General features: G+C 55.9%; 6 protein-coding genes across 9 annotated transcripts; 3 read left to right on the top strand and 3 right to left on the bottom strand.

The window, feature by feature from the left end:
• Positions 1-8,808: 8,808 nt before the first annotated feature.
• On the bottom strand, positions 8,809-65,390 carry TMPRSS9 (transmembrane serine protease 9). Its single transcript, XM_036847393.1, has 21 exons — positions 65,337-65,390; positions 61,846-62,007; positions 52,860-52,972; positions 38,960-39,126; positions 35,958-36,085; positions 32,692-32,759; positions 32,400-32,579; positions 31,569-31,606; positions 29,607-29,720; positions 27,917-28,088; positions 22,421-22,695; positions 20,623-20,759; positions 19,542-19,860; positions 18,051-18,222; positions 17,332-17,603; positions 16,599-16,735; positions 13,648-14,044; positions 11,472-11,643; positions 10,642-10,907; positions 10,369-10,505; positions 8,809-9,868 (listed from the first exon to the last, which is right to left on the bottom strand). The coding sequence occupies exons 1-21, from the start codon at positions 65,388-65,390 to the stop codon at positions 9,707-9,709; spliced, it is 3,642 nt and encodes a 1,213-aa protein (XP_036703288.1). The 3' UTR covers positions 8,809-9,706.
• A 4,313-nt stretch (positions 65,391-69,703) lies between these two features.
• SPPL2B (signal peptide peptidase like 2B) lies at positions 69,704-84,977 on the bottom strand. 4 transcript variants are annotated; one of them, XM_036846401.1, is made up of 15 exons: positions 84,882-84,977; positions 79,712-79,831; positions 78,800-78,982; positions 78,228-78,317; positions 77,499-77,638; positions 76,793-76,935; positions 76,492-76,588; positions 75,593-75,709; positions 74,012-74,093; positions 73,222-73,296; positions 73,081-73,143; positions 72,896-72,995; positions 72,461-72,538; positions 70,881-71,041; positions 69,704-70,075 (listed from the first exon to the last, which is right to left on the bottom strand). In XM_036846401.1, the coding sequence occupies exons 1-15, from the start codon at positions 84,954-84,956 to the stop codon at positions 69,848-69,850; spliced, it is 1,752 nt and encodes a 583-aa protein (XP_036702296.1). In that variant the 5' UTR covers positions 84,957-84,977; the 3' UTR covers positions 69,704-69,847. The 4 variants fall into 4 exon arrangements, with proteins under 4 accessions (XP_036702296.1, XP_036702297.1, XP_036702299.1 ...); XM_036846402.1 differs by having other exon boundaries at positions 69,704-70,072; XM_036846404.1 differs by lacking the exon at positions 84,882-84,977 and adding an exon at positions 80,300-80,397.
• Positions 84,940-89,825, top strand: LSM7 (LSM7 homolog, U6 small nuclear RNA and mRNA degradation associated). Its single transcript, XM_036846406.1, has 4 exons — positions 84,940-85,119; positions 85,249-85,339; positions 88,017-88,088; positions 89,570-89,825. The coding sequence occupies exons 1-4, from the start codon at positions 84,955-84,957 to the stop codon at positions 89,710-89,712; spliced, it is 471 nt and encodes a 156-aa protein (XP_036702301.1). The 5' UTR covers positions 84,940-84,954; the 3' UTR covers positions 89,713-89,825.
• A 9,141-nt stretch (positions 89,826-98,966) lies between these two features.
• LINGO3 (leucine rich repeat and Ig domain containing 3) lies at positions 98,967-115,220 on the top strand. Its single transcript, XM_036849414.1, has 2 exons — positions 98,967-99,043; positions 110,329-115,220. The coding sequence occupies exon 2, from the start codon at positions 110,375-110,377 to the stop codon at positions 112,151-112,153; it is 1,779 nt and encodes a 592-aa protein (XP_036705309.1). The 5' UTR covers positions 98,967-99,043; positions 110,329-110,374; the 3' UTR covers positions 112,154-115,220.
• Positions 115,221-121,148: 5,928 nt separating this feature from the next.
• On the top strand, positions 121,149-125,664 carry PEAK3 (PEAK family member 3). The gene is given in 8 exon segments (XM_036847392.1): positions 121,149-121,175; positions 121,177-121,231; positions 122,006-122,132; positions 122,281-122,503; positions 124,904-125,123; positions 125,126-125,149; positions 125,152-125,299; positions 125,301-125,664. Coding segments are annotated over 8 exon segments (1,188 nt in total).
• A 2,189-nt stretch (positions 125,665-127,853) lies between these two features.
• Positions 127,854-131,526, bottom strand: OAZ1 (ornithine decarboxylase antizyme 1). The gene is given in 6 exon segments (XM_036848610.1): positions 127,854-128,408; positions 128,632-128,717; positions 129,151-129,323; positions 129,737-129,823; positions 129,825-129,882; positions 131,290-131,526. Coding segments are annotated over 6 exon segments (684 nt in total). The 5' UTR covers positions 131,436-131,526; the 3' UTR covers positions 127,854-128,274.
• Positions 131,527-132,690: the final 1,164 nt, after the last annotated feature.

The raw sequence follows: 132,690 nt of genomic DNA, 5'->3' as shown, positions 1-132,690 counted from the left end.
CTCCAGATGCGCAGGCTCAGTAATTGTGGCTCAGGGGCCTAGTTGCTCTGCGGCATGTGGGATCTTCCCAGACCAGGGCTCGAACCCGTGTCCCCTGCATTAGCAGGCAGACTCTCAACCACTGCGCCACCAGGGAAGCCCCATAGATCTCTTTTATGTTGACCTCAGTCTGACCAGAGTTATCGACGTACATGCAGCAGGTTTCATTCAAAACTGCGCAGACTCCCCTTTGCTCAGCCAGGAGATAGTCAAGGGCTAGCCTATTGTCGAGAACAACGTTTGCTAGTGAGTCTAGAGAAGTACGGGGTCTTTATAAGGCAACCTCCATGTTTTTAGACGAATTCTCAAGGGCCGGTGTGAGATCTTGTAGAGTGATTTCATGGTATGTGAGACCTCCCCAGGGGGCCACCAGTCGGAGAGCTATCCCTGCTCCTGCCAGAATGAGTCCCATTGCCCTTTGATCTCAGGGCTGGGTGATACTGATGTTATGAATGGTTATACCTAGGTTCCTAGAACTTGGCCGGCCTAGTGTTCATTGTTTCATAAATCGGGCATTATTTAAGCAAGGAGAGGCTAGAGCCCACCCCAGAGAAGGGAAGGAGTTGGGGTTGTTCTGATGGGGCAATTGGTTTATTCTCGGGCCGCAAAGGAACCAGGTACCCAGGGGGAGCGCATGCCTAGCGCACTTCTGAGGAATTGAACCACCTCCCTAAGTGGCTAGCCCAAGAGGGGGTTCCCTTGCAGTGTGAGGGGAGAGGCCCACCTGGGTAGCAGGGGTCACTGGGGGGTTCTTGACTAGTGGCTTTTCCCCAGGCCTCAGCAGGGCCCCACACTAAACCCCAGACAACTGGCGTCTTCCCTCCCCGATAAGTGCATCTCCTGTCTGGTCCCTGTGTGTATTCATTGCGTGGGTGCAGAGGGCACCAGTGGGTGAGATTTCCATAGGAGTCAGTCCCGGGGCACTTAAACTGTGGGGCAGTGGAAGAAGCAGCGCTCAGAGTCCGGAGCAGCCCCAGGGCATTACTGCAAGTTTCTCCCTTGGGTAGGGGCTGCTGACGTGGGCAGTGGCAGCAAGACCGCACTTTAGAGTGAGTGCTTTGTATTTGCTGGAGGTGTTAACTTCAGGGATGAGATCCAAGCAGGAAAGCTGCGTTCAAGAGGGGTAGGTTTAGCAGGCCCGTTAGCCAAGGTGAGAGTGATGCTGTCATTCTTAGGGGTAAAATGTAACACCTTTAATCCACAGGCATCACTTTGTGGGTGGGGCTGACAGACCAGCACTGGGACAGAGTCTGTCCGCAGGCTGTAATCCCCAAGAAATGCACTGTTGCGTTAAGCTGTCATTTCACGTGGACAGTTACAAGGGACCGGCTTAGCCAGCTGCTAAGCCTGTCCCCCACCTTACTTATCTATCAGTAAGTTCTTCCTTTTGAAAAGTAACTGAGGTCTATAGCAGGCTCACAGGTGTATGGAGTGGTGGCTCAGTAGCTCCTTCCCCAGGTGTGGGTGCTGCCTTCCCTCTGGTGTGGCGGGTCCCCGGGGCTGTGCCGTGTAATTGTCAGGCAGTCTGAGTGGTCAAGATTACTAGATAAGGTCCTGTCCACTTGGGGTCTAACTGGTCTTGTGGTTTTCCAGCCTTCTGGGTTCTCAAATAAACCCAATCCCCAGGGGAGAAAGGATGGACAGTGATGTCAGAAAGGGAAGGCAGTTCCGGATCCCTGTAGGCGTGTAAAGCTTTGCATATTTCCCCTTTCTATAAGGCATATTTCAGTCACTCCGTATCCCTCAGGTTGGTCTTGGAGCCAGGTCCTTCAGGAATGGGCCTCCAGTACACGAGCTCATATGGACTCAACCTGAGCTTTCCTTTGGGGGCTATTTGCATTCTTTTTTTTTTTTTTTTTTAATAATTTTATAAATTTATTTATTTGGGGCTGAGTTGGGTCTTCGTTGCTGCGCGCAGGCTTTCTCTAGTTGCGGCGAGTGGGGGCTACTCTTCGTCGCGGTGCTCAGGCTTCTCATTGCGGTGGCTTCTCTTGTTGAGGAGCACGGGCTTCAGGCGCACGGGCTTCAGTAGCTGTGGCTCGCGGGCTCTAGAGCGCAGGCTCGGTAGTTGTGGCTCACGGGCTTAGTTGACCCGCGGCATGTGGGATCTTCCTGGACCAGGGCTCGAACGCGTGTCCCCTGCATTGGCAGGCGGGTTCTTAACCACTGCGCCACCAGGGAAGTCCGCTATTTGCGTTCTGAAAGGTGTTGTGGGGAGAAGGGACATCCAGGGTTGATAAGTGTCTGGACCTAGTTTGCCTAAGTTTCTTTTGAGGGTTTGATTTGTTCTACTTTTCCTGAGGACTGTGGTGTCGAAGTGGAGTGTAAACCCCATGTAATTCCTAGAGCTCTAGAGAGTCCCTTAGTAATTTGGGAAACAAAGGCAGGCCCACTGTCACTCTGGATGGACTTGGGTAGCCCAAACCGAGGGATTATTTCCTTGAGCAGGGCCTAGACCTCCAAGGCAGTCTTGCTTCAGGCGGGAAACGCGTCCATCCAGCCGGAGAAGGTGGCAGTCCCAGCCGGCAGAAATCTGACATTTCCTTGTGCCTGGGGCATTACTATAAAATCAGCTTGCCAGTCTTGACCTGGACATGTGCCTCCATACTGGGTGGCGGTCGCTGCCTTGACCCCAGTGGCGGGTGTAAGTGTTGGGCTTATTCCGGAGGCAGATGGGGCAAGCTTCATCCCCCTGTTTAAGGAGACGGCGGAGATTGGGGGTAGTCATGGACTTGATGAGCCATTGATACAGGCCTCCTGCGCATAACGTGTGCTCGGGCCAGCTTCCCTGGTGGCCTGCAGTGCAGAGGCCGACAGGAGGAACCGTCACCCCGGGTATCCTGGGCTTTTAAAATAGCCCCATCCCAAAGCCTTTCCCCTTTCTTCTGGGGGGTGGATGGGAGTTAGCGTCTGGGGGACCCGGCAGGAGTGGCATCGGAAGTCCGTCCCCACCCTCTGCTGCGTGTTTAGCTGCCCTGTCCGCCCCGTTATTTCCTCTTACAATTCCTGCTTCTGTCTTTTGATGGCTTCTGCGGTGGATGCCTGCTGCTTCCACAGGCGGGAGTGTAGCCTCCAGCAGCTACATCGTTTCTCCCTCCTTCTTTGTTTGTTCCCTGAGGTCAGCGTTCCCCTCCCCCTCCACACGGCCCGTGGGCGTGTAGGGTTGGACAGGCATATGCAGCGTCAGTGTAGGTAGTGACAGCTTTCCTTTCCCCGGCTCTAGTGCCCCGATTAGGACAGTTAATCCGGGCAGTTACCCGGGCCTCTGAGCAGAGCGGCCAGAGGGCAGAGCTTTAGCCTCTACCCCTTGAGCGATGGAAACCACCTGGGCCACCACGTCCTGCCTTTTGTGTCCCGTCTTTCATAAAGCTCCTCCCGTGGGTGAGCCACTCTGAGTCTGCATTCTCTCTCTCAGGGGAGCTCTTCAGGTCAGGCCGACGGGGGTAACCCTGTTCCATAGCTTTCTCACGACCACGGGTTCATCTGGGACCTGGCTGAGGCAGCAGCGGGGCAGGGTGAGGACATTACAGGGCCTCAGTCACAGACGTGTTGTCCAGAAGTGCGGCTTGGACGTGCAGGGTTATGGGGGGCTGGAGGTGGTGGGAGTACCAGATGGTCAGGGCCTGTCCAGAGGTTAATCTGTCAGCTTCTCTGAAGAGCTGGGAAGTACCAGCTCCAGCCCGTAAGCACGGGGGACACCCTTTAGCTACGACCCGAGTCAGAGGTCTCAGTTTTGTGAAAGCTCCCCCGGGGCAGTTCCTCCTCTCATGTACATATAGATGGAGGGGACAGCTCAGGTCGTGGGGGAGGGAGGGGGCTCTCACGAGACGGCTTTTCAGTTCCAGGAGTGCCCGGTCACAATTGGGGGTCCACTCCAAAGGTCAAGTTTCTTCCCTTTTAATTGTTCATACAAGGGCTTAGCAATTAAGCCAAAGTTGGGAATCCCTATACAAGCATTCCCAGGAAACCCTGGAGCTGCTTCCCCTTACTAGGGGTGCCTGCCGTCTGGCACATCAGCCCCTTCCTCTCCTTAGATGGCGCCCTGTGCCCCTTTTCTACTATAAATCTTAAGTGTTCTACCCGCTGGAGGGGGATCCGGGCTTTTTCCTTTGAAACTTCCCGTCCTCTCTCCGCCAGATGATTGAAGGCGTTAGCTGTGTTAGAGTCGGAAGGCTCTTTGCTGGGGCTGGTGATCGGAATGTCATCCGCATGCTGAAGTATAGTTCCCTGTTCTAACTCGGGGTCACCACGATCTTCAGGGCAGAACCACCCAGCACAGTTGTTTCCTCGTGCTGTCGGCGTTCCTGCCTTTCAGTTGCAAAATCTTAATGAGATTTTGGGGTTAGGAGCACACAAAGAAGGCATCTAGTAAGCCTAACAGAGTCCCAGGTCCTCTCGGGGTTTAGGGTAGAGTAATGTGTACGGCTTTCGCACCACAGGGTGAAATCTCCTCCGTAGCTTCGTTTATGGCCCAGGGGTCCTGAACTAGCTGGTAGCTCCCATTCGGCTCCTTTACCGGCAGAATAGAAGGGCTGCCAGGGCACTGGCAGCGTCTGAGAAGCCCTTGCTTGAGTGGGCTTTGTGCCCACCAAGGGTTCTTTGCTCAAGCGGTGTTGCTCTTTATCTGGGTGATTGTGGCCGGGTCGCAGCTTGATTAGGACCGGCGGTGCCCTCCTGGCTCTGCCCACAGTGTTGCAGGACCATACAGAGGGATTAACCCCCTTAAGGATAATTGGGCCATTTTTAAAAATATTTATTTAATTAATTTATTTGGCTGCACCGGGTCTTAGTTGTGGCACGCAGGATCCCCCTTGCGGCACGCGGGATCTTTCATGGTGGCGCGTGGGCTCAGTAGTTGCGGCGCACGGGCTTAGTTGCCCCGTGGCACGTGGGATCTTAGTTCCCCGACCAGGGGTGGAACCCAGGCCCCCTGCATTGGAGCGTGGAGCCTTACCCCCTGGGCCACCAGGGATATCCCTGGGCCATTATTTTTGGCCGAGGGCAGTAGCACTAGGGCTCCAGAATGGAAGGGGGTCTTAGGTGTTTCAGTGATAAGGTTTTTGTCTCAGATAAAGTGTAGCTGCCAATCTGTATAGTAGGTCTCTTCCTATTAGAGAAATTGGGCGTTCCGGGACATAGAAGAGTGAGACAACATTCTCTCTTCCAAACCTCACTCAAAAGAGCTCTATAAAATTACGTTCCTGTGACTCCCCTTCCACTCCCATCCTTTTACATTTTTCTTTGGTCATCCTGCCTTGTTGGGTGTTCAGGACTGAGTAGGTAGCCCGTGTGTGAGTAGAATGTCAACCGTTCTACCCCCGACGGTCAGGGTCAGCCGAGGCTCCTTCAGGGAGCCCCTGGGCCCCTTCAGCCCTCTTCTTCCTCCATGTGTGGGACCAGCGAGGGTGGGCCAGGACACCGTGGTCCCCTTGGCTTCCTTCCGAGACCTTTGGGGCACCCCCTTCCAGTGGCTCTGCTCCAGGCACTGTGCACCCTGATTGGCTCGGAGCCCTGCTCTCCACTGTGGGTGTGGTCTTCGAAACCCGGGGCGACTCATCGATGTCACAGGGTCGCTTCGGTGGTGGGGAGGGGGGAGCATCGTCACTGGGCGGCTGGTTGGCCCTGAGTCACAGAAGCCAGAATACTGGCAGTTGGTTCTGCTTGTCTGTCTTCCTCGGCGTCTGCCCGCAGATCCCGGTTGTTGAAGCCCCGAAATGCTGGCTCCAGCCCTGGGAAGTGGGCCTGGGGGCCCTGTCTCCAACTTCTGTCATTTTCTCCTCGTGTCTGGGCGCTCTGGGAAGTGGAATGGGCCGTGAGAATGGCCTGCCCTGCCCCTGACCCCAGGCTCACGTCCGTGTACACGCCGGCACTCTTGAGGCGTTCCAGGAAAGCCGGGGGTGTCTCCCTTCCTCCCCGGATGATCCCTGAACCCTAGTCGCGTTTATGGGTTTCTTCTTCGCCAACTGAATGCCCTTCACAGTCACACCCCTGAAACGTGTGAGGTGCTGCCGGCCGTTTTCCTCTCGGCAGCCCCACCCAGGGTCCGTGCTGGGAATGGCCTGGATCTCAGGCTGGTGTAGAGCGTGTCCTGCATTATTTGATGGGTCTCATCAGTTTCCTTCCTTGCATTAGTATAATCGGTGCCTTTTCTTCCCCGGAGAATAAGATGTTCAGGAGGGTTTGGACAGCCGCCAAGTGGGGAAGTGGGTGTGAATATTCCCTGAACTAAATTAAGGACTCCCTCGGGGTATCCTTCAAACCCTTGGATCTATCCTTCCAGTTATGTAGGTCTGGGAAGACAAGGGTACGTACATAATGGTCAGACTGCCCCCTCCTTTGGGGACCTCCTGAGGGGGAATAGCCCACTGATTCCAGAGGGCTGGTACTGAATGCGGCTACGGGTGTGCAGTGGACTGGTCCCCGAGGGAGGTGTGTGGAGAGATGGAGGTGGGAGAGTCGGGGAGGGGGCAGCAGGTAGGGGGTGGCGGATTGGGGGGAGTAGGAGGCATCAGGGAGCCAGGAGGGGGAGGAGTCTCCGGTGAACTGTCAGAAGGGGCAGTAGCTGCCCTTGGTGGAGGGAGGAGGTCACGAGGGCCCTCAGGCTGAGACTCCAGTACCAGAAGAGAGATTAGAAGTAACCTCGTGTTTTGGGGTTTTTTTTAAATTTATTTATTTATTTTTGGTTGCGTTGGGTCTTCGTTGCTGTGCCTGGGCTTTCTCTAGTTGCGGCGAGTGGGTTTCTCATTGCGGTGGCTTCTCGTTGCAGAGCACGGGCTGTACGCGCGCGGGCTTCAGTAGTTGTGGTGCACGGGCTCAGTAGTTGTGGCGCACGGGTTTAGTTGCTCCGCGGCATGTGGGATCCTCCTGGACCAGGGCTCGAACCCGTGTCCCCTGCCTTGGCAGGCGGATTCTTAACCACTGCGCCACCAGGGAAGTCCGCTATTTGCATTCTGAAAAGTGCTGTGGGGAGAAGGGAGTTCCAGGGTTGATAAGTGTCTGGATCCCACACCAAGAGGTCTTGGCGCTCTTAACTGAATCCTGAACCAGTCTGCATAGGGGCTGGAAGGGGAGGCGCTGTCTGAGAGGGCCTTGGTTATAAGGTCCCCTTTTAATTCAGCGACTTGACATTCCCAGACCCATTGTGGGGCTGTAGGAGATACTCAGTGTAGGTGGGTGCTTTCAGCCACCGGCCCCTGGAGATAGGGTGAAGGCGGAGTAGGAAATAAGGGTTCTCTCTCCAATCAGGCGAATTGCCCGCAGGGCCTCCCTGGCAGGCAAGGAGGTCTGTTCAAAGAGGGCGTGTCCCTGCTCGGTGACAGGTAACCAGGCAGGGAGGCCGAATGCTCATTTGGCATGTATCCAGTTTTCTCTACTCTCAGCTACAAGGACCCAAGTCCTTCGGACAATGTGGAGGTCCTCTTCCTTCCCCAGCCAGGCAAAGTGATTTTCCTGAAATCTGGCCAAAACAAGAGTTTTAAAGGGTTTGTGTCTCAGAGGAGGGGTCCCTAGGGTCCTGCGATGGAGGGTAGCGGGGAGAGACCTGCCCAAGAGAGATGTAGACCCTGCCCGGGATGGCCAGTTAGGGCAAGAGGAACCAACACAAGATGTGCTCTTGGGTTTCCGAGTAGAGCCTAGAGGTGGGAACTCCGCAGTGGTGGGGCTGAGCGTTCTACTGCGCGCTTCCAGTCGGCAGTGGGCCTGGTGCTCACCTACCCTGGTTGGCAACCAACGCACTCTTTCACGAGAGTCTGTTTGGTGGCGAGCGCCCTAGTGGCCTGTAAGCGCTCAGCCTGTACCCATGGTTGCGGCACGTACTACTTCCAAGAGCACTAGGACAGGCAAGGCCACAGAGATCAGAGCCTGACGCTTCCCTGCGCCAAGAACAGAGACTAGGGCTCACATCACACACATAAGAAACAAGGAGGTGCTCTTGCCACGCCGTGGCCTCTTGAGGGCTTCCCGTCCAGTCCAGTCCCCTTGCCGGGAACCAGTCCAACTGGGCAACCAGTTGTGCGATCTCGCCTCTCCCCTTGCCAGGGGGTCGGCTCTATTTAGATGACCAGCTGCCCAGTCCAGCCCTCTAGACTGAGGTCTGTCTCCAACGAGACGACCAGGATCCTTTCCCTTAACTTGCCAACCCTCACAGCCAAACCTCGGCCGGAGCGGGGTCAGCGCCCACCCCGTGTCAGGTGTCCCCTGGACACTGCCCCAATCTGTAGCAAGCGTCCTTGCTGTAGATACGCTGTGCAGGGGGGGCCTTTACCTGGGGAGCACTCCACTTGATCCTTGGCTGCTTTTAGATCTCAGACTAAATTCAGCAGTCCTCGCTGGCCCAGAGGTTCAGACTTGGGGCAAACTGCCCAGTTATTCAGCTGGCCTTGTCAGCCCCGGGTCAGTGAGTTCAGCCCTGAGTTACAGGACGGAATGGGCCCCACGTTGGGCGCCAAAATTTGTTCCCGAATTAAATCGTATGGACCCCGCTCGCCTGGCCAAGGCTCGCTGCCTCGGGATGGGGGTGGGGTCCTTTTTCCATTCGAGTTCGGGAGTGGGTGAATAAGGAAGCGGAAGGTGAGATGCGCAAGCTTTTATTCAGTGGCCAAAGACTGGAGAAGCGGGAGCTAAGTTCACAGACTTCACAGACGAACTTCTTGCCCACCTGGCGAGGGGGATTTAATTTTAAAGGGAGGAGGAGTGAGGTTAATGATGGGGGGCCATATGCAGTAGTCTACCGGGGGAGGGGCAGGGCTTTTTCGAGGGAGTGGGGGGGGGTCACCCCCTTTTTATCCTGTTTTGATCCTTAATAGCTGGTCCTGGCTGCCGGTAGGTGTGTCATTTAATATGCTAATGTAGTCAAATCAGCGTATAACGAGAGAGTCGGTCTGTTGGAGGTCAGATTTGTCGCCATCTTGGTCCCAGTGGTTCCATTTGGTTTTTTTCTTTGTGTGTGTGTGTGTGTGTGTGTGTAGCTCTGGACCCTTTAACTTAAAAAGATTGTGTTCACTCCCGCTAAAGGTCAGGGGTTGGAGGGTCGTGAGCAAGGACGCTCCTAAGGGTTGGGGCTGGAGAGTTTTGAGCAAAGACCTGGAGCAGCTCTGGCAACACGCTCGGGGCGATCAACCTCATGCCCTGGGCATAGCATCCTGGTTTGGACTTGGGAGTTGTGGCCACACCCCTTCTAAACCGTGGCCTCCTGGGGTCACACAAATAGATGCTGAGGGCGGCGGAGAGAACCCTGTGCGTCTCCCCTGTAGGGGCCTCTGTGGGGACTGAGCCTCAGTGCCCCCCTCCCCTTCTTTCCTGAGCACTCCTGGGTTTCCAGGTGACAGGGAGTGTCGGTCACATAAAAGGGAGCCTCGAGGGTGAGGCTGCCCAAGGCTGGGGGTGGCCCTCTCCGGGAAGGCCTACCCGCCCCCATCTTTCCTCCCACCTCTGGGCCCTGGCTGAGGGGCGGGCAGTTGTCATTTCTGTGACACGGAGGGCTGAGCCAGTGGGCTGCAGACGAGGGGCTGTGTTTATTGGAACAAAATATGCAGTTAGATTGCACACCAGTTACCCACAACCCCTCCACCCCCCGCCTGCCACCTGGACCCCCTTCTCTGGAAGGGTGGCCGGCTGGTTCCTGCCACCTTCACGTCGCTGGTCCCAGGCCTGGGCAGCCGTGTGGCGGTCACTCTTGGATGTTCTGCCCGATCCAACCTCTCACAGCAGCCACCCGGGTGTAGACGCCCGGGAACTGGGGTCGCCCACAGCCGTAACCCCAGCTGGTGATCCCAGTTAGCACCCAGCGGCCAGAGGGCTCCCTGCAGGCCAGGGGTCCCCCAGCGTCACCCTGAGGAGAGGAGAGGAGAGGAGAGAGGGGAGAGGGGAGAGGGAGAGGCGCTCAGAGCAGGCAGTGCCTCCCCGGCAGCAGCCAAGCGTGGGCTGGCCTGATCTGCGTGCTCCTGGGCCACCACGGCAGTGTCACCTGGGCTCCCTCTGTGACCCCAGCTAGTGGCTTCCCCTGTGAGCCTCACTCGTATTATCTGGGAAGTTGGTTCAGCGCTCGGGTGAGCGTTCATCTGCCTGGCAGACATTGGTGGGCACCCGCCTGGCGGTCCAGGAGCAGAACCGGGCCTCAGTCCACAGCCTCCGCCCAGCCTGCTCCTGACCCTCTGAGGGGCGGGGACGGATGCGGTGGGGGAACGCCGGCTTCTTAGGCGTGTCCGCTAAGTGGTTGTCCAGTGGAAACTCGGGGGCCCAAAAGGTGCCCTGTTTGATCTAACTGAGGAAGCGCACCGCAGGGTGGGGCCTGGCCCGCGGAGCCCCGGCCCAGTTGCACAGTGCGCTCACCGAGCAGCTGTCCACTCCGCCCTGCGGGAAGCCCGCGCACAGCATGCGGCTGCTGATCTGCACCGGGTAGAAGCGGCGGCACGTCTGCTCGCTGAGGAGGCGCACGGCCGCCTTCTGCAGCTGCCGCGCCGTCGAGCCTGCGGGCGAGACGGGACCTGGTGGCCCGCGCCCGCCCTGCGCCGTTGGGACTCCCGATGGGGGCGCAGGCGGGGGTCCTTCCCGACGCCCCCGGACCCTTAACCCTCGGGGGGCGGGGGGCCCATCCGCGCCTACCTCCCTCGCGCACGGAGCCCCAGCCGGTGATGACGCAGCGCGCGCCGTCGGGGGGCCGAGGCGCGGGGTCGGGCAGGCAGATGGGCCGCAGCAGGCGGCTGCGGCGCACGGGCCCCGCCAGCTCCAGCAGCGCCACGTCGTAGTCCAGCGTGTAGAGGTTGTAGAAGGGGTGCTTGTGGATGCGCGCCACGCGCTCCAGCTGCCCCTCGGCACCGCTCAGGAACGGCGTGCCCAGGAAGGCCGCCCACTGCTTGGGGTCCCCGTAGCTGCGGGACGTCGGGGACAAGCGTCCACCCGGGTCCCCGCACCCCGGCGCTGCTCGCCGGGGGCTCCCCGGCACCCTGCCCCGCGGGGGCTGCGTCCGCGGTCGGCTGGGGAACCTCGGATCGGGCACTTGACCTTGGTTGAGTCGTCCCTTTGTCCTAGAACAGCGGGGAGGACGAGGGGGGCCCCGCGCCTGAACGCGCCCAGCCGGCCCCCAGGCACTGAGGTGACGCTACAAGCTGTATCCATTTCCACCTAATATTACGGCTCTCCCGCCTCCCCACCTGCTCTGAGCTCGGCACCGCGAGGCGCATCCTGAGCTGGGTTTCTCCGTGGAGGGCAGGGCCCCTACTGCGCACCCTGCCAGGAAGGGGACTCCCCACTGGGTGACCTTTAGGGTGGTGCCAGTCTGAGCAGGATGGCTAGGGATGGAGAGACCCGGCCTGGGGCCGCCCCATTTGGTGGGGGTCGGGGACTGGACGGAGGTGCCACACCCTGAGTTTTTGGGCTACGATTGGGTCCTGGTGAACCACGGACACCGGCCGTTTGGGGCGGGCGGGACTCACACGTCGAAGCAGTGCGCCGCCGACAGCAGCCACCTCTCGGCCACCAGCACGGCCCCGCAGCGGTGCTCCCGCCGCCGCAGCCACAGGCTCACCTGCCACGGCCACTCCCCGCGGCCCGCGGCGCTGCCGCCCACGATCCTGGTCAGCGCTGCTGCCGGCGCCAGGCCGCAGTCTGCGGGAGAGGCGGGCGTGGGTCGGCGGTCAGACCATGCCTCCTCCACGCAGACCGCCCAGCTCCGCCCCGGGAAAACGCCTTCCCCCAGGGACCCTGGGCCTGGCGCTTGGTCCTACAAACGAGCCTCTTCTGGGCTTTTCTCAGATAATGCATTTAAGTTTGGTTCCTGTAACCTCAGCCTTGGGGCCGTACCTCCCCAGCTGGGGGCCAGGCCAGCATCCCCTCTCACTCCCCACTCCTCCCAGGCCTTTTTCAGTCCCCTAGGAGCCAAGTTCCCTGCTGCCTCAGGGCCTTTGCACACCCCAGCTGCTTGCCAGGAGGCCCTGCCTGGTCTCACCAGCTCCTGCACTGGCTGGTCTTCCTGGATGCCCCGTCAGGGGCTCTTTACCTGGGTCTAGTGACCCAGTGCCCTTCCCAGGGTAGCCCCTCCGTCCTGTGACAGACACCCTCCCCCACCTGCAGCACAGGGGGCACCCTCGGAACACAAGAGTAGGAAGACCAAACGGGTAGCTCCGAGGAGTGCTGCAGGGACCGCCGGCAGCACCCGGGCGGGCGCTCAGATACACATCTGATAATTCCCACAGGCTGTTTTCCAGCTCCACAGCCAGTGCCCCTCCCCAGCCCTGCCTCCCACCAGCCAGCCGCCTCCCCTGCCCTCCACGGTTGGGGAAGGCCCTCCTGTCCCCACACCGAACAATATGTGCCGCGTCAGGAACCCTCCTCCACCTCCTGGTCCCCACGTTGAGAACCGTAGCTACTGGAAAAGGAAGAATCACCAGGCTGGAGGCCCGACCCAGAGACAGCCGGCTGCAGAGTTAACAAGAACCAGTATTTCTCCCAAGGACACGCTGCAGCCGTAAAGTATCAAAACGCCCCCTGCTCTGAGCAGCCCTGCTGGATGGGCAGGGCAGCGAGGTCCCCTCGAGCCTGGAGGATCTCAGTCACAGAGACTCTGCCCCGATTTCCAGCCCAGTCCAGCACCTCAGCTGAGGGGTCTCTGGACTCGACTTTCCACCTCTGTCTTAACCTTGTGGTCCCCGGAGAGGCACCATGTCCAGACCCCCGGCACGTGGTCTGCTTTGCTCTGAGCCAGTCAAACTCTGCTTCCTCTCCGCACCCCCTCCCCGCCTTCTGCCCCGCATCCCACCGCGCCTGCCTCTCCCTCTGTTTGGTGAGCCGCCCCTTGGTTCTTTGGTGAGCGCTGCCTTGCTGCAGCGAGCCCATAACCCTGACTTTGTGGGTGCAGGTCTGTGTCTGGGGACTTGGGCTGACTGGGCCAGCCTCTGTGTGAATGTGGGGGGGCAACAGAGGGCGGGGAACAGAAGCCGGGCCCCATTCTTTGCTTGGTGCCTGGGACACTGCGGACGGCATCTATTTGAGCCATAGGAAATTGCCTACATTTGATGGGGCTTTATTTTTGACCCAGAAATATGGCAGTTTCGTATGGTTCTGATTAATATTTAATAAAAATGAACTCCACATCTCAGACACAAGCTCAGGGCCACGTTCTCTGTCACATCTGTCAGCCAGTTACTGCCCTGTTGTACCCCCCCTTAGGCCTGTGGCACCAGCCGTTACGTGTGCATCTGCCCTGTCAGTGTCGGGTCCCTGCCGTCGGGGCCTACGATGGTCTGACTTGTGTCCCCTCCAAAATTCATAAGTGGAAGCCCTGACCCCCAGAACCTCAGGATGGGACTTTTGGAGATGGGGCCTTTAAAGAGACGATTAAAGTAAAATGAGGTTGTTCGGGTGGCCCTAATCCAGTATGATTGGTGTCCGTATAATAAGAGGAGATTAGGACACAGACACCCACAGAGGGGAGACCGCATGAGGACGCGGGGAGAAGATGGCCGTCCTCACAACGAGGAGAGAGGCCTCAGAGGGGACCAGCCCTGCCGACACCTCCATCTCCATCCCCCGACTGGGACGCTGTGACAGCAGCCCCAGCAACTGACACAGGACTCCCGCCACCCACCCACCTCACTCCATTTCTCTGGGTACCTGGTGGCTGGGAGCCCACGGTGGTCTCCGTGGCATGTGGAAGTGGTGTCTGTCCCCTGGTGGTGGTGGTCATGGCAGTGGTGGTCCTGTTGGCAGGTTGGCTGGTCACCCTGCTGGTGGCCCAGGGGGTGGGTCTGCTGGCCACGACCCCCAGGACCGTGAGGCCAGCCGTCGTCCTGGCAGGGTGACTGCTGGTGGGCGTCCTCGTGGTGGACGGCGGGGGCGTGGCGAGGGAGTGGGAGGACATGATGTCCAGGATCCAGCCCTTCAGCCGGGTGATTCGGGTGTACACGCCCGGCTTCCTGGCCTGAGCACAGCCGATGCCCCAGCTCACGATCCCCGCCAGATAGAACACGCCAGGCGTCTCCTCACAGGCCAGGGGTCCCCCAGAGTCACCCTGAAAAGGAAGGACAGAGGGCTGGCTGACCATACCGGCACCCTCTCCGCAGAGGCACTGCCAGGCCCTCCCATGCTGCCACGAGTGGGAGAAACTCCTCAGCAGAGCTGGACACGCACAGGACCTCAGCAGGACGGGCCTCACACCCACGTGGGGCTGTGAGACCTTGTGTGACCTTGAGCAAGTCACCTCTCTCTGAGCCAAGATTGCTCTTAGTTTTGCATTGGAAACAAAACAAAACAGCAGAAAACCCTAAAGAAAAAAACAATTCTCCTGGGCAAGAATATACAATGGGAAAAAGACAGTCTCTTCAGCAAGTGGTGTTGGGAAAGCAGGACAGCCGCATGTAAATCAGTGAAGTTAGAACACACCATGCACAAAAATAAACTCAGAATGGCTTAAAGACTTAAATGTAAGCCATGACACCATAAAACACCTAGGAGAGAGCATAGGCAAAACATTCTCTGACGTAAATCGCACCAGTGTTTTCTTAGGTCAGTCTCCCAAGGCAATAGAAATAAAAGCAAAAATAAACAAATGGGACCTAATCAAACTTACAAGCTTTTGCACAGCAAAAGAAACCATTAAAAAAAAAAACAAAAAACGAAAAGACAACCTACAGAATGGGAGAAAATACTTGCAAATGATGCAACCGACAAGGGCTTAATCTCCAAAATATACAAACAGCTCATACAACTCAATAACAAAAAACCAAACAACCCAATTGAAAAATGGGCAGAAGACCTAAATAGACATTTCTCCAAAGAAGATATACAGATGGTCAACAGGCACATGAAAAGATGCTCAACATCACTAATTATCACAGAAATGCAAATCGAAACTACAATGAGGTACCACCTCATGCTGGTCCGAATGGCCATCATTAAAAAGTCTATAAATAACAAATGCTAGAGAGGGTGTGGAGAAAAGGGAACCCTCCTACACTGTTGGTGGGAATGTAAGTTGGTGCAGCCACTGGAGAACAGTGTGGAGGTTCCTTAAAAAACTAAAAGTAGGGACTTCCCTGGCAGTCCAGTGGTTAGGGCTCCATGCTTCCACTACAGGGGGCACGGGTTCGATCCCTGGTCGGGGAACTAAGATCCCGCATGCCGTGCGGCGCAGCCCCAAAAAAACTAAAACTAGAGTTGCCATACGATCCATCAGTCTCACTCCTGGGCATATATCTGGAAAAGACAAAAAATTTAATTCAAAAAGATACATGCCCCCCCCAACATTCATAGCAGCACTATTTACAGTAGCCAAGACATGGAAGCAACCTAAACGTCCATCAACAGATGAATGGACAAAGAAGATGTGGTACATTTATACAATGGAATATTAGCCATAAAAAAGAATGAAATAATGCCATTTGCAAAAACATGGATGGACCTAGAGGTTACCATACGAAGCAAAGTAAGTCAGAAAGAGAACGACAAATACCATATGATATCACTTATGTGTAGAATCTAAAATATGACACAAATTAACTTATTTACGAAACAGAGACTCACAGACATAGAGAACAGACCTGTGGTTGCCAAAGGGGAAGGGGAGGGGGGAGGGATAAATTAGGAATTTGGGATTAACAGATACACACTACTATATATAAAATAGATAAACAACAAGGCTTTACTGTATAGCGCAAGGAACTATATTCAATATCTTGAAATAAACTAATGGAAAATTATATATGTATATATGTATATACATACAGACGTATAACTGAATCACTTTGCTGTACACCAGAAACTAACACAACATTGTAAGTAAACTATACTTCAGTAAAATAAAGAAAAATTTAAAAGCATGATGTTTGCTGTAGGTTTCCATTATATGTCTATCATAGGGTTAGAATTTTTTAATTTTTTAATTAAAAAGGTTGTTAAAAATTATCAGATGCTTTTTTCTGTGATTTTGACAATGGTCCTGTTTCTCCCCTTCAGTGTACTAATGCAGTGAATAGCATTAATGGATTGTCCTGTGTGGAGCCAAACTTTTTATGACATCAACTCACTTTGGTTGTGATGTATTTCCCTTATAATAAATACCCTGCTGGCTTGAATTTGCTAATATTTTATTAAGGGTTTTTTCATCTATGCTTCTAAGTAAGACTGGCCTATGCATTTTTTTTTTTTCTTTTTTTTTTTGGCCGTGTCACGTGGCTTGTGGGATCTTAGTTCCCCAACCAGGGATTGAACCCAGGCTACGGCAGTGAAAGCGCCAAGCCTAACCGCTGGACCACCAGGGAACTCCCTGAATTTCTTTACCTGTGTGTTTCTCTGGCCTTGATAGCATGGTTCAGCTAGCTTCTTTTTATGTTCTGGAGCTGATTTGTTTCCCCTTAAAAATGGGTCAACCACGTGTCAAGTGTGACAGGGTGGTCATATACGTACTCATGTATGATTAGCTTTTCTTCAGTTAACATATACGAGACAGCTTTTAAAATCAGTGTGTATATATTTTGTGTAGATCTACCACATACTTTGAAACTGCTGCCTCATCTTCTGTTTGGACGTATCACGATCTCTCTAAACCGGGTCCCTCCTGGACTCACCTGGCAGGAGTCAACCTTGCCCTCCAGAAACCCCGCACAGATCATCCTGTCCGTGAGCGAGAAGTTGTAGAGGGCACTGCATGCCTTCTGGTCTATGATGCCCACGGATGCCCGCTGCAGGAGGTCAGGCTTGGTGGCTGCCAGGACAAGGAGACCACCCCCCAGGGCCACTTACACAGGGACCACTGTTCAGTAGCCGGCTTCACTCTGACCACAACCCCAGAGGGAGGTGCCATCCCCGCCCTACAGGCCAAGGCCCGGAGGCCCACGGCCTTGCAGGGATGCGTGTAAAGTCACACGGTGAGAAGGAGGCGGGTCCCACCCTAGAATCTCACCCCTGTCCCTGAGCGGATTCCCTAGCACCTTGGGTGACCTGCAGGGGGGCTACTCTGAGGTTTCAAAGGAAGCATTAACTCTTGGGGGGCCTCTGAAGGGTATAACACAAGGGTCCCCAAACTTTTTCCATAAAGGGCCACAGAGTAAATACGTTCTGCTTTACAGGCCAGACAGCCTGTTGGGACCACTCAGCTCTGCTTTTGTAGCAGGAAAGCTGCCCGGGGCTATCAGTAAGTGAGTGGGCGTGGCTGCGTGCCAGTAAAACTTTATTTATAAAAAGCAGCCGCACTGGGCCCATGGGCCGGACGGAGTTTGCGACCCTGAGTTAGTGGAGAGGTGAGTGGTTTGCGGGTGGTGGGACCAGAGCCCCGGGCGGGGGTTGGGGGCGGAGGCTCACCGTTTCCCTCCTGCGTGTTGCCCCATCCAGAGATCACGCACTTGCGGCCCACGGGGAACTTCTGGATGGCCAGGGGCAGGCAGACAGGCTGCACATACTTGTTGAAGACCAGGGGCCTGGCCAGCTCCAGCACGGCCACGTCGAAGTCCAGGATGCTGGGATTGTACTGGGGGTGCAGCACCGCCCGCCTGAGCCCCATCTTCACAGGGCTCCCGCCGACGCCCGAGAGGGACGCGGTGCCCAGGTGGGCCCACACCAGCTCCACCTTCGTGCTGCCGGGAAGGGGCCGCTCAGACTCCCTGCCGCCCCCAGGGCACCGGGCAGAGCTGCGGGACCCAGGCCCCGGGGAGGGCACCAAGAGACCGTGGGCAAGGCAGGGAGCCCCCCCGGGCCTCATTTCCTTCTGGGACAAGAAGGCATGAGAGACCCCCACGGCTCTGTGACAATCAGAGGTCAATGCCACCTGCCCTTGAGTGGAGGGGAGGAGCCTGCCCCCCAACTCGGCCCCTCTGTGTCCCTCCCAGACCAGCTCGACAGGATCCTCCCGGAAGCCACTCCCCAGAGCCCCCTACTTCTTCACGCTGCCCCCCATCCGCCCCCTACCGCCCCGCAGCTGGACGTGACCCTGGCCACGTGCTGGGTCCTAAGCGGTCTCTGCATGCACGGGGATTTGATGGTGGGGGGACCCGGGGATGACGGGGGAGCCGAGGGGGCCTTACTGGTTGAAGCAGTGGGCGGCAGACAGCAGCCAGCGGTCCCCCACCACGGTGGCTCCACAGAAGTGCCGGGAACCCTCCTTCAGGCTGACCTGCCAGGGCACCTCCCCGGACGCGGCCCCGAACCCGCCCACGATCCGGGTGGGCTTCTCCAGCGCCGGCCTGGCCCCGCACTCTGCGGGGATGAGACAGGAGGGCCCGCGCATCTCAGCCCGCTCGGCGGGCGGCGGGACCACCCTGCTTCCAGAGGGGCCTCGGGACACAGGGCACAGCCTCCGGGCTCTGGCTGGGCCGGGGCACAATCATCCCGTCACACACATGAAGAAATGGAGGCTTAAAGGAGCCCTAAGGTCTCAAGCAAGTACAAGTACGCGGCCCAGCTAGGGGGATATGGGCGAAAAAGGAGAAGATAAAATCACAGCAGCCCTGTCCCCACCAGTGTCAGCGCAGCAGACACAGGCCACAGCCCGGGGCGGCTCTGGACAAAGGCAGAGTGGGGTTGTTACGGGGTTGGGGGCAGGGTGGGTGCAGGCGACTTTAAATGAGGCAGAGTTAAACAACTACACTCCAATAAAAATTATTTTTAAAAAATAAAAAATAATAAAATAAGCAGAAAAAAATGAAAAAAAGTTAATTTGATATTCATTTCCATAGGCAAAAACAATATCAAATTTTTTTCATTTTTGTTACATATAACTTTTTCTATATTATGTGTTGTGTGATGTTTATTTGATTGTATGCATGTGTGTTTACCCCTGTGTATGTGTGTCTTTAGCAATATATCTTTGGCCAGGTACACAGTACTTTGAAAAACTGGTATGTACTCAACATAAATCATGTATTCTTTCTACTGGGAGTGTACTTTACTATTCTTCCTACTCTTTGTTTTTAAATATTTAATAAAGATGGGGAGCACATCTTAGTTGACTTTGTATACCACCGTCTGTCAGAATTTCACATTATTAATTACAATATAAATCTTGAATTGTTAAATGATTGAGTAGGAGCAACCAAGAATAAAGGAGATTTTTGTGTTTAAAAAAAAAAAAAAAGAGGCAGAGTTTCGACTGGCTTTGAGCCTCGCAGGTCTGTGGGACCACAAAGGCGGATCAGTATCAGATCCGGGCAGTGACTGGACCTGGGTCCTCGGAAACCACAAAGTCGAGACAGGTGGAGAATCTGTGTGCTTTGCGTGGGTGCTTGTGTCTGCGATAACCCCAGGTCAGTCGCTCTCCCACCCTGGCCCCATCATCACGGTCACTGGCCTCTTGCTGCCCCTTCAGGATATTCTGAGTACACCCTCCTCCCGGCCGGCAGTAGGTGTTACCAGGCAGTAAATGTGAAGGATGACCACTGGCCTTTGCCTGGGCGTTTGACAGACATCACTAATCAATCACCCATCTCTTCCCCACAGAGAGCTTCGGAAAGCCAGTACCAATCCACCCAACCCCGCGCGGAGCGGACACCCACTTCTGCTGTCTCCCCAGAAAGTACCTTGTGGCTTAGAAGCAGTGGCTGAGTCGAGAGGCACGGCGCTGGGGGCCAGCGTGGGTCTGGTGGGTGTGTTGACCACCGGGCTCTGGGGGCTGGTGGGCCAGGCGGTGCTGGGGATGGCCGGGGCAGGAGCCGCCGTGGGGGCCGGAGGCTTGCTCGCCGCGGCAATGGCCTCTAGGATCCAGTCACGCAGCCTGGTCACTCGGGCGTACACCCCCGGATGCCGGGCTTCTGCACAGCCGATTCCCCAGCTCACGATGCCGGCCAGGAAGAACCTTCCGGAGGGCTCCTCGCAGACCAGGGGGCCCCCCGAGTCGCCCTGGGAGACAAAAGCACACCCTCAGGAGGGGTCGGGGCTCCCTGGCTGCAGCCGGTCCCAATCCCAGAGCCACAGGGTCAGAGAAGGAGCCCTGGTTGGGGGCCTTCTCCCCACGCGCTCACAGGGCACATGTGGACTGATACCTCACATCTCGGGACCTCAGTCTCCTCTTCTAAAAAAATAAAACAGGACAGTTGGACTATGAGATCTCTAAGACTTCTTTCAGTTCTACCACTGGCAGTTAAAAAGCCAACCCAAATAAACAATATCCCCTCCTCTCCTTAGCCCAGCAGACGTTGGGTAATGTCACCAGTGGCTCAGGAACCTCCAATCATCATGCGGCGTCCTCCTGCAGGGCCGCATCTGCCCTCACTCATCCTGTCTTGCTATCCTTTGCCTTCTCCTCACACCCAGCTCACCGTGACTCTTTCATCCTTAAACACAAGCTCTCTCTTACTATTTCCCGCCGTTTTCTCCAGCTTCTGGCTCTGACGTGGCAACCTGAGCACATGTAGCAGGCGCTCCCCACCCACCAGGCCTTAGAAAGGAGAGCAAAGATATAAACTAAAAAGAAAAAGGAAATCCACAGCCATGTGACAAGCCAAGCAGAGGAAATCTTGGTGCTGGACCAGCAACAGAAGACTCCCCTTTCCGGGGAGAGGGGAACCTCGGGTGGAAACCTGGGGGCCTTTCCCAGCCACCTCAGGGGCTGGCAAGGCATCGTCTGGAGCCTCTGGCCTCTCTCCCAGGCGCTGGGCTCACCTGGCAGGAATCCACCTTCCCATCCAGGTAGCCGGCACACAGCATCCTGTCGGTGAGCGAGTGGCCATACAGGCTGGCGCACAGGGCCTGGTCCAGCAGCTCCACGGTGGCTTTCTGCAGCATCTCCGGCTTGACCACTGCCCAGGATGGGGAGAGACAAGCAGGGTGAGCACTCCAGGACCCTGGCAGCCACCCCGAGCCAGGAGGCTGAGCTTCTGTTTCCCCAGCTGCGGTGGAGCGGCTGCAGCCCCAGATCAGAAGTGAGCCAGGTCCATCAATGCCCACTGACCACCCTCTCGGCCTGGACAGCTAAGTGGCATCAAAGTTAACACCCCAAGACTAGGCTCCTCCCCTCCCCTCCCCAAACCTGCCCGCCCTGAGCTCCCCCTTACCTGCTGGAATCTTTTCTTAGCCCAGCTGTAGCCCCATCTTGGCTAAACATTAAATCAGATTAGGTAGCCTTTTCCTCAAATGCTCCAGGGTGTTCCCCCCCGCCACCCCCCCAGCTCAATCCAAATACCCAAGCTTGGCCCACCTACCCCGGCACCCCAGGACCTTTGCACATGCCGTTCCGGTTGCCTAGAATGCTTGTCCCTGCAGAATCTGTCCGCCTTCCTCCTCTCATCTCCTATTTTAAATTGCAGCTCCCCCCCCCCAATCCCTGCCTTATTTTTCTCCATTCTGTACATCACCATCTGACACTTATCTTGTTCATTATCTACCGCCCCCTGGAATTGTTCTGTCTGGGTATGGTAGCCACTGCCCACACGAGGCTATTTAAATGCAGATGGAAATTCATTACAATGAAGTGAAATGTAAAACTCGGCTTCTCGGTAGCACTAGCCCATGCCATAGGGCTGCTGGCCCCCGTTGTGGATGGCACAGATGTGGCTTGTGTCCACCACTGAGGGAAGTTTTATTGGGAGGCGCTGGTCTGGATCGGGGGCTCCATGTGAACAGGGGTTTCTGTCTGATTTGCTTCCTGCCGGTCCCTGGAGTAGGAAGCATGGTCTTAGCTGAAATGTCACCATCTCAGGCCCTTTCCTAAAGCTGTCCCCGCCCCCAACTCATTTTTCCTACTGGTCTCCTTCCCAGCATTTATCACCATCAGGTTACAGTCGATATGAGGCAGTTCTGTTCTATCAAATTACCCAAACAATCAGTGAACACTGCCCCACTGCTCCGGGGGATACACGGGGTCAGGTTCCTGAGAGCCTCTGGTCACAGCCGACCCATACGTACGTAACCTCATGATGGTACGTGTGTTTCTGCTTAAAGACACTTCACTTAACATACATTGTTGACGCGTTAACACTGAGCTCACAGCCCACAGCGCTGTAACTCTTGCCTGAACGAAGCTCACCTAACACACGTACTTTCTGCCCATAAGGCACATCCCAGCCCTCCTGCACTTAGGACGCTAGCCAGCACTTCAGCTCTACGCTTGGGGCCTGTTTAGATTTTGTGAAACCTGCCACAAAAAGCACAAAAATGCAGAAAAAAAAAAAAGTGGCAGTAAACAGTCCACGAAAAGGACACTGGTTTCCAGTCTGAGCTGAACCAAGAGGCAGGGAGGGCATTGCCCAGCTCCACCTCAGCTGGGAACGACTCAAATTGCACATCAGGGAACAATCACAGATTCCCCCCACGAGTATCCGCTTGGGGAGACAAATGAATTTTAGCGAGTAGGCGAATTCGCAAATACAGAATCCGCGGCTAATGAGGCCGGACTGTGTGTTGCTTGCTTGGCTGGGCTTTGCTGGCTGCCTGGAGAGGCTGCGGCGGGGGAGGTGCTTACGGAAATCCTCCTTGAGGTAGCCCCAGCCCGAGATCAGACACTTCTTCCTGGGCGGGAAGACGTGCACGGCGGCCGGGAGGCACACGGGCTGCACGTGCCTGCTGAAGGGCAGGGGGCCACCCAGCTCGAGCACCGCCACGTCGAAGTCGGCCGTGTCAGAGTTGTAGAAGGGGTGCGTGATGATCTGGGCCACTCGGGCCCGCACCGTGCTGGCCTCCGAGCCGCTGAGGTAGGTGCTGCCCGCGTAAGCCACCCACTCGGTGGGGTCTTGGAACCTGCAGGGCGGACAAACCCCCGCTCAGAGGCCCACCGAGGATGGGGCCGGAGGGTGAGGAGGGCGAGGCACTCACCCGGCGGGCAAGTCTTAAGGAGGCGCCCCAAAACTCAGCCATCGAGACTAATAATGATATTTTCGGACTTTCCTGGTTTCGCAGTGGTTAAGAATCCGCCTGCCAACGCAGGGGACACGGGTTCGAGCCCTGGGCCGGAAGATCCCACGTGCCGCGGAGCAACTAAGCCCGTGCGCCACAGCTGCTGAAGCCCGCGCGCCTAGAGCCTGTGCTCCGCAACAAGAGAAGCCACCACACTGAGAAGCCCGCGCACCGCAACGAAGAGTAGCCCCCGCTCGCCGCAACTAGAGAAAGCCCATGCACAGCAACGAAGACCCAATGCAGCAAATAATAATAATATTTTCATGCAACATTGTCAAAAATCAGAATGATCGCAAAAAAAAAAACAAAACCTAAAAAAACACTCAAAACATGGTGCACGAATTATCAGTATTTTAAACAAAGACAGGATTCAAAAGGGCTGGGATTAGGGTGAGGCGAGTGAGGCCTTGAATATGGATTGGCTACTAGATAACATTACGTGGCTGTTTTTAATTTTCTTGGGTGTGATAGTGGTATGTGGGTATGCGAGAGACTCGTCTATTTGCACAAATGCATGCGGGAGATTCGGAAGCAATGTGTCATGATGTTTTCTACTTAATTTCAAACGGTTTGACAAAGATATATATGTATGAATGTGTGTGTGAATAATTACAGATGCAGATAGATGGAGAGAGTGGGAGAGAAAACGAATACAGTGAAATAGTCGTAACTTTTGAAATCAGATACTGGCATATGGGTTTTTGTTGTCCTATTTTTTCATCTTTTCTACTTAAATATATTCATAATAAAATATTAAGAGAAACAAAAATTTAAATGATAAAAAAGCAACTCTTCTTGCCCTGAATGTCACTGCTTATGTGACCTGTGTCCCCCAGACCGTCACTTCCTGGGGCAGGTTTCCCTGGGATTCCCAGCAGGCTGTTCCATTAGTGACCCTGGGGCAATTAGTAGGTAATGGTTTCCCAGGGGAACCCATGCTTCCTGTTGCCCTGTCCTGTCCCCGAGGACTCCTCAGATGGAAATAACCAAATAGCAATGCCTGGCACTGCCAGAGGCTTCCAGAACCTTCTCCCACCTTTGGTGAGCTCCATTCTGATTGGCCACTCTCACTGTTAAAGATTCTGACCATCCTCAACAACAAAAAACAACCCAATTCAAAACTGGGCAAAGGGACTTCCCTGGTGGCGCAGTGGTTAAGAATCCGCCTGCCAATGCAGGGGACAGGGGTTCGAGCCCTGGTCCAGGAAGATCCCACATGCCGCGGAGCAACTAAGCCCGTGCACCACAACTACTGAGCCTGTGCTCTAGAGCCTGTGAGCCACAACTACTGAAGCCTGCATGCTCTAGGGCCTGCGTGCTGCAACTACTGAAGGCCACGCGCCTAGAGCTTGTGCTCTGTAACAAGAGAAGCCACTGCAATGAGAAGCCTGCGCACTGCAACAAAGAGTAGCCCCCGCTCGCCACAACTAGAGAAAGCCTGCACGCAGCAATGAAGACACAACACAGCCAAACAAACAAACAAACAAAAAAACTGGGCATTGCTCCAAAGAAGATGGAGCAATGTCACACAAATGTCACACAAATGGCCAATTAGCACATGAAAAGATGCTCATCATCACTAATCATTAGGGAAATGCAAATCAAAGCCACAGTGAGATATTACTGCGCACCCGTTAGGATGGCTATTATTAAAAACAAACAAACAAAGTAACAAGTAATGGCCAGGATGTGGAGAGACTGGGAGATCGGCCAAGATGGTGGAGTAGAAAGACCCTGAGCTCACCTCCTCTCAGGAGCACAGCCAAATCACAACTACCTGCAGAACCACCATCAATGAAAAAGACTGGAACCTACCAGAAAAGATCTCCAACTAAAGACAGAGAGAAGGAACCACAACAAAATGAGAAGGAAGAGCAGACTCACGATGTGATCAAATCCCATGCCCCCAGGTGGGGGGACGCACGAACTGGAGAATAATTATGTGGCAGAGGTTCTCCCGCAGGAGCGAGAGTTCTGAGCCCCACGTCAGGCTCCCCAGCCTGGGGGTCCAGCACCGGGAAGAGGACCCCCCAGAGCATTTGGCTTCGGAGGCCAGCAGAGCTTAACCACAGGAGCCCCACGGGACTGGGGGAAAGAGAGGCTTCACTCCTAAAGGACACACAGAGAATCCCACGTGCACTGGGACCCGGGGCAGAAGCAGTAATCTGATAGAAGCCTGGACCAAACGTACCTGCTGGTCTCGGAGGGTCTCCTGGGGAGGCAAGGCGCCGGTGGCTGTGGGTCGCCCTGGAGACATAATGTTGGCGGCCGCCATGGTGGCTCTTTAGTGTGGAGACCGGGCCCCACACAATAGCCCACAGGCGCCAGTGGGGACACAGCCCCACCCATCAGCAGACAGGCTGCCCTGAGACCCCCCTGAGCCCACAGCTGCCCCTAGACACAGCCCTGCCCACCAGAGGGCCAAGACCCAGCTCCTCCCACCAGTAGGCGGACACCAGATGCAAGAAAACCATGATCCCGCCACGCAGGCCAGACCCTAGCCCTGCTCACCAGTAAGCCAAGGCCACCTTTGGGACGCTCCAGAACCCATACCCAACTGTAGCCGGCACCCGCCCCCTCCCCCCACCACCAACAACGACCTGAAACGAGCTCTGGGATCCCTGGGCCCTGCAGCCAGACTCCAGGAACCAGCTCTGCCTGCCAGTAGCCTGGCACTAGCCCCAGGATCTGGCTTCACCGGCCAGAGTCTTCAGGACCCTGACTCTGCCCACCAGTGAGCCAGCACTAGCCCCAGGCCCCCTAGGATCCCACAACCGGCTACATTGTGACCAAGCCCCGCTAAACCGTATCCAGCAGCATCCACATAAGACAGGGCCTGGCAGCCAACCAAGTCCACCAGACCGCCCACACAGTCAGCCTGCGACAACAGAAGGACCCACGCAGCCCTCTTAGAGGGAACCCCTAGAGCACGTAGCTTGGGTGACGAGCGGGCAGTGCACTGCGGAGATGCACAGGACGCGTCCTACAGAGGCCACTTCTCCCAGGTTGAGAAACGTAACTAACCTACCACACACATAAAAATACAAACAGCAACTTAGACAAAATGAGGTGACAGAGGAACATGTTCCAGACAAAGGAACAAGATAAAACCCCAGAAGAAGAACTAAGTTGAGGTAGAGATAGGCAACCTACCTGAGAAAGAGTTCAGGGTAGTGATTGTAAAGATTATCATAGAACTCAGGAGAGGAATGGAGGCACAGAGTAAGAAGTTAGACATTTTAAACAAAGAGAAAATATAAAGAACAACCAAACAGAGATGAAGAATACAGTAACTGAAAGGAAACATACGGTAGAAGGAATCAAAAGGAGACTAAATGAGGCAGAAGAACAGATCAGTGAGCTGGAAGACAGAGTAGTGGAAATCACTGCCACCAAACAGAAAAAAGAAAAAAAGAATGAAAAGAAATGAGGACAGTTTAACAGACACTAGGACAACATCAATCATGCTAATATTCACATTATAGGGGTCCCAGAAGGAGAAGACAGAGAGAAAGGGCCTGAGAAAATATTTGAAGAGATAACAGCTGAAAACCTCCCTAACTTGGGAAAGGAAACAGTCACCCAAGTCCAGGAAGCAAAGAGGGTCCCATACGGGATTAACCCAAAGAGTAACAAACCAAGACACATCATAATCAAAAAGACAAAAATTAAACAGAGAATATTAAAAGCAGCAAGGGAGAAGGAACAAATAACATACAAGGGAACTCCTGTAAGACTATCAGGTGACTTTTCAGCAGAAACTCTGCAGGCCAGAAGGGAGAGGCATGATGTATTTAAAGTGATGAAAGGGAAAAGCCTACAACCAAGAATACTCTACCCAGCAAGGCTCTCATTCAGATTTGATGGAGAGATCAAAAGCTTTACAGACAAGCAAAAGCTAAAAGAACTCAGCACCACCAAACCAGCTTTACAACAAATGTCAAAGGAACTTCTCAAGGATGTGGAGAAATTGGAACCCTTGTGCACTGCTGGTGGGAATGGAAAATGGGGCAGCCGCTGTGGAAAAGAGGATGGTGTTTCCTCAAAAGGGTAAACACAGAATCACCATATGACCCAGCAATTCCACCTCTGAGTTTATACCCAAAGCAATTGAAAGTAGTCACTCAGATACTTGCACACCCATGTTCACAGCAGCATTATTCACAACAGCCAAAAGGTGGACACGACCCAAGTGTCCGTCGATGGATGAATGAATAAACACATGTCCATCCACACACTGGAATATTATTTGGCCATAAAAGGGAAAGAAGCAGTGACACACACTACAACGTGCATGAACCTTGAAAACAGGTTAAGTGAAATGTCAGTCACAAAAGGACAAGTACTGTCTGATTCCACTCACAGGAGGTCCCTGGGGGGAGTCAGATCCACAGAGACAGGAAGTAGATGGTGGGGGCCAGGGGCTGGGGGAGGGGCTGGGGAGTCAGGGTTTAAAAGGGATAGAGTTTCCGTTTGGGAGGATGAGAAAGTTCTGGAGATGATGGTGGGGATGGTTGCCCAACAATGTGAGTGTGCCTAATGCCACCGAGCTGCGCACTTACAAATGGTAAATTTATGTTATATATATTTTGCCACAATTTAAAACAATTAATGCATTCAGATTTAACAAAAAGAAAAGAGAGGGAGGGACTTCCCTGGTGGTACAGTGGTTAAGAATCTGCCTTCCAATGCAGGGGATGTGGGTTCGATCCCTGGTCAGGGAACTAAGATCCCACATGCCACGGGGCAACTAAACCCACGCGCCACAACTAGAGAGCCCGCACGTCGCAACGAAGAGCCTGTGCTCCGCAACGAAAGTTCCCGCATGCCGCAACTAAGACCCGACACAGCTAAATAAATAAATAAATAATTTTAAAAAAGGAGGGGGAAGGAAGGGGGGAGGGAGGAAGGGAGGGAGGGAGGGAGGAAGGAAGGAAGGAAGGAAGGAACTAAGTAAGTTCCAAGAGGCTCTGAAGACACCCAGGAAAGGTGGCATTCCCAGAGTGGAAGGTAGGTGGGATACAGGGGTGGGGTGGGCTCTGAGCCCTCAGGGACGCGGACTCACTCATTGAAGCAGTGGGCAGCAGACACCAGCCACCTGGCGCCAATGACGGCGGCCCCGCAGAAGTGTTCGTTGTTTTCCCGGAGGCTGACTTGCCAAGGGAACTCCCCCGGGGATGCCTCCACACCGCCCACAATCCTGCCGGCTGTCCTCCAGCCAGGCTGCAAACCACAGTCTGCAAGACAGAGATCACTATCCAGGACCCCAAGAAGGCAGGAGTGTGGCCACGTTCCTGGCACGTCTGTCTGCAGTCTGTTGTCCCCATGGCCCCCGCATTCAAAGAATGCCAGAGATGTCAGCAAACCACCAGAAGCTGGGAGACCACGTGGAACAGATCCTCCCTCACGGCCTCAGAAGGAACCGACCCTGCCGACACCTTGATCTCGGACTTCTAGCCTCCAGAGCTGGGAGAGGATACATTTCTGTTGTTTAATCCACTCAGCCTGAGGTCCTTTGATTCAGCAGCTCTAGGACAATCATACCCTAAAGTTAGCTATAAGGATGCTACGTACCTATGTGACCAACACCCAACACAAACCCTGGACACCAAGCCTTGGCTGAGCTCCCCTGGTTGGAAATACTTTGTGCGTGTTGTCACATACGGTGCTGGGAGAATGAGTTAAGCGCTGTCCACATGACTCCACTGGGAGAGGATAATTGGAAGCTTGCTTGAGCGTGGTCTCTCCTGGACTTTGCACCTTTTGCTTTGCTGATTTTCATCTGTATCCTTTCACTGTAATGAGCTATAACTACGCATATAACAGCTTGACTGAGTTCTGTGACTCCTTCTAGTGAATCACTGAATCTGAAGGAGTCTTGGGGACCCCCCCCCGACCACACCTGCCAATTTCAATCAACCTCTATATCATCCTCCACAGCCAGGTACCAGATGCTATGAATGTCTCCCTCACCATGTATTTTGCCAGTTTCAAAATCTTTATATGTCCATCTTTTCATAGGATGCTGTGTCTCTCTGTTTATTTAGTCTGCTTTTATGTCCTTCAGCAATGGTTTGTAATTCTATATAATTATTATTATAGACAGGACACATGTTTATTTTATTTTGTGTTGCTATTAATCAAGAGTGTGATTTTTTCCATTATATCTTCTAACCTGCTATTAATTGTATAAAGCAAAACAAGAGCTTTTTTTATGTGTTAGTATTTATCTTACCTTCCCCTTATTGTTGAACTGTCTTATTTTTCTGATATCCTTTTAGTTAATTTATTGATTCATTTAGATAAAATCAAATTATGATAGTTTTCCTTCTTCCTTTCCAATACTTAAACCACTGTTCTCACCTTACTGCACAGGCTAGCATTGCTAGAAAAATGTTTACTACTCTTACAGCATTTCAATTGTAATTTTCCGTTGCTCAAATCCTTTTGGTGACTCCCCACTACCTATAGGACAGACCCCCAGTTCCTGGCATTCAAGGCGTCCCACGGTTTGACCTGATTTTTTCTCCTTCTCACCCGAGGGCTCTCCACTCCACACACCCCAAGGTTTCCCTTCTCTGCTTGCTGCTGATGTTTCCTGTCATATCACAGGTGCCCACTCCCTTTCTCTGCCCAGCTCCAGTGAATGCCAGGACCACGTGTCTGTGTGTGAGGGGCACAGTGGGCCAGAGAACCAGCACTTGAACCTGGAAAGGGGACACAGCCCAGAAAACAGGCCAGACAGGCAGACTGACCACAGTGGGCCTCATCGGAGCCGTCAGAGCAGTCCGCTGTGTCATCACACTCGGGGTTCACCTTGGTCACACACTGGCTGTTCCCGCAGGAAAAGGCATTCCCTGGACAGCGACCTGAGGGCAGACAAGAACCGCGTTCCTGACCTCACTCCATCTCTCCCGCCTGCTCTCCACGCGGAAACTCTATAGAGCGTGGAAGGCATCTCTTCTCTGCTTCCTTTTCTCTGAATGTTCCTGAAATAATTTTCTCAGAATTAGTACAGAGATGTAACACATGAGAATGCTAGTCAGCACCGGGGCCAGGGCTATGCAACCTAAGCGTATGTGTGCCATGTACGTACTTTTACATTTCTATCAGCCATGTTTTATTTATTTATTTATTTATTTATTTAAATTTATTTATGTATTTTTTGGCTGCATTAGGTCTTCACTGCTGTGTGTGGGCTTTCTCTAGCTGCAGCGAGCGGGTGCTAGTCTTTGTTGTGGTGCGCGTGCTTCTCATTGCAGTGGCTTCTCGTTGCAGAGCACAGGCTCTAGGCGTGCGGGCTTCTGTAGTTGTGGCACGTGGGCTCAGTAGTGGTGGTGCGCGGGCTCTAGAGCACAGGGTCAGTAGTTGTGGTGCACGGGCTTAGTTGCTCTGTGGCATGTGGGATCATCCCGGACCAGGGATCGAACCCGTGTCCCGTGCACTGGCAGGTGGATTCTTAACCACTGCACCACCAGGGAAGTCCCACCATGTTTTTAAAAAGTAAGAAATAGGGGGACTTCCTTGGTGGCTCAGTGGATAAGACTCTGAGCTCCCAGTGCAGGGGGCCTGGGTTAAATCCCTGGTCAGGGAACTAGATCCCACATGCATGCCACAACTAAGAGTTCACAAGCCACAACTAAGGAGCCAGTGAGTCGCAATTAAGGAGCCCACGTGCCGCAACTAAGGAGCTGGCAGGCCACAACTAAGGAGCCCGCCTGCTGCAACTAAGACCTGGTGCAACCAAATAAATAAATAATTTTTTTTTTAACGTAAGAAATAGGTGAAATTAATTTTTTTAATTGTAATAAAGTACACATAACATAAAATTTGCCACTGAAGTGTAGGTTCACATTTGGGGCCATTCTCTGGGGGGGCTGTCCTGGGCACTGTGGGATGTTGAGAAGCATCCCGGCCCCACTCACTGAATGCCAAGAGCACCCCCCATCGTGACAACCACAGATGTCCCCAGACATCACCCTGTGTCCCCTGGGGGGGCAGGATCACCCCTAGTTGGGGACCATTGATGTAAAGCTAAATAAATGTATCTGTAGATGTGTCATGAGCCGTCTGGGAGGAAAGTCACCAAAATAGTAAAAGCAATGAGATTCCAGGTAATACCTACTCTTTTTTCTTATTTTTCCCCCCAAACTGTTTTTTGTCTTTTCTTTTAATAACAACTTTCCATCACTTAAAAAAACCAAAACAAAACAATAATGCCTTCTCTTAATCATGCTTGGCTCTGAATAATTCAAAGTGCCTCATTTTTAAATCGTTTGCTCACACAGATATACATTCTTTTTCATATTCTTTTCCATTATGGTTTATCACAGGATATTGAATATAGTTCCCTGTGCTATACAGTAGGACCTTGTTTATTCATCCTATATGTAATAATTTGCATCTGCTAACCCAAACTCCCAATACTTCCCTCCCCCACCCCCCTCCCCCTTGGCAACCACACGTCTATTCTCTATGTCCATGAGTCTGTTTATGTTTTGTAGATAGGTTCATTTATGTCATATTTTAGATTCCACATATAAGTGATATCATATGATATTTGTCTTTCTCTGTCTGACTTACTTCATTTAGTATGATAATCTCTAGGTTCATCCATGTTGCTTCAAATGGCATTATTTCATCCTTTTTTATGGCTGAGTAGTATCCCATTGTACATATATATACCACATCTTCTTTATCCATTCATCAAAACATACCTGATTTTAAGTCTCTTTCTGTCAGCGGCCCCTTCTGGCTTCCTGCAGCAAAATGGAGAAGAGATATAAGCTCATTTAGCGAGCACTGAGGTTCTTTGACAACATCGTAATGCAAAGCAGTGGTCTGCACTGTCCACCTGGGATCCACTTAAATTCTGACTTAAATCAGCAAAGATGAAATCAGATGAAATATTCCATTCCTCACGATAAGAGCTCAACAGCCGCGTGGGGCAGGTGGCTGCCAGAGTGGATGGCGCCGCCCCAAAACATTTCCATCCCCGCAGAAAGCTCTCTTAGTGCTGGCGAGGTTACTGAGACTCACTGAGTGTGTCAGGAGTGGTGGAGAGGGGACTGTAAATGTCCTGCAGGGCAAGGTCAAGGCAACAATTTTAAAATCTGAGCAGTCTGACCTCATGCCTGGCTCTCAAATCACAATGCAGAGCAATCTTAGAATTTTAGAGCATAACATTTACCCTTATTTCTATACCAGGGGCCAGGTGCCAAATCCGGCCCACCACTTGTTTTTGTAAATAAAGTTTTATTGATACACAGTGGTGTCCATTTGTTTATACAGTGTCTTTGCTGCTTTTGTGCTATAATAGCTGGGTGGAGCCATCTGGACAGAGACCCAATGGGTGGCAAAGATGAAAATATTTATAGGTTGCTGCCCCCTGGTATAGACCATAGAGGGTAAAGCAACGGGTATATGTTTCCTTGTCACCGAGAGGGGCGATTATGGAAAACCTCAAGTTTAATGCAACTTTCACTCGGCTCCCCTTCCTTAGCATGTCCCTCCGGTCCCTCCCAACGTCGCCCTGTCTCTGGGGCCACTCGCCTGTGAGCTGGGCGGACACGATGGTGCCATAGGGGGCCAGGGGGATGCCGCGGCCCTGCAGCCTCTCTCGGAGTCCCCGCTGCAGCAGCTCCTCCTCCAGGCCCGGGCTCGGTGTCCGCAGGGCCGGCTGCATAAAGTGCAGCCGAAAACGCACCAGGATGCTGGCGTTGCCCTCCCTGCAGGGAGGACACTGGCCCTTGAGAGGGAGGGCGCCTCTCGGCTGGAATCTTCTGCAATCTCTCGGGCAACCACCAAGCTTCCTCCACCCCCAAGGAGGCCCCAACTCACCAGTAACTGAGCACCGTGCAGCCCACACAGCTGGCCTCCAACTCTGTCTCCCGAAAGCTGCTGACAAACTACAACGGAAACGACCGTAGCAAATGTGAGACCCTGCGGAGACTCCCTGTGGGGAGAGCTGGGAAGGGGGTGGAAAAGCATCTCCTCTTCAACTCCACGTGTGCAGCCAACTCACAGAACTAAGAGACAGGACAGGCATCTCGAAGTCGTGCCTATGAAAATATAGCTCCGCCAACAGATGATGGAGAAACCCCACGTGGTCCCTCCACACACGGGAGCATCGCTCAGCCATGAAAAGGAGAGAAGCCCCGACACTCGCTACAACGTGGACGGACCCTGCAAACACGATGCTCAGTGAGAGAAGCCAGACACAGAAGGACACACAGAGTGTGATTCCACTGATGGGAAACGTCCAGAACAGGCAGATCCACGGACACAGAGCGTGGGTTCATGGTTGTCAGGGGCTGCGGGAGAGGGGGAGGGGGTGACTGCTGATGAGGGCAGGGTTTCCTTTTCGGGTGATGGAAGGTTCTGGAATTAGAGGTGATGGTTGCACAGCTCTGTGAATGTACTAAATGCCACTGAATCAATCACTTTAAAAGTGGATAATTTTAGGGAATTCCCTGGCGGTCCAGTGGTTAGGACTCAGTGCTTTCACTGCCGGGGGCCAGGGTTCAATCCCAGTTTGAGAAACTAAGATCCCACAAGCTACGCAGCGTGGCCAAAAGAAAAAAAATAATAAAGAAAAGGATGATTTCATGTTATGTGAATTTTACATTAAAATAAAAAAATCCCGTGGCTGAGCCCACGTTGTGCCAGCAGATGCTACCAGGAAGGTCCTTGTCCTCCACGTGCTGTTAGGGTGACCACTGTCTGCGTCTCCTAGGATTGTCTCGGTTTGGGCACCGAAGGGCCCACATCTCTCCCCTCGGCAGCTCACGTCACCTACACATAGGGTGACCACGTAACCCCGTTTATCTGCTCTCCCAATGTAGTCACTGACAGCGTCCCTGTCCCCTGGCAGAATGTCCTGCTTAGGTGCTAAATCCCACGGTCACCATCCTCGCTCCCTAAACACACGTGATGCACGGTCACGCCTGTTCATTCGCCCGTCTAAAACACCCTTAATCCAATTTGCTTCTCTGAACCGCACCCTCTGAGTCCACATCCCCACTGCCCACACCCAGACCTGCACTGTCCTGTAGAACATTCCACAAATTTCCAAAATGTTCTACACCTGCCTCGCCCCATATGGCAGCCGCCGGCCATAGGTAGAAACTGAGCATCTGAAATGTGGCTGGTGCCACAGAGGAACTGATTTTCACATTTTGTTCAGTTTTAGTTAATTCACGCTTCAATTTCAAAACGGATACTTGATTCAGTCACTGGAAAATTCTTAACTATATTTGGAGCATCTTGGGTCTGTAAATGTTACACATTCTAAATATGGATGGAGTTTTCCCAGTGGAAGCTCAGTATCCACCCTGAGATGTGAGTGTAAAAGACACACCAGGTTTGGGGGGCTTCCCTGGTGATGCAGTGGTTAAGAATCCATCTGCCAATGCAGGGGACACGGGTTCAACAGCTACTGAAGCCCGCGCGCCTAGAGCCTGTGCTCTGCAACGAGAAGCCACCGCAATGAGAAGCCCGCACACCGCAACTAGAGAAAGCCCGCTTGCAGCAACGAAGATACAACGCAGCCAAAAAATAAATAAACTTAAAAAAAAAAAAAGACACACCAGGTTTGGAAGCCTCAATACAAAGGAAAGAATGTAAACTATCTCATTAATACCTGCTTTATATAGGTTGATGACATGTTGAAATGATAACATTTTGGATATTCTGGGTTAAATAAAATGTATTATTAAAAATAATCTTACCTGTTTCTTTTTACTTTTTTTTTTTTTTAATTTGGCTACCAGAAAATGTTAAATTACACATGGGGCTTCTGTTACATTTCTACTGGACCATGCCGCTTTAAGACACGGGATTGAGATTAGCAATACGGCCCATGTGCTGAATTAGAATCATTGCCTGTTTTTGCACAGATCATGGACAAGAATGGTTTTTACATTTTTAAATGTGAAAAAAAACCAAAGAAAAGTATTTCATGGTGCATGAAAATGGTATGAAATGCAAATTTCAGTGTCCATAAATAAAGGTTTATTGGCACACGGCCACGCCCACTCATCCATGTCATCTATGGCGGCTTTCAGGCTACAACACAAGGCCCAGCAGTCAAGACAGACTCTCTGGCCCCCAAAAGCCAAAAATACTGACCATCTGGCCTTATGGGGAAAGTTTGCTGACTCCTGGTCTAGATGATGGTGACTCCTAATTGTCCCCCTGCTTCTCTCACATCTTATCACACATTTAAAATGAATCCTTGCCTTTCCCTTAGGATAAAATTTAAAAGTCACCTACCATAAAAACTCACCTTTTACAAGTATGGGTTTTAGTATATTCACAGAGTTGTACAACCTCATCACAATTTTAAAACATTCTCATGACCCCAAAAGAAGCCCCATTCCCATCAGCAGTCACCCCCATCCTCTCCCCAGCCCCTGACAACGAGGAATCCACTCTCTGTGTCTGTGGATCCTGTTCTGGACGTTTCCCATCAATGGAATCACACACTGTGGGTCCTTCTGTGTCTGGCTTCTCTCACTGAGCATCATGTTCTCAAGGTCCGGCCACGTTGTAGTAAGTGTCAGGGCTTCACCCCTTTTCATGACTGAGTGATGCTCCCATGTGTGGAGGGACCACAGTTGTTTATCCATCACCTGTTGATGGACATTTGGGTTGCTTTCACTTTGGGGCTGTTATGAATCACGCTGCCATGAACATTCGTGTACAAGTTTCCGTGTGGACTCATGGTTTTGTTTTTCTGGGGCAGACACCCAGGAGCGGAACTGCTGGGTCAGATAGTAACTCCATTTTTAACCTTTGGAGAAACCGCCAGACTGTTTTCCACAGTGGCTGCCCCTTTTCATATTCCCACCAGCCGCGTAGGAGGGTTCTGATTTCTCTACCGAAATGCAGTTTACAACCTTTCAACGTGGCCTACGGATCCTGCAGCAGTCGGTTCCCATCGAATGCTACCCTCCCCTGCATTCTGGAATGCATCAGCCCTGCCCTGGTCACCCCATGGGGCCCCCTCCCTACCTCAGAGCCTGCCTGGTCCTCCCATTGCTCTGCTGCCTCAGTCAGAGCCCCTGGCCGCCCACTTAGCCCCCCCTGGCTCCCAGAACCCTCACCAGCGTTTCCAGAGTGGGTGTCAGCGTGCGGTAATAGTCTGAGGTCTCCTGCTGCAAGCTGGGGGCAAACCGGATCCCTCGCAGCTCAGCTGTGTGCTCCACATTGACACCCTGTGTAGAGAGGGAGGCTGCGGACAAGACCAGGGCCCCGTGAGAGCGCCCACCTGCAGGGGCAGGGCTCAGCCAAGCCGGCCTCCAAGGCCCCCCATCACCCTGGGGCGGTCACCCCCAACAAACGGGGGGTGGGCTGACTTCCCGAGGGTTGAGTGATTATTAACAGTGCTCCCTTATCAGCTCTCACCCATCACCCACCCGAAGGCCCCCAGGTACACAAAGCCCCAGGCAACCCCAGGTTTCCTTAAGGAGAGGACTGGATCCTAGCCAAAAATGGCTGAAATGGCCTCAGAAGGAAGACCTTCCCTCGACTTTGGGACAAGTCCCACCTCCTCCCTGGGAAGGGGCACCAAATACCCCAGGGGCACAGCCAGGGGTACCAGGACCCTCGAACCCCGGCCCATGACACCACCCTCTGAATAATACAGTTTCCAACGGTTGTCAAAAGTACACAACAGCAAAGAACAGTCATAAAATGTTGTAAAGAATACAAGCCCTACATGATCCATGAAGACACGTGTTTCTAACTGTCGAAAATATGTGAGACTGGCAAAGGGGTCCATCAGTCAAAAATGATCATAATTGCAAAATTAAAAGACTAGAAGTAGGGAGTTCCCTGGTGGTCCAGTGTTTAGGACTCAGCACTTTCACTGCCGGGGCCTGGGTCCAGTCCCCGGTCGGGGAACAAAGATCCCACAATCCATGTGGTATGGCCAGAAAAAAAACAAAGAACTTAAAAAAAATTTTTTTTAATTAAAAAATAGAAGTAGCAGCCACCTACACTGTGAAAGCTGGCTCCCAGCTCTATTTATTTGAATGAATATTCAACCAGCTCAATATTTAGATATTTGTTTATTCAATAGATAGAACAAGTAGTCTAAAGTAATTCTAAAATTGGTTTGTTTTCTCATGAAAGGAACTAAAAAGAAAGAAAACAAGAACCCTGCTGTGTAGACCCATGTGCTTATGTTCTGGGCCCCAAATAAGCCTCACACTTACCCTCTGAAATAACCATGGGCTCACAGGCAACTGGAGAAACAGCCCAGCAAGGGCCTGTGTAAAATTTTATACTTCCAAATAAAATTCTGAGCTGTCTGCGAAGGGGACAAATTTGAATTGTAATTTAAAAGTTGTTTTTAAATTTTAAGTGCTTCTTAGAGCCTTCCTCAGTTTCAGAGGTCCTGCTGGAGATTTTATCTACCTGTTATCCCAAAATGTAGCTGTGCTTCTAGACTGGAGGTGTGCAACTGTCCCCTGTCTCTCCCTAGCGTGAGGACATATGGACACACGGACACACGGACACACACACACACACACACACGGACACAACACACCCACCCACCCCACACACCCACCCACCCCACACACACGGAGCCCAATTTTCATGCACTTCACCCCACAGCCACTAGGGGGCCTCTGTCAGCCGTGCCAGGCTCTGAGTTATTCCAGATAGTCACAAATATATATATATATTTAAATATATTATATATAAATATATCTTAAATATATTTTAAAAAATACATTTTAAATATATATATATTTAAATATATATTTAATATATAAATATATATATATATCCCACATTGGATCACCAACTTATTATTTTGCCACGTGACAGCATTTTCCCCCCAAACTGCCAGTTACCATGATCATGTCAAGGACGAAAGGTGACCTTTACATCCCCACACAGAACTAGCAAGCTCATCTCAGAAAGAGCCCGGTCCAGAGCAGGGCTGCCTAGCAGAACTTCCCCTGATGATGGAAGGTTCTAGATCTGAGCATCCCCTGCAGGAGCCACGAGCTACTCGTGAAATGTGGCTGGTGGGGACGGAGGAACTGGATTTTACCTGTTATTTAATTTAAGCTGATTCAGTCTAAACAGTGCTGGGGCTCAGGGCTACCACGTCGAGGTGTGGGACAGCCCTGGAATTCTGTGGAGGCAGGGCTCTGTGGACCCTTCCACTGAGATAAAAAGACCTTCCTTTGTGTGTTTTTATAACTCAGCCTCACAGCATTCACCACAGGTCATCATTTTGTATGTTTCATTGTAAATAATATGAATGTACATTAGAAGCAAATATGAAGTGGGAGCCACTTTTGACTGTGGGAGGTGGGAAAGTCAACGACTGCTCACTTATACTTTTGGGGACTTTTCAAATTTCTCAAGGGTTTTTATTTTTATAAATTTATTTATTTTTTATTTTTGTTTTGGTTGCGTTGGGTCTTCGTCGCTGTACGCGGGCTTTCTCTAGTTGCGGCAAGCGGGGGCTACTCTTCGTTGCAGTGTGCGGGTTTCTCATTGCGGTGGCTTCTCTTGTTGCAGAGCATGGGCTCTAGGCAGGCGGGCTTCAGTAGTTGTGGCGCGTGGGCTCAGTAGTTGTGGCGCACGGGCTTAGTTGCTCCGCGGCATGTGGGATCTTCCCGGGCCAGGGCTCGAACCCGTGTCCCCTGCATTGGCAGGCGGATTCTTAACCACTGTGCCATCAGGGAAGCTCCTCCCAAGGGTTTTTAAAACGTTCATTTCCCTACTGGTCTCCATTTCACCCTGGTTGTGAATCTTCATTAAGCAACTAAGACCCAGCGCAACCAAATAAAAAATAAATAAATATTTAAAAAACCAAAGTCAAATACATGGTATTAAAAAAAAAAAGAACCCCACTGGTGGGAAACCTGAAATTCGCAGGTATTGCCTCGACACCCAGGCACCCACCGCCTAGCCCAGAACTAAGTGCAGCCATACTCAGCACCCGGTCCCATCACCTTGCTGTTGGGTGGCCTCTGTGTACTGCACGCTCAGCTCTTTGCTTTGGGACACTTTTGAGCCACTCCCAGGAGTCTTAGTGCAAGCTGCCTGCTGTGTGGACCCGTGCAAGTCCATGGCCACTCACCCACGAGGACTCCCAGGGTGACCATGACGATGCTGGTGGCCACCATGGCCGAGAGGGCTGTCCGGCAGCATGCGGCGTCTGTAGCCTGGATGTCCTTGGTTGCCCTGGGCACCAGCTGTAAGTCACCGGCGGTGGGCTCCATGGCTCCCAGACGTGGGGACGACAACCTGGAAGCCAGCAGAAAACAGACAGAAAGAGGAGGTCAGAGCTGGGGGCGTTTCTCTTTCCCTAAGCAAGGGTCTTCCTTGTGCAGACGTGACAGCCATCAACAGCGCCCTAGGCGTCGGGGGCTCCACGCAAAACATAAAAATGGATTCAACGTGATTGCTGGCTGGGCTGGCACACGTGGGATCCCCATGGGGCCCTTGCTGGGAAGAGTAAGTATGAGTTTCCTGCAGTTGCTGTAACAAATGACGACAAACCAGTGGCTTAAAGGAACACAGATTTATTATCTTACGGTTCTGGAGGTCAGAGGTCTAAATAATAGAAGGCTGTGTTCCTTCCAGAAGCGGCCGTCTGCAAGCCAGGAAGGGAGCTCCCACCAGAAACCAACACCGCCGACACCTTGATCTTGGACCTCCAGCCTCCAGAAGTGGGAGAGAAAAAATGTCTGTTGTTTAAGCTGCCCCGTCTATGATATTTGTTCTGGCAGCTTGAGGTGACTGAGACAATTGCACAGAGTCCCCACATACCTCACACCCAGCGTCCCTAATATAAAGTCTGGTACATGTGTCACAATTAATTAACCAATTTGGTTTTTTTTTTTGGCCGCACGGCATGCAGGATCTTAGTTCCCCGACCAGAGATAGAACCCGCGCCCCCCTGCAGTGGAAGCTTGGAGTCTTAACCACTGGACCGCCAGGGAAGTCCCTTAACGAACCAATATTGATACACTATTACTAACCAAAGTCTGCAGTGTATTCAGATTTCCTCAGTTTCCCCCTAATTTCCTCTTCTGTCGCAGGACCCCATCCAGGATCCCATGTGACAGTCATCACGTGTCCTTGTGACCTCTCTGGGCTATGATGGTTTCTCAGATTTTGTGATGCCCTGGGTAGTCTTGATATTTTGCGGAATGTCCCTCTTTGGGGGTCTGTCTCGTGTTTCTCTCATGGTGAGAGTGGGGTGAAGTGGGGGTTGTCTGGTAGACCCCCCCCCGCCAGGCCCCACCATCCACCCCTCCATCTCTGCTCATGGGGTGGCTGGAGCAGCCCCTCCACTCTTGGTCTGGGTGAATGTCTCCTCCTTCAGGAAGCCCTCCTGACCTCTTCCACCCCCAGCTACAGACCGCCCTCTGTCACATTCAGGGAGTATCCTCTCTGCAACCAGCTCTTCCCTGAGATTCCACATCCATCCATCCCCCTGGAAAATCCTCATCACAAAAGACTCACAAGACACTCAGATATTTGTTGAACGAATACGGCTTGTGGAATAGTCACCTGCATTGGGCTTTGGTTTCCCAGGTGTGCCCAGTCAGTTGACAGAACACAATCAGACCGTTTTCTAAATGCATTGTGGTTGGCAACACAGTCCCAGGGTGTACTGACCTCATCTTTTTTTTATTTTGGTCAGATCTCAACTTGATCTTTATTATTTTTTATTTATTTATTTATTATTTATTTTTGGCTGCATTGGGTCTTCGTTGCTTCACACGGGCTTTCTCTAGCTGAGGTGAGAGTGGGCTTCTCACTGCAGTGGCTTCTCTTGTTGTGGAGCATGAGCTCTAGGCGCTTGGGCTTCAGAAGTTGTGGGGCGGGGGCTCAGTAGTTGTGGCTCATGGGCTCTAGAGACCAGGCTCAGTAGTTGTGGCACATGGGCTTAGTTGCTCTGAGGCATGTGGCATCTTCCCTGACCAGGGCTTGAACCCGTGTCCCCTGCATTGGCAGGCGGATTCTTTTTTTATTTATTTATTTATTTATTTATTTATTTTTGGCTGTGTTGGGTCTTCGTTTCTGTGCAAGGGCTTTCTCTAGTTGCGGCAAGTGGGGGCCACTCTTCATTGCGGTGCGCGGGCCTCTCACTATCGCGGCCTCTCTTGTTGCAGAGCACAGGCTCCAGACGCGCAGGCTCAGTAGTTGCGGCTCACGGGCCTAGCTGCTCCGCGGCATGTGGGATCTTCCCAGACCAGGGCTCGAACCCGTGTCTCCTGCATTGGCAGGCAGATTCTCAACCACTGCGCCACCAGGGAAGCCCGGCAGGCGGATTCTTAACCACTGCACCACCAGGGAAGTCCTGACCTCATCTTAAAGGTAAATGTCTAGTCCAGGGTTGGCTGGCCTCACACCTTGTTTTTATAAATAAAGTTTTATTGAAACACAGATATGTCCATTTGATGACATCAGTGGTTCCCAACTGGGAGCAATTTTGCCCCCAATGGTGACACATGATGATGTCTGGAGACATTTTGGGTTACCGCGACTGGGGGTGCCCCCGGCATTTGATGGGTGGGGACCAGAGATGCTGCTCAACACCCACAGTGCCCAGGACGGCCCCACACAGAGAAAGATCCAGCCCAAGATATCAGTGGTGCTGAGTCTGAGAAACCCAGAGGTATATATTATCTTTGGCTGCCTTCGTGATGCAATGGTGGAGTTGGGTGGTCAAGACAGAGACTGATCTGGCCTGCAAAGCTGAGCGTATTTACTCTCTGGCCCTTTAGAAACATTCGCCCATCCTGCATAAGGCCATCCCCAGCTGATGAGTCATCACTAACGCTTTGATGTGGAAGAGGATTTGCGAATATGAACGTCAGAGTTTGCCCTGGTGTCACAATGCAGGTGCTCGCAGAGCAGCCTTCTCCTTCTGCTGGCGGCTCACTCTCTTTGGGGTGGTGGATTCACCCCAGGGTGGCCCACAAAATACTGCACCGCGGTAAACTGGCCCACTAAGCACAACCTGAGAGCTCGTCAGCCCCTGAGAGATGGAAGGAACGCCATGGCAGACAGAATCCAAGATGGCGGCCATGACCTGAGGCCCTCAGTCCTGCAACCACAAGGAACTGAATTCTGTCCACAATCCTGTGAGCTGGGAAGTGGATCCTTCTCTAGTTGAGACTTTGGATGAGACGGCAGCCTCGACTGACACCTTGATTGCAGTCTTGTGGGAGACCCTGAGCAGCAGACCCAGTGAAGCCGTGCCCAGACTCCTGACCCACAGACACCAAGAGGTAATAGGTGTGTGTTGATTTAAGCCACTAAGTGTGTGGTAATATTGTTTTGTGGCATAGAAAGTAAATACAATGCCACTTCACCCATTAAATGCTACTTGAAAGTCAACTGTTGGGTTCGTTTTTATGAGTCTGAAAATTTTGAGCATTACGTTGATTCTCCGTCGTAACAGTTAACTCTATTTCTTTGTTTTTTAATCTCTTATTAGGGAGGATGCAGGGTAAGAATAGCTGTGTGATCTAACAACTCTGGCATCCAGCTTCCTCCTCTGTCAAATGGGCAGAATGCAATGCCTGCCGTCTGGTTGATTTTTCCTCTCCACGATCCAGGATCTCAGGATCTCAGTTCCAAGAAGCAGGCTGAGCTCTGGCACTTTTGCCTCTGAAACTTCTCTGGGTCAAGAGCCAACAAATTCACTTCAGGCTGTTGATTTCTGCTACTTGCCACTAAAAGAGCCTTGAATGTGTTAAGCCATCCCCAGCCCCCTGCTGGATAATTCTCTTCCATTCATGAGACTTGAACAGACCTTTACTCCAAACCCAGCACGTTCTCAGCCTGCAGAGAAGCTTTTTTTCTCCAGAGGGGATGAATCACCTTTACATCTCTGTAGAGGTGGATCTCATTACCACCCCTCTGCCTCTGCTCCCCGCGGGATGCTGGTCCAGCGTGGGTGGAGAATGATTCATACCTGGCCTCTGACACACTCTTCCCCATTTGAACACCACAGAGGGGGAAGTGGGGGGACAATCCCATTCTATTTCCCTTGACAGGGCTCCATGAAGGTGCCCACTCGGCCAGGTGCTTCTCTGGAGGGAGTAGAGCTGTTCTTGAGGCCTGTACAGATGAACGGCAGGCCTGGGTGTCAGATAAAATACAGTCAAACCTTCTGGTAACTGACTATACTGCCGAACTGAATGAATAAGCATTTTCAGAACTCTAATGGAAAACTGATGAATTCATAAAAGTGCTAACAAAAGATCAAGATAAAAAAAATTTAATTACATGGGACTGAGTGAACTGATGAGGATGATTATAATTTTTGTGACTTTCTGTTTGAATTAAAAAAAAAAAAATCCCACAAGGACTCAGAGTCAAAAAATATACAAATCAATTATCACTGCAAAGTAAAGGAGCTGTTACAGTGGAGGATTACTGGACTCAATGTCAATATTATGACATAGTATGAGTGTGTTTCGTGTTTGGTAATTGCAATCATTGTTGCTTTTGTTGTGGTCATCCATTTACAAAAAAAAAAACAAAAAACAGTCAAACTTGAATTTCAGATTGACAAGACATAAACAACCCTGTGATGGTTAATTTTGTGTGTCCATGGAGCTAGGCCATGGTGCTGGTTTCTGGTCAAACATGATTCTAGATGTTGCTGTGAAGATGTAATGAACATTTAATTAGTTGAGTTGAGTAAAGCAGATAAGCCTCTGTAGTGTGGGTGGGCCGTATCTAGTCAGTTGAAGGCCTTAAGAGAAAAGACCAAGGTTCCCCCCCAAAAAGAGAGAATTCTGCCTCCAGACAGCCTTTGAACTTGAGCTGCAACTTTTCCCTGGGTCTCCAGCCTGCCCTGCAGATTTCAGGTTTGCCAGCTCCCATGACTGTGAGCCAATTCCTGTCTCTCTGTCTGTCTCTCTGTGTGCATCTCTCTCTCCATTCTATTGGTTCTATTTCTCTGGAGAACCATGACTCATACAGTTGCTAATATGTCTTGTGCAAAATTTGGGACATACTTGTACTAAGAAAAAGAAAAGTATTTGTTGTTTGCCTGAAATTCAAATTTATCTGAATGTGCTGTATGCTTATTGTTATACCTGGGGCCCAGCCAGAATGTCCCATCCTATCAAGGTAACATGTCTCTGCTGGGAATAGCCACTCTGTGCCTCACTGCCACCGTCCAGAGTCAGCGAAAAAGGGGAGCTGTGCAGGGGTGGAGTGGGGGCGAGGCTGTACAACACTTACCCCTTTATTCTTACACTTGAGCTAAATTGCCTTCCGAGGAGCCAGAGAATCTCTAAGAATCACTTGATGAAATGTTTTAGGGACAAAGACACCAAGATTCACTTCTGTGATTAGGGCTGGAAACTCAAATGTAGTGTATGAGCTCACTGACAGCACCCCCTACAAACACACACACTATGTTCATTCAACCCCAGACGATCCTGCCACCCCCCCCACCCCGTGGGTTTTCTAAGGATTCCTGTGTTCTCTAAATTGTCTTGTCATCACTGTCATTAGGGCACAGAAGGGGCCTACTGCTACTTAGCATTGAATATAGAAGCTCCATTCATTGTTTCCATCAATCCGATATTTACAAAGGGCCAGGCCTGGCTGCTCTGTGCTGGGTACCCAGCCCTGAATGAGACAGATGTGATTCTCAGCTCACAGAGCGTAAATCTTAGTGACAGAGACCCAAGTAAATTAAAATTGCGGCTACAATAAAGGCTGGAAAGGAGAGATGCATCCATGGGGCTTTGAGTCTCTGTAAAAAGGAAGCTTTGATCTAGACAGGGGGCCAGGGAAGTCTTCCTGATGGAGGGATGAGTTATTTGAGTTCTAAAGGATAAATAGGAATCCAGTAAGTACCCAGTGGAAGCAACAGATGTCCATGTAGTAAGAACAAAATATGTAAAAGCCCTGTGGCAGGAGGGAGCAAGTAAGGGCCACCTTAGAGGAAGTGTGCCAGTCAACTACTGCCATGTAACAAATCACCAAGACATAGCGGCTTAAAACAATGCACATTCATTATCTCATGGTTTCTGCAGGTCAGGATTCTGGCATGTTTTAGGGGGTCCTCTGCTTCGGGTCTCACTCAGCTGCAATCAAGGTGTTAGCTGGGGGAGTTCCCTGGTTGTCCAGTGGTTAGGACTCAGTGCTTTCACTGCCATGGCCTGGGTTCAATCCCTGGTCAGGGAACCAAGTTCCCACAAGCCATGCAGCACAGCAAAAAAAAAAAAAAAAAAAAAGTGTGAGCTGGGCTTCATTCTCATCCAGAGGCTCAAGTGGGGAAGGATCCACTTCTGAGCTCCCTGTTGTTGCTGGAATTTGCTTCCTTGTGATGTAAGGCTGAGGTCTCATTTCATTGTTGGCTGTTGGCCCAGGGCTGCTCTCAGCAACAGGGAGCTGTTTAGTTTCAAGCAAATTTAGAAAGCATTTCCAACTCCCATCTTGACACTCTCTCTCTCTAGATATCCTGCCAACACCTACAGTGACCAACTATCTCAGTTTTCCCGGGATTTCTCTGTTTTAGCCGCAAAAGTCCCACATCTCAGGAAACCCCTCAATTCCAGGCAGAGTCAGTTGTCACCCCACAGGCAACACCTAAACACAACCTGTCCAAAATTAAACTAATTTTCTTTCTCCAAACCTTCTCTCATCCACACAGTTGCCCAAGCCCTGAATTCTCACTTACAGTCGACCCTCCATATCCACGGGTTCTTTACCCACAACTTCAACTAACAGTTGATCGAAAATATTCAGAAAAAAATTCCAGAAAGTTCCAAAAAGCAAAACTTGAATTTGCCACATGCCAACAACTATTTACATAGCCTTTACATTGTATTTACAATATTTACACAGCATTTACATTGTACTAGGTATTATAAGTCATCTACAGATGATTTCAAGTATACAAGAGGATTGCATAGGTTATATGCAAATGCTAAGTCATTTTATATAAGGGACTTAAGCATCTGTGGGTTTTGGCATCCACGGCGGGTTCTGGAACCAATCCCCCTCAGATACTGAGGGATGAATGTAATTACCTCCATCATACCTTGTCCGTCACCAAGTCCTGCAGATTTTATATCCTGAATTTCTCTAGAATGGGGGTCATTAAACTTTTTCTGCAAAGGGCCAGAGAGTAAATATTTTCAGCTTTGCAGTCCCACAGTCTATGTTGTAACTACTCAACCCTACTATTATGTCATGAAAGCTGTACCAGGTACATGTAAACAAATGGGTATGGCTGTGTTTCCATAAACAGGCAATGGGCTGGAGTTAACCTCTGGGCCATAGTGTGGTGACCCTTGGTCTAGGATCCATCGTTTGTCTTTATCCACACTACCTAGTGCAAGTTGTCACCACCTCGAATCTGAATTATTGCAATGACTTGGACCCTCCACTTTATTATCTTCACTAGAGCCAGACTAAACTTTCATCAGGAAAACCCAGTTACTCCTCTGCTTGTAAGCAGTCAAACCCAATGGGTGGAGGACAGAAAAACAAAACCTTTCAAGAGAGACACACCCTCATCTCAGATTCTGCAGGATTCTCACAGATAAAAGCATGCTAAGGATAAGCTCCCAACCTCAAAATTGCAAAACACACGAGGGAAAAAGCCACCATCAGGAAGAATCAGCAGACACAAAAAGGCACTACTAGACACTGAAGACATTCAGAAAGTGAAACTATCTGAGATTATAAAACAAGTATGCTTAAAATTCGTTCAGACATAAAATAATTGAAAATATGACAAACGAGCTCATGAAAAAATGGGTACAACTTTTAAAAAAATGGAAGTTCTAGCAATGAAAACTACAGTCATTAGGATTAAATTCTCAGTAGATGGGTTAAACGACAGATACAGATCAATAAAAACTAAATGACTCAGAAGATAGATATGTTACCCAGAATGCAGCAAAGAGAAGTAAAAAGATGGAAAACCTGTGACAGAAGTTAACAGATACAGGACACAGAATAAATGGAAGGCCCCACTGTATATCTCACAGGGGTTCCAGAAGGAAAGACTAGACAAAGGGAAGAGAGGAAATATTAGAAGAGAAACTAATTGAGAATTTTCTAGAGTTGTTGAAAGACATGCATCCTGAGATTTGAAAAGCACCATGATCTACAGAATAAAAACAAAGAGAAAATTATAGAAGTAACCAGAAAGTAAAGACAGGTTATCTATAAAGGAAGGCTGATTCAGAGTGATAGCAGATTTCTTGGGACTTCCCTGGTGGTCCGGTGATTAAGAGTCCATGCTCCCGCATGCCGTAACTAAGAGCCCACATGCTGCAAGTGAAGATCCTGCGTGCCACAACTAAGACCCAGCACAGCCAAATAAATAAATAAATGGATAAATATTAAAAAAAGAAAAAGAGTGATAGCAGATTTCTCATCAGAAACAAAAGAAACTGGAAGGGAGAGAATAATATCTTCAAATTGCTGAGAGGAAATAGGTCAATCAACAATTATATGCCTAAACCCATTTCGTCAAGGAAGAGAATGTAATATAGACATTTCTAGGAAAAGACTTAGAAACTTAACCACTAACAGACCTTCACTGAAAAAGCTACTAAAGGATGTATCTGGGGAGGAATAAAATTGAATTTACAGGAAAGATGTAAAAAGCAGGAAGCACTGTGAGCCCAGAAACTGGTGAACATGTGGGAACATCTAAATAAGCATTATGTATATAAAATAGTAATAATGACCAATTAGGGATGGATAAAAACCAAGGTTGAAATAGCACACAAGATGGAGGGGATGATTGCAGTAAAAAGACATTAAGGTTCAGGGACTTCCCTGGTGGGGCAGTGGTTAAGAATCCGCCTGCCAATGCAGGGGACACGGGTTCGATCCCTGGCCCAGGAAGATCCCACATGCCGCAGAGCAACTAAGCCCGTGCACCACAACTACTGAGCCTGCGCTCCAGAGCCGCGAGCCACAACTACCGAGCCCGCGTGCCACAACGACTGAAGCCCACGCACCTAGAGCCTGTGCCCCACAACAAGAGAAGCCACCACAATGAGAAGCCTGTGCACCACAATGAAGAGTAGCCCCCGCTCACTGCAACTAGAGAAAGCCTGCGCACAGCAACGAAGACCCAACGCAGCCAAAAATAAATAAATAAATAAATAAATAAATTTTTAAAAAAGACATTGAGTTTCAGGGGAGACTACTGACAAATTCCAAATCTGTTAAGTGAAGCATTCATGATAACATTTTAAGGGTAACTTTAATAATAGAACTAAAATGGATGACTTCCAAAAAAGTATAGTGAAAAAGATATGAAAGAAAAAGGGAGGAAAACAAAGAAAAAGAGAAAGAAAAAGTGCAAATGTACTAAATTTACAAGGTAAAAGACAGAATTTTTCAGGTTAGACTTTTTTTTTAAAGCTATCAGATGTTTTAAGTGGTCTCTTGCAAACAGTGAAAGTCACAAAATGGAAGAGATAAAAATTCTAATCTCATATGTACCAAATAGCAAGCTAGACACCAGACAATCTTGTTTAATGGAAATATATATTCATGGCATTAAAGAAGAAACTTACCTTTTTCAGGCACATATGGAATATTCGCAAAAATTAACCATACAGTAGCCACAAAGCAAGTCTCAACAAAACCCAAAAACTCTCTCAGACCACTTCTCTCACCACAGTGTGATTAAATGAGATGTCTAGAAATAACAAGAAAATTATGACTGAAAATCTAAAATCACTTCTAGTGAATTAATAATTCCAAGAAGAAATTATAGCTAAATTAATAAAATATTTAGAACTGAATGATAGTGAACATGCTTCACGTCAAAATCCCGGATGCAGGGACTTCCCTGGTGGTCCAGTGGCTAAGACTCCGCACTCCCAGTGCAGGGGGCCTGGGTTCGATCCCTGATCAGGGAACTAGATCCCAGATGCTGCAATGAAGAGTTCACATGCCGCAACTAAAGATCCTGCATACTGCAGCTAAAAGATCCCGTATGCCGCAATGAAGATCCTGCAGGTGGCAATGAAGATACCGCATGCCACAACTAAGACCCGATACAGCCAAATAAATAAATAAATATTTTTTAAAAATCCTGGATGCAGTCAAAGCAGCCCTTACAGGCAAAGACGTGGCAATCACCATCCACGTTATATCAAGTCGGACAGCTGGACAGGCATTGATTTCAATGCGGCAGTCACTGGGGTCTCGACCCTCTGTGGAAAGCACAAATCTCTAGGCTCGGCCCCCCCAACAGCATTCACTGCACTGAGGTCAGCTGCCAGGATCCTGGCATCCCCAGCAGAGAAGGCCACGTTTTCGGTTTTTCTGTCCCAAGCAAAACCCCATCTTTGCACAAGTGGTCCCAGGAGTACGCATGGGCCATCATACCTGCTTTCTCTTCTCTTAGTTTTTCCTTAAGAAGTGTCTGAGAAGGCAAATCCATCAGGAAGAGAAAGGGGTAGGAATTCAAGGGGGTAGAGATATCTCCTTATGGGGATGTGTAGTCAAAACTTTGGCCTTTGCCAATAAAATTGCCCTGTAAGCGAACTGGATTGTTAGGTCATCAGAAGGTTCTTGTGGGTTTCCTAATGAGCTACATAACCCATGCCCTATTTTCTCTGACATTTCCTCATATTCTATGACTTAATGACAAAACAATGGGAGGTAAAAAATAAAATAGGAAGAACATTCTAAAGACAAAAAGTACAACAACAAAAACGAACAAACAAAAAACCTTTGGCCTTTGCCTCTGGTTCTGGGAAGTGATCTCTGGGAGGCTGAGGTCAACCACGTGGACAGTCAATGAATCAGTTATGCCCAGTGAAAGCTCTGCACCCTGTAGCTTGGGGGAGCTGCCCTGACTAGCAATACTTCATGTGTGTTATCACACATCAATGCCAGGAGAATAATGCATCCTGAGTGCATGGGGAGAGGACAGCATCACTTCATGTCTGGTGATTCTCCTGATTCTGTGGCCTAATGTTTGTGTCCTCCCCCAATTCTTATGTTGAAACCCTAACCTCCCATGTGATGGTGTTTGGAGGTGGGGTCTTTGGGAGGTGATTAGGTCATAAGGGTGGGGCTCCCGTGAATGGGATTAGTGCCCTTATAAAGGGACCTCCCCCCCCCCAGAGAGCCCCCTGGACCCTTCTGCCATGTGAGGACACAGCAGGGAGACAGCCACCTACAAACCAGGAAGCAGGGCCTCACCAGACAGCGGACCTTCCAGTGCCTTGATCTTGGATTCCCAGCCTCCAGAACTGTGAGAAATAAACTCCTGTTGTGTATAAGCCACCCAGTCTGGGTATTCTGTGATAGCAGCCTGAAGGGACTCAGACAGCTGGACTAGCCCCGTGAGTCTCTCCCTTTGGTTGATCTTAATCGATAATCTTAACCCCTCTAACTGTTACAGTTAATCTTAAATCATAACTATGACTATGACAGCTCTTAGTGATTTCTGAGTTTTTCTAGTGAATTGTCAAACCGCAGGGTGGTTTTGGGAACCACCCCCCTTATTAGTTTCCTGTCATGACAAAGCACCATGAGCAGGGTGCCTTATATCAAGGGTTCCCCAACCCCTGGGCTGTGGACCAGTTCCGGTCTGTGGCCTGTTAGGAACCGGGCCGCAAAGCAGGAGGTGAGCGGCGGGCGAGCGAGGGAAGCTTCATCTGCCACTCCCCATTGCTCGCATTACCGCCAAACCATCCCTCTGCCACCACCGTCCATGAAAAAATTGTCTTCCACGAAACAGGTCCCTGGTGCCAAAAAGGTTGGGGACCACTGCCTTATATAACAGACACTTGTCATCTCCCAGTTCTGGAGGCCAAGAGTCAGAGGTCAGCGTGTCAGTCGGGCTAGCTCCCTCTGAAACCACGAGGGAGAATCTGTCTCAGGCTCTCTCCTGGCTTCAGGGGGTCGCTGGTGATCTTTGATGTCCCTTAGCTTATAGCAGCATCACCCCCACCTCTGCTTCCATCTTCACATTGCATTCTCCCTGTGTGTGTCTATGTCCAAATGTCCGCTTTTTAAAATTAATTTTTTTTGGAGTGCAGTTGCTTTACAATGTTGTGTTAGCTTTTACTACACAGCAAAATGAATCAGCCATGCATATACACATATCCCCTCCATTTAGGACACTACAGTGCATTAAGTAGCGCTCCCTATGCTATACAGTATGTTCCCATAAGCTGTCTACTTTATACATGGTATCAATAGTGTATATGTGTCAATCCCAGTCTCCCAATTCCTCCCCCCGATCCCTTTCCCTCTTGGTATCCACACATTTGTTCTCTACGTCTGTGTCTCTAATTCTGCTTGGCAATTAAGGTTTAAATAGAACTACCATATGACCCAGCAATCCCACTACCGGGTATATACCCAGAGAAAACCATAATTCAAAAAGACACATGTGGTGCTTCCCTGGTGGCGCAGTGGTTAAGAATCCGCCTGCCAATGCAGGGGACAAGGGTTCGAGCCCTGGTCTGGGAAGATCCCACATGCTGCGGAGCAGCTAAGCCCGTGTGCCACAACTACTGAGCCTGCACTCTAGAGCCCATGAACCATAACTACTGAGCCCACATGCCACAACTACTGAGCCCGTGCGCCTAGAGACCCTGCTCCGCAACAAGAGAAGCCACTGCAATGAGAAGCCCGCACATCGCAAAGAAGAGTGGCCCCCGCTCGCCGCAACTAGAGAAAGCCCGCACGCAGCAACAATGACCCAACTCAGCCAAAAATAAAATAAATAAATTAAAAAAAAAAAAAAGACACATGCACCCCAGTGTTCATAGCAGCACTATTTACAATAGCCAGGCTGTGGAAACAACCCAAATGTCCCCTTTTTATAAGGACAGCAGTTGTCTTGGCTTAAAGCCCACCCAAATGACCTCACTCTAACTTGATTACATTTGCAAAGACCCTATTTCCAAATAAGGCCACTTTCTGAGTTGCTGGGGCTTAGGACTCCAACATATGAATTTCGGCGGGGGGGACACAGTTCACCCAGAACATCTCTGAACTTGCAATTGATCTCAGAATCGAGGACAGTCCTGCGCGGAGACCGTGACCTCTGATCTTGTAGTGGGCCCTACCAGCCTCACGAAGGAAAAGAGTTAAAAAGACAGAGTTCACGCCCCCTAGGACGGCTATCATCAAAAAACAGAAAACAGCAAGGGTTGATGAGGATGTGAGGAAATCAGACCCCTCGTGCACTGGTGCTGGGAACGCAAAATGGTGCAGCTGACTGGGAAGCAGTCTGGACGTTCCTCAAAAAATTAAGCATAGAACCACCATACGCTAAAGCAATTCCTCTCCTGGGTACACATACACCCAAAAGAAAGGAAAGCAGGGTCTCAAACAGATATCTGCCCACCCATGTTCACAGCAGCGTATACACAATGGCCAAAGGTAGAAGCAACCCTAGTGTCCACTGATGGATGATGGATAAACACAATGTGGTCCATCCATACAGTGGAATATTATTCAGCCTTAAAAAGGAAGGACGTTCTGACACCTGCTACAATACGGACGAACCTTGAGGACATGATGCTCAGTGAGAGAAGCCAGACACAGAAGGACAAATACTGTCTGATCCCACTCACAGGAGGTCCTGGGGGAGTCACATCCACAGAGACAGGGAGTAGACGGTGGGGGCCAGGGGCTGGGGGAGGGGTGGGGAGCCAGTGTTTCATGGGGACAGAGCTTCAGTTTGGGAGGATGAGAAAGTTCTGGAGATGATGGTGGGGATGGTTGCACAACAATGTGAATGTACTTAATGCCACTGAGCTGTGCACTTAAAAATGGTTAAATGTTAAATTTCATGTTATGCATAATTTACCCCAATAAAAATAGATAGGAATTAAGAGGGAGAGGAACTGACATGCCAGAAGCGGAGGTGTGAGAAGGGAAAACTTCACAGACAGAAACATCCAGAACGTGGAGGCCAAGAGCAAGTATCTGTGAACAAATAAGGAAGCTTAGGAGAGGCCAGGCCACCCTCAGGGCCAGCCCCGCCCCACCTCCGAGTCCAGCAAACGCTGGGCTGGATGCGCGCCAGTGCATCTGTGACCCGGCCCGACCCCAACTCGGCCTCCTCGAAGGGCACAGAAACTTCACCCAGCTGTTGGCAAGCCTGGTGGAGTGCAGATAAAAATCAGGCTCCAAAATCTGCCTTGGAACCAAGCAAAGCTCAGAAAAGGCGGTGACTGTTTGGTCCAAAACATCTGACAGTGTCTCCAGGTCCTTCCACAGAAATGGCATTTTGCTTGGACACTGTGACAGGCAAGATAACATCCCCTGAAGACGTCCCCGTCCTGGTCCTGGGACCTGTGGATGTGTCATGGGGCAGAGGGGACTTTGCAGGTGGGGTTAAGTTGAGGCCCCTGAGATGGGGGTGACCCTGGATTCCCCGGGGGGGCCCAGCGTCATCCCAGGGTCCTTATAAGAGGGAGGCAGGAGGGTCAGAGGCCGAGAGAGACGGCAGATGCTGTGCTGCTGGCTGTGAGGATGCAGGAGGGGCCGCGAGCCAGGGATGCGGCGCCTCTAGAAGCTGGAAGAGGTGGGAACCGATGCTCCCCTTTCTTTGGGGGAAGAAAAGATGCCCCAGTCATGATGCCCCACCCATCTGGCCCCCAGCCCTGCCAATCACAGTAATCACCCCTCCATCCCTATTGATGACTGGTCCACACTGGACCCAGGCCTACCAATCACAGTAACCACCCCTCCACCCCCATCAGTGATTGGTTCACACTGGACCCAGGCCTGCCAATCATAGTACCCACCCCTCCAACCCCATCAGTGATTGGTCCACCCTGGACCCAGGCCTGCCAATCACAGTACCCACTCCTTCATCCCCATCAGTGATTGGTCCAAAGGATTGCATGACTGAAGTAGGCCAACCAAATTTCTTCCTTGAATTTCAGCAGTATAAAATTGCCACTTTGGTAGGCCAAAAACAACAGGACATGATCAATTTCATAGGGTTTAACTAATAATAGGAGGGAGGGAGCAGTCTTCTTCCCAGCGGGGCTCCTAAGCTGTCATGGCTAGGCTTGGGGCCATTGGCTGCCATCTTGGCCTTTAACAGGAAGGAGGGATGAGGTCAATCTGGAAGGAAGAGGCTGGATAGATGTAGGGGGCATAGCCAGGGAAGGACCTCAGGGGACAAGACAGAGTGACCCAGCCCTGCCTGGGGCCAGGTCTTCCGCTGGACTGCCCAGGCACTGGAGCCAACCTTTGCTTGAACTGGTTCAAGTTGGGGTTCTCTCTCTTAGGACATCAAAATTTATGGCTCTTGGACAAACCAAAGCAGGGAGCAGTAACTTCTACAAGGACACTACGGCCCTTCACCACCTCTTCCACCATTGTAAAAAGAGAGCGCTCAATCAACACGACCTCAGGCTTCTCCAAATTCTAGATGGCATCACCTCCCCACACACGGGGACGCCCATTCCCACGAGGCCTGGGCAGATCCATGCACAGCCGGCGGTCAGGAGAGGACCTCCCTCCTAAGCGCACCTTGCAAGTCTGAAAAGGGGCCCTGGAGACAGAGGAGCCTCACCTGAGGTCTTCGTGTTCTCAATACTGGCCTCCTTTGGGGGCAAAATCTTGATGGGACGACGCAAGTAGCCACAAAATAAACAAATAAAATAAAGCTTGTCAAACTATTTGTAAGTGCCCACACCACAGTCCGTGCAAAAGTCCTTCTCCCTCCCAAGGAGAGCCCAAGTCAGCAAGGATCATTTATCCACTGACAACCCCCAAATAGAAGTTTCCAGCTCATGTCTCTCTGGAGCTTCAGGCAGGAATGGGCACCTGCATATCTCCCCCTGAAGCTCAGCATGTCCCCGGGATGGGGTGTCCTTCCCCTGACAAGCCTCTTACCCCGCTTCTCCTGAGTTCTCGGGTACCACCTCTCCTCCCCCCGATACCCTAGATCAGCCTCTGCGGTCTCCTGTCACGTCTTCATCTTTCTCCTCCTCCTCGCTGGTCACCTTCAAATCTGGCTGTTCCACCTCCTTCCTCCTGTCTAGGGGCCCCACCCAGCTGTTCCCGCTCTCACGACCTGCCCCCCTTCCCTGGGCTCGTGGTGGTCTTGCTAACCCCAGGCTTGCCGCCACCTGGCCATTTTTCAGACAACTGGAGAGATGTGCCTAGACCAGGGGGTCTCATCTGGGCTGATCCTGCCCCCCAGGGGACACTGGGTGATGTCTAGAGACATCCGTGGTGGTCACGACTGGGGGCTCCTGGCATCAAGGGGGTGGGGGCAGGGATGCTGTTCCATCACCGCACCGTGCTCGGGGTGGCCCCCCAGAGAGAATGATCTGGGCCCCGTGTCAGCAGTGCTCGGGAGGGAGACCCTGGTCTATGCAAATACGATCGTGCAACTCCCCTGCTGTCAGTAGCTCCTCACTACCCTTAGCACCAAGTTCAAAATCTCGGCCCTGACTTCCCTCCCCAGCCTCATCATTCACCATCACCCGCTCTCACCACCAGTCACTCCACGTTTATTCTGCTCCCAAGGAAATTCTGACACTCACTACACCGTGGATGAACCTTGAAGACGTGATGCTCAGTGAGAGAAGCCAGACACAGAAGGACAAATGCTGTCTGATCCCACTCACAGGAGGTCCCTGGAGGAGTTGGATCCACTGAGACAGGAAGTAGATGGTTGGGGGCCAGGGGCTGGGGGAGGGGCTGGGGAGTCAGGGTTTCATGGGGACAGAGTTTCAGTTTGGGAAGATGAGAAAGTTCTGGAGATGGATGGTGGGGATGGTTGCACAACAATGTGTATGTGCTTAATGCCACCGAACCGTGCACTGAAAAATGGTTAAGATGGTGCATTTTATGTGACACACATTTTACCTCCATAAAAAAAATTGTTGAGAGACATCAGCACAGAGTAGACAGGATGGAAGTTTGTGTCTCTCCTTGTGACTGTGGACACAAGAGGAACGTTTGGTGCTGGTAAAATAACTTCACACAAGTAGAAAACACTGATGCCATAGAGGCGGCAGACCCCCTGGCTGGGGAATGCACCACAGGGATGCACCTGGTTCAGAGAAACTTCCAGACTCTCATATATTCCTAAGGACAGAGAAGGGCCTTCCACACCTGTCCCTTACCCTCATCTCCCTGCAAAGTCTTTGCAAACAGTTGGTGCAGAAAACGTGTTTGTTTCTCAAGTGAAAAGCTGACACTTCTACCAAAGGAGAAACAGGCGTGTGCTTATTAGCCTTGCAAGAAGTGGACCAAAATCCTCCAAGTAGCAACGTCTCTGGGTTGCTTTATCTTCCATCTAATGTTGAGGCACAAAAAGCAGAAGGTTGGATTGATCCTCTGCGAATTATCCGTCTTCAGTCATAACATAAAGTCCATTTGAAACCCAACTTTCCCCAAACACCCTTATTTCTAGATTGAAATAAACTTCTCAGCAAGATGTAAAATCCATTTATTTATTTTTAAATATTTATTTATTTATTTGGCTGTGCCGGGTCTTAGTTGTGGCCCGTGGGATCTAGTTCCCTGACCAGGGATCGAACCCGGACCCCCTGCATTGGGAGCGCAGAGTCTTAGCCACTGGACCACCAGGGAAGTCCCTGTAAAGTCCATTTAGGGTTTTTAAAAAAATAGTCAGCTCAGACAAATTATTTGGTGTTGGGTAGACCAAAAAACAAACCTGCCTGTTTGGATGTATCTCTCCCCTTTCACTCAGATGTAATGGAGACAGCCCGGCTCGGGCCAGTGGGTGTTTTCCTGAAGAGAGAGGCAAAGGGATGGAAGATTCAAGAAGATCCTACACACCCCTAATCTCAGACGGCAAAATATCTTCTAGAATTTGCTTTATTTTTATTATTTGCAAAGATCGGGGGTGGAATACAAAAGCAGAGTAGAAGGAGGGAAGATAAGAGAAATCAGAGAAAACAGAAGAGGCGATTGCTGGCTCCACACGGAGACCTTGGGCTGAGAGAACGCCCTTGACAGGTTGAGGCCTAATATATTTTTCTAAAAGCAATGTCGGAGGATAAGTTACCGCCTGAGCTTGAGAGATACGTGAGAACACCCCAGGCAGATCTGAAGAATGACTGTGCAGCAGTAAAGCAAGAGAAAGGAGTAGGCGGGAGATGCTGTCCCCGGTTACGGGAATGACCCTGAAAGCTTCTAGAAGGATCCATATGGGCTCTAAGATCTGAAGTGTGGGCCCAGATACAGGGACGGAAAAGGAAAGGGCTGGGGGGGAAGGGTGGGGGGGAAGGGATAGTTAGGGAATTGGGGATTGACATGTACACACTGCTATATTTAAAATGGGGGCTTCCTTGGTGGCACAGTGGTTAAGAATCTGCCTGCCAATGCAGGGGACACGGGTTCGAGCCCTGGTCCAGGAAGATCCCACATGCCGCGGAGCAACTAAGCCCATGCACCACAACTGCTGAGCCTGAGCTCTAGAGCCTACGAGCCACAACTACTGCGCTGGCACGCCAAAACTACTGAGCCCGAGCTCTAGAGCCCGCAAGCCACAACTACTGAGCTGGCACGCCACAACTACTGAGCCCTCCTGCCACAACTACCGAAGCCCGCGCACCTAGAGCCCGTGCTCCGCAATGAGAAGCCCACGCACCGCAACGAACAGTAGACCCGCTCACTGCAACTAGAAAAAGCCTGCACACAGCAATGAAGACCCAACGCAGCCAAAAATAAATAAATAAATAAATTTACAAAGAAGCAATATTGATTTCATTAAAAAAAGAAAAATGTTTTTTAAAAAAAAATAAATAAATAAAATGGATAACCCACAAGGACCTACTGTATAGCACAGGGAACTCTGCTCACTATTATGTAACAACCTAAATGGGAAAAGAATTTGAAAAAGAACAGATACATGCATATGTATAACTGAATCACTTTGCTGTACACCTGAAACTAACACAACATTGTTAATCAACCATGCTCCAATATAAAATAAAAAGTTTAAAAAATAAAAAAATAAAAAAAATAGAAAAAAGAAAAGAAAAGGAAAGGGCTGCAGAACAGATGACCACAGCACAGAGACTGCAGAACCAGACTGCGAAGGGTCAGCTCTGAGGTCTCCAGCTGAGCCCGTGGCTGCATCAGAATCCCCTCCCCCATAACATCCCCCACTGTCATCTCATGACCTGACTCTCGTCCCAACTAGGCAGTGATAGGGTGACACTGAGCAAGTCACCCCCATATGGGGTGACCAATCAACCCAAGTCTCCTGGGACTCTTCCAGTTTTAACCTGGAAATCCGGACATCTGGTCACCCTACTCCCCCTCTGTCTTCACATGCCAGAGAGGGTCTGGAGGCATTTGGGGGGTCCCAAGGAAGGGCTCAGCCAGGGGACCCTGAGACCTGAGCCATAATAGTGAATGAGGCAGGAACAGTGTCTGTTTCCAGCCTCCTGACGTGCCACGGAGAGGCTCGGTGTAAAGCCAACGTGTCCTCAATGCCACCCGAACGCCTGCCAGAGTCTGTTTCCAAAGAGAGGGAACCTCAGGTGCAGGGCCTCCAGGGAGGATGCCAGGCCAAGCAGGGGGTGGGGTGACGAGGCACTGGCCTCAGGGGACACCAAACACCTCCGTCAACAAGATCAGTGGTGGGGGGGAGGGATAAATTGAAAGATTGGGATTGACACATACACACTACTATATATACAACAGATAACTAATAAGGACCTACTATATAGCACAGGGAACTCTACTCAATACTCTGTAATAGCCTATATGGGAAAAGAATCTTAAAAAGAGGGGATATATGTATATGTATAACTGATTCACTCTGGTGAACAGCAGAAACTAACACAACATTGTAAATCAACTATACTACAATAAAAAAACAAACAAAAAACCAAGATCAATAGTATTTTCTGGGCTTCCCTGGTGGCGCAGTGGTTGAGAATCTGCCTGCTAATGCAGGGCACACGGTTCGACGCCCTGGTCTGGGAAGATCCCACATGCCGCGGAACAACTAGGCCTGTGAGCCACAATCACTGAGCCTGCGCGTCTGGAGCCCATGCTCCGCAACAAGAGAGGCCGCGACAGTGAGAGGCCCGCGCACCGCGATGAAGAGTGGCCCCCGCTTGCTGCAACTGGAGAAAGCCCTCGCACAGAAACGAAGACCCGACACAGCCAAAATTAATTAATTAATTAATTAATTAAAAAAAAAAAAAAGGCTATGCCTTCCTGGGACTGGGTGTGCTAATGCCTTAATAAAGTTAGTAGTCCCCGGGGGAAAAAAAAAATCCATGACCAACAAAAGATCAACATTTTAGGGCCTTCCCTGGTGGCGCAGTGGTTGAGAATCCGCCTGCCAATGCAGGAGACACGGGTTCGAGCCCTGTTTTGGGAAGATCCCACGTGCTGTGGAGCAGCTGGGCCTGTGCGCCACAGCTGCTGAGCCTGAGCTCTGGAGCCTGCGAGCTACAACTACTGGGCCCGCATGCCACAACTACTGAAGCCCGCACGCCTAGACCCCCCGTGCTGCACAACGGGAGAGGCCACCGCAATGAGAAGCCGGCACTCCACAAGGAGGAGTGGCCCCCGCTCGCCGCAACTAGAGGAAGCCCGTGTGCAGCAACGAAGACCCAATGCAGCCAAAAATAAAAATTAATTAATTAATTAATAAAAAAATAAAAGACTTAAAAAAAACCCCATTAAAAAAAAAAAATCAACATTTTACATAAAGCCGGGGTCCTACCCTGCGCTTGCTGAACTCATCTGTCTCTCCTCCTCCTGATCCCAGCCCTCTGGGTGCCATCTTTGCTTCAAATCTTGATATTTTGCTTGAGGATTCCTCTGCATTCACTTGGTATGTCCAGTACTGCACTACAATATCATTTCCCTTGATCTTGAGGTTTTTGGCGTCTCCTGAAATTCTGTGCCCAAGGTGAGTGTCCTGCTGGCCTCCCCAACTTAGTGTGGGCCCTGGAGGATGGTCATGATTGAATAGCACTGTTTGGCTTTCTCACCATTTTGTTTCTTAGTTCCACTCTCTTGTCTGTTTTCTGTTTGTGCATGTCAGCGACTAAGTTTCCTTTTTTTAAAAAAAGTTTTTAGGTTTAAAAAGCAGACCACTTCATAAATTTTTAGAAAATAAATCAATAAAATGCTCTAAAATTGATTGTGGTGATGGTTGCATATAACTGTGAATATATCAAAAACCACTGAATTGGTTTATATGGGTGAATTTTATGAGATGTGAATTATATCTCAATACAGCTGTCATTTTAAAAATCAAAAGAGGGACTTCCCAGGCAGTCCCGTGGTTAAGACTCTGTGCTTCCACTGCAGGGGGCATGGGTTCAATCCCTGGTCGGGGAACTAAGATCCCACATGCCGTGTGGCACAGCCAACAACAACAAAATAAGTAGACCACTTGAAGGTTAAATAAACATTTTCACATACTACCTGCAGATATGCGCCTGGCCCCTGTGATCCCATCCTGTCTGTGGTTTTAATAACACCCCTGACACCTCCAAGCTCCAGGCCAGACTTATCTTCTGAATGCCCAACTCAGGTTGGCTTCTGGAACCTCCTTCTGGGTGACCTAAGGTGACCCCCCCCCAATGACCCCCACCTCCTGGTGCTCACACCCTTGTGTAATCATCTCCCCTTGACTGTGGTCAGGGCTCTGTTTCTAAGCAGTAGGATATGGGGAATTCCCTGGTGGTCCAGTGGTTAGGACACTGTGCTTTCACTGCCGTGGCCCGGGTTCTATCCCCGGTTGGGGAACTAAGATCCCATAAGCCACGTGGTCAAAAAAAAAAAAAAAGGGCAGTAGGATATGGCAGAGGTGATGTGTTGTCACTGTCATGACTAAATTACATCATGTAAGACCCCATCTTAGCAAGAGGGAAGAGATATGGGAACATATGTATAACTGATTCACTTTGTTACAAAGCAGAAACTAACACACCATTGTAAAGCAATTATACTCCAATAAAGATGTTTTAAAAAAAAAAAAAGACCCCATCTTAGCAGACTTAAAACCCTCCTGGTGGACTTCCCTGGTGGTCCAGTGGTTAAGACTCCATGCTCCCAATGCAGGGGCACAGGTTCGATCCTTGGTCAGGGAATTTCCGAATGCCGCGCCGCGTGGCCAAAAACAAAACAAAACAAAACAAGAAACCCTCCTGGCTGGCCTGGTGAATATGTTGGCTTGCTGGAAGAGGCTGTATGGGAAGGAAGTGTGAATGCCTCTAGGAGCTAAGGGTGCCCACCAGCTGGGCCCCTGGTCATCTGCCAGCAACCTGCACGAGTTTGGAACTGGATCCTTCCCCAGCCCATCTTTCAGATAAGAACACAGCCCAGCCAGCCTTCTGATCGCAGCCTTGTGAGACCCTGAGTAGAGGACCTGGCTAAGCCACGCCCAGACTCCTGACCCACAGAGAACAGGAGATAATAAACACGAGCCGTTTCAAGCCACCAAACTGGTGGCAATTTGTTACCGCAATCCAATGACTGACAAACTTCTCAGATCTGACACATGCCAAACTGGCAGCCCTTCTCAGCCCCTAGAATATCTGTTCCTCCCATAGTTTTCCCCATCTCAGATGGAAGCTCCACTTTTATGATCACTCAGACCCCAAAGCCCCAGGGTCATCCTGATGTCCTTCTCACAGTCCCCATCCAATCGGCCTGAAAATGCTGTCAGCTCCTCCTTTGAAATGCACCTAGGATTGGACCACCTGCACGATCTCTACCCAGGGCTAAGCAGAGATCTCCCAGGCCTTACCATAGGGCCAGCTGCTGCCACTGACACAGCAGCCTCAGAGAGCCAGCTGAAACCTGACCCAGGCCACATCCACCTCTGCTTGGACCTCCGCCTGGCTCTCGTTCAGGGCAAAAGCCCCAAGTGACCTGATCTCACCCACTCTTTGCCGTCTGTCCTTAGCTCCCTCCCTCTGCTCCAGCCATACACAGACATGATGGTCCTGCCTCAGGGCCTTTGCACCTGCTGTGCCCTCTGCCTGATGAGCTTTCCTATACCCTCATGGCTGTCACCTCCACTTCCTCCGCTGCATCCCCTGCTTTGCTGGGTTTCTCCTGAATTGTGCCAGCTGCACTCATGGGGGTATAAGGTAAGATGGTTTCTGCCAAGGTGCAGAGCCTGGAGTCCCCTCGAGTCCCTTTGGGAGAAGTGGCTGAGCACTGGAAAGGGAACCAGGGAAAGAACAAGTACAGCCCAATATGTATGGAGAAAGCGAGTTATCTTACTCTGCACCCTGACCTCACAGTTCCTGGGAGTTCCGGTTTGATCACTCCAGCTGGTACATCGTTCCTCAAGAGAATGGAAATGTACGGGGAAAAAAAAATGCCTTCAGTAAAAATAAGTCAACAAGCATGTTCTACGTGGCAGGCATTGCACTAAACAATATTTACATGCATTACCTACTTTATGACCACAACCCTCCTACAAGACCAGCTGCATTCTGATGGAAGAGGAAACAGAGGCACACAGGAGCAGGGTCACTTGCCCAAGGTCACGGGATGTGGTGGTTTTAAAGGAGGTTCACAAATTTCTTGCCACTTTTCTCTTTGGTGGAGCCTAAGTTTCCTTCCTTAGAGTGTCGGCTGGACTTGATTTACTCCTAATGAATAGAAAGTACCAGAAGAAATGGCGTGAGACTCCTGAGTAGGTCATAAAAGGCACAGAGGTTTTCCCTCGCCTGCTCTGTGCGGGGCTGGCTGCCATGTAGTGAGAAGGCTCAAGCAGCGCCTGGGAGGTCCAAGTGAGGAGGAGCCACGTGAGGGGGCCTCCTGGAAGCTGCAACTCCTGCCCCCATCAGGCCCTCAGATGAGGCAGCCTTATGAGGGACCCTCAGCCAGAACCACCCCCCCCCAACAGATCACTCCCAAATTCTTACCCACAGAAACTGGCATAATGAATATTTGTCTGAAACTGCTAACTTTGGGGATAATTTGTTACGCAGCAACTGCTAACTAATACACAAGACTCCAGGCCCCAGGACCTTTCTGTCTGGCTTCCCATTTTCCCTCCCAGGAACCACACCCTCTATTCTCAGTGGTCCATCCTGTTCCCTTCTCTTTATTCTCTCCTGCAGCCCACCAAGCGCCCACCATGAATCTTCCACTTGTCTTTTATTTTTTTTTAATTTTTACTTTATTTTTTTTTTTGGCTGCGTCAGGTCTTAGTTGAGGCATGTGCGATCTCTGTTGAGGCATGCGGGCTCTTCGCTGTGGCACACGGGCATCTCTCTAGTTGTGGTGGCGGGCTTTCTCTTCTCTAGTTGTGGCACGCAGGCTCCAGGGCACGTGGGCTCTGTAGTTTGCAGCACGCGGGCTCTAGTTGAGGTGTGCGAGCTCAGTAGTTGTGGCGGGCGGGCTCAGTTGCCCTGCCGCTGTGGGATCTAGTTCCCTGACCAGGGATTGAACCCACGTCCCCCTGCATTGCAAGGTGGATTCTTTACCACTGGACCACCAGGGAAGTTCCTTCCACTGCCTTTAATGGCAGATTTTATCTAGTCAGTTCAAATAGTGGTTCAGCCTCTCCAAGGGGAAATACAGCACTTGGGATCACTTTTTCCAAACAGAGTCAACTATCAACTTTATAAAACCCCAACTTCATCCCAGCTCTGCTCCTGGCTCCTACATTTCTTCCCCTCCTCACTCTCAACTCTTTGCCCATCTCTCTGTATAAGTTTTTCTCTTGCCACTCATCCAAGACAATCACCGTTTTCCATCCCGTATGTCTCGCTTCTTTGCTTCCATGGCAGCCAACGCCGGTCTATGGAACAGGCATCTCTTGTCTACACTACACCCTCTCCTGTTTCTCCCTATCCTACTTCTCAGGCTCAGATCCAGCCAGGAAACCTCCCCTCCCCCACTGCCCCAACTCCATGAAATCAATCACTCAGCAAGCCTTTAGGAAATTTAATAAGCTTGGTCTTTTTTTTTTTTTTCCTTTTTGTCTGTGGACTTTTTGTTAGGTTTTCATAGGAAGAGGTGTTTGTGAGAGAACTATTTGCGGTGATGATATCTTGTGTTTTTGTAGCTTTTTAACGTGCACAGAGGAAAAGGAGTCAGAGATCCTGGGGGGAGGGGGGTGTGCGGTTGAGGCCAAAAGCTGATAAACACGAGCGATACCCAGGAAAACGGATAAAGACGCGTAGATTAAAAAAAGAAACTTCCAATCACTTATGACTTGTATAGTTTAAATTAATACAGGGGGGCTTCCCTGGTGGCACGGTGGTTAAGAATCCGCCTGCCAATGCAGGGAACACGAGTTCAAGCCCTGGTCCGGGAAGATCCCACATGCCGTGGAGCAACTAAGCCCGTGAGCCACAACTACTGAGCCTGTGTGCCACAACTACCAAAGCCCGCGCGCCTAGAGCCCGTGCTCTGCAACAAGAGAAGCCACTGCAATGAGAAGCCCGCACACCACAACGAAGAGTAGCCCCCGGTCGCCACAACTAGAGAAAGCCCGCACAAAACAACGAAGACCCAACGCAGCCAAAACTTAATTAATTAATTAATTTTTAAAAATTCATACAGGGTCTCAACGCAGTGGGGCATCTCAGATTGGATCCCTGAACAGAAAAGGCGTTAGTGGAAAAACTGGGGAAATCCTGGCAAAGTAGGCTGCGAGTGTTTATGTTCATTTTAATGTCAGTTTCTTAGTTTTGATCTACGGTGGCGCAAGGTTTGAACGCTAGGAGACGCTGGGTGAAGGGTGTACGGGGATCCTCTGCACCACCCTTGCAATGACAATGATTCTTAAATCACTTTTCTTAATTAATAGAGGTAAAGCGGGAAAAATGGCAAAGCCTGATGCCGACGTGAGCCAGAGACCCAGAACATGTGACCCTCTGCCTTACTTTTAGAGCCACGCATGTTCAAATAACTGGGAACAGCTGTTTCCCCGTTCTGACTTTTATGTGGATGGGATGTGCTTATGCCCGAAACACGAGCAGCCACGAGCAGAAAGTTCATGCCTAAAATCTGTGTGGGGTTCACAGCCTCAGGTCAGTTAGTTCAGACCTCCCAGCACTCCCATGGGGAGGGGGCCGGCACGATGATCCCCACTTTACAGATGAGGACACTGAGGCTTGGAGAGACTATTTCCTCTGTCTCTGTCTCTCTCTCCCTCTTTCTCTCCCTTTGTCTCACTGTTTGTCTCTCTGTCTCCCTCCCCCTCCCTCCTCCTCCCTCTTCCACACAGAGTTCTTAGAATTCAGGAACGGCTCCCCCAGGCCCCTGTGGTCCAGGTAAGGCAGGTGAGCCCAGGGGACGGGGACCAAGAGCTCGAAACCCTGCCCCAGGGCAGGAAGACAGATGGCGAGCGGCCAAAGGGACGATGGAGGTCAGCGTCCACGCCCCGGTTCAGGTCCCAGCTCCCCACGTGCTGGCCACAGACCCACACGCTCGCCCGCCGGTTTTTCTTTCCTCGTTCCTCGACTGCAGAGGCTGGAAGGAGGCGCCCAGACCTTCGTGTCCTCCTCCAGGAAGGACACACTCACCTGCACGCGGCCTCGGGTCCCTCCCAGGGCCTCTTCCCTGTCACCGACAGCCATGGTACCCCGAGCGGACCTGTCTCCCCGCGCAGCTTGTGCCCAGACTTAATCAAAGGTCACCCGGCTTGCCTCTGTTCAAAGACTCTCCCGGCTCCACACTTTACACCCTAAACATTCAGAATCCTGCCAAGTGCACATGCTGAACGCTGAACAGCACGCAGATCTCCTGGGGGTGGAGGGCTGCAGGGTCCCCCCTCCAGTCCGTCACCGCGGGCAGATCAGGGGCAACACCTGACGTGCTGTTTGGAGGAACAGGAGGGCTACCCACCACGTCCTGGGGGCTCCCCGGGTCTTCCGTCCCCACTTCCCAGGCGAGGAAACAGGGAAGGGGGCGTCCACACACACACACACAACCACGCACAAAATCATACACGATCTCACAGTGCAGTCACGCACACGTGGTCACACACTAGTTACACAGACACACAGGCAATGACACCACCCCACACAGCCATACGCAACCCCGCGCCTGTAACCACACACTCTCACACAATCCATCACAGGCACAATCGCGCACACGCCACACCTGCCGCCGGCAGCTGACTCTACGGCCCCTCCCCCATACGACCCCCAGCCCAGCTTTAGGCCTTGTGACCACACCCTCCCCAAACTGTTACCCCCCAAATCCTTGTCGTGTTTTTACTCACTAGCAAGGGATTGGCTGAGAGAAGCCACAGGGAGGAAAGCAAGGGGCCCCTCACCAGATCCCTGGAGACCTTCTCGCCGGCTCTGCGCGCCGTTTCCTGCCGGCCCAGCCCCACCGCGGGTTTAGCCGAGTTAATGGGTGGGAAGGCTGGAAAGCGGCCGTCGGGGTTGGGGAGCCCTCGGGGTCCCGAAAAACGCAGGGTGCCCGGCCGTGTCTACACGGCCCGGCCTCAGTCACACTCCCCGAGGGCGTCTACACAGTCCGACGCGTCCCCCGCACGGGCCGGGCGAACCGAGGCGCGAGGAGAGGGCTGCCGCTTCATTTCGGGGGACCCCGGACTCACCGCGCTCCTCCCGAGGCTGCACCGCGGCCCGGCTCCCCCCGCAAACGACCCGGACTCCAAGAGGCTCAGGGATGGGGCGGGGCTGGGGGCGGCACCGGGTGGGAGAGCCGCCCTCCTCCCCCACCCGGGTATCAACCGGGGCTGGGGGCGCCGCCCTCCCCCGCGCCCGGACAGCACCGCCTTCGCCAGCTTCCGCTGCCCGCCCCGCAACTGCACCCCTTCCCCTGCGCACCTGGGACCCATCCGGGCCGCTCCCAGCTCCCAGAGGCTCTGAAAGGACAACTGGGTGTGGGTCGCCCTGCGCACCTGGTCAGGAGCCCAGGTGGGTCCCATGACAGAGCTGCGTCAGCAGAGGGAGGGGAGTGGGCGGGCGGTGCCGCGGGAGCCACGTGGGGAGATGGGTTCTGGACGCTCCGGCTTCCTGGAAGCTGCGGGAGGCCGGTGAGGTCCAGGTGGAGGGCATGACCTGGGCAGGTGAGCCCACGCGGGCAGGTGACCTGGGACACAGGGCAGGGGAGGGGTGCCCGGGACCCGGAGGAGCAGATGCTCAGGGCGGGAGACAGCTTGTGGGGAGGAGTGTGCATGCGAATAACTACGGTAGTTTATTAAATGAACTTTAAATTTTTGAACAGTTTCAGGCTTACGGAAAAGTTGTGAAGACAGTAGTGAGAGCTCCCACATACCTGGCCCCGGGTCCCCATTCCTGACAACTTACTTTAGCGTGTTAAGTAGTCACAATCACCAACAATATTCGTTAAGCCCGTGACTCCTGGGGGCCACCCTCCTCCCTCCCCCAGGCCAGCCGAAGGGCTTTCTAGAACTCCAGAACACCTGAGGGTGATACCCCGCGAGTGCCTTGCCCACGTGGCTGGCAATCCCCACCCCTCTCCGGCCAAGCTCCTAACCTCCTCTCACCTCCCCACCGGAGCCCAAAGCAGCCCCTCCAGTGTCCCTCGGGCTGGACAGTCACCTCCTCCAAGCAACCTTCCCTGCCACCTGCCCCCCAAGACAGAGCTGGGGGCCTCTCCCGTGCTGACCCTCGGATGGACTGCCTTCCCAGACTCACACAGGCATCCCAGGCCTGAGCGGAGGCCTGGCACACAGCAGGCGTGCAATGAACCAGTGAGTGAATGAGCAGGTGAATGAATGAGAAATGCATAACATCTGGTCTACTTAGTGAAAGAAAATCACTGTGCTCACAGCATTGGTCCTCTTTGTAGCTCAAACACAAGACGCTGATGGTGATGTGGCGAGTGGCACAGCCTGGCGTGAGCCTGGAGGCGCTGGCCCCAGAGACTCGACTTCTCTGTGTGTGAAGCTGAAACACGCCGGCACACGGGCCCCCGCCCCACACACGGCCTGCAATCCTCACCACCTGCGCTCCTGCAGGCCGGGGTCTGATTGCTGGGGCCGCCACCTGTCTTTGCTGAGCTGCTTGCTAAGCAAGGGCTTTACGTTTTTGAATAGTTGTAAATGAGAGTATTTTGTGACCTGTGAAAATGACACGAACGCATTTTGGTGTCCACCAAGTTTTTGGCCACAGTCACGCCTGTCTGCTTACACGTTGTCTGATGCTTCTGGCTACACAGCTGGGTTGACCGGTTGTGACAGTGACCATGTGGCCCAAAAGGGCCCAAACATTGACCATCTGGCTCTTTACAGAAAGTCCACAGGCCCTGCTACAGGTGACTCCCTCCGTGGTTCTTAGATCATCACAGACAAGCTAACAGTATCCAAACACAGGCAACAGCAGGCTCTGCTACCCTCCCCTCCCCTCATGAGGACCCCGCGCACCGAGTAAAGACAAGTAGCCACATGGCGGCAAAGCTGAAACCCCACTTGGGCGGCACCAGCGGCCACAGGCTGCAGGTTTGCTCCAGACACCTCCATCCACACAGGAATTCCTGCAGGCTGAAGGCCACCAGGGCCCAGCCCGGCCCACCGAGGGCTTCCCCCCAACGCCCCCGAGCCCCGCCCCCCACCCCCCGGCTCACTGCACCACAGAAAAGGCAAAGACCCAGCCGTAAGTATCAAAAGCTGTATTTAATTATAAGATTCAAACAGAAGCAAGGCAAAAACTGCAAACGGAAACTTCAGAAACTAACATCCGCCTTTGAATTCCTTGACGTTTATCAAACCTCCAAAACAGAAAAAAGAGAGATTCCGCGCTCTTTACCGACGTACAAAATGGCTTAGAGGAAGGCGCAGTCCGTAGAGGGAGGGCAGGGGTCCGCTCGGGCCTTCCCCCCAGGCTGCCCCGTGGCTGCGTCCTGGTCCCGGCCTCTAAGGTCAGGGGCTCCCGTGGGGCTGGGCAGGTCCGGCTGCTCCAGCCCCGCCCTCCCACCGGATCACCTGTTCTTTGAGAAACACACAGAAACAGGTGGAAGACGTCTTCTGGTTTTTTTAAGGAATAAACATCGTTTCTTCCTCGAGAGGCGTGGCTGAGGCGGTGAGTCTGGCTGGCGCTGGTATTGTTTGGAATGGATCATGGTCGCCCCCGCCTGCTGTCTGCAGCACAGCAGCGGGCCGGAGGGACACAGAGCCGGCGTGGGGCGTGGGGTCTGTGCCCCTCCTCACGTCGTGGACGGGGAGGAGCGGGCCGGGGCCCTGGCGATCAGCAGCCCCGGGTGCCTGTCCGGGCGCCGGCTCTGTCGCCAGGCGGTGACACGGGGGCCGGCGGCATCTCCGTCGTGAGGTTCAGAGAACCCTGTCCGTGAGGTAGAAGACATAACGCCAGTTACGGAATATCCTCCCACATTCCAGAAGCTCCCCGTCCCCCGTGCTGGAGTTGGAGGCCGAGGTGCGTGCACTGGATGGGGTGCTGAGAGCGTGCGGGTGCCTGTGGCGAGGGTGGGGGCCGAGTTCCTCTGAGCTGAAAGGCAAGATGGGGCGACCGGCCTGGCACCAGCCCCGCCCCCGAGAGGGGCAGTCCGAAGGGCTCGCACCCCAAGAGGCGACACTACCAGAATTTCAGAAAGTCGTGGCCGTTTATTCAAACATGTCGGAGCTGGAGCGCAGGCGCTGGGCGCTTCCGGGCGATGGAAGGGCCGGGAGCAGGGCTCGGCGCTCACCGCGGGCCCCCAAGGCCGCGGCGGGGTCCAGTCCATACCCCTGGGGGCCCTACTGGGCAAAGGCGCCCCTCCACCAGGAGCCAGAGCCGCTCCCTCTCCCGGCCCGGACCCGAAGGGAAGCAGCAGCAGGGTAAGCACCAAACTGGGCGTGTCCGCGGCCACCAGCGGAGGTGACGGCTCCGCCCTCCCCCGGGCACCACCGCCGCAGGAAGCGGGGCGCGCGCGGGGATGGCCTCAGCCGGCCGGGGGCTTCGTGGCCACGCGAGCTCGGAGCAGGGCTGGGGTCCGGGGTGTGGCCGGGCTGGAGCAGGACGTGCGCATCGGCCAGACCAGAGCACCAAGTTGGGGGCCGCGCGGGTCCAGTCCCGGGGCGCGGGGGCCGAGTCTGCGCCCTCCCCTAGGCCGAAGGGCCGGGGGCGAGGCCGGTCGGACTCTCGGTCTCCTGGGGGGGCGCGCCGGCCCCGCTCTCCTCGGGCGCGGACGGCTCCGGGGGCTGCTCCGCGGGCGGAGGGGACAGGGCCGCTTCTTGGCCGGGAGGCGGCCGGGAGGGGGTGGCGTCGGAGTCCGCCTGGGGCTGCGGGCCGTCGGCGGAGGCGGGCGCCCACGGCGACTGAGGTAGGTCCTTCTGGGGGAGGGAGGAGAGAGGCCCGGGTTGGCGGAGCCGCGGGGAGGGGGGCTCCGGGCCCAGGAAGGAGCCGCGCTCCCCAACCGACACCAGCGCCGCATCAGGGCCCCAGGAGGGCCCCACCCTGCCTCCTCTGGCTTGCTCTCCCTCGGGAACCTTCCAGAACCAATCCACCCGCTCTGTAGCAAAGCCAACGCCCGCCGGGAGGGAGACCTTTGGGGACAGTGGGCACTGAGCCCAGGAAGCCTTCCCGACTCACCGGGTCACAACAGTCACACCACATGTAAAGCGTGTTCACATCTACGCGAACAAGTTACACACACGCCGGAAGTGCTCAGAGCCCCCATCAGGGCAGGGTGGGTTTCCTAACAGGGCCCACTAGAGACCCCGCAGGCCTGGAATGCCCTTCAGTTGCGGGGATATAGCGGTCGCCCTGCGCTGCACGGGGAGTGGCCTCTGTCCCTTTCCTCTTCAGTTTCAGACAAGAACAAGGCCCGGCCTACCCCCTGCCCGCAGCAAGAAGCAGCTGGAACCCCAAGTCCAACCAATCCAACCACATGGGTTAGGGTTGGGGTTAGGGTTAGGAGCGGGGCAGCAGCGTCACCCCAAGCCGCACCACTAGCACATGTACCCCTCCCCGCCCTGCAGCCACGGGAGCACCACACCCAAAGCAAAACCTTCCAGAGACGGGACGCGGGCTGCGGGGTTTAGTTGTAACGCTAGGAGGTCTTACTCAACTTTAACTCTAGTTAGGGCTTATTAGGCTATTATTTCTCGCAGACAGTCATAGCAAACTGGTATTCACCGCAAAGCCGCTGCCCGTCCAGAACATGCCCAGCTCCCTGCGCCAGAGCGCCAGGGCGCAGCTGGTGACGAGCGTGCAGGGCACCAGGTAGAGGAGGGCGGGCTGGCCGCGCTGCATGAGGGCCAGCGCCATGAACGTCACCAGGAGACCGATGCCGTAGGCTGCGGAAGCAGAGACAGGCAGCACGTTACCCTGGCCGGTCCCAGGCTCACCACCCACTGCTCACAGGGGCAGGAGAGGCAGAGCTCGCGCCAGGGCCGTGACCGTGACCCACGGGCCAGGCCAGCGGGTCCTCCCCACCCACACCTTCCCGGACGCTGGCAGGCGAGAGTGCACGCAGGGGTCAGCAGGGAAACGAGAGAGCGAGGGCCCAGCCGCCAGACTGGGGAGAGGAAGTGGGTGGCCGCTACGGGAAGGTCTGGAATCCCAGGAGTGGGGAAGGAGCTGCGAAGGTGCCCCAATATCTCATTTTTGTAAGCCTCTAGTTAGAAAAATAATTTGAACTGAAGTAACATAGGTACAGAATTAGGAAATCAAACCTTTCATAACTGAGTTGTGACCACATGAAAGCACTGAGGGGTGAGAGGCGTCCGCACTTCCTGCTCACCGTTCAGCATAAAACAGCGTGTGTTATTTAGGGATGTGTGAGTCCAACGTATAAAGACCCCCACGCACGTAGAGCACAGGGACGGACGTACAACACAGCACACGCGAGGAGGAGTTAGAGGGGTCGGCCTGAGCGCAGCGGCTCGGGGCTCACTGTACTAACCTTGCAGCCGTACACGTGCAATTACTCCCAGGTGAAGAGTTACAAAGAAAGACACCGTTTACTGGCACATCCCCTCCGAGGCAAAGAGCCCCGTCTCCAGCACCTGCGTCCGCTCGGGCTGCCTGCCCTGCCCCTTACCTCCATGTTTCCAAGCGATAGGCTTGTGCAGGGAGAGTTCCCGCTTATCGGCTGTGGACTAGCCACCTGTCCTAAAGAAGTGATTCAACCGAGCCAACTACAGGATTTCAGTGACGGGAACTACAGAACAATTTGACAAACTGTGGTTCACATGGAGAAAAGCTCTGCAGGCGCATCTGGATGAGCTAATCATGGAGTCTGTGAACCCAGGGGGCAGGGGCGGGGAGCACGTGTCTGGACCTTCAGGAACCCGGTGGGAAGGGGCGGATGGCAATGGCCCAAAGTAGGCCGGGATGGCCGGCCTGCGTCCGCCTGGCACTGCTGGGGGCCATGGCGGGGCCTCCCCTCACCCGTGTCAGCTGGCGGGGCCTGTGCGTTCTGCACCCCTGCTCGTCCTGAAGAGCTGACCCAGCAGGACAAGAGAACTGGTTTGGACATTTTTAGAAATGATTGGACTCAACAGAAAATGAGAAAACATCCCTTTGGTGTAAATGGCTTTAGTAACAAAGGAAACAGAAGACGAAAAAAGAGAAAGACAAAGAAGACCAAAAAGAAGAGAAACAACGACCACCGTGGAAAGTGACAGGAGGCCTGTGACGCGGGCGCAGGCCTGTCCCTACCACCCCGCGGCGGAGGACAGGGCACGGCCGAGCCCCCGGGGCAGCGGGCTTACCGATGGTGCAGGCCACGAAGTAGACCCTGGAGGACTGCACCTGGATGTCGAAGCGGTGGCAGTAGGCCACGAGCAGCCCTGCGGGAGAGAGGCCGTGGGCTGAGGCCGGGCTGCAGCCCCAGCCAGGCACCGGGGGTTCCTCCGGAGAGACCAGGCACCGTGCGTTCCTCCCGGCTCAGGAGGGAGCTGGCCCGGCGCCACCCTCGGCTCCTGGCAGGTAACCAGACCTCCAGCGAGCGCAAACCCCGGCTCAGAGGCCGCCTGGTGGGGGGAGGGGCCCGGAGGGGGACCCTGGGGGCAGTGCGGCTGGGACACCTCTGGGGGACCGCCTCCCTGCCCCCCAGGCCCCACTGGCTCAGCTCTGCCTCTGCCCACCAGCCCCTGCGGCCTGACACCCCCAAGGGCACCCAGGCTGCCCAAGCCCGGCCGCAGTACCTGGGACCAGGATGTCCCCGAAGCCCAGGAGGGAGAAGGGCCGGTCACACAGGGCCAGCGGCGAGGCGTTGAGTCGGGGCACCTTCAGCACCATGGGGAGCTGGGGAGAGGGGGCAGCGTGTCCAGGACCCGCCAGCCTGCGCTCACTCCGCTTGCTCAGCACCTCGGCCGCGCACACCACGTACCTTCTCGTGGGTGGCCGAGTCCGACGGCCCGGTTGCCACCTCCACCATGATGCTGTTCCCACTCTAACAGAAGGGGGACTGCGTCAGACGCGGGAACGCGGGGGGGGGGGGTGGGGGGGCGGGGCGGGGCCCAGAGCCCACCTTGGTCAGGAAGGGCGTGATGAACACGAAGAAGACGTCGTAGATGAACAGCACCAGCAGCAGCAGCGTGCAGGCCTGGGAACGGGGCGGCCTGAGGGCTCTGCTCGGGGACCTCCACCGGCTCTGCCCTCCACCCCGCCCCGCCCAGGGTCCCAGACGCACAGACCCTCCGGGACGCGTCCCTGCCTCTCCCAAGGCTCAGAGTCTCCCTGTGGGGACGGAGCCTTTAGGAGAAAGTCTGAGCACGGGCAGCCTGACCTTCGGTGCCCTGGAGGCAACGTCAGGCCCGAGGCTCGGGGAGGGCGACTTTCTGATGGGACACTCGAGAGAGACACAGCCGCGACCGGCCAGCTGCGGGTCTGGGCAGGTGACGCCCGGCTTCACGTTTGCCTGTGTTTCTAGGTTCCTCCTGCTGGGGTTGGGCCTTGGCCCAGGGTCCCCGCCTGAGCCCTGTGCTTCTGCCCCCTTGGTTTCATCTGGTTTTCCCTCCTCTGTTCACCTCACCAGCAAGGAGGCGGCCCTGCTGCGTGCGCCCGCCCAGGTGTCCCCTCGGCCAGCAGTCACAGACGCTGCCGCCACGCTGGGAGACAACTCTGCACTGATCCTTAAGCCCCATCCCCGGGAGGGTGGCCAGAGGGATGGACGAGCCAAGACCACATGGCCCACACAGGGCCAGGCTCAGAGTGGAAGACCCTGGGCAGGGCTGCGTGGCTGGCGGGCACGGGGCTGACCCCAAGAGACCCCGTCCCCTCGTCCGTGGAGCGCCCCCGCCACCCCGAGGGGCCCTCACCTTGAACGTGGGGAGGCGGATGGTTTTCAAGGTGTAGAGGCAGAAGGCGATGCCCAGCGCGTCCTGAAGGATCCAAGCCCACCTGGAAGGCAGCGCAGCCACCCCCGGGCGGGGTCTCCACCAAGAACCTCTACCTGCCGGGCCCCTCCCCCACCCTGGAAGCCTCAGCTGCCAAGTCCAAGGCGCCCAGCGCCCAGACGAGCCGCAGAGACCCTTACGCAGACAAAGGCAGCGGCCGACGTCCTGAGGCCCGTGGGGGGACAGGAGGGGCAGCAACGGCCGGTAGGAGCAGGGGGGAACCGAACCCCCAACCCCGACACCATGGCCAGAGAAAGGCGGGCGCGTGCCAGGGCCTCTGTCCCTCTGCAGCAGCGGCTCTCCCACCCAGATCACAGCCCAGGGCAGAGGGTGCAGGGCACGGGGGGCCATGCATCCAGCGGATTCAAATTTCTTTTCAAAAAAAAAAAAAAAAAAAAAATTTCTTTTTTTTTCTGGCCGTGCCGCAGGGCTTGTGGGATCCGAGCTCCCCAACTAGAGATCGAACCCGGGCCCTCAGCAGTGAGAGTGTGGAGTCCTAACCACTGGACCTCCAGGGAAGTCCCTCAAAAATATCTTTTAAGCGATTTAGAAAAGCAAAACTTGCACCCACCCAGCCAAGTACCACATACTCTTTGGGGAAATAGGGGCTCGGGGCCCTGAGGACACGATCTGGAGTCCCGGGAAGCAGGGCGCCACCTTGTGGGGCCGCTTCCGAACTGGGAAGTCAAAGCTGTGTGATGAGGCTCCCTGCCGGGAAACGGCCCCAGGGCCGGCCCCGTGCTCCCTGCCCCTCAAGTTACTCATCAGAGCCTCACCTGAGCGCAGGATGAGAACCTCTCTGGGCCAGGGCACTGGTGAGAACAGAGAAGGCTCACCAAGGCCACGTGGGCGCCCAGACGTGGCAGAAACCGTGGCCTGTTCTATTTTATGCGAAGGAGCGAGCCTTCTGGCTTGGATTTAACCGTGAGCGTCCCTATTCTCTTTGTGTACAAAAGACTCAAAATATTTTCACGCTTTCCTTCTGCCAGTTAAATCTGTTGTAGCTCCAAACAGCAGCACAGCCAAGAGCGTTTAACTGCCCCGGGAGAAGCTCAGAGAAAGTGCCAGATGGTGTCAGTGACGGCAGGCCGTGGCGCGCTGCCTCGCAGGGGAGGCCGGCCCAGGGGAGGCGGGTGGTGGGAGGAGCAGAGCTAGCTGAGCAGGCAGGCGGGCACACAACGGAGCAGCGGCTGAGCGGCGCCAGGCCACGTCCAGGCTGCCCCGGAGCACACGGCTCGGCGCCCGGGCAGCAGTGCTGGCGGCATCTCACGCCCAGATTGCGATCGCAGATCCCGGGGCACCGGACAAGCCACAGGGCAGCCAGGGCCAGGCCTGGACGGCGCACGGCCACTGCGTCCCGAGCACTGACAGGAGAGCCTTTCATACCGGGAGCTGGCCCGGCTCCAGGCGCCCCGAGCGGAGGGCTCGGGGAGTCGCGGGGAGGTCAGAGCACCCGAGGACAGCTGCCCCCACCCCCAGCAGGGCCTCCAGGGCTGCACTCACTGGTCCTCGTTCCGGAAGACGCCCCACACCACGCTGACGGCCAGGCACAGCAGCGCCAGGAGCAGCGTGCGGACCTGGGGGCGCTTGTGGAAGTAGGGCAGGCTGTTGTCGGGGACCCTGAGGGCGGGCAGGCGGGTGGGGAGGTCAGCGGCCTCTGACCCTCACAGCCCCGTCTCTGCCCAGCGCCCAGAGGGTCAGCTCAACTCCTGCCCAAAAGCCCGCGGCCTCCCCGTCTGTCCTCCTGCTGTCCGCTGGGCTCTGCTCCCTTCCTCTCCTTTACCTTATCTGTTAAACTCACCACCCCTCACCTTTCATTTCTAGAAGGGAGGCTCCCAAGGGCAGGGCAGGGCAGAGCGGGCAGGGGCAGGGCCTTGGGGGAAGCAGACCTCAGCCAGTCGCTAAGCCGACCCCACCCGCAGGAGCCCTCCGTCGGGTGCTGTGACCCCTCTCGCACAGCCCGCCCTGCTCCAGGCCCTCCCCCAACCCCCCTGAGCCAAGCTTCCTGACCCCCGTCGGACCTCATCTAAACCCTTCCGTTCCCCACCTGCCCCACGAGAAGCAGACCAGACCCCTGACCGCAGGGAACCTCCGGAGCCTGCATCAGTGGTGCAGCCCGCCTGCTGCCCCCAGCCGGTGTCCCCCGAGGGGTCCCACGGGCCCTGACCCAGCGCGGGAGGTCGGGGGAGGGAGGTCCCCCCAGCCAGCACGGAGCGGGCGCCTGCTGTGATGCCTGCACCGTGCCAGACTGACCGAGGGCTCCGGAGAGTGAGGGCCCTCGGCCTCAGCGAAGCCGTGGAGCCTCCGGGGGCCGCGTAACGGGAGGTGGGAGCGGACGGGCCGCGAGGCCGCAGAGGGGCACCCCCGCGAGCAGGGCCAGGTGGGGGTCGCCCGGGGCTCACCTGCACCTGCAGAACGGCAGCCTCTGGAGGAGCGGCGACAGGCAGCTGTAGAGGCCCGTGGAGGAGGCCAGGCAGAAGATGCCGATGATGACGTAGACTGCGGGGCGGGCGGGCGGTGAGGGGAGCCTGAAGGAGGGCTCTGCGCCTCACTCCCCGGCAGGGTGACCGCCCCAGGGGAAGGCAGGGGTAGCCCCAGGCCCCTCCTGGTGAGCCAGCAACAGGGGCCTCCAGCCACCGGCCACCAGGCGGCCCCTGGACTGCCCCTCAGCCGACGCCCTGAGAGCCGGGCACGGGGACCCACCGAGCTGGTCGTAGAAGTGGTAAAGCAGCACCAGCATGGAGCAGCACATGACCACAAACACGCAGATCATGACGGGCGTCACGTCCACGGCCTCGTCCTCGTGCTTCTCGGGCCCGTCGTCCCGCTTGTGCTTCATGTACCTCCTTGAAAGACAAGAACAGGCTGGGGGACGCCCTGCCGGCCGGCACCGCTCCCGGGGGCCGAGGGCCACAGAGATGGGGAAGGACAAGCAGGGGCAGCCTGACACAAGGGGTCGGGACAGGCTGAGGGACAGCTTGCCCGCAGGTGACCACCATCACCTGCCCCGTCGGCCAGTCCCCCGTCCCCGCCCACCATGTGTACCTGGGGTCCCCCCCGACGGAGCCAGTCCTGCCGGAGGTGGGGCTCCGGTCCCCAGGGCCAAGCTGTGGTGGCCTCATGGGGGCCACCCTGGACCCTGGCCCTGCACCAACCCCACCACCGCCCTTCCCTGGGCGGCCGGGGCGAGGTCTCCCATGGATGCCCCCGCCGGGCTGGGCCCGGGCCGGGAACCCTGAGGTCAGGACAGAATCGTGGGGAGCAGGGCCCTCGGGGCTTTCAATGGGTCTCCTGGGTGTTTACAGCAGCTGTTTTCCAGAAGGCTCTCTGGGCGTGCGGACTCTCGTGGTTACTTGCCCAGCATTAGGGCCGCCCATCCGGGACGCACGCACACGCGCGGGCCACTCACTTCCTCACGTCCCGGCTCCCGGCCCAGTAGCCCCCGAGGGCGACGGTGCCCACAGCCATGATGAAGATGATGACCATGTTGTAGTCCAGCATGGGCTCCTTGGGGGCGTACAGCGCCGCCCGTACCACCCGGCCGAAAGTCTACCTCAGGGAACACAAGGGAGCTAAGGTCGGGGGGGGGGGGCCCACCCACCCATCCCCTCGCCACCCAGAGGGCCGAGGCTGGCCCACTCGAGGAGCCGGCGGCCGGGAGATCCCGCCTCACCCCACGCCCTCACCCGCTACTCCTGACCCCAGAGAAGCGGGCTCTGCAGGACGAGCTTCACACAGGGTGGGCGACAGGGCCGCGCGCGTGCGGGAACACAGACCTCGCCCCCAGACACGCATGAGTGAACGAGGGTGGACGTGGCCTGGGAGGCGGCCCGGAGACGGACGGTGGGTCCCTTGGGGGAGACGCGAAGCCTGCAGTGGGGAACCTGGCTATCCCGTCACTGTGTGCTGCAGCTCGCCTGCTCCGGACCCAGCTCCCCAAATCAAAGACGCACCGGCCTCTGGTCAGACAGGGCCGAGCCAGGCGAGGGGCCGGGCAGGCCTGAGCAGGGGGTGACGCTCAGGGTCTCTGGCACGGGGGCAGGGCCGGGGTCTCCATTCCTGACGTTCACAGCACTGCGGGCACACCGTCTCCTCAGGCCCTGGGCCCAGCTGCAGACGAGGTGGGGGACGAGCCTACCTCGAAAATGTCCAGCATGTCTTTGTAGCTGAGTAGGGCCACAGGAATGCCGATCTCGTCGTACTGCGTCTTGTTGCCTCCTGGGGGGACCTGGGGGAGGGGGGAGAGGGCGGCTGGATGTTTTAGCAAGGCCCACCCAGGGCGGGGCAGGCTGCCAAGCGCTCCCAACGGCGCGGTCCGCGGTGCCAGCTCTCCCCGAGGGGGCGGAGGAGTCCTGCGTGTGTGTCGGGGTCCTCGGGGGCCAGGTGGGAGGGCCACACCGCTGGGAGGGCAGGACTGCGGGCTCGGCCCCTCCCTCTGGGGGAGGACAAGCTCCCCTTCCCTCTCAACCCTGGGCTTGGGTGACTCCGGTCGGCCCTGAAGGGCCTGAGGGAGAGGGTGGCACGCGGCCCACGCCACCCGCTCCTCAGGCGGCAGGCCCAGAGCTCCGCCCCAGGCCTTGTCGGACCCCAGCACTGCCCTGGGACAGGGCCCCTCCAAGGCCACAAGTGGGAAGCCAGACTCCTCGCCTCCCCTGGCCTGCCCCTGCCCCCCAGGGCCCCCGGCTGCCCAGGAGGGCCCGGCGGCCGCACCAGCGTCTCCTTGCTGATGACGAGCAGCCCGCGCGCCCCGCTGCCCTGCGCCAGCCGCACTTTCTCGTAGAAGGTGCAGTTCCCCCGCGCCACCAGGGGGATCTGGTTACTGAAGCCTTTGGCAGGGAGGTCGGCCGGAGAGCAGAGCACGGAGGTCGTCCAGTCCCGCACCTGCAGGAGAGACTGCAGGAGGGCGGCCTTCACGTGAGCCGCTCCAGGGAAGCCAGGGCGCGCGGCGTCCTCGGGGAGACGGGTCGGCGGAGGCCCCTGCAGCGACCACCGCCCCCACGCAGCCTCACCGCAAGCCCACGGGATCTCAGCCCTGCACACACACGCACATGCACAAGCGTGTGCGCACACCCACCCCGAGCACAAGGCAGACGGGAGGGGTACAGGGCGGCGTGTGCTCAGGAACCCTCCCCGCCTCTCTCGAGCCCGTCACAAACAGCACAAGGTGTGGGCGGGAGTGCTGGCCTTCGTTCCACCCGCCAAGCCAGGCACTGGGCACCCTGAGTCCCTCTGGGAGGAGTGAGGCCACAGCACGGAGCAGAGCGTCCAGGCTACCGTCACGCCTCTCGCCAGCCGCCCCAGCCCAGCACGGGCGGGTGCGGGGGGGAGCCTGGCCGGCGTCCCCGCCAGGGGCTGGCCCTCGGCAGCACCCTGACATCTTTCATTTATGACCGAGGAAACCGGGGCCCCGAGAGTTCGGGGAGCTCCTCTGGGGACCCATCCCACCTCCGTTTCCCAGCCGAGGCCCTTCCTCCATCCTCAACGGCTTTCCGCAAGACCCATCCTCCAGAGGCCCTCGGGAGACCCAGGGGAGGAGTGGAGGGAGGGCGGCAAGCGAGACAAGACCCTGCGTCAGACAAGACCCTGCGTCGGGAGGGGGCGCCCGCGCTGGCCGGTACTCACCGCTTTGCTGAGGTCGAGCGGCAGGTGGGCCCACTGCGGGTTGTAGAGGATGCAGTAGTCTTTGCCTTTGGGGCCCCCGGCCTCGGACACCACGTGCACCATGCCGTACTCACAGGCCACCTGGACGGGGGCAGCAGTCAGAGAGCCGGCACGGGGCCGCCCACGGCACGACCTGGCTGGGCTGGTCCCTCCCTCTGACAGCACAGATGGGGCACGACTGTCACATCTTAGGGGGGACATGATGAGGAGGGCAGGGCCGAGCCTCCTCAGGGAGACCTGGGCGCTGACAGCGGCCATGTCAGGTCCCCTCCCTGTGGCTCCAGTGGCAGGAGCGGGGGAGTCCCCCTGGGACTACAGGGAGAACGAGAGCCCCACGCCGCTGCCATAAGGCAGGAAGGGGACGGGGAGAGTCAGCGGTGCCCCAGCAGGTTCCAGGCTCCCCGACGGGCTCACGGGAAAACAGCCGACAGGGCCCCCGCCAGCGAGGCCAGCAGGCTCAGGGCAGAAAGGGGGTGGCGGAGCCCGGGTCACGTGACTAGCACCTGCCAGGCCGCAGGCCAGTGGGAACCCCTGGGTCAGGACCCTGACCTTCCCTGCTCGGAAGCGCGGCGAGAAGTGGACGGTGCGAGAGGCAGGGCTGCTCTGGGCAGGGGGCGCTTCATGACAGATGGCGTCACCAGGACCCCAGCAGGGCCCAGGCAGCTGACAGAACCTCCTCCCCAGCACGTCCCGAGCAAGTAGAGCAGCGCTCCCGATGGGCACGGGCAGAAGTGCCCGGCTTCCTGGCCCACTACTCCCAGGAGGACGACAAGGCCTCAAGCTCCTCCTGCCCAGGCCCTCCAGGCAGCAGGCTGCTCGTGGAGGGCCCCACAGAGAGTCCACATGGACCCCGCCCGCTCTGACATGGAGCAAGGTCGAGGGCAGCTGGCTGACCGTGGAGGACGGGGCGGGCTGGGCACACGGCCCATCGGGGCCTTTGCTCCCAGCGTGAACTCAGAGTGAGGCAGAGGGACAGGCCCCAGAGTCCTTGGAACTCCAGCCCCTCCGTTGAGGGCAGCGGGGTGGCCAGGGCCTGGGAGCAGCTTTATCTACATGAGAAACCAGTATCGCACACGAGTGTCCCCCACTGCCTGCGGTTGTATCGCACACGAGTGTCCCCACTGCCTGTCCCCACTGCTCGTTCCTCTCCCGCCTGGACCTCTGCGTCCCTGCCGGGGCTGCTTCCTCCTATAGGCCGGGCTCGGCTGCGGAGCCCCCGTGAGGACCTCGGCCCCAGCGGGTCTCACGCTGTCTGGCCCAGGTCTAGGCTGCTCCCTGGGGCTGTGGGACCTGCGAGGGAGGAGGGGTCCCGGAGAGAGCCTTGAGCCGGGAGCCCGGCCACACCACGCCCACAGGGGCCAGGGCCCACCCCAGCCCCTTGGCTTCTTGGAGCTGGAGGGGCCCAACTGGACCCCAACTCTGCACACTCCGGCTCCCGGGCCGTCCCTCTGTACCGCCCGGAGGCCGAGACGGAGACCGCACCCCTCGGTGACAACAGGCAGTAGCCTGTCTGTGCGGGGAGAGACCCCCACCCCCCCACCTGGCCTTCCCAAGTTGTGGGCGGCGGTACTCTGACTCAGCTGGGGTCCCGAGGGCCCGTGGCCCCGACAGCAGGCCTGGGGCACAGACCAGCTCAGGAGGCCAGGCCCTCCGTGAATGCATAACGGGGCCCAGCCACTCTGGGAGCTTCTCCCCACAGGCCCACCTCTGCTGGCGGCGTGGAGAGGAGCCGGGGCCCCCACTGCCCCTGCCCAGCGCTTTGGTTTGTCGCTTGGAGCGAGGTGCCGACAGCCGAATGGGCTGCTGGGTGTGCTCAGTGAGGCTGTGTTTGCAGGGCACGTGGGCACTGCCACCAGCGCTCGAGGGAGGGAAGCGTGGTGTCGTCACCCACCCACCCCTGCCTGGCCAACCTCGTTTCCTCGACCAGAGGCAGGACGAGGAGCCCCCTCTTCCGGGTTCTCCCCACCAGGCTGCCCCCAAGTACAGTGCCCGGCCCTGTGCCCCCCCACCACGTCAGCCCTGCCCTGCCCCCCACCTTGGGCCACTGCAGGGGTTCTGTGATCCCTCAACCCCCAGGCCGAATCCGGCCCACCTTCTGTGTTTGTCAATAGTTTTATCGCAACATGTCTGCCAGGTTGCTGAACGTAGGGTAGGGCCTATGCTGCTCTCTGCAGAGCCGGGGAGTTACAACAGAGGCCATGTGGCCTGAAAAGCCACAAATACTGTCTGGCCCTTTGGAAAATGTTTGCTGACCCCTGGTCTATAGGATCCGAGCTGCTGGTGAAAACCGTCGGTTGTATAAAATGGGAATGACTAGAAGCATTTGTTTTTAAAAGGTCACTGAGAAGCACAAGGGCACACTTCACAGCTCTCCCCTCACAATGTGCACAACTGGCTTTCTGTTAAGAAATAAGCCTGGGCTTCTATCAAACACCCGAGAACACAGTCTCGCCGTGAATACGGTCTCCTCCCCGGGGACTTAAAGGGCTAGGAGAAGTTCCTCCAAAGGGCCCAGGGCTGTGAGTGCCCCCCGTTCCAGCACAGCACAGCCCATCCCAGTTTGGAGGACGAGAAACAGCCGGGGCTACCGAGGACAGGCCACTTCCCGATGCGCCACAATCATGTCGGGCTCAGGAACTCCTAGGGAAACTATGCTTCAAGATGACGGTGAAAGCATCCATGTCAGGGGACTTTTGAAAGAAGCTAAGGGGTCCAGACGGGGAGCAGTCTTCCTAAGATTTGGTGAATTCTAGAAGGGGCTAATTAGGACCTAGGAAGCTTAGAAAAAGATGTTCAGGTGGAGGAAAGTGGGAGAGGTGAAGGGGCAGTGGAGGGGGCAGGCAGGGAGAACACCAATGTGTTCAGATCTGCCGAGTAACAGGCCCCACGTGGGCTGTTATGTGCACAACTTACAGCAACTGGGCAGGGGTCCAGTCCCTCGCCCAGGGTCACAGAATGGTAGGGAGTGAGTTTCGGGTCACGAGCAAGCAGCTTCCCGCCCCGTGGAGAGCTGGCCTTACTGGGGCGCCATGAAGAACCACACGCAGGGTTCTGTCCTGGGAAGGGCTGGCTGGCCCAGGTGCTCTCCCGCTCGCTTCTACACTCTACTTGGCTCCCCACACTCAGGGTAAAGTTCCAAATCCTCAGCCAGCCGGGAATAAAGTCCAAACGTCCCAGCACCCGGCTCTGACCAGCCCAGTCTGCTCCCCTGGACTCCAGCCCGGAGAGGCCACACGTTCAGCCTGCCCTTTACCCCACACGCCTGGAGCCACTCCCACTGCTGCTCCCTCCATGGCCTTCCCTGCAAGGGCACCTGAAGGGCCTCCACTGGGATGACACCTTCCTCAGGTGTAACCACTGGATTATCCTACACGCCAGCTGTAGTGGACTATCACCGTCTCCAAGTAAATCATCAGCTCTCGAGGGGTAAGGGGGAAGAATAACTTGAAAGACTGGGATTGACACATACACGCTACTATATATAAAATAGAGAACTAATAAGGACCTACTGTATACACAGGGAATTCTTCTGAATACTCTGTAGTGACCTATATGGGAAAAGAATCTAAAAAAGAATGGATATATGTATATGTATAACAGATTCACTTTGCTGTACGCCTGAGACTAACAACACTGTAAATCAACTATACCCCAATAAGAATTAAAATAAATAAATCTATTATTAAAAAAAAAAATCATCAGCTCTCACACCTCCGGCCCTGCTCCCATCACCTGCAACAACCTTCTCTACCTTCTTGACCTGGCAAACACCCACTCATCCTTCAGATCGCCCCTCAGGCACCTCTGCTTCTGAAAAGCATTCCCAGGCCAACTGCGTCCCTCCTTCTGTGGTGTTCCCGTGATCTCCGCCTGCCTGTCGCTTGGCCCTCATTTGAAATACCCGGAGAGCTTCAAGTCCCTTCCTCCAAATGCTCAGGCTGCTGGGGAAGATGATTGAACAGGGCTGGGGGAAGTACAGGGGGCTGGCAAAGCAGCTGGGGAGGGGGCGTCCCAGAGAGCTTCTGGGAGGGAGGGACAGCTAAGCTGAGACCAGAAACATAACCGGGGAATTCAGGGAAACAGAGACCAGCAAGCAGAGTGCCTTCAAGACACTAGAGCTGGAGAGAAACGGGACGCTTCCTGACAGCCAGATCACAGAGGCCCCCCAAATGTGCCAGGAAGCCACCAGAAGGCTCGCATCTGGACACAAGACCTGACACACTTTGAAAGGGATCACTCCTGCAGTGTTGAGAATGAACTGGGGATTCAGGGGGACAAAAGTGGCCACGGGAGAATGCCAGCCGCCTGGAGCAGAGGTCGGGGCGCTGGAGCAGAAGGGTCAAGGTTAACGGCCCAGTTTGTAGGGCTGTTGAGGGGGGGGGGGTGCATTTCCTGATCTGTGGAACCTGGCAGGGAGACGGAGGATTTGGAAATAAAAGATGCGCTTATGACAACGCACATCAGCCATTTCCTGGTCGGTCCCCCCCTAGCACTGGAGACCCTGAAGATTTAGTGACAAACAAGTAGCATGCTGCGCGCTCGTGATCCCCTACCTCATTTCGCTGACTCTGCACTCTATACTTATCTTCCTTTTGCAGACGAGCAACGGACGCTCAAAGCGGGGAACTCCCTTGCCAAGGTCACGGGAGCAAAAGATGGGGCGGCGATTCGACCCCACTCCAGGGCTGGGCTCCGGGCCGTTTCCTGACACTACCAGACACTGGGTGCCGCGCTCGACAGTTTACCACAACCACGAGGAAAGGGAGTAGTATGGCACTCAAGGGGAAACTGAGGTTCAGAGAGGGGTAGCCCCCCGGCCAAAGCCACGGAGCCAGAGAGGGGCGTCCCCGGCGGCGGTGGGAGACCCCGAGACGGACCAGCAGGGGCCGGGGCGGGAGCGGGTGACGCTGTGGCTGAGAAGGACTTCCAGGCGGGTAAGGGAGACGGGCCGGGGACAGGCCCGCAAGGTCACGACCGAGCCCCGGGCCAGCGGGCCGCCCGCGCGCGGGGCGCGGATCCCCTAAGCTGGCCCCAGGCCGGGCCGGGCGGGGTCCTGCGCGGGGCCGGGGTGGGGGGCGAGGGGCCGGGGCACCGCGGCCGGCGAGGCCGGCGGGGTCGGTGCCGCCCTCACCTGGGCCGCGAGGAGGAGGAAGGCCGCCGCGAGCCGCGCCAGCGCCGCCGCCGCCACCGCCGCCGCCGCCGCCATGTCGCCCGGTCCCAGCCTCAGGCGTCGGCAGATGTTTCCCAGCAACGCGTCGGCGCACGGCGCCGAGCAGGCGCCCTGCGTCCGCCGCGCATGCGCGCGGGGCAAGGTACAAAGGGCGCGGCGGCGGCTCCTGCGCACAACGAAGCGGCCGGGCAAGATGGCGGTGAGCGTTCGGCGCGGCTGGCGGGGTTGGCGCGGCTGGCGGGGTTGGCGCGGCTGGCGGGGCTGGCGGGGCTGGCGGGGCGGAGTCTGGCCGCGCTCCCCGCCTCACAGAGCTCTGTTTCCCCTGCAGGACAAAGAGAAGAAAAAGAAGGAGAGCATCTTGGACTTGTCCAAGTACATCGACAAGACGATCCGAGTGAAGTTCCAGGGAGGCCGAGAAGGTAAGGCCCCTCCTCCCGCCCCCTCCACGGTCCACGAGGAGTAACGGGCGGCGGTACCGATAACGGATGCCTGGGCTGCGCTTTAAGCGCTAGGCTTGGACAACTCGTGCTGGCCTGACGGCGCCGGCAGGTAGGAACGGTTACGCCCCTTTTGCAGGTGGGGAAACTGAGGCACGCAAAGGGGCCCCGACCTCACTGGAAGCTACAGTGGCTGGGATTCACGGCTCTGCTTCCTGTGGGTCCTGCCTCACTCAGGCGACTGTCCCAGCTACTCACGTGTCGTCCTGCACCTGAGGGTTTCTAAGGCTCGGCGCTGCTCACATTGGGGCCGCATTTTTCTCCACTGGGGGCCGTCCTACTCCCACCCCCTCGGTGCCAGGAGCCGCCTAGTCGTGACGTCCCAGACATGGCCTAGTGTCCCCTGGGCGGCAGAACTGCCCCAGTTGCGAACCACGGCCCTATGGTCAGTTTCCACCAAACTGCTTTAAAGGTTTGTTTAAAACAAATCTCATCTCCTTGTTCACGGTTGTTCCAGGGTAACGGGATGAACGTTTTGTACCTGAGTAATGCAGGGAGCTCTCGACTGCTCTGGGAAGCTTTCCCTGACCCCCACGCCTCCACCCCAGGTCAGGCCCCTGTTGTTATAAGTTCCTGGTAGCACCTGTCACAGTTTGCGGCTTTATGCTGTTATTGTGAGGCTTTAACGCTGAACTTGCCGTTGGAGTCTGATGCGAAGACGGCAGGAAGGTTGCTGCAGGGTTATGCGGGGAGCGCCGCCCATGGCACAGCCCCAGCTCACTGGCTGTGGGACTTTGGGCAAGTTGCTACCCTCTCTGAGCCTCAGTCTCCTCATTTGTCAGAGGTTATTAACTCCACCTACTTCAGTAGTGGCACTGAGATTAAAGGGTTTAAAGCAGGTAACGTGTTTTTCTTTTTTTTTTTTTTTAATAAATTTGTTTATTTTTTGGCTGCATTGGGTCTTCGTTGCGGTGCGCGGGCTTCTCATTGAGGTGGCTTCTCGTTGTGGAGTATGGGCTCTAGGCGCACGGGCTTCAGTAGTTGTGGCACGAGGGCTCAGTAGTTATGGCTTGCGGGCTCTTGAGCGCAGGCTCAGTAGCTGTGCTGCACAGGCTTAGTTGCTCTACAACATGTGGCATCTTCCCGGACCAGGGCTCAAACCCGTGTCCCCTGCATTGGCAGGCAGATTCTAAACCACTGCGCCACCAGGGAAGCCCCAGGTAACGTGTTTAACAGGGTTCCCGACACTTAGTGAGAGCTCGGTCAACATTTCACTTATTCAGCTGCTTCTGATCGTCAGTTTCTTTATTTTGTAAGACAGTGATCTGGACCCGTCCTTCCCTGAGATGTGGATGAGTGGGCAGCGTCAGAGGGCTAAAAACACAGCGCCTGCCCGTCTAGGTACCCAATGCAGTGAGGATTGGAATCTTAACAAACACTTGGCACCGTGCTGGCTCTGGGATGTATGAAGAGATGAGGCTCTTGCTTCTCAAGGCGCTAGTGTTCGTTTTCTATGCTTGAACAACACATGTTTCTGTCTCACAGCGCCTGTGGTTCCAGACTCTGGGTGTCTCAGGCTCAGGTCTCTGATGAGGTTGCAGTAAAGGAGTGTCTCTGAGAGCCTGTCATCTCAGGCCCAGGGTCCTCTTCCAAGCCTGGGGTCCCCGTTCTCTGCCAAGAGTTGGCCAGGGACCCCCTCGGCTCCTAGAGGCTGCTCACTGCCCCTGCCACGGACTCTGTCCACAGCATTGCACTTCACGTCTTCAAGACCAGCAGGAAAATCTCATTTTTCAAGTCTCTTTTTTCAGAAAGGGCCCATCCCTTTAACGGCTCCCCTATCAGGTCAGGCCCGCCCAGCATAGCTTCTCTTCAGATGCACTGAAAGTCGACCGACTCATGGACTTTAACGAGATCCATGAAGCCGTCTGTCTGTCGCAGCCTGAGCACAGACTGACATCCCATCGTGGGTCCCGTCCCACACTGGGGGGTGGGTGGGGGAATGCTGGCTCTGTCTGGGCATCCTGCCCGCCTGCTGCAGCGCCCCCGTCCTGGTGAGGAGGGCAGCCCCGCGGGTGCAGGCTCGCTGCCCGGCTGGGGCCAAGTGCCTGGATGTGTTACTGGATTTGTCACTCTCCGTAACCCCATTAGGTGGGTGCCTTCACGGTCTTTGTTCTGCAGGGGAGGGGTGAGCAGGAGAGGAAGAGAGCCAGGGCCTCGCACTCAGGCGGGGCTGGTAGACTTGTTCTGTAGGACACCAGACAGGAAACATTTTCAGCTGCGCCGGCCAGACGGTCTCTTGTCGCGGCTACTCCACTCTGCCATTGCAGCAGGAAAGCAGCCACAGGCGACATTTAACAAATGAGCATGGTTAGGTGCCAGTAAACTGTTTACAAAACAGGCGCAGGCGGATTTTGCCGACTATGTTGTGGTGGCGATGGTTTGGGGTTTGCTGTCACTGCTCCCTGTCCGGGAGCCCTTCCCTTGCTTCCCCCGTGGTCTCCCATCTGTCCCGTCCCTGGAGAGGCTGCTCCCACACCTGCATCCGGCAGGGGCACCCCAATCTCACGTGCTGACACCCGGCCACAGCTTGCATCTGCCCAGGATGACCGTTGATCTTACGCCTGTCTGTCTCTCTTCTCTTCTCGGTGATTCCGACAAGCCAGTGGAATCCTGAAAGGGTTTGACCCGCTGCTCAACCTCGTGCTGGATGGTACCATCGAGTACATGAGAGGTGAGTGCAGCGCGTGGGGCTCGGAGGCGTCCTCGCCGGGCCTTCCTTACTGTTCGTTCCAAAGCTGCTCCGCCGCCACCCAGCTGCTGACTGTGAACGTGGTGCCTTGTGGATCGGACGGCTGACAGGTGTGTTGGATCTCCCGCTGTCCCGGCGAGGCTCAGTAGACCATCGTCTCAGGACTTGGTCTGAGGTGGAGGTGGAGTATTTTCCGGATCCACTCCTCACCAACACTGAGCACCTGCTGGGGCTGAGGCGTGCCCAGCGGGGCTAGAAAGATGCTGCGCCCGCCGTGAGAAAGCCGGCTGCCCTGGGGCTCGTCCTGCCCCCTTATCTCCTGCTGTCCCTGTGTGTTAACCCCCGGCTGCTGACAGAGGGCCCCCTCCCCCTTATTCCCTGTCCCCCCAGGTCCCCAGACCCTTCGCATGGTGGTCAGGCCGGCCCTTGCCCATCAACCAGCAAGTTCTCCAGCTCAGCCTGACCGTAGCATGAAGGGGACGCCAAGGCCTAGGAGAGAAGCGGTGTCTTTTCTGGGGACTGTCGATGTTGAGACACACGTTAGTCTGGTGAAGAGTTAATGGAGCCACACGGAAGTGTCAAAGGGCCCCCAGGGAGAGGCCCTCTTTGTGGGGAAGCGACCCCGTGGGGCCTCTTGCTTTGCCCTCGTCTTCCCTCTTCCCGCTGAGTCTGCCCAGAGTCCCCCCCGCTGGGATCCTGGCCTGGCCTCCTTGGGCGGATGACTTTCTGGAAAAGGACAGCCTCACCTCGTGGGGCTGTAGGGAAAACCAGGGGAGCTGGGGTGTGCCACGCGCTTAGACGGCCCGCGCCGAGCAGCCCTGGAGGCCTGGCTGCTGTTCCTGCGTCAGAGGCCACTCCCACCTGGGCCCTGGCTCGCTCCTTGGCTGAGTCTGCGCCCCCTCCTCACCCCCAGAACGGCCCCGGGACAGAGGCCCTGACGCATGCACGCGGTTCCGGGAGGGGAGGGGCAGGCTTGGACAGCTGTCATCCTGCGGGGTCTGGGAGTGGGGAGTCGCACCCCAAGGCGGGCCTCCCCAACCCGCCATCGTGCAGTAACAGTAATGGAGGCCTTGCCGCCGTGACCTCAGGAGAGCTTTCCTCGGCGTGCCGTCACTTCCCCGGGTCCCTTGCCCCACCGTGAACAGCCCTTTGGCACTGGGGTGAATGGTGGCCCTGCAGGGCTTCCGAGATTCTGCAGATGGGGTTTTTCTCTGCCGCCCATCTGAGAACTCGGTCTCCGCTGTCCCCCGGGCTGTGTCCTCATTGTAGAAGGAGGACAGGCTGCACGCGGCTATTTCCAGAGCTCTTCCTGAGCCTCGTGGTCCGTCTCGGGGAGAGGCTGCCAGCTGGCTTGGGAGTGGGGCCCTTGGCCTGCCCCCCCATCCCCCCACCGCAGGCCCATCTCCAGTCCTCCTGGGCCTCTGAGCCCACGCCGCCTCACTGCTGCCCCTCTTCTTCCACAGACCCTGATGACCAGTACAAGCTCACGGAGGACACCCGGCAGCTGGGCCTGGTGGTGTGCAGGGGCACCTCCGTGGTGCTCATCTGCCCGCAGGACGGCATGGAGGCCATCCCCAACCCCTTCATCCAGCAGCAGGATGCCTAGCGGCCGGGGCCGCCCCTCCCCCAGGACTCGGGCCACCCGTAGGAACGGAACTTTCCTTTTTGTATAGCTTATGTTTTTGTTTTCTTTATAAAATTGCAAACCTCAAGTGTCCAGGAGCCCTGGACTCTGGCTTTCAGCCTCGGTGTTCTGGCAAGACCTGGGCCCCAGGGATGCGGTCCATCCAGCAGAGTTTGCACGCCGTCTGGGGTCCAGGCCCAGGGCTGGGGGGCTCGGAGGGGACTGAGCGTGCACAGTCCAGGTGAGGGCACGGGACGTGGAGGCCGGAGCCTTTCCAGAGCCCCCCTGGGGCCACAGCCCATGCAGACCCCCCGGCCAGCCTTCTCAGCGGCAGGCCCTGTCACTTCAGTGCCTCTGTACGCTGGCCCGAGTGGTCCCCCACAGCCGGGTCCTTTGTCACATCCCCGCACAGCCGTGGCCTCACCAAGAACAAACTGGGTGGAGCCTTGCCGTCCGCCCGGTCCCACGACCTCCTAGCCCGACCTGCTTCCCGCCTCAGCTCGGAGGACGAGCCCACCTCTGCCCCTCAGCTGGCGACTCCGGGGCCATGGTCGTGAATGTCCCCATGCCCGTCCTCAGGAAGCAGGGCTTTCTCCTGGCCCCATTTCCTAAACGCAGTGTCCTCGTTAGGACCCGGCCTCCATGGCACCGGCTGCTGAGGGCAGGCACGTGTCTGCTATTTGTCACTCAGGAGCGCCGAGCATGTGAGGATGAGCGGGGCCAGGAGTGAGTGGGAGTCGTCCTGGCGGGAACTGTAGACCAGGGCCCCTCCGCCAACGGCTGGCGACACACAGGAACCCGCCGCACAAGGGGACCCGGCTGGATGGCCCCCACGCTACCTGTCCTTCGTTGCCACCAGATAAACTGAAAGCAGCTGGCTTATCGCGGGGATCTGAGCTCTGCTGTGGCCCTGCTGCCGGGGATTAGTCGTGGGGCCGCGTAGCCAAGCCCCGCGTGCTCCTCATCCCGTCCGCCCCACTTCCCTGCCAGCTGGCGGCCCTGCCTCGTCCAGCTCCCTCATCTGAGGCCTCAGCCCCAGCAGCTGGGCAGCGGTGGGGCCTGGGCTAGCTGGGGTCACAGCCCCAGGGAAGGCTGTGACTGAGAACTTGGGCGCACCCAAACTGCCAACATCCAACCCGATGCGTCCTGCTCTTGGGGGCAATTCCCGTGCCCGTTCAAGAGCCGGGGGACCGCGACTCCGGCAGGGGGGACACACGGTGAAGGGACCGAGAACCTGGGCACCGGTGCCTCTGTTCTCTCCACACACCCAGCCTGTCCTACCTGAGGCTGAGACACAAAGGCTGAGACCCAGATATCAGGGTCAGAAGGCCCAGGGGTCCAGACCCCAGGGTGGGGTGGGGTGAGGGAGCAGTGAGGCCTGGAGGCTAATCAGACCTCGTTAGAGCCCCGGGGCAGCCAGGGGCCAGGACAGAAGGGCAAGGACACCTGGCTTTCCAGCTCCCAGCTTCGGTTGCGCAGAAAGCAAGGCTTGTCTCGGGAGCCTCTCTGCTCCATCATTACAGCCCTCAAAGGCTTCAGACCACTCTCCACCCACCCCTCACTTCCCAGCCGATGAGCGCAAAAGTTCCCTGTGACCACAAAGTCTGGGGCCCCAACCTCCTTCCACCACTTGCTGTGTGGCTGGGAGTAAGTGTCCCAACCTCTCTCAGGTCCCATTCCTTCTCTCTTAAGCTCAGGAAAAGTCATCCAGTATCCACTCTGTGGCCGGGCACTGGGCTGCTGTTGGGCGGGGAGTTGGTTAAGAGCACAGATCTTTGTGTTCAAGTCTGAGGCTGAGAACAAGATGCTCCAGGGGCCCAAGAGAGGGAGACCCTGACCTCCTGGAGGCTCAGGCAGAACTCCCCAGAAAGGGGGATAAGATGAGCTTGTTCCACTGAACCGTATCCACCCTAGAGAGTCACTATGACCTCGTTTGTAAAAGACCGTAAATAACCTAGCTGCCCATCACCGGGGGATCTGCTGGAGAAACTCAGGTTCCTCCAGCCAAATATCAAAGCAACTTTTCACAGAGAGGTAGATAGATCTCTTTGTGCAGCCACTAATTCCCTGCAGCTTCCCTCGCAGGAGGGGGAGTCTGTTTCTCCACCCCTTGGAATCTGGGGACTTGGTTTGATGGTAAGAATATGGCAGGAGTGACGTTGTGGCATTCAGAGCTTAGTTTGCCAAGGAGCCCTGCGGCTCCTACCTTTGTCCTCTTGGAACACTGCCCAGAGGCAGCTGTGTGTCTGAGGCCTCCTGAGTTAGCCCAGGTGACACTGAGTTAGCCCAGCAGAGGAACTTCGCTGCCAACCCACAGAATCATGAGGAATAATAAATTTTTATGCCCCTACGTTGGGGGATGTTTGTTACGCAGTGACAGGTCACTGAGACTTGCTGACATACAAGTGTAGCATGTGCGTGGTGTAACACCATTTCTTTAAGATCCTTATTAAGAAGATCTTATGTTTCTATGCTTTTAAATATATAGAGAAGGATCTAGAAAGATCCTGCTGACCCAGGATTGAAGATGGTGATGAAAGGGGGATATTAGCCTATCCTTAACATTTTAATATTTCATGAGGAGAAATTTAATATTTAACATTTTACAGAGTGTTATGTTGAAATTTTAATATTTTACAAGGAGCCTGAGAAAGAGAAGGCCAGAGGCAGATAGGGAGACACAGAGGAAGACTGAGGGAGACTAGGAAAGGCAGACACACAGGCGGAGACTAGAGCAGGAAGAGGGAGAAGTGAGCCGGTGACACGGATCCCGCCCCCTCCGCTCCCCTGGCCCCCGTGTAAATCCCCGGCATCCCCGTCTGGCCAGCCCGCCAGCCAGCCCACCATGCCGTCCGGAGGCTCCCCGCTGACCCCTGCCCAGTTCCCACCCTTTCAGCTCCCTGCCCACGGTCAGCGCGGGCCTCGGAACACCGGGCGGGGTCTGCGGCCATCGGACGGGGGGCCGGTCCTGCTCCACGTGCCCACGGTCACCACAGCCCACAGCTTCCAGGTGCTGTCTGCCGAGGCCCCGCTCTGGGCGACGTCGCCAGAGGCCCCGGCAGGCCCCGCCTTGAGCCCAGACCAGCCGGAGAGCCCCAGGATCCCGCCCCACGGCAGATTCCAGAGTCTCCTGAAGGTGGACAGGATCTTGACATGGCTGAGGGTCAGCTCTGCCCCTCCCCACAGCTTCCTTGTCCCCAGAACAGCTTTAGCAACAGGCTGGGCTGACGTACACCTTCTGGTTCACTCAGCCCCCCCACCCCAAACCCTTTCCTTATCCCCATTCACAGATGAGGCAGCTAAGGCCCAGAGAGGCTGAGCAACGTGTACTGGGTCACACAGCCAGGATCCTAACCCCGGGGGTGCGCTGCCCCCCACATCCCTCCTGTGCTCTGAAGGCTGTCTCGTGGGTGAGAGACTGAGACCCAAAGCTAGGTGGGTGGGAAGCACACAGGGGAAGGAACCACCTGCCCACCTGGCCCCAGGAGCTGGGAGGGAACAGCTTCCCCCATTCTCACGACCACTTCCGGTCCTGCCACCCACAGACCTGGGGAGCCCTCATCTCCACCCTGGAACACCAGTGATGCCGCAGAGCCCTGCAGCCCCCCATGGCTGGCCAGTGAGGCAGGAGAGGAATCCAGTTCCGTCTGGACTCAGACGTGGACGTGGATGTAAAAGGAAGAAGCTTTTGTTGACTTTGCAAATGGGGTGGGGGGAGGGGGAGGGGGTCTTGGATCCCTGGGGCTGTTGGATTGCGACGCCCCCGGGGGTCTGGCCCTCCTGCTTCTCGCTTCCTCCCCAGCTCCAAGCCCGCCCGCAGCCCTCACTGTCCGCAGGAATAGTGCCTCCCACCCCCGCCCCACCCCGCCCCGCCCCATCCACTCCATCAGACCGGGAACTTCTTGGCTCTGATGCGCAATAAATGTCCTCTGCTGAAAAGCGCATGTCTTTTCATGCTTTCTGCCTGTGTTCAGGGCCCAGGTCAGCTCCTTGACCCACCCCGTCCCGTCCCCAAGCCATGCTGACTGGAGCCTGCAGGGGTCAGGACTCACCCAGGCATGAAGAGCCCAGAGAGAAAACAACATTCCTGGCTGAGGGGGGCTGACCAGGAGCCTGGGATCCAGGCGGATATGCCTTTGGGCCCCACCCTGTCGCTAATTTCTGAGTTCCCTTTCCCCACCTCTGCGCCCCACCCCCACCCCGTCTCCCCCAAAGCACCAGATCCGCACCCACTGCATGTCTTAGAGGAACCCCAAATTAATGCACCCCAAGCTGATGCTCCCCCTTCCGCCTGCCACCTCCCCAGCTTTCCTCATCCCAGGATCCATCCCCACAAGTCCCCCGCTTGCCCAGGCCCCAAACCTTGGGGTCACCCTTGACCCCCCCCCCATGCATCCCATCTGTCAGCAAGTACTGACAACTCTACTTCAGAACTTATCCCGAAGCTCTTAAGGGACAAATAACACCAATCCAACCTCGGACACCAGAGGAGGAAGGAATATTCCCCACCTGTTATATGAGGGCAGTGTAAGCAAAACCTGTCAAAAACATTGCAGAAAAAGAAAACCACAGACCAATATCCCTCACGAATACAGACGCAAGGACCCCTCACAAAACATCACCAGATTGGATCCAAAGGATTGCACATCGTGACCACCAAGTGGTCATGGCCAGGAATGCAAGGTTGGTTTAACACTGGAAAATCCATCTTTGTGATTCACCACATCGACAGAATAAAGGAGAAAAAAAACCATGACCATGTCATAGCTGCAGAAGAGGCATCTGACAAAATTCAACACCCATTCAGGTTAAAATCGTGGCAACTAGAAATAGAAGGGAATTTCCTCAACCTGATAAAGGCCATCTGTGAAAAAACTGACAGCTAAGATCACCGTGAATGGTGAAAAAACGAATGCTTTCCCCCTAAGACCAGGAGCACGGCAAGGACACCCACGGTCACCTTGGACATTGTACTTGAGAGCCTCAACAGTGAGATAGGACAGGAAAACAAAATCAATGGTAAGTGTTGGAAAGGAAGAACTAAGATGGGCCCTATTTGCAAAATCTGAAGCTGCTTGCCGCTGCAAGATTTACTTGCTGAAGTACAATTACCTGCTGAAAATACTTGCTGTGATTCAGGCCCCAGCACCCCTCCGCTGGATCAAAATGGTACCTGCCCCAAGGGTGGAGCACTGTGGGGTCCCCAGGCTGAGGCCAGATTGGTCAATTTGTCAATTCAACCAAAAAAGAGGGGGGTTTTGGTAAGCTCCATGGGGTGCACGTAGGGAGGCCCTGAGGGTGCTGTTTCTCACAATCGTACCAGGGACCTACACTTACTTGGGACCCTGGGAGTTGCCGACTAGGGCCTGCCTTGCACAAGAGGCTAGTGTCAGTTCGAGGCCCCGACTTGACCACACAGAATGGCTGCAGAGGCCCAATGCCACATCTGGGCAGCCCTGCGGGCTTTGCCCACACCGGGCCCTCTGCCGGCAGGCCTCTCCCACCCTCTGGGGCCCTCAGAGCTTGTCCTGTGATGTTTGCCTTGCAGTCTGGCTTTGGGCCCCTTTCTGTGGCGGGAGCCGCATTTGGGGACCAGCATCGCCATGCACAGCCCGGGAAAATGCTGACTCAGTAAATAACATCAGCTAACCAACCACTCAAGGCTGTTTACCGAGGATCGGGCAGACAGACTTGTGAATCGTACAGGCCTGTGTCATCCTCCCAACAACCTCGAGGGACTGGTTGCTATGATTCCCACATTACAGATGAGGTTCCTGGGGCTCAGAGAGGTTAGGTCATTAGTCAAGGTCACCCTGAGGGGCCCCGGCACAGACCCAGGGGCCTGGAGCCCAAGGCCTCAATCCCTCTGCTCTCTGGCCTGCCAGAAATCCAGGACTCTGCTCCCGTTACAGAGGGAAAGCCACTTGTCCAAAGCCATACCTGAGGCTCCCAGGCCATGTGACCCCTCCCTCCCCTGGCCCCGACCGCCAGTCCTGCACATCTCGCCAGAGAACGAAAGAGAGAAGAGCTTTTAATTTTAGAAATAGTTACTGCCACCTAAGGGTTCCTGCTGGCTTTCCCAGGCATGAGGACGCAGGATGAGGAGAGCCATGGCCCCGCGACACTCCCACCCAGAGGGACACACGGGGGCTAGGGAAGCCCCCTGGGCTGGCAGCCACCTCCAGGCCCCCTGCCCCTGCCACAGCTCCCCCATCTGGACCCACCCTCTCCTCCCAGGGGGTCTGTCTCCACGGCAACATCCCCATCTCAGGTGGTCGTAACCTTGGCGACCAGGTACTGCCGCCCCACCACCTGGGAGGCTGGAACCCCCGGCCGCATCCCCTTCCCATGCCCCACCTCGGCCCCCACGGCAGCATCCCACTGGGGATGCTGGGCCGGGAGAGGCCACCCAGCCGCTGAGCCCACCTCCCTCCCCTTGCTAAATGCAACGGAACAGCAATGACGACGTGCACATTCTAGCCGGTTGCTGAGGACCTACTATGTGCTCCCAGGCTCCCTCTTGGCGCACAGAGTAGGTTGATGGTGACCATGGACAGAGAGAAGACAAGACAGTGGTTTTAGGCAGCGGTAGATGCTTCCCTACTCAGACCCCCAGAACCTCCACCTCCGGGGGCAAAACCTACAGCCCTCAACGTCACTGAACTATTGGTTCAGTCAGCCAGTACTTACTGGACGCCTACTCTGTGTCTGCTGGAGCTGCGGCCGAGAAGAAGGCAGGGCCCACGATAAACAGGATAAATCAGTAAATTACACAGTGTCTTAACTGGAGAGAGTGCCGAGGAGGCAGAGAGGGGACAGAAGGAGGCAAAAGGTGGAGCCATGAGTCAGGAAGGGGTGAGCCTGGCTGATGGCTGGAGGAAGGCGCTGCAGGCAGACGGGACAGCTGTGCAAAGGTCCTGAGGCAGGCAGTGTCCGAGACCTCATCCTGCTCTTCAGCCAGGCTTCCTTCCGGAGCAATGAATGCAAGCTGGGCAGACCCACTGAGCGCCCTGGTGTCCCCCTGTGGACACTGAGGACAATGATGTCCCCCTCCATCATTGAGTGGGGTCTCTGCAGCCCTAGAAGACGGGTACTGTTTGGGTCCCCATTTTACAGATGTGGAAACAGGCTGCAGGGGAGTCTCCCACAGTTCCACAGGCAGGAAGTAGGTTCGAACCCTGACCACCGCATTGGTTACCCCCTTCTCCCTGCAGGACTCATCTCAAGCACCCCCTCCTTGGAAAAGCATCCCTGACCCCCAGCCTAGGCTGGGTACCGGGTATCATCTGCTGAGTTTTCCGCCACCCCCTTTTGTGATAATCTCACAAGTCTGCTCCCCCAGGCCCATGGCGAGCCCTCCCCCACTGCCACGTCTCCTCCCTCTGGCCCAGCGCTTGACCTGGTACACAGACCTACTGGCACACAGTAGGAAAGTGCTTGCTTTCCTAGAGCCCTGGGTGGCAGGTATCAGAGCCTCATTTTACAGAGGGAGACAGAAGCTCAGAGCTGGGAAGCGACTGCCCTGAGGTCACACAGCCTCTGCAGCAGTGACTCCTGTATGCGGGCGCTGGGCTGTCCGTGGGGGTGGGGAACCACGAGGGAGGGGAGCCCACGTCCTCCTCCTGGACCTCTGCTGGTCAGGAAAGGGATCTGCCCCCTTGTCCCATGGGGACCTGGCCTGTAGCCTCCTGGGATGCAGTTTCCAGGCCTCTGGCCAACACGACAGTCTGGGAACTGAGCCTGCTTGAATCACAGGTGGCTGAGCTGACGCCAGGCCACCATGAAAGCAGCTGGGAAGGCGCAGCGGGCAGGGAAGGCTGGTGGGGGTGGAATCATGCGAGGTTACACGCCTAGCCCCCTGGGCAGCCAGGCCCACCTTGAGCCCCTCGCTTGGGACAAATGGTATCTCTGAGCCTCGACTTGCTGATCTGTGAAATGGGAATAATAAGTGTCCGCCTGTAACCATGACCCTGCAGCAAGCACAAGAGGGCCCGTGTTTAGAATGGAGCCCAGCATATAGTAAGTGCTCAGTAATCTCGCTAATTAATCGCGTATTAGCATGATGGTGGGGGGGGAGGGTGCCCCCACCCCATCCTCTGCCCCTGCACCTCCCACACTGCAGTAATGTCCTGCCTCTCACACTGGACTCCACAGCGTGAGCTCCCTAAACAGGGCCGATGCTGGTCAGGCTCTGTCCTGGGGGGTCAGGACACTCCACTCCTGATTCCATTTCTGTCCTGGCTTGCACAACATCCCAACCTGGGAGTCAGGGTAGGGACACTTCACCCCAACTTTTAGTGATTCTAGGACATCTGCTCCAACAAGACGCCTTTCATCAGATGAGGCAGACCTCCCTCCTAACTTGAGGTTCCCAAGCTTGGGGGTGCCCACGGCTCCCCAAACCACCACAGTAAAAGTAAAAGGGTCATTCTTTCCACAAACATCCATTGAGCACAGCATTGAGCTGCAGCATAAATAAGCGATTACAAACTGGCCAACAAAGGATGCAGGGAAAGGCATTCCAGGCAGAGGGAACAGCGAAGGCCAAGGCCCTGAGACCGGCAGGAGCCTGGCATGTTTGAAAAGGGGCAAGGGGTCCTCACTGGGAAGGAGTGAGGCGGCCGGCGGGAGGAAGGCATGGGTAGGGAAGCTCCAGAAACATACACCGAGTTTAGACATGAATCTGAGGGCAACAGGGAGCCGTAGCTGGTTCTAGAGGCCAGTGGTTAAGCATCCTCTGGGGCCCACGTGAGGAATGGGCCTGGAGCGCTGGCTGGATCGGAAGAGGCTGGGGCAGGTATCCAGGTGCCAGGTGGCGGAGGCCTGGAGTGGGGTCAGCGAGGAGGGGCCAGATCCCAGAGGGTCACAGATGGGGAGCCCTGCGTTTCCTGCACCTCAGCCTCTGCAGACCCACCAAAGCCATGGCCACAGGGGTGGCCCTCACTCGCGCCACCGCGTCGGGTGCGCACCGAGCGGCAGGCGCTCCCGGGTCCTGGACGCCCTGCCCTTCCCCCGTCCGCCGCCCTGGCGCAAGTCCCGGCACCTGCGCGCACGTGTCCTCGCGCACGTGTCCTCGCGCCCCGCAGCCCCGCACAACTGCCTGCGGTCGGGTCACCGCGCAGCCCAGCCAGCGGGCCGCGCGCACGGCCGAGCGCAGCCCCACGCGCCCCCGCTCCGCGCGCCGTGGAGGGCGGCGGCGGGCACGCGCCGGCGGCGGCGCGCACGGTGGACCCGGGAGGTGGCGGCTGCTCTTGTCGGCTCCGGACGGCCTCCGCGCCGCAGCCCGCGCCCTGTCCGCGCCGGAGCCGCCCAGGTGAGTGGCCGCGCCGGACCCCGAGACCCCGCTGCGCCTGCGCTCCGCAGCGCCCCCCCCAGGCCCCCACCCTCGCCCGGGGACCACTCTCACTGAGCGCCCCTCCCGGGCTCATTGCTCCTCGCCAGGCCCCCAGCGCTCCCCCTGGAAACTTTGGGGGGGCCACTCCCCATGCTGGGGTCCCCCTGTTCCTCCCCTGGGGCGCCGAGGAGCAGGGAGGCAGGTGGCCTTCTCTCTGGGGCAGTGGGTACGCCTGGGGGGATGCGCCCCCTTCCATGAGGGGAAGGAAGGGGGACTGGCTGGGTCTGGGGGTGGACGACGGTCGGGATGGTAGCGTCAGTCCCAAGCCTTCCTGCCCTCCCCTCCAGAGGGGTCTGGTCCAGCCTAGGGGGTGCCGAGCTGCCAGGAAGAAGGAAGCGTTTGGGGTCCACACCAGGACCTGCTGCATCCCTGGGGCTGGGGACAGCTCAGCCGGGTGGGAGGGATTTGGGAGCACAGGGCCAAGCCCCCTGCACTGAGGGCCTGTGTCCAAGCAGCAGCAAGGATGGGGTCGGGGGAGCTTCTCTCCATCCCGTGAGGTTGGGCATGGGTGCCCCCCAGGGCCTCTGGGGCCAGGCCTGGGAGGCCACTGAGCCCCATTCAACAAGTTGTGAGGGTGGGGGACAGCACCTTGTGCCTTGCTTGATCTGGGTGCAGGTGCAGGAAAGGACCCGGTCCTTATTTTTGAGACCGCCTTATGACTGGTTTTTTCAACATGTGCCCCAGGCACTGACAACACAGGCACCCCGGCCCCCCAGTTCTGAGGAATCAGAACTTCTGGGGTTTGTGCCCCAGAACCTGCATTTTTAACAAGCAGTGCCATGTTTGTACAGAGATGGTTGCTGGTGGGGGCATGGGGAGGGGGTGTCTGCTGCAGTATGGTAGCAGCAGAGGGACCATCTGGGGCTTGATGGGGGAACTTACAGGGACAGCAGGGCTCTGAAACCTGGAGCAACCCAGGAGGGCTCCCTGGAGGAGGTGTGGAGGCTGGGAAGGCTATGGCGTGTGAGTGCCCAGAGGTGAAGGACACAGGGTCTCTGTGGATGAGACTGGTGGAAACCAGGTGCAGGCAAGCGGGGAGAGGTCTGAGGCCGTTGGGCTGCGGGCATACCGCCTTGCTCCATTCCCCACTGAGCTGGAGTGGCAGCCATCTGGGACAGGAGCTGAGCTGGAAGACCCCGTGGGCCCACCCCATAGGCTTCCCCCGCAGATGCAGCTCCTCCGCTCTACCTGGATAGCGTGGGGAGATGGGAAGGGGCCGCCCAACCTTGGGACGAGGGCTCAGTAGGGCTAAAGCCAGCTGTCCTCGGCCTGCTTCTCTGTTCCCCGTCCCAGCTGGTGACTTCCGGCAAAGGACAGCCCCTCTCTGAGCTCCAGTTTTGAGATGGACATCAACACGGGATGTAATAAATGGAGGTGCATTGGACCCCCGGCATGGGGCTGCCATGAGATAGATGCTCTGTGACTGTGGGGCAGCCATGATCATCCTCTCTGGTACCCCAGCAGCTCTGCCCTGCACCTGCTCGGCCTCAGTGTGCTCATCTGTAGAACGGAGGGGGCTGCTCCTAGCCACCCCCGCATGATGCCTGGGATCCGAAGGTGCCTTGCTGAGTGGGAATTACAAAGCAGATCTTAGGCATCAACTTGATTTCTCTTCCCACAATGCTGTCATTCTTGGGCTCCCCTGAGTCACCACCTAGTCACCAGGTAGAGAGCCCCTTGGAGAACTCTCCAAGCAAAGCTTGTCCTGGGTGGGCTCGGGCGAGCCGCCCACCATCCCATGTCAATCCTGGGCCTCTTAAAAGGGCCGTCCATCCACGCTCCAGTAGGGCTCTGGGATTCAGTGGAAGGGAGCTGGCATCAGACCCGGGTTCAAATGTTGACTCTCAAGCTGAGTGCTGCCAGGCGAGCTGGGGACCACTCTGACCCTCAGTCTCCTTTTCTTCAAGTGGGTTTCGTTATTCCCCCACCTCGGGGCTCGGCTGGGCTAGTGGCTGAGCGGCTGTGCTATACAGTGGGCATTCAAAACGTGGTTCCAGATCTAGAGGCCTCACCTGCAGAGGGCGGTCCACAGCCCCCCTGCACAGGCTGGCAAGGAAAGTGGGTCAGGAGGCCCCCAGCCCCCCCAAAGGGTTAACAGGGACTAATGGCAGCTGGAGGCTAATTAGGGCTTAATGAATTGTCATGGATCAAAGTCCCAGGATGGCCCGGATCTAGGACGAAGGATGCACCAATCCTGAGGGGTCGGCAGTGCGTCCCCAGAAGCAGGCCTCAGGGGGCCGGGCGCTGCTTGTGGCTGGGCCCCACCTCCCAAGTCGGTCTAGCCGCTTGAATAGGGAACGCTTCGAGGACCTGCCAGCCGCACTGCCCTTGCTCCCTCTGGCCCCAGTTGTGGCCCCGGGGACAGAGGGGCTGGCTGCAACCATCTATTCCCCCCGCCCCCGCCCTCCTGGTGGGTTCAGCTGCTGCCTGCAGGCGGGGCCTGGCTCAGCCTTGCTCAAGGGGGTGTTCAGCATACCCCAGCCTGAGAAGGGTCCGGAGGATGAGTCCCATGTGGCCTGTCGGGGGCAAAAGCTGGCTCAAGATAGAAGGGATGGGAGGGGGAGGGGCCCTGGCCAGGAGGGAAGGAGCGAGCTAGCTACCTGGCCAGGGGTCCTGGGGCTGGGCTGCCTCTGCTCCAGGGGAGGGGCCCCGGCAACCCCAGCCCCCTCGGCTTAAGAACTTCCTGGTAAATTTGGGTAAAGGACAGCTTGGGGCGAAGGGGAGGAGGGGTCTCCATTTCCCAGGTCCTGCCTGGACGGACAGATTTCGGGCTCCTCCCCCGGGGTAGGTCCCTGCCCTGCAGCTGAGGCTGATGGCAGACCCTGCGGGGAGCTCGGCCCCCTCCACCTTCCACCCGGAAGAGCAGGCGCACAGCTCTGGGGAGGCCTCCACCCACCTCCTCTTCAAATCTGCAAAGACCCTGCGTGAGTCTCCTGAGGTTGCTGCCGCAAATCACCACAAACCTAGTGCTGAAACCACACACATTGATTCTCTGACAGTCCTGGGGGTCAGGAGTCCGACTGGGGTCTCACGGGGCTAAATGCAGGCGTGGGCAGGGCTGGTCCTTCCGGAGGCTCCAGGGGAGCAGCGGTTCCCGCCTTTTCCAGCTTCTAGAGGCGCCTCATCCCTGGCTCGCGGCCCCTCCTGCATCCTCACAGCCAGCAGCGCAGCATCTCCCGTCTCTCTCTGCCTCTGACCCTCCCGCCTCCCTCTTATAAGGACCCTAGGATGACAGTGGGCTCCCCGGGGAATCCAGGGTCATCCCCGTCTCAGGGTGAACTGTTCAGCATCCTTAATTTCATCCCCCTTTGCCACGTAAAGTAACACTCGCAGGTTCCAGGGATCAGGTCGTGCGCGGGCATGTTTGGATGGGGGCGTTGTTCTGCCGACCACAGACCCCCACCTCCCCCGTTCTTCCTCTCCGTAGCCCTGTCCACACGTGGCCTCTGTTTTACTCCTTCTGTTTATCACCCGTGGATGAGTGGCAGGGATTCTGTCCATATTGTTCAAAGCTGTTTCCCTCAAAGAGCAGCGCCTGGCACACAGAAGGTGCCCATTCAGTGCTTGTTGAATGAATGAATAAATGAATGAACGGATGAGGTGAGGACTTGGCTGAGGGCAGAACAAGGCCTCGGGGCGCCCGACCCCAGCCGGCACCCAGTGGAGACTTTTCTGAAGGCGCCCAGGTTATGAAGTACCTTCTCTCCGACTTCTCACCTGCCACTCCGTCAGCCCCGGGAGGCAGCTGTCAGTCACATGAGTCGCTTTTGCAGAAGAGGAAGCTGAGGCTCAGGGCCTTAAAAGTCTCTTCCAAGGCGGTCGGGGGCGGGCTCTGATGGAGACCCGGAAGAGCTCGTCCTGGCGTGGGATTTCGCTGATTCTCTGCTTCATTGGTTGGATATTCTTGGGCCCTCGGAGCACCCAGCTCCGTGCATGTTGGTGGTGGGGGGTAGAAGGAGGACTAACGTGGTCCCCGCCCTTGGGACAGTGCTGTCCAGGCAGGAGACACAAGTTTCCAGCCTCAGATGATGCGGGGTGACAGGGCCAGAACACACACAGCCAGACGCATCTTCAGACTCCAGCTCAGATACGTCCTGCTCCTGCCCAAAATCCCCCCATGACTCCCCCGCACTCTCAGAATCAAGTCCCAACACCCCACTGTGGGTTCAGAGCCCTGCGTGGTTCCACCCTTGCCAACCCCGACCCCCCAGACCCAAACTCAGACGCACCCTGAGCCTCCAGCCTCAACCCCCCTTTCTGTCCTCCGAGCACCAGCCTATTCCCACCCCAGGGCCTTTGCCCCGGCGGATCCCTCCACCTGGAACACCATTTCCCGGCCTTTTGCCTGCTCACTCCTGCCCGCCGCTCAGGACTCAGCTCAGACAGGCCCTCCCGGCCACGCTGGACAAAGCATCAGACCAGATAACAGACCCCCACTTTTCCCAAACGATCTACTTCATGGATGTGTTTGCATGTCTTGCCTGTTTGCCCACCCGACACGATGCTCAGTGAGAGAAGCCAGACACAGAAGGCCACACAGTGTGTGATTCCATGGATGGGAAACGTCCAGAACAGGCAGATCCACAGACACAGAGAGTGGGTTGTCAGGGGCTGGGGCAGGGGGTAGGGGGTGAGTGCTCATGGGGACAGGGCTGCTTCTGCGGGTGATGGAATGTTCTGGAATTAGAGGTGATGGCTGCACATATATGTGAAAGTACTAAAAAAAACACTGGACACTTGAAATGGGAAAAAAATGCCCCGAGGAAGGCCCCGGTGCTGCTGAGCCCCCAGCACCCACGCTTGGCCCACTGGGGTTCAGAGGGAGAGAGGGAGTCCTGGAGCGTGGCCAGGGCAGCCCTGCCCCGCTGGGATTTGCCCCTCGCCGGGGAGAAGAGATGGGAAGGTTCTCGGCCACCAGCCCCGAGGCTCTGGCTCCCCGGTGTGGAAAATGAGGGGGGGTGGCCCTGGGTATTCAAGGGGGTCTGGTCTGCACCACGCTCAGCGTGAGCGGCGCTCAATCCACGTGGCGAGGAGTTTTTCCCACACCAACAGTCACATGGGGACTCAGCCCCAACACGGCTGCACCCACAGCCCAGGAAGGGCCAGGCTGGCCCCCAGGGCCTCCTCCACCCTTGGCTACAAGCCGCGTGCTCACTGACCATGGAGTGGGGGGAGGGAGCCTCGCTCTGCCAAGGGCAGCCCCGGGGCCTCACAGTTCTGCCCGGCTGGCACAGGGTAGGCTCCTGGGTCTGCAGAGCTGAAGGAAGTCAGGGTCCCACGAGGATGGGCTCCCACCGCCCCGACCCTGGAAGAACTGTGGGAGGACAGGGTGTGGAGTCCTGGATCCAAGTCTTACATCTGCTTCTCACCTGCTGTGTGGCCCTGGGCAAGTCACTTCCCCTCTCTGGGCCTCTGCTTCCCCATCTATAACACAGGCTGATAATCAGCCTGTCTCCTCCTGGGGCAGCCACTGGATGCCTGCTCTGTGCCCAGCATCCTCTACGACAGCGGGTCTCACCCGGGCGATCCCGCCCCCCAGGGAACGTGGGCGATGTCTGGGAACGTCTGTGGCTGTCACGACTGGGGGGCTCCTGGCGTCGATGGGGTGGGGGTCAGGGGTGCTGCTACACACCCCACAGTGCCCAGGATGGCCTCCCACAGAGACTGATCCAGCCCCGGAAGTCAGCGATGCTGAGGGACCTCACACAACCCCAGTGCATTCTGAAGGTGGGGACACTGAGTCCTGAAGAAGGCAGGGTGTCTGTTGAACGGTGGTGGGTGAGCTGGAGCCCATGCTGACAGGAGTGGGGTTTGGAGTGGGTTGGTGGTGGCCTGGCGGTGGCAGAGATGCAGAGCAAGGTGGATCTGGGATATATTTGGATGTGGAGCTGACAGCACCTGGTGATGGATTGGCCGGGGGTGTGAATGAGGAGCTGCCAGGGGACGGGTGACGTCGGGACACTGTGGGGCCTCCGGGCGATGTCAGGGATGTGGCTGGTCCCCAGGGCTGGAGCTCAGGAGAGACACAGGGTCAGGAGTCATCAGTGAACAGATGGTATTTAGTCCTGGGTGGAGAGGGTGGCAGGTCCCTGGGGGGAAAAGGAGTGTCTGGAGGGCAGGTGGTGACCTTGACCGCCCTGTGGGTGTCACCTCCCCCAAGGCCCCTGCCTCAAGGAGGAGGGAAGGGGCAGAGAAGGTGCAGAATCAACATGGACCTGTCCACACGGCCTCATTTTGCCATCCAGCACGGCCCCACTGAGTGGCCTTTGCCAGCCCTGTCCCTCCCAGCCCCCGCCTGCCCTTCCCACCACCACTCACAGCTGGCTGGCCTTCTCACCACCTTTCAGGAAATGGACCCGATGCCCTAAAAACTTAGCAGCAAAAGCAGGACTGGAATCCAGACCCCCACCCTAATCGGGACCTGGGATCCTGGCCTTCTAACCCCACCTCAAGGCCCAGGCCTCCAGGTGAGGAAACAGGCCCAGAGAGGGTGACTCACTTGCTCAGGGCGCCCAGCCCTCCACCGAGACCACCCTCCCGCGAGCTCTCCCACTTCCCAGTCCAGCCAACGTCGGGGTAAGTGAATGAACAGGGTTGCTAGAGACAGAGTCAAGTCCCCGCTGCTCCCTCGCCCAGACCAGACCTTCCCACAGTGGAGGGGCCAGAACCCTGGGGTGGAGGGGCCAGAACCCTGGGGGGGAGGGGGAGGCCTCACAAGCTCCAGCCCAGTTGCGAGTCCACCCACCCTGCACAGAGATGAGAGGCCCATGCTGGGGGGAGAGGTTATAGCTCACAAACTGGGTCACAGCTGGAGCAGGCCCCGCTGGGCGCCAAGGACCAGCTATCCTCTCATCCCGGGAGCAGTTACAGCGCGAGTGCTCCGAGGGCGCCCCGGGACTTGCCCCCTTTGACAGGCGAGGTTCAGAGAGGGTGCATTTTTCATTGGAGGTTACACAGCGCGTCAGAACCGAGGTCTCTGCCGGCCTTTCTGCTACTGTATCACAGTGGCTGTGCCCTGGCCGTGCTGACCTCTCGTCACTTAAGTACTTCCTTCCTGATACTGTTCTGCGACAACTATTTTTTTAAAAATTCTTTCCAACTTAAAAAAAAAATTTTAAGTTTGTAAAAAGTCCACCTTCCTCTCTCTGCAGCGCCCGTCCCCGGCCTCCTTGGCTGAACGGCCCAGTCCTGCTGCCCCCCCCCACCCCCCTGCTAGGCTCCCTTTCTCCCTCCCTAAGTCTTTGTATGAATGTCCCTTTCTTAGCAAATTAGATCACTGCAATCCCCTCAACACCCCCTTCGCCCTTTTCCTGGATTTATTTCTCTCCACTTATGGCCACCTAAGGCGGGAGAGAGTGTATTTACTTACCTCTTTTATTATCCGTGGGCTCCAAGAAAGCTGACCCCTTTGTCTCACGCACTGTGTGTCCTCAGCACGTGGAAAATGCCTGGTACAGTAGATGTTTGTTGACTGACTGATGGACGGAATCAACGAATGAGAGGAGACCAGTGTTACAGGATCTCCGCAGGTGATGATGAAAACAGGTCCAGCAAAAACAGAGCCGTAGTTTGAATTCTAGCTGGATGAACTGCCAGGACCCTCTCCTGCCTCTGTTAAAAAATATTAAAAAAAAAAGATTAGCGAGTGTTACAGGGTGTAGCACCACCCCACCTCACTCCGAGACTGTCCCCTGCCACCTCTGACGTGCGGTGTGAACCTGAGAGGGTGACTTATGTTGCTTTGAGCCTCAGTGTTCCCATCTGTAAAGTGGGCATGACAGTGGGGACCCGCCCCTGTGAGGTTGTTGTGGGAATTAAATGGGCCGATCCAGGTGGAGCCTTAGCCCAGGGCTGGCCCAGAGCAGGGGCTATAGCAGAGTTTGCCATTTTGATGAAGCTGATGATAATGATGAAGATGATGTTTCCAGTCCAGGAAGAGAGACCAGCTTTGAACAGGGGTTTAAGGTGCATTTCAGAGAGCCTGGGGGGAGGGGAGGGGTAGTTTAGTGCAGAGAGTCACCAGGGAAGTGACAGTGGGGGCGAGACCCAAATAAAGTCAGGGAGAGAGCCATGAAGGGACAGTGGTCTGGGTCTTGCACAGCCCGTGCAAAGGCCCTGGGGCAGGACCATAGCGGGCATGTTGGAGAAACAGCGAGGAGGCCTGTGGGGCTGGAGCAGAGAGCGAGGGGGAGAGAGGGAGGAGGGGAAGGCAAGGAGGGGCCGGGCGCATGAAATTCTCTCCTGCAGAAGGAACAACGCAGGCAGCTCTGCCCCCACAAGGAGTCTGTTTGGGGGGCCGAACAATACCAGCCATTTCCTTCTTGGGGCAGAGCCAGGGAGAGCCTTGCTCCTCCAAAGCAGACTGCTGAGGAGCTGTGCCCCATCCCCGGCTGGGGGACAGTTATCCCTTGACCACAGGGAGCAGCCTGGGCTGGGATGGCGACCTGGGAGTGACCTCAGAGCCCCTTTAACATAGAAAGAGATGGCTGAACAGGGGACCATCAGTTCTGTCATGTCCCCTCCCGGGACACGGCCTCTCCACATGCTGTCCAGGGCAACGACACGGGAGAGAATGACCTAGAAAAAGAGCCTGGGAAAGGAGTTTGCCTCGGGGAAGGATTATGTTCCCTGCAATGCCCAGTTCGGGATTAAGGACAGTTGCAGTGGGAAGGCACAACCAGATGCCTCTCGCTCCCTCCCTCTGCCCCCCTGCTAGGTTCCCCAGCCGGGGACAGGGAGCTAAGACCTGTGACCTCCTGGAGGCCAGGGGCGCTTCGGTTTCCTCATGATGTGACCACACTCTCCACTACGGCAACTCCCTTCCCGCCTCTCACAGTGCTGTCCCCGAACAGTGTGTGAATTCCCAGGCGTTTCAGGGGCACCTGCGCTTGTGTTTATGTGCCCACCCAAATCAAGAACTGAGTTTGGTGTTTGATTTTATTTTGCCATGAATAGGACTGTGCCGTCTGTGATTGTTTGGCAACCTTGATTCCCCCTGGCCTCCTGTGGAACTACACCTCAGCCAGCTTTCCTTGTGGGTACATTTGAATCTCCCAGCATTCCACAATAACCATAGATTATGGCTTATTTGATCCCCTATTGATGGGTGCTTAGGTTAGTTCCATTTTTCCTCCATATAACTAGATCTCAGCTCTCTTTTTCTACTGAGTACATACAGATCTCCTTGATTCCACAGCAGGCACAGACCACAGTTTATTTAACTAATCCCCTATTGATGGACACTTAGGTTAGTTTTGGGATTTTTTATTCCCCCCCCCCCATATAACTACATCTCCACTGTCTTTCTTCATTGGTACATACAAGTCTCCCTGTGTTCCACAGCAGGCACAGACCACAATTTATTTACCTGATCCCCTACTGATGGATATCTAGGTTAGTCCCAGTTTCTGCTGTTCCAAACGACTCTGCAGCAAACCTCCTTGTTCACTCTGCTCCCATGTGTGAGTTTTTCTTACGGATCCATGGATATTCCTTTAGGTCTTGTAGCTGCCATAATGAAATACCACAAACATGGTGGCTGAAAACAACAGAAAGTTATTCCCTCTGTTCTGGAGGCCAGACATTCAAAATCAAGGTGTCAGCAGGGCTGTGCTTCCTCCAGAGATTCTAGGCGTGGATCCTTCCCTGCTTTTTCCAGCTTCTGGTGGTTATTGGCAATCTTTGGTGTCCCTTGGCTTATAGATGCATCACTCCAGTCTCTGCCTTTGTTGTCACGTGGCCATCTTCCCTGAGTGTCTGCATCCAAATTTCCCTTTTCATAAGGACACCAGTCATTGGATCAGGGCCCACCCTGCTCCAGTGTGACCTCATCTTAAATTGATGACACCTGCAAAATACAAACTCTCCCCCCCAGTGACGTATGGTTCACCTCTGGCATTAAGCTACTCGGGGCTCTGTGTGTGTTAATGCTCACCTAAAATTCCCAAAAGGGCCCAGGAAGGCCGGAGCTGGCCTCACCGCTGTTTAGCAGATGAGAATCTACAGCCTGGGTCCTTGCTGAGCTGGGCCTGTGGGAACAGTGAGGAAACAGGCAGCAAGGATGTGTCAGGGGGAGTCAGGGGATGCCTGGGGGCTTCAGCTGCTAAGATGCTGAAAATAGCTGCCTGGCCAACGGAGCAGCACCCTCAGGCTGCCATCTGCCTATGCCCTCCCCACCCCCACCCACCTTGGCCCCAGGATCTGGGCTGCAGCCCAGCAGAGTGTGGGGACAGGGGATGGAGGGCCAGCTGGCTGTCAGGAGAGATGGAGCAACTCGGAAGGCGCAGGTGCAAAGGCCCAGGCGTGTTGGCATCTGTCCCTCCAGGCCTCCCCAGCCACATCATCCAGCCTCCGTGACCCCCCCCCAGTGCATCTCCCACTCCCCACCCCCACTCATTGTACTCCTAGCCTCGCCAGCCACTCCTTCTGCCTCAGGGCCTTTGCACTGGCTCTTCCCCCAGCCTGGAACCCTCTTTCTGCAACACCCATGGGCCCTTTCCTGGTCATTCTTTGGGTCTGTATTAGCTTCCTGTTGCCAAAAACAAAGTACCACAGACTGAGTGGCTGAAAACAACAGAAATCTATGCTCTCCCAGTTCTGGAGGCCAGAAGTCTGAAATCCAGGGGTCTCAGGCCATGCTCCCTCTGAAGTCTCCAAGGGAGGGTCCTTCCTGCCTCTCCCAACTTCTGGGGGCCCCCGCCATCCTTGGCTTGCAGACGCATCCCTCCAACCTCTGCCTCTATCTTCACGCGGCCTTTCCCCCTCTGTGTGCATCTATGTGTGAGTCCAAACTTCCCTCTTATTATAAGGACATCAGTCATTGGATTCAGGGCCACCCTAATCCAATATAACCTCGTCTCAACTCAGCACATCTGCAAAGACCCTATTTCCAAACGAGGCCCCCTTCCCACGTACCAGGGTTAGGACTTGAACGTTTCTTTCGGGGGAACACAGTTCAACCCAGCACAGGGTCTCAGCTCAAATGTCACCTGTCCTGGTCTGAAGTCACCCCCTCCATGGACCCTGATCACCTTGATCATCCGTCCACACTGCTTCCCTACCCAGCCCTTGGGTAGACACCCCAGAGGGGGATCCCGGGTCCCACGGTGGGTAATCGCTTCCTGAGCGCGCTACCAGGATGGGATGGGCCGGGCCGGGGTGGCGGGATGGCGGGATGCGGGTGCTGACGCTGCCCCCGCCCTCAGGTGCCCACGAGGATGGTGGCGCGGCCCTAGGCCCAGGCTCCGCACCATGACCTGCTGGCTGTGTGTCCTGAGCCTGCAGCTCCTGCTTCTGCCCGCGGCCCCGCCCCCCGCTGGGGGCTGCCCGGCCCGCTGCGAGTGTACAGCGCAGATGCGCGCGGTAGCCTGTCCCCGGCGCCGGCTGACCGCGGTGCCCGACGGCATCCCGGCCGAGACGCGCCTGCTAGAGCTCAGCCGCAACCGCATCCGCTGTCTGAACCCGGGCGACCTGGCCGCCCTGCCGCTGCTGGAGGAGCTGGACCTGAGCGAGAACGTGATCGCGCACGTGGAGCCCGGCGCCTTCGCCAACCTGCCGCGTCTGCGAGTGCTGCGCCTCCGCGGCAACCTGCTGAAGCTCATCCCGCCCGGCGTCTTCACGCACCTGGACAACCTCACGCTGCTGGACCTGAGCGAGAACAAGCTGGTCATCCTCCTGGACTACACCTTCCAGGACCTGCGCAGCCTCCGCCGGCTGGAGATGGGCGACAACGACCTGGTGTTCATCTCGCGCCGGGCCTTCGCGGGGCTGCTGGCGCTTGAGGAGCTGACCCTGGAGCGCTGCAACCTGACGGCGCTGTCGGGCGAGTCGCTGGGCCACCTGCGGGGCCTGGGCGCCCTGCGGCTGCGGCACCTGGCCATCGCCGCCCTGGAGGATCAGAACTTCCAGCGGCTCCCGGGCCTGCTGCACCTGGAGATCGACAACTGGCCGCTGCTGGAGGAGGTGGCCGCCGGCAGCCTGCGGGGGCTCAACCTGACCTCGCTGTCCGTCACGCACACCAACATCACCGCCGTGCCGGCCGCCGCCCTGCGCCACCAGGCCCACCTCACCTGCCTCAATCTCTCGCACAACCCCATCAGCACGGTGCCGCGAGGGTCCTTCCGCGACCTGGTGCGCCTGCGTGAGCTGCACCTGGCCGGGGCCCTGCTGGCCGTGGTGGAGCCGCAGGCCTTCCTGGGGCTGCGGCAGATCCGCCTACTCAACCTCTCTAACAACCTGCTGTCCACGCTGGAGGAGAGCACCTTCCACTCGGTCAACACGCTGGAGACGCTGCGCGTGGACGGGAACCCGCTGGCCTGCGACTGTCGCCTGCTCTGGATCGTGCAGCGCCGCAAGACCCTCAACTTCGACGGCCGCCTGCCGGCCTGCGCCACCCCAGCCGAGGTCCGCGGCGACGCGCTGCGCCACCTGCCGGACTCGGTGCTCTTCGAGTATTTCGTGTGCCGCAAGCCCAAGATCCGCGAGCGGCGGCTGCAGCATGTCACGGCGGCCGCGGGCGACGACGTGCGCTTCCAGTGCCGCGCCGAGGGCGAGCCGGCGCCCACCGTGGCCTGGGTGACGCCGCGCCACCGCGCGGTGACCGCCGCCAGCGCCGGCCGGGCGCGCGTGCTGCCGGGCGGCACGCTGCAGATTCGGGACGCGCGGCCAGGGGACAGCGGCACCTACACGTGCGTGGCCAGCAACGCGGGCGGCAACGACACCTACTTCGCCACGCTGAGCGTGCAGCCCGAGCCGGCCGCCAACCGGACCCCGGGCGAGGGCCGCAACGACACGCAGGCGGCCCCGCGCTTCCCTCTGGACCTCACCACCATCCTGGTGTCTACCGCCATGGGCTGCATCACCTTCCTGGGCGTCGTCCTCTTCTGCTTCCTGCTTCTCTTCGTGTGGAGCCGCGGCCGCGGGCAGCACAAGAACAACTTCTCGGTGGAGTACTCTTTCCCCAAGGTGGACGGGCCCGCCGCGGCTACCGGCCAGGGAGGCGCCCGCAAGTTCAACATGAAGATGATCTAAGAGGCCCCGGCCCACCTCCCGCGGCCCCCGCCGCTGCGCCTGCGCCGGAGGCCGCGTCTCCGTCTCCGCCCAAGTCCACGCCAGCCCGTGGCTGACCCATCTGACGACCATCTATGCGTTTCCCGTAGGGGGCGGCCGCAAGCCGGCTCCTGGCAGAACTTGCCCTTTTTTTGTAGAGACCCAACCACAGGACTGTTTTTTCATCAGGATGCATCTTTTGCAGAGTTTCTCAAGCGTTTTCTTAGGGTTTCACCCTGTCTTCCTGCCCCTGGTGTGGTCGCTGAGCTGGGCAGGGGGCAGGGGGGTGCTCAGAGGCCCAGCGTCCTGGGCGTAAACCGCTCACACCTGGTGGAGATGGTCTACACCTGGAACCCCACGGAGGTCAGCAGGGGCATGTGAAAGCCCTCACTGTTCACACCTGCACGCACACGCACACACACACACACACACACACACACACACACCCCGCCCCCGTCCCTACACCAGAGCACACACTCACACCCGGAACATACAACCAGACGCATGGCTCCAGAGTGGAACACACACACCCCACACCCAGCTGACACTGAGCAGGCGCCCCCAGCTCCAGAGCTCACCAAGGGCGCGCAGGGCCCTGGGGAGAGGCCAGCCTGCACCCAGACATTCAGCTCACACCCAACTCCCGCTCAGCTGGCCACCGTGGGGCAGATCCCAGGCGCTGTGCTACTGTCTCGCTGAGGAGGAGGTCAGGCTCACCCTGAGGCGGTCCGGCACGCAGGATGGTCCCAGACCCCTGCACCCAGACTCCCGCCCGCCAGGACCTGCTGGCCAAGCAGGGTGGGCTGCCTGCTAGGAGAAGCCATTTCCCTGGTTCCTCCCACCATCCCTCACAGCTGCCACCTGCTTCCTTGCCCTCACCACCCAGGAGGGACAGCCGTCCTGGCCCCTGGCCCAGGAGCATGGCTTCCAGGTGTCCCTCTCCAGCAGGCCAGTTGGAGCGACCTTCAATCCCGAGTCTGCACCACCCCTGCCCAGTCCCGTGGCCCATTGCTCACCTCGGGAAGGAGACCAGAGCGTGGACGGTTCTCAGGGTCCCTGTTATGGGCATGGAAGGGGCAGTGACGGGGAGAAAGGCCAGGACAGAGGTTCAAGCTACAGGGAGGCCTGGACCTGGGTCGTTGGGAGAAGGTGACAGAGGCACCTTGGTCTCTGCAACGTTGGGGCAGATCTTGGGCCAAAGAGTAGAGAGGGTCACAGGAAGACTGTAGCTCAGGTGAAAGAAGAGCTTCCCCAAGGTCACTGCCCTGTTGCTCTACAGGTAGTGAGTTCCCAGTCACTGGGGGTATGCAAGCAGGAGCTGAGGTTTTGCAGAAGTATTCAGATACCAGACAGGGACCGTACATGACCCTGCCTCGCCCAGCCTGGTCCTTGCCCCGACTCTCTACCTCGGCCAGACCAGTTAGGGCATCACCTGGGGGAAGGGGCACAGGAAATTTTGTGTGGCCTGGCCCTGGCCGGAAGGGAGGTTAGACAGTATTCTCAAGGACCTTGTAAGAAGGTTCAAAGCCAGCTCTGTGCCCTCGCAGCTGTGTAATCTTTGTTGGCAACCGAGGACCACCTGGACCATTCGTGTCCACGTCTATAAAATGGGTCTGACGGTCAAACCTATTGCTACATACGTAGAGGCCAGGCCCGTGGACAAGCTTGATGATTGACTTGGATTCTGGATCCCTCAAGATCTTTCTGAGATGAGCCAGAGAGAAAGCTGTCCCTCCTGGAAGTTTTGCACAAAGGATTCAGCCAGAAGGTGGAAGGGGACACTGGCCGTTCTCCCTGGGCTGGCAACACCGGGAGGCCCTGATCCTGCTTCCACAGTGTGCACATGGGCCAACAGGGCTGTGTGGCAGGCTGCTTACCACAGCCAGCCAGGGTGGGGACCCCACCCAACCCCACCCAACCCCATTCATGACAGGAAGTAAGGGAGGGCCGAATGGGGTGTCCGGCAGCCCTACACACAGTCGAACAGAATGGACTGGTTTTGTTCCCTTAGCATCCTCCTGACCTTGGTTGCCACGACAACACCGAGGGCCCGTCAAAACGACATCCAAGTGCCTTTAACATCATCAAGACAGGAGGGAGTATGTTCTCAGCAGTGTTAGGACTTACAGAAGGTCAGCATATTGAGATCTCCCAGCCCCCTCTGCCTGCCCCCTGTCCCAACATCAACCAAGACCCCTAGCCCCTGCCCCCCACCCCTACCCTGCTGTATTTGGTTGGAATCCAATAAAAATGAAACCAATCTAATAACAAACTTCAGGGTTTTTTAAAATTCTCATGGGAAGCATGGGGGCACAAAGTAGGGGCTGCTGGGGGTCCCTGAGGGAGATGCCTGGCTTCAGCACCAAAGCTGACCCTGAGTCATAGGGCATTTGTGGAGAATGACCCGTGTGATAAGGTTAGAGGTCACACTTCAGGAGTGCCCGTGCTGTTCCCAGCGCTGTTCCCTGTGCTGCCTGTATTCACTCCCCTGTGAGCTGGGTCCTGTTATGACCCCATTTTACAGGTGGGCAAAGGGAGGGTCAAGTCCCCAGCTAGGGAGAAGCAGGGTGCTGAGAGGGACCAGTGGCACTGGGCTGTCCAGGGGAACTCTTGACCTGAGCTCGGTCCAGGGGCAGAGCCAGCGGCAGGGAGGAAAGGAGAAATGAGGTGCAGACCCACTCCGTCCCTGCTGCGCCTCCGGAGCTGGCAACTTCTTCTCCTGGGGCTTCCCCTGGCCAAGGGCAGCTGAAGGGGGACCCGCCCCGTTGGTGGCTAGAAACCCAAGGCGGGGCCCCTCAGAGGGGTGTCTGTGGCCTCAGTGCTGTGTGGCCTGGGGGAAGTCGCTGCCCCTCTCTGTGCAGTGCGCTTATCTATAAACTGGAGGATTATGGTCCTCTTTTATGCAGGGAACTGTTTGAGCTTCCTATGGCTGCTGTAACAAAACTTAGTGGCTTACAACAACTGAGATTTATTATTTGACAGCTCTGGGGCTCAGAAGTCTAAAATGGATTGGCAGCTGGTCCTTCCGGAGGCTCCAGGGGAGCATCGGTTCCCGCCTTTTCCAGCTTCTAGAGGCGCCGCATCCCTGGTTCGCGGCCCCTCCTGCATCCTCACAGCCAGCAGCACAGCATCTCCCGTCTCTCTCTGCCTCTGACCCACCCCACCCCCCCCCCGCCTCCCTCTTATAAGGACCCTGTGATGACGCTGGGCCCTCTGGGAATCCAGGGTCCTCCCCATCCTCATCTAATCAGCAGCCGCTTCCCCCTGCCGTGCCGCACAGCATATTCACAGGTTCTGGAGATGGACATCTTTGGGTACTGTAACCCTGCGTGCCACAAAAAATGGAGGCATTTTTCTCAGAAATGCCAAGTCGTGAGAAATTCGGGAGGATCTGGCATCCCGAGCCCTTGCTCAGGGCGATGCCAGGGATGCAGAGAGCCCGGCCCCAGCCCCCGCAGGGCTCCAGAAACACTTCTCAAATAAAAGAACAGCTTTACCATCTGCAGAGGGTTTGACCCTGATGTGGGGTGGCCGGCCAGGGCTGACACACAGGGGCCACTTTTCAGGGTGAGCTGAGGCAATCGGTCCCCATTTCTAGGCCTCAAGGGAGGACTGTCCATTGGGGCTCAGTGGGGTGGTAGGCACATTGGGGTGCTGAGCAGATGTCAGCTGGCACCTGCTCTCCTCCCCCACAAAGGTCCCCCAACCACTCCAAGGAGGGGTCATCTTGAGGCAGGCAGGGGGGTCCCTGGGCACCAGCTGCCCTCCACCCTGCCTGTCTGTCCTGGGTGGAGAAGTCCCCAGGGATGTCATTGCTTGCCCTAGCCTGGCCCCTCTGCCCGCCCCCCAAACCCCACCCCAGGGTCAGGCAAGTGAGGCACTGACCTGGCACCCAGAACTCAGTCATCAAGATCAATATTCTACAAACAAAATTAATTCATGCCCTGAGTCCACGATGGACACAATAGCAACCTTTTAGATAAAGACAGGATCCACTCTGCCTTGGCATGACCCTGCCTCACTCCCCACACCCTAATCCTGGCCCTGGTGCCAATAAAACTTTATCTACAAAAACAGCCGGCCACCCCGAGGGCCATAGTTTGCAAATAAGATTTTTTTTCTAATATTACATTATTATATTACAATGTTATTTATCTTGATTACTGGGTTGTTGTTTTTCTTTCAATCACCCTTTTAATGAAAAGATCATAAAATAACAGTTTCTCATCACTGTACATTAAGACTGCACACTTCTAAACGGAGAGATCGGTGAACTGCTTTACTATGACACTTGAGGATTGCATACCTGCAGCTCTGACCTGAATTTATCCAAACTCTCGAGGGATGTGAACTCGGTGTGATGACTGACCGTAGCGGTGGCCAGTACAGGAGTGCGATCGTGGTCCCCCCTTCCTGGGAAGGGCGCGTAGCAGGACATGATCCCTCTTCCAGTTCCCGGTAAACAAAACAGCTATAACCCCATCCCTCCTCCTCCCCCTCGAGGTATTTGTGAATGGGCCAGTGCCCAACCTGAGGTCCCCCAACGGGGGAGGGGGGAAGCAAGTGATGGGTGGGGGACAGAGAGGTTCCCCTCAGCACCTGGCCCCCCGGGGCCCCGCCAAGGGGAGGCGGGGAGCCCTGGGGATCCTCCCGGCCCTGAGTGAGGTCTGTTATGCAGCATATTTGAGGTCAATAAATTACAGCAATAAATAGCAAGGTGAGGTAGGGGGAGGGGTTCCCGGTAGAAAATTAAAGTGGGGTGACAAGCCCGGCGGGGGGTGGGTGGTCCTAGGCAGGGGGTCCCGGGCAGCCTCAGTCCCCACAGCGCACACCCACCCCCTGATTTGGAATGTCAGACTGAGGTCAGGCCCCGCTCCACCACCCGCTCCTGGCATCGGGTTCACAGGTTCAGTGATGCCCGACTTGGCTCTGGGGAAGAGCGAGGGCCTTGGTCCCTGCAGGGGGCCGGCAGGGCTGGGATCCCTGGTCTGTTCTGAGGCCTGGCACCTCTGCTTTCGTCCCCCCCTACCAAGCCAAGGGGACAGGACAGATGCGGCCGCCTCTGCCCTGAACCCTGCCCTCCCGGCTGCCCAGGCCTCACCCTGACTCCCGACGGCCGCGGGCAGGGCGGCTGGGGTCCCTGGTGGATCGCACTCCTGCACACGGCCAGTCCAGTGCATTCTGAAGGGTGGGAGTCGGGGTAGCCCACGGCTGTGTGAGGTTCTGAAAGTCCATCTGGGTACAGATTGTTCATTTCACAGGCTGAGGTGTGTGGTTATGCTGCGAGTCTCTGAGATTCGTATTTGCTTAAAGGTTCGTCGTTCCTTCTTTACCTTTTCTGCAGTCCTGGAGGAGCCCCGGCGGTGTCGGAGCCTGGTCTGCCACTCACTCGCCCCAAGTCTGAGAAATAAATACATTCGTCACTGCACAGACATATTGATACAAAAACAACACTGTTCAGAGCGTTTGCACCGTCCGTGCAGTGTTTGCCCAGTGAGCCCCTCCCACGGCCGGGGTGGAGGTGGGGGTTCTCAGGGGGCGGGGACCCGCTGGAGCTCACGGGGCTGCGCAAAGGTCCTGGCTTTTTGGCATGAGAGGGACCCTCACATCAACCCACCCGAGGGTCACAGGCAGAGCAGCGGAATGGGGGCGCACCTCCATCCCAAGGACCCAAGCCCAGGCTCAGGTCCTGCGGCCACAAGTGACAGCCACCCCTGCTGTGCCAGCTGGCAGGACCACCAGGGTCTGGCCAGGAGGCCTGGGGCGGGTTAGCACGGGCCCAGGCTCTGTGGTGCCAGCTGGGCTGGGAGAGGCCGGGCTGGGAGGAGGGCTCAGGGGTCTCCACGCCACCCCCCCCCAGGGCCTACTCAGAAGGGGCTCTGGTGGAAGCTGGGGTTCACTGGGACTGGCCTTTTATCTGCTGAGGTCTGAAACTGTAAAAGTTTATATAAACAAACAATGAGATAAATATATTAGTATCTTTTTTTCTGAGCCCATTGAGGTTCCATACGCATTCAAAATGTGCTTTGGTTTAAAAAATAGGTTTTGTGCATTTGGGTGTGAGCTTTGCTTTTTCCTTTTTCCTTTTTTTTTTTTTTTTTTTTGTCGTGTTTATCCTCTTTCCTACATGACATCTGCTATTTTCTATTTCCTGCTTCTCCAAAACATTCAGGAATTCAGCGACTAAAGCAGAGAACTGTAAGCCGCCCTTTGGCCTCCAACAGCCTAATCTCCTGGTGAGGCTCTAACACACGTCCATGCACACACTCAGGAGCACGCATTCCACATGAAACCAAAGGAAAAGGAAAACAAAACCAAGTGTCGTGTTAACCCTGCCTGCCCCACAAACCCTTAAAGTCTTAAATAGGAAACTAGTGTTTTGCTTTCTTGTTAAAATACAGAGAAGGCTCGATATATGATACAATACTCAGGTGGGTACAACACTACGTCGCACGAAGGTCGTCGAGTGAGGGGCTCTGCGTCCAGTCCCTGAAGCTCTGCCTTGAACCACCTGCTTCACTGGGGTCCACGCCCAGGGGCGTGTGTGCAGCTCCCGCTACAGACTTCTGTCGTGTGGCTTAAGTGCCGACGGAGTAGGGGGGTCGGGAGAGCAGAGGCGCTGCAGGGGCCCCGCCCGACTTGCTGGAACACGAGTCCCCAGAGGGGAGAGGAGCAGCCTGAGGCCGGGGGCACCCCAGGGGCTGGAGCACCCATACCCCAACTCGGGCCCAGAGGAGAGGCAGCTCAGGCTCCCTGACAGCAGCACACTCAGAACACCTTCAGGGTGGCCGGCTGGCCACGCGCGCACGGAGGAAGTACAGGTGCCCCTTCTGAGAGGGGGCACAGGCGGGGGGCCCAGGAGGGCGACAGGAGGAAAACACAAGTGTCACGGCCACAACTGCCATCACCAACCAAAATCCTGTTCTCGCGAATTCAAGAGGTAGCAAAAGGTCAGAAGTCTCTCCACCTCGATGGTTTGTTTTGTTTTGTTTTGTTGGCATCACCTTAAATTCTGTGCCTGAGGTGAATGCCTTGCTTGCCTCACCCTAATTAGTCCTGGATGGGAGGCGTGGCCCAGCTAGGTGACCCCACAGGGTTTCATGAAGGAAAGAATAAGCACTCATGGTCAGCAGGGGTTTGGGCAGTGAGCAGGACACTTCCTTGGCACCTCTGGTCCCTTCTGTTCCACCTGGAGCAGCCCAGGATTTGTGGAATCCTTGTCCCATATAATTGGCAAATCCTTCCTCGAGCCCGCCATTCTCCGACTGCATGATTCTGAAATCTGCCCAAATCACGGGCTGCCCCATGGATTAAGACAAAGAGTATAAATTCTATGAATTACAGAAGCTGAGTGCTGGGAAAGACAAAATATTGAATCAAGTTACAGACCCTCACACTTGAGAAGCTGGCTGTTAGCAGGTCAGTGTGGCCCAAACTGTGGCAGGAGACCCACTTGGAGGACTCCGTGAGATGGAGTTGTCTTCTTTCCCACACCCAGGGGGCACCCAGCGATGGCCTGTGGACCCCTCTGCCCAGCCTGGACCTGCTATGTGACCACGCACGGACTCCAGCCCTCTCTGGGCTCACTGCCCCTACGGGAAACGAGACGGGGCGGAGGGAGAAACTCAGCATGAAAGACACTCAAGCTAGGAAGCAAGAACGTCTTTGCATCTTCGCATCTGCAGTGATTTCTTGGTTCTTCCATTACAGAGGGGAAGAGGCTGGGTTTCAGCTGAGACACCTCTCATGCCTCCGGGCATGTAGGGCAAGCCTCAGGCCCCCAGACAGCTTCGACAGTGTGTGCTTAAGCTAGAATTTCACACTGTCTGGCTTTCCCTGGATTTTCACCCTTCTTGATTTTCTGTGTATGGTAATTCTATATCAAATGCCTTTTTCTAAATCAATGCATTAAGGTGGTGGGGGGAAGGGTAGTGAGTTGATTAAATTTTTAAAGAAAAATCCAGCTTCCGTGGCTGTCAGGAGGCAGCAAGCAGGAGCCACTTTTCTTTATTTGCTGGAACAGAGAGGGGTGGTGACTGGCCCAACATCACACAGCAAGTCAGAGCGGAGCTGGGGCTCAAATGGAGCGGTACCTGCCAAGGGTCCTGGGATGGGTGGGAGGTGGGGGCACGCGCAGTGGAGGCTTCTCAGATGATCCTGCAGAAGGGGAAGTGGCTCTGGAGGAAGTGAAAGCCACAGACGAAAGGGTCACCTGGTCAAATCTTTCCCTAAACAGTCACTGCTGGGGTTCCCTGCCCTCCCCAAAGGCGGGGGAGTCTAAAAAGTCTCGATCCTCCCCATCTCTCAGGGCTCCCCTCTGCCACCCACCTCGTGTAAACTTTGGGACCTCCGCCTGTCTTCCCATCTCCTGCCACCCGCTTTCAGCCCTGGAACCGGGTGGCCTTCATGGGGAAGTAATGCAGAAAGCTCCCCCTCCTGCCGGGGCCTGCGGTCTAACAGTTGCCTGGGTGTTTCCGGTTCACTGCCAGCAACCGGTCAGACAGTCCGGGAGGCCAGGGGCTGCAGCTATTGGGAGTTTGTCCCCAAGATCCCCCTGCCCCGAGGTCACTCCAGTCCTGAAGGTAGGGCGCTCCTGGAGGGGGGCTGGGGCAGGGAGTGGGCAGAAGCAGCTGCTTTTCAAGGTTGGGCAACCTGGAATCTGGGTGGGGCAGAGCTGGGGCCCAGGCTGCTGCTGGCAACCACACAGCTTGAGAGCGCTAAGCTCTGGGGACAAGGCCTAAGCATGGGTTCCCTGGGTATTGTCACCGGCCCCCAGCTTCTTCCCCCACCCCCTTGAGGTCTTGTCCTCACAGCTGGACATGCTGTCCATGTCACAAAAGTACAGGGTCCTTCTCGCCACCCTGAAAGGTTGATGGGCGACATTTGCCCAGAGAGGTCAAGCAACCCTCCCAGGGCCACACAGGAGGCGCTGGGCCCCTCCCACACATGCCCTGCACTCTGACCTTCCCCCAGCAGCATGAGCAACCCAGAGCCACCCACCGAGACCCCCGGGGGCCAACGCCCCGACCTGGCTGACCCAGCCCACGTACAGCAACCTTGGTGAGAGCCTGGGAGGGGCCCCGGGTGGGGGTGGGACAGGTGGCCGGTGAGGCAGCCAGAGAAGAAAGGTTGAGTGTTTCATTACCATGTAAGGAACGCTCTGCCCCATGATGGTTTAGCTAGATTACAGCAGGGATTTTTTGTTGTTCTTTTTTCGTTTTTTTTGCCGTGCAGCATGGCATGTGGGATCTTAGTTCCCCCGGCAGGGATCAAACCTGTACTCCTTACTGTGGAAGCGCGGAGTCTGGACCACCAGGGAAGTCCTATAGCAGCTTTTTAACTACCTTCAATAAAACTCTTTGTTTAAAAAAAAAAAAAAAAAAAAAGCTGGATAACCAGCTTCTAAAAATGAGGAAACTGGAGTTCAGAGAGGCTCAGTCACCTGCCCAGAGCCACACAGGGAAGTGGGGGTCACCTGTGCTGGGCCAGATGTTTCTCTGCCACTGACTTGTCACTCCTCTGAACCTTTGTTTCCTCATCTGTAAATTGGAGATGGCATCCTTACCCCACAGGGCATAGGGTAGTTGGAGTTGGTATTTTTTCCTTTTTTTTTTCTCGGCCGTGCTGTGTGGCTTGTGGAATCTCAGTTTCCTGACCAGGCATTGAACCCGGGCCACGGCAGTGAAAGGTCCAAGTCCTAACTACTAGACCACCAGGGAGCTCCCCATTGTTTCCATTCTAGAGATGAAGGAATTATGGCCGAGGGTGGAGTCATGCGCACAGGACCCCACTCTGCGTGGCCTCACGACCTTCCCCCACTCCCTCCCCCAACAGGTGAGGTCCGTGCCCGCCTGCTGCCCTCCCAGGTCTGCTGCCCACGGACATCTGAGCGCCCCGCTACTGACCCGCAGCCCCTAACCAAGAAGACCCTGACCAGGGCCCAGTCGCTGCCCACCCACAAGTCCCCCAGCCCCGGCCCCACTCGAGCAGGGCAGCCTCAGAAGCCCCTTCTGGGATCCCGCAGTGTGGACGAGAGCCAGGCAGGCGACGACAGGGCGGGGACAGCCTGTCCCCCTGCAGAGCTGCCCTTCTTCTCGCTGGACACCGAGCTGGGCCTCTCCCTCCGCCGCGCTGGAGGCCCGGCAGCTGGAGGGCCTCCGCGCCGTGTACGCCCGGCTGCACGCCCGGCTCCTGGGGGGTCTCCCGGGCCCCTGCCGCCCCGGCCGCCGCTTACGCCTCCTGGACAGCTCGCCCCGCGTGGAGAGCTAGGACGCCCTCTACTACCGCTTGGTGCGGAGGAACAAGGAGGCGTGGCTCCTCCTGGCTGCCAACGTGAGCCCCGCCTCCGCCCCGCCTCCTCGGAGGTTTCCCCGGTGTCCCGTCCAAGGCATAACCCAGGGCTCTTCAGACTCAGGCCCAATTGCTTATTTTGCAACTAACTTACGAACAAACACCGTCAGCCCTTGGAACCGCGTTTCTCAGGTGTGGGGCGACCTACATTCAAATCACCTGGGAGTCTTGTTAAACTCTCCCTTCACGACTCTCAGGGCCCCAGTAGTCTGCATTTTAACTCACTCACCCGTGAATTCTGGCGCTAGAAACCCACAGCCGGCTGATAGCTCCCACTTTCCATCATCATCTTCAACAAAATATACTGAGCACTGTTCCTTCATGTCTTGTGCTGTTCTAAGGACTTTTAGACACTTTCATTCAGCTAATCCTCATGCAAGCATCACCACGTTTTGTTATAAGATGCTTCTGTTTTATGCACCACCGAGAAAAAGAAAAAAAAGATTCCCATCAAATAAACCAGACTACCAAGTGTCAGACACATCACCATTTTGGAGGAACCTCACCCATTCGGCAGAATGTGTTATTATGGACCCATTTTACAGACTGGAGCATGGAGGGAGTAAGTTGCTGCTGGCTGTGAGTTCTTTAGTTGACAGCTCCATCCTGGTTCCATCCATCTCAGAGACACCTGGGGAGTTTATTTTTAAATTACACACTCCCAGAGCTCTACCTCAGCACCTGTCCTTTTTAACCCCTGCCCCAAGGTGATTCAAATGTAATCCCCAGGGCTGATACTCTCCTACTTTCTAGAAAGAGCTTTGCTGTTCAGTACTGCAACTGCTGGCCATGGGTGACTTCTGAGCACTTGAAGTGGGGCTGGTGCCAATTGAGATATGCTCTGAGTACCAAATACACACCAGGTCTCCAAGACTCAGTATCAATAATAATAACAATAATGTAAAACATCTCACTAATACTTTTTTCATTTGGTGACCTGTTGAATGATATCATTTTGGATAAATTTGATTACATAAAATAGATTATGAAAGTTACTTTCAAGGTCATAAAACTCAGTATCAAAAAAAAAAAGCCTAATTAAAAACTGGGCAGGGGACTTCCCTGGTGGCGCAGCGGTTAAGAATCTGCCTGCCAATGCAGGGGAAACAGGTTCGAGCCCTGGTCCATGAAGATCCCGCATGTCACAGAGCAACTAAGCCCGTCCGCCACAACTACTGAGCCCGCGTGCTGTAACTACTGAAGCCCGTGCCTCTAGAGCCCGTGCTCTGCAATGAGAAGCCCACGCACCGCAACAAAGAGTAGCCTCCGCTCGCCGTGACTAGAGAAAGCCCGCACGCAGCAACGAAGACCCAACGCAGCCAAAAATAAAATAAAAATAAATTTATTTTTAAAAAAATGGGCAGAACACCTGAAGAGACATTTTTCCAAAGAAGACACACAGATGGCCAACAGGCACATGAAAAGATGCTCAACATCGCTAATCAGAGAAATGCAAATCAAAACCACCATGAGGTATCACCTCACACCTGTCAGAATGGCCATCATCAAAAAGACCACAAATAACAAATACTGGAGAGGGTGTGGAGAAAAGGGAACCCTGTACACTGTTGGTGGGAATGTAAAATGGTGCAGCCACTGTGGAAAACAGTCTAGAAGTTCCTCAGAAAACTAAAAATAGAACTACCATATGATCCAGCAATTCCACTCCTGGGTATATATCCAGAAAAAAATGAAAACGCTAATTAGAAAATATATATGCACCCCAATGTCCATAGCAGCATTATTTACAATAGCCAAGACATGGAAGCAACCTAAGCGTCCATCAATAGAAGATGTGAACTATATCTACAATGGACTACTACTCAGCCATAAAAAAGAACAAAATAATGCCATTTGCAGCAACATGGATGGACTTGGAGGGTATTATGCTTAGTGAAATAAGACAGAGAAGACAAATCCTGTACGTTTTCAATTGTATGTGGAATCTAAAAAATAAAACAAACTAGTGAATTTTTTTTTTTTAGAAGAAAGAAAGAAAGTTACTTTCACCTGCTCCTTTTCACTTTTTAAAACATGGCTACTGGAAAATTTGAATTCCACCGTGGCCCAAGTTGCATTTCTACTGGACAGCCCAGCTCTGGCACCTTAGCTGTCATCTCCCTTGCTACCAAGTGGCAAGCGTCCGCCCCTTTGGCAGAGTGGAAAGTCCAATCCCCTAAACACTATCCTCCCTGGTGTAGCTTTCCTTAAAATCATACTGGCGACCAACATCCGAATTAACACGAACCCCCTGCTTTTGGAGGGATACAGCGATGGTGGGCAGGTTGGGTTGGGTGGGAAGTCTTCAGAACAGGTAGAGGCACTGGGCGAGCTGTGCTGGTTTGGTGGCGGGGAGCTCTGAAGGGTCCCTCTGTCCCGCAGGTGCCCAAGCCAGGAGCAGACGAGCCCCACCCGTGTGGCCTAGGGCCACAGGCCTCGCTGGCCCGGCATTTCAACCTCCAGGAGCTGTGTGGTCTGGCGCCCGAGGGCGCACTTCCCGAGACGCCCTGGAGTAGCCCCGTGGCGCTGGCGGCGGAGGTGCCAGAGCTCACAGTGGTCCAGTGGCTTGTGGAGACAGGCGCGCAGCTGCCCGAGGAGTTCGCAAGGCCGTGGCCCTGCTGCTCCTGCAGCCCTGGAGCGCCCGGAGGCGCAGGCTGCGGCCCTGGCCGAGCTGCGGCCCGAGAACCTGCTGCTGGCGGCACCGCGGGGCTGCTCAGCCGCCAGGCCCCAGCGCCTGCTGCTGGTGGACTTCGGCTGCGGCCCCCCGTGACCCCCCGGCCGCCCACGTGCGGCAGCTGGGCCGCCCACTCCGAGAGCTGCTTGGCCCGGGCACTCCCTTGGCCACGTCCTTGGCCGTGGGCCTGGAGCACCTGGTGGCCCAGCTGGCCCGCGCGCGGCCCTTGGCGGCCGGGATGCGCGGTGCATTGCAGGTGCTGCTCTGGGAGCCCGGGCCCGAGCTGCGTGGCCACGGAGCCCCGCTGGGGTCCTGGCTGCGGATGCGCCACGCGCTGCTGGTCCTGCACCTAGCCTAGCGGGCCGTGGGTGGGGAGGTGCCCAGCTTGGAAGACTGGCTGTGCTGTGAATACTTGGCCAAGGCCACCGAGGACTCCTTGTACCTCGCCCTGGAGCTGCTGTGGAACTGATCCTTCCCATGAGCAATGCACCTGTTCCAGGGCCTCTCTAGGAGGCGGGTCCCCCTTCCCAGGGCTGGGGCTGGTGATAGGGTGGACGCCCCCTTCCAGAAGGGACCAGAAGGCCAGCAGAGGATGCAGCTGGGAACTTGGGCACAAGGCCCCCTAAGAATTCAGGTGCCCCCTTCCAGGGCTGGGGGCTAATGGCCAGTGCCTGCTGAGGCTTTCTGATGCCAGAGGCGCCCACCCCTCTTCCAGGTGTGGAACCCCCCGACAATTAATGTCTCTCTCAGTGTGTAGAACCGCTCCTACCGCCTTCCAGCAGAAGCCAGGATGCCCTTCTAATGCTGGGGTCTGATGGCCACTGTCTCCATGACAGTGTGGACGCTCCTCCGAATGGCGGCATCAGAGGCATTCCTGGCCCTGGAACACCCCCTTGTGCTGTGAACTACCTTGTCAAGACCTGCTTGGGGCCTCCAGGGGGAGGGAGGCTCCCTGGAACCTGAGACAGCCAGCCCACTCCAGTGGGGTCTGGGCTCACCTGCCCAAACGTGCCCATGCCCTGCCCCCCCCTACTCCCTCCACCCACCGTGGCCTCCTTGCTGTTCCTCTGTGACACTAAATTCCGTCCAGCCACCAAGTCTTTGCATGGCCTGTTCCCTCTGCCAGACTGTCCAAATCTCACCTCTTCTAAGCACATAAAGTTGCCCCTCCTGGGCCCTCTCTAGCTCCGCGCCCTGCCTTCCCCGAGCACTTGTCACCACCTGGAAGTATTTATTCATCTTTTTACCTGTCACCTGTTCACCTCACCCATCAGGCTGTGAGTTCCCTGAGGGCAGGGGCCAGGCTGAACACGCGCTAGGCGTTTAACTGATGGAATAAACAAAGTGGTATACAACAGGGGACCTGAGGGAGAAAATGAGGTCTCGGTTTATACCTCTGAAAAATGGACATAGGAGCCCTGAGGGGCCCCACGGCCGTAGCCTGGGGTCTCCAGTCATGCCCCCTCACTCACCCCAACCCTACCATGGTGATCCTGGGGGGAACTTTCTGACCCCCAGGTATGACCAGGGCCCTCTCCTGCTCAGACCTCTCCCATGGCTCCCTAGTGCCTTCACAGTACAATGGGGCTCTTCTAAAGGCTCTGCATGCTCTCTGGCCAGCCCCGCCTGCCACATCACCATCCGTGGAGGTGCTTTCTGGCCTCCAGGGCTTGCCCGTTGCTCCCTCCACTGCAGACACCCTCCCCCCTACCTCTGCTTCAGACTCCTGTACCTCCTCCAACACCCCGACTCCAAACCCCTTTCTCGGCCCTTGCCCTGCCAACGTGGACTGGAGACAGCTGTCTCCCCAAACCTTTGAAAGCCAACTCCATCATCATTCAGGTAGCTGAATAGCCCACCCAACCCCCAAATATACTTGAATCCCCCTAAACCCCGTCCTCCTCAGTAAAAGATACCCGCTTGGCAGCCTGTTTGTCAATCGCCGGGCCACGCTCGCAGATGCAGCCAGCAGGTGGCGCTAAAGCCCTGCAGCTCTTCCGCCTTCCGCCCCCACCTCACCACAGCCCCCCCCCCCCCACCCCGGCCACTGCAGTATCTTCGCCTTCTGGCTGCCTCAGACCTCCCCACCTCTGCCCCGGCCAGGACACCCACCAGCAGTGCTCCTGCCCCAGCACGACACTGTACAAAGGCTAAAGGGCAGGGTGCCCACGGCTAGACACCACCCCGCCCCCAAGCTGGAAAAGTCCCAGGCAGCCCCTGCCCCGCCCCCCGCCACTTCCCAGGACCCAGTGAACAGCTTCAGACTGGAACCAGGCCGCTCCAGCCAGCCTCAGCCGCCCCAGGGAATGGCACTGGGAAAGGGGAGTGACGGCCCAAGCTGTGGGGTGGGGCAGGCTGCCATCTGCCCTGGAAGTGGCGGGAAGGCGAGGTATGGAGCAGCTGGGCTGGAGCCCCAGGGCAGAGCTGCCCACAGGAGGCCAAGGCTGGCTGTGGGCAGAGATGAGACCAGGCCCTTGGCTTCCCCACCCCTCTGCAGAAAGAAGCGTGTGTAGCGGAGTCACTCAGCTCAGGACGCTCGCACAGCTCCCTGAACCCCAGGCAACCTCGAGGCCCCCCTCCCCTCGGCCCCGGCCCCCCCCTCCACCTGCCCTCCATTCAGACAGCGCCCCTGTCAACACCACTGAGCCAACACAGGTCTTGGAAGGGTAATCGTTTTATTTGGATTTTTGAGAGCAATAGAAGGGTAGATTAATACCTATCTTTCCAAGTTAAGAGACCTAAGACTGTTTCCAAAAGACTTCAAATAAGAAACTCCTCCTCAAGGTACAAGGATAACCTGAATCATCTTAAACCAGCAATAAAAAAGTAAAATATAAATTTTTATTTAGAATTAAAGCAAATACTTCAGTATCACAAACACAATATTAAACTTCAAGAAATACACGGCTAATTTGGAGTGAGCATTTATTTGCACAATTACGACATGCGGACAAACCCAGCAGGTGAGCAGGCTGACGCAGGTCAGCGCGCAGTCGATCACACCACCCGCCCGCGGCACGGCAGCAAGTGCACACGGAACGGTCTGCAATCGAGCCCCAGGGGCCTCAGGGGCCTCGCGCTACTCCTCCTCACCGGAGGACTCCCTCTCAAACGTGTAGGCCATGAAGCAAGCGTCGGGTCTCCTGGGGACAAGGGGATGCCCCGGTCTCACAATCTCAAAGCCCAGAAAGCTGAAGGTACGGAGCAGGGCGGCTGCGGAGGAGACACCATCAGGTCAGAAGCCCGTCCGCCTGCAGGGCCCAGAGTCCCGCCGGCCCGGGCACCGCCTGAGACAGAAGGCCCAAGTCTAGGGCAAGGGGGCTGCCCAGCAGGCTGTAGCGCGGCCCCTGCACCGCGTGGACCCCACCCTGGGCCTGGCCTCCAGGGCAGTGGGCAGCCTCTCCCGTCTCCTCTACCCCGCGTGGAGATCACTCACCTCGGTCATCGCGGTTCTTATGGAGGCAAACGAAGACGTGGTCAGCGCGGAGCTGCTCCTCAGCAAACTCGAGAAGAACTGCGAAGCTGAGGTTCCAGCGTCAGGGCCCACGCCCCGGCCGCCCCACAGGGGCCCTAGCCCAGCTCTCCCACTTCTGTCTGTGGCCTCATCTGCATACTGGGAGCACCAGCCTCTCCCAGGTCTAATCCAGGGTCAGCCTTGCCACTGCTGACATTGGAGCCAGGTCACTCTGGGGGACCATGCTGGGCACTGTGGGGTACCCCTGGCCCCACCCACTTGACACCAGGAGCAACACCCACAATGTGACAACCACAGATGGCCCCTGGTGTCCCTTGGGTGATACTGCTGGTCCACTGCTTAAAAGGGGAACCCTCACTCCGGAAACAATAACCACCGCCTGGCTCCTGACTCAGGCTTCCCTCCTCTGGAGTCCAACTTTGAGGTGCAAACACGGTTTGCCTCGCTCTGCCCCCCAGGCACACACAGGCCCGCCCTCACCTGTCCTTGCTCCCCTCGGGCAGAGCGCCGCCTGGGATCTCAACGTAGAGGCAGCTGTTGCTCAGCACCGCTCTCCAGTTAATGTGTTTGGCATCCGTGAGCCTGGACTGGACGTTAAAAATTCTCGTCTTGTTATTAGACGTTAGTTCCTCTGTTACATTCAGCCGATTATCCTGCGGAAGAAAACCAAATCCAACCTTGAACGCCAGCCTTCACAGCCTGGGGATCTTCCCCCTTGGTACCCTGACAGTCTGGAAAACCCAGAAAAGCACCCATATGACCGTTCACCCCACGCCCTGCAGCGCTGTTTGGGTGTGGAGCCTCCCGGGCCTCTGAGGAATGGTGGTTCCACCCAAGGCCAGAGCAGGAGCCCCAGGCTGAGCACAAACAGCAGCTGCCAACAGCTACTAGAGACTCAGTCAAAGCCTGCGCTGCAGTCTGCACCTCTGTTCCTTCAATCTTGGGTTCAGGAAAACCATGTGGAGAGTTCCCGGCACACGAAAGGTGCATAAAACATTTTGTGGGTCTGGCTACTCTCTCCCCCCCACCTCACGTACCCAGGGGTCCGAGGAACGAGGATACTTACAGAGTAAAATAAATTAGCTGAAAGATTGTGATCCCTCTGACTATTCCCTCGCCCACCTGGGATCTTCAGGGGTGGGTGAGGGACATCAGGAGCACCACCGAGGCCCTGGACCCAGGTTACTACAGCAGTTGATGGACACCCTGGAACTGGAGGAAAGGCACCGGTGAGCAGCACTGGGGGAGACGCCCCGCCTCCGCTGACAGGGCCCCGAGCCCCAGCAAGGCCAAGCGGAAGACCAAGGCCTACCAGAGCCCAGGTCCCTGGGACGCGCCTCCATCTTTCAAGCGCAATGTTTACGCCGGGTGCAGAGTCAACATCTGCCTCCGTCTGGTCAGCAGCCACAGCAACAAGAAGCCCCTCAAATCCACCTCCTCAGGTGGTGACGCTGGTAAGGTCCAACCCGTCCCCTGGGTGCCTCTTCTACCCTTTAACTATCTTCTGACCGGCGCTAAGTGTCGCCCCACCCAGCCCTGCGCCAGGTTCTACTTCCCACTTCTAAGTCCAGCGCTTCAGCTTCCCCTTTTCCACTTTGCAGTCTCCAGCAGACCTGAAGCTCTAACAGCCTTCTTAGGAGTCCAGCAAAGCCGTCCTTCCACTGAAGCAGCCCCTACTGCGGCCCTTTCGTCGTCGGCACCCGCCGGGAGGCGCGGGGCCAGTTCGGTGTCCCCGCCGGCGCAGCGGAGACGGGCCCGCGCAGACGCCCTCCCGCGCGCACCCCGAGGCCTCCGCTTGCGTCATCTCGGCAGAGCGGCCCTCGGCCCCGGGGGAGGTTTTCACAATCGCGCAGCCGGCAGCGCCAGCAGCCATTTGCTGCGCAGTGTCAACAGGCCCCGCGGTCGCCTCCATTTTGCTCGGCTCCCATCCGGGGCGCCCGACCCGCGGGCGTCGGCATCGTGGCTCAAGGCCCGCGCGAGAGCACCCCCGGGGCCGTGGTCAAACAGCTCGCGATCCGCGCCGAGCGCGGCTCACCTAGACCCCCGCCCCCGGCCACGACCGCCCTCGACCCAGCCGTCCTACGGGGGAGAGGCGGGCCGGCCGCCACGCCGAGAAGGGCCCCGGGCGCCGTCTACGTGGCGCCGCCCAGCTCCGCGCATCCTCGGGGCTAAAAAGTGACCGCGAGGGCGGCCGCGTCCCGGGGCCACGTCGGGGCGCGGGATAGGGGGAAGGGCCGCTCCGCTAAGCGCTTAAAACCTCCGCGCCCGCAAAGCGCAGATTCCCGCGACCCGCCGGCCCGACCGCCCTCCAAACCCGACCCCGGAACCTCCCACCCCCAAACCGGACCGTGGACTCCCGTGCTCCCCAATCCCAACCAGATACCCTGGCGACCCCCCAATCCAACCGCAAATCCTCGTGTCCCCCCCAATCCGACCAAGTAGACTGCGGGCCCCTCAATCCAATCAGAGACCCCCTTTGCTCCCCCCCCGCCGCGACTGTGGCCTCGACAAAGGGGCGGACCTCGCGCTCCCGGGACTTCCGTGGCGCCCCGCGGCCGGCCGCCTGCGGGCCTGCGCGGCGGCGCTTCTGGAAGCTTCGGGCGGGGGCGGGGCGCTCACCTCTCGCTGCTGCGGCCTCCGCGGCTGTGCAGGCTGAGGAGCGGCATGGTGCGGGTGGCGTGGACGGTGGCGCTGGGTTTATCCCCCTCCTTTTCTCTGGCGAAGCAGTGGCTGTTCAGGATCCGCTGCAGGGAGGATTTCACCATCCGGCCGCTGGGGTCCGAAACCAGGAAAACCTCCGCTGCGCCTCTCCGCGACCCCGCCGCTGCTCGCCGTTCGCAAAATGGCGCCTCCGCCGCCGCCCGCCTTTATACGTACCGCGCCCAGGCCACGCCCCCCCCACGCCGCGGGAACGCGGCCGCACGAGGGAGTGGGGCCACCAGGAAGCCCAGGAGCGCCCGCCCCTCTCGGCGTCTGATTGGCAGACGGCGAGGGACCCGGGGTGGGGCCGCGCCTCGGACTGAGCAGGACGCGTCGGGTCCCGCCCCCTCCCCCTCCCCGTCTTAGCTCTGCGGGCGCGCGGAGGGGGCGGGGCCGGCGTGGCGTCGGGAACGCGCGCCGCGCGCCGCGCCGCGCCGCGCCTCGCCCCGCCCCGCCCCGCAGCCGGGCCTGGGGGCCTGGGCGTGTCGCTGCGCCCGCTTTCGGGGGACTCGCGGTGGCCACGTCTCCGCGGTGGTCCCTGTCGCCCTCGCTAGGGTCCCCTCCCTCTAAAGGACTCCCTCCCCTTAGCGGCTCTTGGCGACAAAGGCCCCGGGTATTTGGAGAGAAGGGTCCCAGCTCCCACACCGCCCCATAGAACAAAACTATTTTCAGTAATAACCTCATAATGATCGATCCTAATAATGGTGTTTCTGGATTCGGTCTTTCACGTGTTAAAACAATTTACAGTTTACTTTAAATGTCAAAGATATTATTCAAATTCAGGAAAATATTTCGCGTCACATTTGGACTTAAGCAAAAATGCTTTTCCTTGCAGATAAACTCACAAAGATATTTCACGTGTGAACTAAAATTTGCCCCAAGCAAAAATATTGTTCTTGCAGGTCCCACTTTGTTTCATGTTTTTACGTTTTAAGCACAGAGTCTCTGAAGAGTTACATGGAATGAAGTAACTCCTACTTGTTTCTTTGTCTTTACAATCCCTGCCTGTCCTTTTTATCTCATTTTTATTTCCAAGCTACTGTGTCCGTTGGGGTTAGAGGCACAAACTTTCTGCAAAAGGACCTTGAATTATTACAAAACTGATAGAAATTTACTCTCCAAAGCATGTGGCGAAGTCCCTGTGTGTCTCCAGATACCCTTCCATGTGGAATGCAGAATTTATTGTTTACGTATACAGCATTTATAAGTAATACAAACATCTAATTTACAGCTTCTGTATGTACATTATTAAAACTCAACAGAGACTGTAATAATTGCAAATGTTAGGCCAACCAAAGAAATTTACCAGAGAAAGAATAT

Source organism: Balaenoptera musculus, chromosome 3 (genome assembly GCF_009873245.2).
Source record: "Balaenoptera musculus isolate JJ_BM4_2016_0621 chromosome 3, mBalMus1.pri.v3, whole genome shotgun sequence".
NCBI classification, from domain to species: Eukaryota; Metazoa; Chordata; class Mammalia; order Artiodactyla; family Balaenopteridae; genus Balaenoptera; species Balaenoptera musculus.
This window is presented reverse-complemented; position numbering and strand designations above follow the sequence as displayed.

What these genes read in the sequence shown, in the direction of transcription:
- TMPRSS9 (XM_036847393.1), bottom strand. Translation starts at nt 65,390, where the DNA reads ATGGCTGTCGGTGACAGGGAAGAGGCCCTGGGAGGGACCCGAGGCCGC. An exon ending in GGAAGGTGGATTCCTGCCAG is followed by an intron (nt 19,861 to 20,622) that starts GTGAGCCCAGCG and finishes TTTGTCTCCCAG; the next exon opens with GGCGACTCGGGGGGCCCCCT. An exon ending in GGGCTCCGTGCGCGAGGGAG is followed by an intron (nt 10,506 to 10,641) that starts GTAGGCGCGGAT and finishes TCTCGCCCGCAG; the next exon opens with GCTCGACGGCGCGGCAGCTG.
- LSM7 (XM_036846406.1), top strand. Translation starts at nt 84,955, where the DNA reads ATGTCGCCCGGTCCCAGCCTCAGGCGTCGGCAGATGTTTCCCAGCAAC. An exon ending in AGCGGCCGGGCAAGATGGCG is followed by an intron (nt 85,120 to 85,248) that starts GTGAGCGTTCGG and finishes TTTCCCCTGCAG; the next exon opens with GACAAAGAGAAGAAAAAGAA. An exon ending in GTTCCAGGGAGGCCGAGAAG is followed by an intron (nt 85,340 to 88,016) that starts GTAAGGCCCCTC and finishes GATTCCGACAAG; the next exon opens with CCAGTGGAATCCTGAAAGGG.
- LINGO3 (XM_036849414.1), top strand. Translation starts at nt 110,375, where the DNA reads ATGACCTGCTGGCTGTGTGTCCTGAGCCTGCAGCTCCTGCTTCTGCCC.
- SPPL2B (XM_036846401.1), bottom strand. Translation starts at nt 84,956, where the DNA reads ATGGCGGCGGCGGCGGCGGTGGCGGCGGCGGCGCTGGCGCGGCTCGCG. An exon ending in ACTCGGCCACCCACGAGAAG is followed by an intron (nt 72,996 to 73,080) that starts GTACGTGGTGTG and finishes CCCTCTCCCCAG; the next exon opens with CTCCCCATGGTGCTGAAGGT. An exon ending in CGGGGACATCCTGGTCCCAG is followed by an intron (nt 72,539 to 72,895) that starts GTACTGCGGCCG and finishes TCTCTCCCGCAG; the next exon opens with GGCTGCTCGTGGCCTACTGC.